The following is a 144179-nucleotide window of genomic DNA, read 5'->3' as shown; positions in this document are numbered from 1 at the left end:
TGTATCCTACCCTGCAGCAAGGCTTACCGAGCCCGGGCAACAAACCTCCAGAAAAAGAGAGCTGAGTTGGAAACCTGGGATTTGAAGCTCCTAATGTAAAAGCAGCATGGGCAACGGTGGTGGGCTTAGTGCTGTGCTGTTACGGAAGCTCAGCGGCCAACTACTTCCCAAGGGACTGGCTGCTGTTGGCCAGACAGCCCTGCAGCTCATCCATGGAAATCAATCAGAGCAGATCCTTGTAACAGCACATAGTGAAATACTTATTCCCTCTTTAAACAGGGTGTGCTTCCGACGCAGACCCTGAAGCCTCTGATAAGTGCCGAGGTACAGCCCCTGGAAACAGGCACCAGTTCCTGCCATGGTTCAGAGGCAGCTTGGAGATCTGGTGCGAGGTGGGATGCAAGGAAGGCAGCCAGACCCACTGTGTTTGCAGAAGGCAGGCTAGGCTGAGACACAGGTGGGAGCTCTGCAAGCCCCAGCCAGGCTGGGCTGTTATACAGATGGCATCAGATCATGTTGGGGGGGGGGGGTTCTTGTTGCTCTGGGGTTTTTTATGGCATGTATAGCTCCATTTTCCAAACTTGTCATTCAGATGACTGAAGGTTTTCAATACTTCTGCAGAGTAGCTAAGAAAGGCAAGCCTGCTGCCAGCAGAGTTCCTATCGCAGTAGTATTACAGTCAGTTAAGGATGATTTGTTGTTGTTAGCAAAACTGTGAAGGTTGCTTATTTCTTTTAGCTATCTAAGAACCAGAGGTTCCTATTTTTGATTTTCCTCCTTTCTTCTTGGGAGATGTGGTGGTCAGAGGCTGTCTTGGGCTTAGCAACCATTAAATAATAGAGTTCTAAATATTTGGTGAAGTAAAGAGGGGGGTCAGCAAAACCACCACCATGGAGGGCAGACTTTGGCCAGTTCAGGACGCTGGTTGAGAGAGTCCCTTGGGAGAAAGCCCTGAAGGGCAAAGGGGTCCAGGAAGGCTGGACACTCTCCAGGGAGGAAGTCTTCAAGGCACAGGAGCAGGCTGTCCCCATGCGCCGCAACACGAACTGGCGGGGAAGACGACCGGCCTGGCTGAACAGGGAGCTTTTGCTGGGACTCAGGAAAAAAAGGAGGGCTTACCGCTTATGAAAGAAAGGGCAGGCGACTCAAGAGGAGTACAGGGGTCTCGTTAGATCATGCAGAGAGGAAATTAGAAAGGCAAAAGCCCAGCTAGAACTCAGGCTGGCCACAGTTGTAAGGGATAACAGAAAATAGTTTTACAAATACATTAATAATAAAAAGAAGGCCAAGGAGAATCTCCCTCCCTCACTGGATGGGGAGGGAACATCACCACCAAGGATGGGGAAAACGCTGAGGTAATTAACGCCTTCTTTTCCTCAGTCTGCAATCGTCAGACCGGTTATTCCCAGGGTACTCGGCCCCCAGTGCTGGCAGACAGGGATGGAGAGCAGAATAAACCTCCCATAACTCAGGAGGAATCAGTTAATGACCTGCTGTGCCACCTGGACACTTACAAGCCTATGGGGCTGAATGGGATCCACCCAAGAGTACTGAGGGAGCTGGTGGAGGAGCTGGCCAAGCCACTCGCCACCATCTATCAGCAGTCCTGGCTAACAGCGGAGGTCCCAGATGACTGGAGGGTGATCAATGTAACACCCATCTACAAGAAGGCCTGAAAGGAGGGTCCTGGGAACTACAGGCCTGTCAGCCTGACCTCGGTGCCGGGCAAGATTATGGAGCGATTCATCCTGAGTGTGCTCACCGGGCATGTGAAGGACAACCAGGGCACCAGGTCCAGCCAGCATGGGTTCATGAAAGGCAGGTCCTGCTTGACCCACCTGATTTCCTTCTACGACCAGGTGACCCACGTAGTGGATGAGGGAAAGGCTGTGGCTGTTATCTACCTTTGACACTGTTCCCCACAGCATCCTCCTGGAGAAACTAGCTGCTCATGGTTTGGATTGGTGTACACTTTGCTGGATAAAAACTGGCTAAATGGCTGAGCCCAGAGAGTTGTGGTGAATGGAGTTCAATCCAGTTGGTGGCTGATCACGACCCAGGGCTCAGTTTTGGGGCCAGTCTTGTTTAATATCTTTATCAGTGATCTGGATGAGGGGATTGAGTGCTCCCTCAGTAAGTTTGCAGAAGACACTAAGCTGGGCGGGAGTGTCAATCTACTCAAGGGTAGGAAGGTTCTGCAGAGGGATCTGGACAGAATGGATCGATGGACTGAGGCCAACTGTATGAGTTTCAACAAGACCAAGTGCCGGGTCCTGCACTTGGGTCACAACAACCACGTGCAACGCTACAGGCTTGGGGAGGAGTGGCTGGAAAGCTGCCCAGCAGAAAAGGACCTTGGAGTGCTGGTTGACAGCCAGCTGAAAATGAGCCAGCAGTGTGCCCAGGTGGGCAAGAAGGCCAACGGCATCCTGGTTTGTATCAGGAATAGTGTGGCCAGCTGGAGTAGGGAGGTGATCATGTCCCTGTACTTGGCACTGGTGAGGCCACACCTCGAGTATTCTGTCCAGTTTTGGGCCCCTCACTACAAGAAGAACATTGAGGTGCTGGAGCATGTCCAGAGAAGGGCAGTGAGGCTGGTGAAGGATCTAGAGAACAAGTCTTATGAAGAGCGGCTGAGGGAACTGGAGTTATTTCATTTGGAGAGGAGGAGGCTGAGGGGACACCTTATTGTTCTCTATAACTACCTGAAAGGAGGTTGTAGTGAGGCAGGTGTTGGTCTCTTCTCCCAAGTAACTAGTGCTAGGATGAGAAGCAATGGCCTCAAGTTGCATCAGGGGAGGTTTAAATTGTGTATTAGGAAAAATTTCTTTACTGAGAGAATAATTTCTTTACTCTGAGAATAATACCGTGGGAGAAAGATGGGTTGAATAAAATAGTTGGAAAAAACAGAATATATTCCGTGTTTCCTTTCCCCTCCAGCCACAGTGTACATAACTGCAACTTTTATATAAATTGTTTAGGGAAGAGACTCATCCTCCCATGTACATAGGGGTTTGGGTCTCAGTCCAGATGGACCAGTAATTAGGACTTTTTAATGTCATATATTTGTGATGGCTCTCTTGGGACTTCTTTATGACTTGGAAACATTTACAGTAGAAGAAGAGATATTGGACTCTATTGCTTTTTTTAATCTATTTTTATTTTTTTAGAAGAAAATATAATATTATTAAATATAGTATTAACTTGATAACATTAAAAAAGCACCTTCTGCCAGTACATGTACCATAACATAACAGTGCAATAATGCAGTGGTGGCTTATACACACTAAGAGAATATTGTGAATTTTGGCATGTTTTCACCAGATAATTTTTTCCAAGTTGCAGCCAACTTAATTTGTCAGCCAAGGGGTGGTCAAGTGGAGGCTGCACATTTTTTATCTGATACTGTCAGCATAAATGTTTCATTATTCCATCTCCTTTTGTTAATGTTGACAACAACTGCCATCAATAAGGCAATATTTTCTGACCATTACCACCCAGGTGCTCTCTGAGATAACACAGTTCATCTTTATATATACACTGGAAAATAACTGGGCTATTTCCAGATACAGTTGTGTGGGCTCTACTGGCAGACACTAATTTCTTTTTTTAATACCATGCGCTATATATAAAATATCAAACAATTCATGGATAATCTAAAACATTAAATAACTTGGGCCATACATATATATATTCATTCTACCCACTGTTCACATCACCACTGTCTACCAATTTACCCATGTTACTCAACAATTTGTCAAGTTCCTAAAGGCTTTTGTCTTTCTACCAGACCTGCTAGTACTGAGTTTGCTTTGAAAAGATTGTTCTTTCCAAACTTTGAATTTATCTTTAGTAAACATCTGATAGCTATTAGGACAAATATGCATGTATCTGGTGTAATATGAACCCGCAAGCATTCTTTTTCTTAAAAAGAAATAATTAATGGATTTGATAAAATTCCCTATCTCAGCTCCAGGACTTCAAGTTAAACTTCAGTGCAATCTGATTACAAGTGAAGTTCTGATCCTTTTCACACAGCGCTCAAAAGGTTCCATAAGCTATTCCCTGATGAGTGAGTTGAAACTTTTGGTTGTTTGAAGGTTTCCATATGTTCCACTCATGATTACTTAATTTTTTATAGCTTAGAAAATCTCCGTATCAGTTTTCCATAGTTTTATTTATAAGACTTGTATGACCTCTGCTTAGTAGATGGTAAGCTCATAAAACTTCTCTTGCCTGCAGAAAAGAGATTAGTTGATGTTACAGATGTTTAACTCTTCAGATTGGTTCTGGCTGCTGGGTAATTTTTTCTTACAGCGTGACGATAAAGGTTTTCATGCACGAGTGCACAGGAGTTATTATACTTGTACTAGTACCACTCACTTCCCGCACTGCATCAACAGTCCAGTTCTGCTTCTCTGTGTCAATACCCAAATGTGCAGAAGTTGTCAGCAATTCCCCAAAGTGGTGCTAAATGGCATTCTTTGATACTCAGGTCAGCCAGTTTGCTGAGGAATGGCTAGTGAAAGGGTATTTTCTTGTCAAAACTTTAGGCATCTTTGAAGGAGACTGGAAATGCAGAAAGGTCTCCCTGCGACAAAGAGCGGAGAGGGATTCTGAGTCACATCAGCACGAGTGCGACACACACTGGACACTTCTGCTGGACACAGAAATGTGAGTCCAATCTGACCTGAATATCAATGACTGTGGGGAGTCAGTTTTCAGCAAAAAGCATCATTACCGAAGGAAGAAATTGGCCATTTACTCCTTTATCAGGTAAATGAATTGCTATTTGCGTAGGCTGTTTGCTGCAGGAATCTGAAGTGAGATGTTTTTCTCCTGTTTCAGACTGAAACCTGATCTGCACTTTGTATGCTGAAGTCCTGGATCACCAGCATGGACAGCAGCTTCTGAGATGTACTCATCCCTGGGAAATAGGGTTGAGATTCAGAGAAGTTCCTCAGAAAATCTGGTTGATCACGCAAAATGGTTCCACAGTAAAAACACATTGGTAAAGTGGCTGGTGTCCTCCTGCTGTGGAGAACTGCTGTCAGCTCAGCCTGATAACATGAGGCCACCTTTTCTGACGTGGTGAGCAGAACTGCTGCATAGGTGAGAGATATTTAGGGAAAACGCTAATAATCTTTGAACCCAAAGCTACGTAGTTCTCGTGTGAGTCATGTCTGGCCACCTCCTGCCGCAAGACTGTGTTGGTGAAGGCAACGCTTTCTGCTTCTTCCTCTGACCTTCATACCTGGAATGGCCTGGCTACGTCAGCCCAGGCTCAGCCAGCTTTGTGGGCAGAGGAGATAAGGAAGAATTACAACCATAAGGAGGAGCGACAATGCTCTCACTAAAGGCACTTTCACTCAAATAATTCAAAATCAGACTCTACCCACTGACTTGTCTTGCAGGGATCTGGGTAGTAAAAGACCTTCAGTTTCTTTATCTTAAATGCAGGCTTGGACAAGGCTTTTCTCTTGATTTTTCTAAAAGCCCGTGTCCTGATTTTGGCTGGGATAGAGTTAATTTTCCTCCCAGTGGCTGCTATGTTTTGGATTTAGTATGAGAATAATGTTGGTAACACTGATGTTTTCAGTTGTTGCTGTGAAATTAAGAACTTTTTCCAGTCTCCCATGTTCAGCTAATGAGCAGGTGTGCAGGAGCTGGGAGGGAGCACATCCAGACAGATAGCCCAAGCTGGCCAATGGAAATATTCCATACCATAGATGACATGCTCAGTTTATGAATGGGGCTGGCCGGGGGCAGGAACCTGGTCTTCATTTTTCCATGAGTTCAAATCTTCTCTTGGCCAGGAGGTTGAAATTTTCCGGGAGTTCGGTCTTTTTTGGGAATTTTGCAAAATTCGTGATTTCTGGGTTCTGCGACCACTGCTTGGAGACTGGCTGTGAACTGGTCATTCAATGGTGAGAAAAATTGTATTGTATATAGTTTTTTTTAATATTAATTATTATTACTATTATCATTAGTAATATTAGTTTTAGTATTTCCTTTGTTGTGTTATTAAACTGTCTTTATCTCAACCCACGAGTTTTACCTTTGGTCTGTTTCTCCTCCTCATCCCAATGGGGGAGAAGTGGAGGGGTGAGTGTGCGACTGCCTGTCAGGTGCTGGGTTAAACCACAAGAGCCCCAAAGAGGACTGAGACTTTTCTGCCTTCAGTGAAGTGTTTCTTCTTCACTGCCACTCCTGTTCCTGCTTTGATTGCAATTGTTTGTTAACTGGAGGAAAACACTCTTAATGTGGTAGCATTTTTCACTTTCCTGGTATTTAATGAGACAGAACAGTGGGGGAAGAGGAAGAACTAGTTCCTTATTTAGTCTGTATCTAATGCAATGAAAGAAAAGCAAAAAAACGAAGGTGCCTTGGCACCAGCTTATTTTTCCTTTTTTGCCCAGACAAAATTACTTGAGAGATGACGCCTGCTATGCAAGTGAACATCTTCCCCTGTTAGAAATTTTAAAATTTTTGCTAAAATGTGAGAAATGTTAGATTCAGAATGTTTTTGTTGAAAGAACTGGGACAATTCCCTGCTCCTGGTAGTCTTATTGCTGGCCACCGGCTTGTGTCCAGGATAAGTTCAGTCCATTATTTTCACTCCAACAACAAAACGTAAATCTAACAGCAGTACCTACGCTTGAGGGCTGTTAGTATGCCTGGAGCATTGTGCATAGGGAAAAAATGAATAATCTTTCCACAGCAAAGCTATTGCTTAAATAAATACCCCTTCTTCATTTCCCCCATGCAGCAATGTCACACTTGAGGGATAAAGCTTCCCTGATGCCAGGGAGCCTTCATGACTCCAAAGCACAACAGGCTCCTGAATTTACAGCAAATCAGTGTCCAGGTAAAGCTGACAATTGATAGCAAGTGACTCTGGTACTGTGGGACGGTTTGTGCCAGCATCTCCCTTTTCCCTCTGTGGAAGCCCTCCAGGCTCCAAGGCAGTGATGTGTCATCATTAACCATCTCACTGTCTGAATTAATTACAACAAATGGTGGCACAGCTCTGAGACAGAGGCCTGCAGGCAGCATTCACAGCACCAGAACTTTTTGAGGGTGCTCAGAGAAACTGGTGTATATAAAACCAAGAAAATTATAATCTTGCCCTAAAGCCTAGTATTCCTGGAAATTTATTCCCCTTGCAAACAGAGAGAAATTATACCCTACCCACTGGCTCTGAGGTAAAAACCAGGCCAAGCTGCTCACTTACTGAGGACATTGGGCAGTATGAGAGAAGTGGTCTCTGCTTGTCATGCTGCCTTTTCCCAGACTGCAGCAGGATGTAATGAAGTGACTCAACCTTTTCAGCACTTGCACATGACAAATCATGGCTTCTTAGGAGTAACTAATTTCTGTGTACCGAAACAATCCCATTAAGCTCGATTTTAAAGCAGTTGCATGGTATCTTCCCTGCTACTATGGAAGAGACTGTCAGAGTTAAAATTAGCAATAATTGTCTCAAAGCTCATACTTTATGCAAGCATTGCAGCTTTCCCTAGAAGTGCAGGGGGGTTTCACCCCACATTTTTCACCAGTAAACCTCAACCCAATTCACAAAGGAGATGAGTTTCATTATCCCCATTTTTCAGATGGGAAAACTGAGGTTCTGAGAAAGGCGAGTTACTGAGGAAGCCCAGGAAGCTGATCCGTGTGCAGTCCACCAGGTCTGCCACAGGCTGGGCTCAGGTCTGCTTACACAGCCTGTATAGTAAATGTTATGTCTGGCTACATCCTGGGAGAGGGAGCTGGTTTATGTCATCTGGAGTGTCTACCAACTGTCAGCCACCAGATGTGCAAGAATACAGCCTGGATGGCCCTGTCTATTTTTCACTTCCTGCAAGGCTCCTCTCTTTACCCATAGCCCTGAACTCACCTGAGTGGAAATATGGACCCTGGAATCTGAGCAGATTCAACTCTCCATGAAGCCCAAACACCCATGTTTAGGGCTGGGAAGCCAAATGTAACTGCACAGGAACTGAGTTCCTCTTACAAAGGGGCTTTCTCAGCCAAAGGATAAGTGTTGCATTGGTGAAGAAAAACGAACCTTAAAGGGACGTACTGAAGATAGGAATCCTGATTACTCAAAAAAACTTATCTCCCTTATCAGTGTCCATTAATGGCAATATGTTCATGACATGGAAAGACTTCTGAAAATCTAACTGACCTTCCCATGTTTCCTTTCTCTGCTTACTTTTGGTACAGTGGCCTGAACAGTGAGATTGGGCAGGTTTACTCTGCTTTCTGGTCAATCTCCCTTTTTGGTGCAAGCTTTGTGGAGACAGCAAATACAACAGTGAAAGGATTGATTAAAATAACTGTGTCAAATGAATGTCTTAAAAAAAATAAAAAAGACTTATACAACGGCACTACTGACATTAGTTTCAACTGTGAGGCTGAAGCCAAGACTAGCTCCTCTCACCGTAATAACCAAGGTCTGGGTGAAGAGTTGGTGTCACGTTGTGATGTTCAGGCAGGACACGGCAAGGTGGGGGAGAGACCATCTCCTGAAGCCACACCTGGCAAGACACTGGGCTGTGCCATGACACCAAGGTTCTGGCACTGCCAAGGCAGTGATATCATGTGTGGTGTCACCCACCACACCCTGGAATAATGCAGATCCTGTACTCAGCTCTTTGGCAGAAGAAAGAGAAGATCTGCTACCTACCACCACGGATATCTCACACTGAAAGCATGCACTTCTGTGAACATCAGCTTCTTTACCACTGGGACAGCCATTATAAAAATAATAGGCCATGTAGGCCATGCCAACAGCACTAGCTCCTTCATTCTTCTGAGTAACCACACATACACACCAAGGTGCATTCAGCAGCACATGCCATGTTGGGGGTGAAGCAACTCCCACTTCAGGGTGCCATCCCTACCAATGTTTCCTATGATGCATCTGGCCAGGGACAGGATAATGAGGATAGCGGATGAGATGGAACAGTAGCCAAGCACAGGATAATGAGGCCTTACATCCAGTCTCTTCCTGCCTTAATTCAGTTGCCCCCCCTTCTCTCCTGGTTTTTCTTCTCCTTTCTTCTTGCCTTGCGACCCCTTCTGCTCCAAGGTGGCTGGCAAGAAAGCCACCCATGGGCAGACACAAAACAGAGGTCACAGCAGTCAGGTCACTCAGCTGTTCCCAGCACATAACAACAGGCTCACCCAGGACTGGAGATTTGGCAGAGGTAATGGGATTTCATCACCAAGTGCAGGGGTTTTGTCCCCCTAAAAGTCAGCCTCAGTTTGCAGAAAGTTTGGCCTCTGATCATTGTGCTTTCTCAGCTGCTTCCCTTGTGTTGGCTGCTGGCTTGCCAGTAAAACAGTTCATTAACATGGATTTTTTTTCTGTCTATTTACACCCCAGGAGTAGAGTTCTTCATGGTCTTTCCAATGAGAGAGAGATACAATGCATCTTGGACAGACATCAAAAGGATGTCAGTCTGATTTAGGCTAATAAAGAGCATCATTGAGCTAATGAGATTAAGGCTGATTTGTTTATCCTTCCCTGCTGGAAATGGTGCTCCAGGATTGGGGCTGCAGTGTTCGTGGGACCCGAGGAATTACAGAGGAATTTTGCTGTGGCCCACAAGGTGCTAACCTGATTCCTCTGCCTTCCCACACGCAGCATGTTACAGGTTTATTGGAAAAGATTAAGATAATGAATCATCCCCTCTTCATTTTGCCCTCCCTAGACAAAAATAGGCAGAAATCCTTAGGTCAGTGAGAAGAGACCATGTTCATCTTGTACTTGGGGAGACCTACTGGGCATGTTCCCAACAGTGGGAGCTGACTCTATGAGCTGGTGAGGAAGAAGAAAAGGACACCGCATAAGTAAGAGGGACCTGTTCTCGACCTTTTCTGGTCTATTGCCAGTAACACATCCATTTGCAACATCCACCTGCACGTTATCGACAGTGGAGGTAGGGTATGGCTTGGTAAGCCAACTCCCTTCACCAAGGCCCTCTGATGCATCACCAGCAGCAAATCACTGAAACCTCCCATGAGTTCAATGCCCCAACAATTAAATGAAGACATGGCTGAGTCCAAATCACAGTGGAAAGGACTTGGTTATTCCAGGCTTTCTGTGAAATTGCTCTCAAATCCACTTCAGTGATTTAGGAAAAAGATAAGTGCTCCCTTGGGAAATGATTCAGGAGTGTGAGTGTCCTCTGGGAGGATGCACAGACAGGTTTATTGCATTTTTGAGGAGGCTGGTAGAGCCCTGGGTAGTACAGACAGTACAGGAAGAGACACACGGTTCTGTCCTACAGCCGGACACTGGCTGTGGCTCGGGAGATGGGGCAGCAGACGCTGCATCGGGCTGCGGTGCATAGCCTGCCTTCTGGCACTGATCCTCAGAGCTAGATGGGGGGAGGCTGTCCCCTCCACCTGCCCTCCATCTGCAGCACGTCCTCCTGCCCAGCCCGCGGACACACTTTGTCACAGGCACCTGCAGGGAAGCGTGGTGGGTCTTGTGGTGGCTGCTGTCCCCAGCCAGGGTCCTGCAGAACCCCGGGGTTAGCAGGGCCAAGTGGGATGGGACACATGCCTCTAGCTTGGCAGGTAACCATGGGAAGTATTGTACTACTGAGCTCATTTCCACCAGGACCAAGAGTTCACTAGGAGTAAAAATAACTCTGGAAATACAGAGCCAAAGCCCCATCATGGAGTCAGTTTCATCATCAGCCCAAGGCAACCCAAGGTCCCTCGCATCCGCCCTGCCTGCACAGTCCATTAGCTCTTTTGCACCCCCAAGCATGACGATATTACCAGGACCATAGGAACCATCTCTGGCGCATTGGATGGTTTATACTGCCCTGCTCAAGCCTGCTTCTTAAAAATCAGTCTTTGCCCTTTCTAAATCACGGGCATTGTGCTTCTATTTTGCAAAAGTGGAATTTTACACTGAAGAACAAGAGAAATGCTGCTAAAAAAAATGCTGTCACCTGGTGCTATTCCTCCTGAGATCCTTTGGATATTTCTTACAGCCTTACTGTTTGAATAAGGAGATTTTCCAGCTCATTTGCAATTGGAGCTGTAGGAACAACCAATATTTCAGTTTGGTTGGTGAACAAAGAAATCAGAGAAAAATGAACTAGCTCAGCCCAAGCAGAACTGCATTTCCCCCCCCTAGCTGTTCTGCAAACCTACAATGACAAAGAAGATGAACTAGACCCAAAGCAAGAGACTTATTTTGTTTGAGAAGCATTGGTTCTTCTTTTTCACTCTTCTCAAAAAAATGGGTCATGTTTCAAAAGGAAAAAAAACAGTGATTCTGAGAGATCAGGCTGAAAGGCTTCGTTCAATATATCAAAATGAAGAACTTCAGCACCTTTGAGGGAAGTGGAATCTTGGAGGGGTGGATTTTTCACAAAACTCAACCCCAAATGTGTAAATAATTTCACACTCCTATGAACTGCATTCTTCACAAAATTTTTAATCCAATGAGGACAAATACCTGGTTTCACAGCTAAGTCTTCTTTGCAGCACTACCCTGGAGTAAGGGATAAATCTGAACAGAGAAGAAAGCCCTTGATATAAAGATGTGGAGAGTGCATCCAAGAACAAGACATGGAAGACTCATGGCAGGAAGTTTCCATCTAAGTCAACCATTACTGAACTTTCTGCCATAGCAAATATCCTTTGTTCAGGGTCCAGGAGTCAGTGATAAGTGTGGAGGCTTATTTCTCACTCTGCTTCTAAGTTTCTCATGAGAAATGTTTGCATGCTCCCCCCACAGGAATTAAAATATAAGAAAGCCAAATCTGGCAGAGCTTAGTTCCACACTGATGTGCACGGAAAAATGAAACAATCGAGCTCAGTCTGTATCTAGCAATTTATTAGGTACTGCATAATTAATAGGAAGTGACATGTGTTACATGTGTTTTCTGGTATGATCACATTTCCTGTGGATTAAATCACAAACTGATTGTACCTTGCTGCTTCTTCTGGCTCACATTAAATATTAAATATTCATGGAAATACCTTCTTTGTAGAGAAAAGTCAGGGTTCTTCACAATGAAATAATGTTTTAAAGCAGAAGTGCCCTACCACCCTCCAAGAAACCTTAAAAAATATGTGACTCGGTTATCCAGACGTATCTTTGTTAGCTAGCTCATGTTCTTCAGTCAGGCTGCCAAGAAAGCTAATGGCATCCTGGGATGCATTAGGAGGAGTGTGGTCAGTAGGTCGAGAGAGGTTCTCTTTCCCCTCTACACTGCCCTAGTGAGGTCCCATCTGGAGTACTGTGTCCAGGTCTGGGCTCCCCAGTTCGAGAAAGATGAGAAGCTACCAGAGAGAGTCCAGCGGAGGGCTACGAGGATGATGAGGGGACTGGAGCATCTCTCCTATGAGGAAAGGCTGAGGGAGCTGGGCTTGTTCAGCCTGAAGAAGAGAAGGCTGAGAGGGGACCTAATAAATGCTTATAAATATCTGCAGGGTGGGTGTCAGGAGGATGGGGCCAGACTCTTTTCAGTGGTGCCCAGTGACAGGACAAGGGACAACGGGCACAAACTGAAGCATAGGTAGTTCCGTCTGAACATGAGGAAGAACTTCTTCCTCTGAGGGTGACGGAGCACTGGAATAGGCTGCCCAGAGAGTTAGTGGATTCTCCTTCTCTGGAGATCTTCAAGACCCGCCTGGACAAGGTCCTGTGCAGCCTGCTGTAGGTGACCCTGCTTCGGCAGGGAGGTTGGACTAGATGACCCATAGAGGTCCCTTCCAACCCCTACCATTCTGTGATTCTGTGATTCTGTGATATGCCCTCATTTCCCTCATACCCAACATCCCCCAAATCTTCATGCTTTCACAGTAACCATCCTAACTATCTTCTGGAAGGAAGGCACTCAGAGTTCCAAAGTCACAGATATTATGAGAAATCTGTCAAAGCTGGGGACAGTATTTCAAAGCTGAAAAATGGTGATTGCCTTTCTACAGCCTTCATTTCTTGCTGACATGGTGGCTTCATGGAAGTAAGTGCCTTAAACATGGTGTGGAATTTAAGGGTTCACAAATAAAAATTACTATGCAATACATGGAAAGAAAAGTCTTTATCTGACCACGTACTCCATCAAGGAGATCAAACACATCCACCTTTGTGGCTTAATACATGACTACATAGAATCTGTGTCCAATGTCCCTTTCAAGCCAACCCTGATATTCCAGAGAGCAAGAGGCTCTGAAGTGAATACAGGGGACAGCTTAGTCCTCAGTACCGCCTTCTCCTATCACAAAGTCACTGCACAGCACAGCACATGGGTCTGGCAGCTTTGGGGTATGTAGCAAATGCCTTGAGGAGCCAGTGTTGTCTTGAGGCCTGGAACAATTAGATCAGGAGACTTATGGGAGACATAGGAGGGACATGTGACATTTGCCGTCAGATACAAGCAAGCTGGAAATTCAGCATTACAGTGTTTTTGAAGCATTCCCTTCCATGGCTTTGCTTCAAACTCCTTGGTCCTAATTCCTGCAGCAATACCCATCTGATCAGCAGCATCAGAGCTTGTTCACTGTGGCCCAAGGCTGTCAGGCCCTTCATGTCCAAGCCCGTCTGTCAGCATTTTTCCCACTGAGTTGGCCAGGTTTCAGCTATGTGGATATTGTTTACCCATTGAGGCTTCACCCTTAGCCAGTCGCGCTGCCAACAAGTAGTGTTTTTGCACCACGTCAGGTGAAGCTCCCAGCACAGTCATTCCTGGTAGTTAATGGCTCTGTAGTTCCGGCGGTCAGGAGGAACCCAGGACAGCTTCCAGATTCCTCTCTTAGCCTTGACAAAGTCAAAGAAAAGAAATGGAGAAATAAGTTGAATGGCAAACAAAATACTTCCTTGACATAGAGCTGTGGGAGGATCCTGATGCATGTCCATTGCCTCCTACTTTAAAAAAATTTCATCTTGTCTATCATGTCACTGTAGGACCGAAGCACAAGTCACCTCAAAGACAGTGAACAGTCCCCTCCTCATCTGTCCCACAGGTTGACACAGAGGTTTTTGGTAGTTTACACAGAAAGTACTTTCCTTCACAATGGAAAATACTTCAACAGGTGCATAAAATTTCAATGTACAATGAAAAGTGCACACACTTGCTGAAATCTTTTCCACTGAAAAAATGGATATTTGGCTAAAATAAATGTTTTCAGTTTTCCAAAGGGAAAGGTGCATTGTTATGTACTGAAAATATTTAAAGGAAGATTGGGGGGAAAAAAAAATTGCATTTTTGATCAATAACTTTCAGTTTAGAGAGTGAAATGATGATGTTTTCCACAGCAAACTTCAGCAAGATCATGCCTTGTTTTCTTTTCCTTCATCAACATAATAAGCAGGAGCAAATACCAGTTTATGACCAGTTTTACCAAAGCTCATACTCTCCAACATGCAGCCACACAAGCGAACCCAGGACAGCAGTGCTTCCACAACTGGGAGGTTGCTATCCATTACAGGGTCTGCTATGCCCACAGCAGCACCATTCACCAGCCCTCGCAGAGAGTGCACAGATGCATGCAATGGGGAGAAGCAAAACCTGAGGAACACATATGAAATGGCCAGCAAGAACCATCCAGCCTCAGCGACGCTGTGGGTGTTCAGACTGGGTTGAGACACATCCAGCTGTGGAGCCAGTCCAAAACTGAAAGGTTGCAGGGCAGGGCAGGGGGAACAGGCTGAAATGGGATCAGGGGACTGGAAGCACATCTCTTAGTGGGGAGAGGAACTCCCTTCCCCTCCCACAACAGCCCAGGGCTACTGTAGAAAGTGTTGGGAAAGGATGTGACCTTTTGTAGACCACATCCAAGCAGGGCAGTTTTATTATTCCATAACAGCTACAGCCTGAAGGCAGATTAAGTTGTCCCAGGGACAAAGCTGATCTCTGCAGTCTTCCTGCCAATGCTTTGTCAAGTCAGGGTTGGATTTAATGATGTGGTTATCCTGGTCTGACAAATAGTAATAAAATAAAATGGCCAAAACCATGTTTGAATACATCTGCGTCAGCCAAGCAAGGACTCATGTGTCCCTGAGGTAGGATTGCTGTTTGGAATGTCTCTCCAAAGAGCCATCCTGGAGCATGGAGCTGGCATAGAGGTACAGGATAGCTTTAAATCGAAGCCACTGGGGTGTTGTAGCATATGGATGCAGCTCATGGAGGCACTGATCTTGGTGCCTGGCACCACACAAGCATTGCTGAGTCCCTGAGGTGGTCACGGTCATGCTGTTCCCTGAGCTACATCCTGAGGGCCAGAGCCTTTTCATGTAAGTTTGAGTCAGAAAGGACTCACCTTCCCTGCCAGGTCATTTGCCAGCTGGTCCGGAGAGGCCATCTGCCACCTCCCTACCTCCACCTGTCCCACCACGTGTCCCTTGCCGGCTGGGGTGATGACTCAGCCTGTCGGTGTGACCAGCCTCCCATTGCTAGAAACCAAGCATCACTGTGTTTGCTTTTTGTGTTCGTGCTGTGCAGGGTTGTTTTTCCACCTTTTGTTTTCAGGACCCATTTGTGATGTCAGAGTAAAAGAAAAGCAAGCATGATCCAGTTCGCTTGGATATTTCCACCTTTCTTCAGCCACCTCCTGTCACTGGTCAGTGGTGTCCGTGAGGGTGACTTGTGCTCTGCAGGGGGAAGGAAGGGTTGAAGACTCCAAAGCGATGCAGCTCTTGGCCCTTAATAGCTTTGATGAAAGCTCCCAAAACCCAAAACTGCAGTTACAGGGAACACAAATAACAAGTCTGCCACATTCTTCAACTAGACTGACACTGAAACTGTAACCATGGCCTCTAGTCATCCTTTTGCTAGCCTGATGCATTTTCTTTATGTTTTATCAACTACTACAGACTTACTGTGCTACATTCATCTTTGCCCTTACCCTGTGTGTCTGTCCTGGTTCTATACAATCAACAGGGGCTACAGAGGTGACCCAAACCATGCCTCAGTGTTTGGACAGCAGTGGACATGGCCATGGGACACCCCCAGCCCATCAAGGCTTGGGCTCACTGCACCTCTGTCCCCATGTGCAAGAGAACCAGCTTACCCCTGAACAATTCACTGCATCGACCAGTGGAAAGGACCCCAAACACCCACCCACCTGCTAACAGCACAACGCAGAAAGCAGGTGACTGCAGCCACCATGGGGACAGCTCTTGGTTGTGCACATTCCAGGAATGGAGCCCAATTTAGGTCTCTGCTGTGCTACATCCTGCACTGACTGTTTAAGAGCAGGAGACTGGCTCTCTGAAGGTGTGCTGCACATCTGCCCTTGTCTCCAGCAGCCAGCAAGCAGAAAGAAAGAAACAGAGCAAGAAACTGGCCATACAACACATAGGTCATTTTCCTAATATCCCATCCAGCCTTTGACAACCAGCAGTTCAGGACTTTCCTGAGCTGAAGGACATGAATGTCAAACCTTTAAGTTTAATAACCAGTAGTAGAGCTGCTTCGTGACTTTCCCCATGTCCCTGTTGAACCCATTTGCACCTTGGGCCTGTGCTGGAGGTGGGGTGCCAAGGACTGCACACAGCAACCCCACGTTTATACAGCACATTATTTTTACTTTCTTCTCAGTTGCTTTCCTGAATGTGTGACCTAAACAAACATGTCCACCATGGCAATAAAGCTCTTGAGTTTGGCTGCTTATCAGGGACAAGGAATCATAGTGTCGAGCAGGACTTTTACCCTTCGGACTGGCAAAGCACCATCCTTGCAAGGCCAGTGGCATCAAAGCAGTTTCATCTGCCTTTGCCATCCTCTATAAACTGCAGGTGAGCTGAGGACTCAGTTCCTGTGCTACACCACCTTCCCTCGGTCCCCTTCTCACTGCTAAATCTCATCAGGGAACTCAGAAAAGCTCTGCCTGTCTGTGGAGGAGCTTTTAGTGTTCACAGCATTCACAGTTTAGACTCGTTGATAAACAGTTACTGTGACATTTTCCTAATTATGGAGAAGAGATTCCTAAAGGGGACTGAGCTCACTGCTCTGAACTGACGGGAAAAAAAATAACTGACATTGTTTCAGTATTTTTCATCCTGTAAGATCCAAAAGCATGCTATAAACAAAATTTATGCACAGTGATTACTTTACTCATCACTGAAACGCAACAACTGTGTGAGTGAGAAGGAGCGGGGTATGGAAAGAGTGCTTTGCGGGTTTAGGTCAGGACGTGAGAGGTTTCATGTCCAAAGAGGTGACATTACAGTTTGGGGGAAGAAGAACATATTCGACCTAAGGGGAATTCAAGCAGGTTGGGGCCCAGTATCTCTTATGTGGAATGCAGAGCTGTTTGATGAATGCTGCTGGTTAGGAGCATGATTTTTGCCTCTCTGATAAATCATCACAGCTCTTCCAGAATGATCCAGCACCGTCCTTTCCAAATCTCCCTGTAAATTTCCCTTGAAGGTTAGAAACACAGGCACTGGGAACATTGTTGCTCAGAAATTGTCTGGTGCAGTGACTGATTCTCCCATAGTTCAGTGCAACAACCTTCTTCATGTATACTCTGCACGCAAGGCCACAGAAGAGAAGCTCTAAGCCAGCCAGGAGAGCCCCTGAGCCTGCGCACAGACGCCCAGCACCTGCCCATGCTGTGCTCCAGACAGCCTCTAGAACCAGGCAAGAGCTGCAAACAAAGAGCCGGTGAAGGCATCTCAGCCCAGCAATTTGCGGTGGGTTTTATACAACTCAGATTACATAGACCAGAGCTACAGATGACACCATTTATCACCTAATCTCCAGGGGGATAAATATTGTCTGACTGGGTCCCAGCATACGGAATAATTGTGTGCACAGCAGACCGTTTTAGTGCAAACAGGACTCGCTCCAGAAACCTCCCTTCTCAGGTCATGCCTGTGGCCCTGGCCACGCGGCCCTCGTCCCTGCCCCTCAGACCAGCCTGGGCTCAGCATCCACTGTCTTACCCTGGTGCGTTCGCTGTTTGGGGACACAGAGAGTGACACACTGGGGGTGGTTTGGCCACTCCACACCTGCTCTCAGATCACCAAGCTCCAACTGCACGTCCTGTCTGTGAGGTGAACTCTCTGCCACTGTGATAGAGGCCAGAGGCATCCAGGTTCTGAGTGGAAAGTAAGATAAAATGTTGGCAGAATGTTGTAGGCCCTTAGAAGTTTGGACTTCACTGTTACTAAAGATGACACATTCCTCTCTTATGAGGATAGCTGTCCAGGGTGAACTTCTAAGGATTTTAATGTCTGGCACGGGATGCTGGGGATGTGTGCCAGCCCTGTGTTAAGTCCCACCTTCAAACCAAAGGGAAAGCAGAAATGAGACCCTGCATCTGACCGTCACCCTCTTGCATGACACCTCTCTCCAGCTGGATGTGATTCCATGCTTGCTCACAGTGGCTGTCCCCTTGCACGGGCAGGCAGTGATATCTCTGAGGCACATTAATGACTGTTTGCCTTGTGCTGTTGCCTCTATTCTTAGTCATAGATGCAAGAAAACATTTGTTTTTAAACTTCAATGGAAAACCAGGTTAATACCTTCCTTCATGGACTCTCTACTGGCCAGCAAGAGCAGCTGTCACCCACAAAGCGGGGCACTTGTTACCCTGAAAATACTGGCAACAGGTCCCCAGGCTTTGAGAGATCGCACTATGCTGGGATCAAAAACAAGGGATTTCTGCTGCTCCTCAGCCTGGTCCTCTCAGGAAGGATAGTGTGTTGATTAAAACTCATCTTGCTCTTCCAAAACAGATTTTCCTCCTGTCATTGCCCAAACTTGGCTGACAGCAGAGGTTATGTATTTCTTTATCTCCTGTCTGTGTGTCCTCACTGTGAATATGCCCCTGGGTCTGTTAGGCTGAAAGGAGAGCTCGGGCTCCTCTTTTGTTTCAGAGCATCCCTTTAGATGAATCCACAGGATGCTCACTCCGTGTGGCTGGCAGCAGCTCAACACCACCCTGCTGCTCAGGCAAAGCAAACTGGAAATGCTCTAGGAGCCAGCAATTCACAGGAGGTTCAGAGCTTTAAAATCCCCTTCAACTCCCCAGCCTGAAAGGTAGTTCAGGATGATGAAGAGTCTTATGCTCTGGATTAAACTCTACAGCAGAGGGAAGAGCCATGGAGAGTGCCCTGATATGGCCTGGCCCCACTCCTGGGGTGGATGCGTCAGTTAGGCACAGTTAGGAGATGCAGGGCTTGTGCCTTTGCCACCACAGCATTTGCTGCCTCAGGACCAGACCCTACACATCCCCAAGGCTATGTATTCCCCAGGGACTGGGCAGGAGTTACATTTGGTGGCAGTCTCAATGGGATTCATGGTGCACACCCCCTGTATGACCAGTTTGGAGCACTTCTCCAGCATGTCAGTCTATTGCATCTCCAATGTGGCTGCACATCCGGGAGTGTCATCTTCTGGTACTCGCTCTGGGACATCCCCCAGTGATGGGCACACATGAACTCACTCCATGCAGGAGACACACTCCAGACAAGGCTCCTCCAGCTCTTCCTGAGATGTCCACCTTGGGCCTCCTCTGCTCCAGCTGCTTTCCCTCTGCAGGCTCTTGCATTGCTGGGTTTCCTGGCCCATTCCTGCAGGCTGCCAGTATTTAATGTCTTTTATTCTGTCATCACTGTACCTCTCTCCCCCCGTCTTCATTCTTGGCTCTTCCTGGGAGAACAAGTTCATCCTGGCTGCTCTCCTAGCTGGGAGCTGCAGAGTGAGAGTGAACGCAGTGGCCTGATGGTGCCCCGAACTCTTTCCCACAAAAGGAGGTTCCCTGGCTATTCCTGTCTACTCATCTCTGGCTGGGGCCAGTGGTGGCCATTTGCTCCTCATGCTTACAGCTGGAAGCCAGGTACACACAAAGTAGAAAAACACTGGATCAGGAGCAGACATCTAACCTGTTTGCAGGAGGGAGAGGTTTCCTCACTGCCTGCTCGGCCTGTGATCACCCCCTGTTACCCAGCACCATGTAATGCAGACAGCTAACTAGTCTTCTCAGTGTCATTTTTCAGTCTGTAGGTTTCATTTACTCTGGCCCCTCTTCAATGCTCTGGGCTGGGGAAAACGCTGCCTCAGCTCTTCATGTGCACATCCCCATCGCTGCATCTGGGTCATCAGATTGGTTTGTTCGGTTTCCTTCAGCTGCTGTTTTTCTCACAATGAGAAGAGGAAGAAAGAAGGCAGAAAGCCTTGTATTCTGCTGGGGCAAGCAAAAAAACAAACCCAGAATGTCTCTTCTGGGCTGCTGGTCTGGGGCTTTCAAACATTTAAGGACAAAGTTGATAGGAGCTGCTTTGAGGATTGTCCAGATCTGTGTGTGTTTGTTGCCTGATAGGAAAACAAGGCCTGGGCTGGCTGTTGGGTAGTTCCAATACAACACAGCAGGAAGAGAGATAGAATACCTAGTATGTGCTGGGGCTCAAATGTGGTCACTCTTGTTCTTTTCTAAACAGGACTATGTGTCCATCTCCCCCTAAAAAGCAATGGCTGGTGACAGGACATTGTCCCATGGGTAGGTCTCATGCATGCTCCTCAGGCCACAAAGCCTCTGGCGTGTGCTATGTGCAAGATCTCACTTGCACACTTCGAAGAGCTTTGTCTCTATGATGCCTTAAAGAAAGATAAATCCCTGCTTTAGAGAGGTGAGCTCAGTCCGAGCTCCCCAGATCACTCAGCTTCTGCACCAGCTATAAGAAGTCATTCAGCCTCCTCTGTCCCTTCCACAGTTGCAGAATAGTAACTTCAGTGATTAATAACACTAAGGATACCTTTCTTCAGAGCGGTAAGAACTTGCAGCTCTGCAAAGGATTCAGATCTCCAAAGGATTTCTCTTTCTCCAGTATCTATTCTTTTATCATTATAATCAAACTCAGAGTACCTTACTGGAATAATCTGGACATTAAAACTGGAGGTAGGAAAATTAGCTGCCAGACCAAGATCCAGAAGGACATCTGAGGAGTCACGCAATTATATTCCAAAGGCATATCTTTTTGTGTTCTCACAGCTACAAATATAGCACACAGAACAGGCTCTTCTCTGGCAACGCTTGTCTATTTTGCTCGTCAGAATAGCAGCCAGGCCGAGGATAAAGATCTTTGCTATCAATCCTTTTAGCTAAGAAGTGAAGCTTGACTGAACCTTTTATAGACAGACACCTGGAGGAGGGTGGATTGAAGTGAAAATGTGAGGAGTGTGCTGTGAATTAACTCCAGCATTTCAGCAATTCCCTTGCTTTCTCCAAGTTCTCGCAACCCTCCTGCTCTTCTTTCGGGTTGATTCCATTTACAATCTCTTCCCTGAATTTCCCCCAATGACACCTGAAAAATTGCTCCAAACCCAGGAGATGGCTCCAGAATTCAGATACATCCCACAGAGACCCATGGATGCTAATGCAACAGCTCCTTTAAACATGTATCATATCCCAGTATGCCATAAATCTTCTCAGACTTCATGTCTGTATCACGTTCACAACAAGCCCTTTACTGTTACAGAGCAGACTTTGTCCTGTCCTTAAACAATGCTTTGCTCTTAAGCTGCCCTAGCACTCATCCACGAACATGTTACACAAAGATCTCAGTCAGGCTGGAAGCTGTTCAGAAGTTTCCAGTTTGAGGGGGCTTTATGCATCGTATGTTTACAGAGGAAAAAGATAAATGAAGTGGAAATATGCAATTCCAAGGCTGCATTTAGATGTTTTAGACAGTAGCACATTACAAATGTATAAACAGTTGCTACTTTTACTGCTCTTTCTGCAGAAAGGTGTCACAACAGATAGTGCGTGAACGGCTGATTGATGCTTGGCCTTTCAGTTCCTGCTGGTGGGGAGCTCCTGGTACAAGAGCCAGCAATTTCTTGGCATGCTACTGGCTCCTAGGCCTAGGAAGTTAACCAGGAACATAAATTGTTTGGCAAACAGCAAAGGTCTAGTTAATCCTACTCAGAGGGAGGCTGGCTGGCAGAGCTCCTTGCAGATACAAGGCAGAAGTCTCAGGTGAGAAGAGATCTGAAGGGTGCCTTCCTTTCTGATCCATGCTCCAAGCCTTGAGTATCCCTGGCTTGAATTACACTGCAAATTACACTGAATTACATCGCATATGCCTTCGCATGTTTGGGATAAGAGTTTCAGTACTTTCAAGATCATCGCATACCTGTCAATATTAGGACAGTTGTAAAATATTCCCCAGCTCACACCATCAGCATTTTAATATGGTATGGAAGTTTTTAAGAGACCTGATTTTTCAGCCTTCTGGGCCCCTATGATATCTTGCAACACTGAATTCCACAGATTAAGTGTGAACTATCATATAAAAAGCCTATTATCAATTTAAAATACATTGCTCTTTGATTCTGTTGATTCCTTTCTTGCCTTGTATTTATAGAAAAGGTAAATTAGCTTGCTTCCCAGTACATCTCTATTATATTCCTTCTTATCTCTTCTTTTTCTAAAGCCCAAGGCCTGTTTGTGCACTCAGGGCCCTGACAAACAGTCCCAGTCTTCTCAGTTTGTTTTCACAAGGAGGTTGCCTCAGTCTCTGAACATTTTCAGATGTTGTCCTTCCTCCCGGCGTGTGCTTTTCTGGGACAGGATAATTGGAGTTATGCAAGGTTAGAGAAGTCAGGGCTCCATCACATTATACAGTAGCAGCACAATATTTCCTACCCCAACCCTTAGGCATGCTAACATTTTGTTTACTCATAAGACTACAGCTGCACAGAGCGCTTTGCTCTTTATTTAGCTGTGTGCATATGCCCAGATCCATTCCCTTTCTGGATACCTTTAATTTGGAGTTCAGCAATGCTCTAACTGCAGAAGGTGTTCAATCCATTCCTTCCAAAGTGACCTAGTATCTGGCATAATATATAACATCGTGCTGCTTATTCATCTCAGTGTCTGACATCGTCTAGAAATTTATCAGTATCTTTCCTGGCCTGACTTATTTAAGTTAATTTTCGAAATCCAAAGGATTTCTCTTTCTCCAGTATCTATTCTGTTATCATTATAATCAAATAATTATTGTAGATTTGAGGAACATGAATTTCCTTTATAGAAATCACAGTTGTTTTTCCTTCTCATGCCATGACAATTTGGGGGTTATATAGTGTTTCATAAAGCTAAAAAGTACTCACAGGTACAATCCCCAGTTTCACCTCAGGCGACTCCTAGGGCCAAAGACAAGCACTTTGCCAACTTGCAGTCTTCTGGGATAGTTTAGTGACAGTCTTTCCTTGTCAGTGCCTCAGCTACTTCACCCTTTATAGCTATGAAGAAAACTACCCAATTTTGGCTCTTATCTTACACTTTGATGTTTTTCCAAGCGCTTTTCAAATGTTTTCATTTATGGACAGCTAAAAATTTCCCAGTGAAGACAGGGACTTTTTTATGAATTATTTCACATATGTTGTTTGCTGTGAAGAATGTGTGAAGCTGCCTGCCTTAGCAACCTTTTGTGGCCTCCAGTTATCTGCAGACCTCAGCCTGAAAACTTCCTCTGCAGTGTAACCAGAGCATAAGGGATCAAAAACTGTAATTGCCTTCCTTAACTGAAACCCAAACGACAATCATGGTTCTTCCAGCATTACAATCTGTAAATTGTGAGCTGACGTAACATCCCGTGAACTCTGGGGGAACAGTCTCTGCTCATAAGGGCAATCCATATTGTCCAGTCCGTGGGAGCTCTCACATTGCTTGGAGTCCTTCACGGGACCAAGACATGAACTGTTAATAGCACTGCTTTCTTTGGTCATTTCAGACAATTTCTTCATCTTCATTACTTAAAAAGAATATCCTGAAAGGTACTATTTGGTGCCAAGTAAACTATCTCATTTTTGTCTTATAATTGAGTTGCCAATGTGATTTCCTTAGAGCTGGCTGTGCTTGGGCTGGATTTTCATGTCTTGAGTGATATTTATCTGACTTTAATAGATTCTTAAACCTTGCCAGCTTTTCACTGGCTTTTTATTTGCTTTTTTTCCTGCTTGCCTCTCATTTCCCCACGAGACTGAATGCTATGAGGTGCTACAGTGCCTGCCAGCACCTTGTCTTCTCCACTTGGGCCTTCGGGAGATTCTCCCCTATCCCTTCACCTTTGTGATCTCTCCTTTTGAAACCGTGATGCAGCGTTACGCCTGGGGAACAATCCTCTTCACAAAGATGCTGAATTTCATCATGTGCTGCTATGAGTAGCTCAGCTACATCAAACAGCACAACCATTTTGCATTGTCTGGAGCCAGTAAGACACCAAAGAGACTGACAAAGTTTCCAGTTATTAATGAAAGGTGAGACTGAGTTTACATTTACCCTGAGAAAGGGCTTTGCTGGGCAGCTTTACTGGGCAGCTTTACAGGCAGTTTGCCTCCCTCCAAGGGGCAGAGCCTCTTGGCATGCTGCTGCATGGATAGGAAGGTTCACGTTTCCTGTTCCCGGAGCCCTCCTCGCATAGTAACCTTATTCTTACTTACCCGTGTTTTCCCCTCTTGCTTGAGCGGCCCTGGGTACCTTCTGCTGTTTAGACCAGTCCTACTAATGCCTCTCACATACAAAGGACAATATCCAGCTGGGACTCAGACTGGGATTTAACTATTTCTTTCTCACCAGAGCCATGCAAGGGGGACAGACAGACTGCAAGCTTGGCCCAAGGTTTGCAGTTCCCTAGCAGCCAGTAGTCACAAGTTGCTGAAAGAAAATGCTCTGGCATGGTATTTTTGCCTTGCTTGTGTCAATTCTACTTTAACCATCTTGTTTTCCACCAGGCCTGCTAGGTGGCAGGGCAACCTATATAAGACAATACAGTCTCCAGAGATCTTTCTAAAAGAGGATCTGATATATGGCTCCCAGAGAGCTCAGCTGTGGTCCACAGTCCTAGCTGCAACTTGGCAAGCATGAGCGAGCCCCAGCAGCAGGAGAGCAAATTCGGACTGCAGCGCAGGTCTGTCTTTGTCAAGGGTCATCTCCAGTGAGTAGGTGCCCATGATATAAGATCTGCAAGGACTCCACCTTCATCCATTTCTTGGAGAGAGATGCACCATGTCCTAGATGAGACATAGGGACCTCAGGGTGAAGGTTTAAAAAGGACTGGCATGACTAGGCTGCACATGTGTCACATCGTGCCTAAGCCCAAGGTCAATGCAGAAGCACCCACAAGGCTGCAGCCAGGCAAGGTGCAATGAGCTGCACTACAGCAGAGTGTGCAGGGCTCAGCCTACTTCTGGCTTTCCCAGAATGAGGTCTTCCTTGTGACAAGATGCTTCCTTACTGTCCTCATTGCCTCTGTAGCTGAGAAGGATGAAGAAAACCACTCGGAATTGCTTAGAAAAATAATCTTGGCCACAAGGTGCTGGGTGAAGAAGAGCAAAAATTCTGCGAGTGTGTGAGGAATGTGCACACAGAGCTGGCAGTTAATCCAGCCCTCAGCCCTGCAAAGGTTCCCATGATTTTGCAAGCCCTTGCTGTTGTGCTTGGACAGTGCTTACAAGGCCCCCAGCAAGCTCGCAGGAGGCTCACTCAACCAGCCATCTGCTGCAGTTAAATCAGCCACACATAACTGGAGTTTCAGAGCAGGAATGCCAACCAGACCTATAATCCAAAATGCCAACGAGAAGGGGATTGTGACAATAATAACACAGAAAGTCCAAAATGCCCCCAAATCTGTATGAACTCATCAGGGTGACTAATCACCAAGAACTACATCTGATATTGTCTAACAGTGGGTTGAGATGGCTTCGTTTTGGTTGTTCTCTCTTACCTGATGATGAAGCAGTCCCTTGCAGTTCAGTGGAGGAGTAGACCTGCAGGGCAGCCAAAGGAGTCGGATTTAAGCTTAAATCCAGATGGGTTTTGCCAGCACTTTATCCTCTTCAAAGCACCATTGTTCTCAGCAGCCCTGGCTGAGTCGCACATGCCCCTCCACAGAGCCAGGAGAACCGCCCCAGGTGCTGCCAAGGTGCTGCCATGCGGGGCTGATTCAAACATGCCTGGGAGGCTGATTTAGCCCTACAGAGAGGATGGGGTGCTCATTTATTGCTTTTGAGGTCCCCGAGAGGGTGTGAGCCGCCAGAAGGGCAGTAACAACACACAGCCCAGAGCTATCATTCAACCACAACAGCTGCAGAGGCACAGCCATTCCCATCCACAGTTTCTAGCCAAGAAGGCGTATGACAAGTGTTGAGAAAATCTTCCCAGCTAAAAAGGTAGCAGGAATAATCCGGCTGCTTTGAGAGGCACTGGAGAGATTTAAAGACACTGTTCACCTGCCTGTGATTTCCTTGCTGTTTAGGGATTATGGCCTCATTTACAGCGATAGAAAAGTTGCATCAGGACCTCAGCTTTCTTGGAGGAGAATAAGGTTCTAGGCATTTGTAAAGCTCAAAAAATCAAAGCATGCAAATTCTAAAAATCAGGCGTGAAGGGAGGCCCCAAGAAGGAAGGACAGAACTGAAACAGACCTGTAAGTCTACATACTTGGGGTTAGTTATCCTCATCCTCATCCTCATCCTTTATTTCTCCAGTTCTCATCTTTTCTTTCCCCATACCCGCCTATCTTGGCCTCCTTTCCCCAGCCTGGTTCCTCCTGATGAGAGTGCTCTGAGCATCCCAATTTTATTTCTGCAACACAGGAATAAACAGGCTTATTTCACAACAGGCTTTGGGCTCTAACAGTTCAGCAAAGGCACAGGAGAGCTAATGTGGCAGCAGAGGCTGAATATCTACAGAGAAAAACACCGTGGATCATTCTTTATGAAGAATGCTAAAAACAGAAGCACCGGGTTTTGAGTTCTGAGAACCCAGACATTAACCCCATTTCCTTCCTGTTGGTGCTATTTATCAGCCCTGTCAAACCTCCCCAGCACTGTGAATGCAGAGAACAACCTCCCCCGGAGCTAGATCCTCAGCAGTGCAAAGCATCATAGTGCTGCAGCCTCTGGTTTGCTGATGCCGCTTTACACCTGCTGCAGACTGGCTATTTTTCAAATGTTCACACTTCTTCTTCAGAGCTGGAGATTTTGGTCTTAATTTTCTCAGTGCCAGATGCCTTCTGTGTCCTCTGCATAATACAGTCTGACTTGCTTTGGACTCTGTGTCTAGGGGCAGGAGGAGCAGCATGGTGTGTCCCCACTTTGATAGGGGTTCAGCTGAAATCAGCCTCATGTGGGAGCTCACTGAGTGGAAGATGCTTGTGGGACCACAGGGCTTTAATATCCCTGCTTTGGCCCATCTGAGCTCACACATGGGGTCTGGCAGTCACAGACTAAAAGCCGTTTACAGTTCTCTAGTCCCTGATGGGTGACACCCTCATTATGGCTACTTCTGTTCCTTGGTGGCTGGCAGCACCTTGTGGAGCTATGATTAAATATTCCTGCATTTTTCTTGTGTGTGCTTTTGGAGCCCCAAAGCTCCCTGGCCACCCCCTGGCTCCTTGCAGATCACACATCCTCCCTGTCTGTTCTGCATGACTAGCCCTTCTCTTGGCATTCATCACTCACCACGACTTTGCAAGATGCTGGGCGCTGGCAAACTCATCTGAAATAGCCAATAAATGCAACCCACACCACAGGACTTGATTGAGTTTTTGATGTTCTGTAAATGAGGGCATAGCAAGAAAACAGCCCAGGTTAATCGTATTCATCACTGGGTGAATGCCTTCTATGAGCTCAAATGGCTCAGAACAGCAATGGAAGGCACTTGCAGCCTCCTAAGAGTCAGCACAGTGGCTTGCCTGTCTCCTAAGAGGTCAGACTGCGCATGCCTGAGCTTCCCTATAAGCTCCAATAGTTCTACAGAAGACCCTAGACCATACACTATTTCTTGTATGTCCCAGATCTCTGCTATGTCACAGATATTTCTGGTCAGTATTTGAGGATCAATGGGACAGCACAGAAACAGCGAGCAGTGAAGCATTGCATTGGTGTCCATATCCAACACAAGCATGGCAAAAACCTCTGAGTGTTGACAAATCGATCTGTGGGAAACCTTAACCCACTTCATTCCTCATCACGCTGGGTCATGCAGTTGCTACGAGATGTCCTGCCTCCACATCAGATGAGGCACATCTCCCCTGTGCCAGCTTTAGCTTCCCCCACACCTCCTGCTGACCTGGGGAGCACACCAAGCAGCTCTAATTTTTTTATGTAGTTGCAGGTGCTTGTTATGTTCTCCAACCCCCACAGAGCTAGTGGCTCACCCTTCACAGAAACCACCTCTCCTCTTCTTTACAAGAGCAGGGGGTGTCACACTCAGGCAAGCCCCTATGCTCACAGGTGCCAGGATCTGCACCCCAGTCCTTTGCACCACTATCAGCGACTTCTAGGCAAGGCCATCCCGTTGGGAATCACACATTTTGGGATTTGTAGAGCCTGGGAAACACTTTTGCCCTTGCATTGCCCCATGTCCATGTAAGCGACTTTTTGTCACGCTCACTAAAGCCAGTGGGAGTTGAAGGGTGGCAGTGACTTGCAGGATGAGGCACTGCAGTGAAGAAATTCCACCTTCCACTGCCTTTTTCTACCTGGAGAGGCAGGGAAGAGTGTGTCCAAACCAGCAGCTCTAGTTTGCTTCTGAAAGGTGCCCCCAGCCTGATGAGCCAAACCTGATGCAGCACTGCCCTGGGCTGCCTGCTGGGAGCATGGCTCAGGCATATCACACCTTGCTCGCTTGGGCAGAGCCATGGTTTTGCAGCTTTTGAGTAACACCATGGACTCTGCAAGCTGTTGAGAAGAGGCAGCTTCTTTCTGAGCCAGTCATTTCTGAGTAACACAGTCCCTTTCAACTGCCCTTGAATTTTCACCGTAGAAATGGGAAGGACCTGAGGCAGTAGCTTCAGTTCAGTGGAAATTCAGACATTTGCAAACTGTCTCCTTGCATCCTCTCCCTGCTGTGTCATAGAAGCCAGTTTCTTACACCGCTCTTATCGTGATTTACCATAGCCCAGGTGCTTCTTTGTGTTCACTTAATGGAGCATAAAAATTGCAGAGCACCATTTTTTATTCCACCAAAGCTGCTGACAGCTCCACTGACTTCTGCTTTGAACTGGAACTGACAAATTCAGCCCAAAGCAATACGACGCTGCCACTCAGTTCAGCCCTGTCAGATGACTTGTCATCACCGCGCTGACTTTTGCTCTGCAGGATTAATTCCCACTTAAGCCTCGTGGCATTTATTTGTTTTCCTGTATTCTTTGCCTGTGAATTCATACACCAATGTGGCAAGCTCAGCCTGTTTCCTGAATGTGGATGTCACACAGGACCTTTTAACAGCATGGGAGTAGAGGTAGTCCCCTCATTCCACAGCCCCTCTTCTAGGTCTGCCCCGGCCTTCCTGCACTGCTTGAGTTTTCCAGCCTCATCCCATGAAAGGAACAGCTGACCTGATTATGTTCAGGCCATTCTTGCATCGACCAAATCGGCAAACTTTGGCTGAGCTGACCTGTTCCAGCAGCAGCTGCTGGCTGTGCTGGAAAGTGCCAAAATTTCTCCTTCTGCTCCGTGCGGGTGGCTCTTCTGCATGGCCCTTCAGGGCCTCAGTTCATGCTGCACACTGGAGTTCAGGCTCCAAGAGGGAAACTCCATCTGGGATCAGAGAGGAGGAAGGATTCCTGATGATCTGCTCTGCATATAGTGAAATGCTGCTGTCACCGAAAATCTGGGAATAAAACCTCGTAACATCAATGTAGTGTTAAAAGGCAGGCATTCTTTATTGCAGTGCTGGATGCACGGGGGATAGTTCTACCGAATGTGCATACCTCATACCTTTTCCATGTGGTTTATATAAATCAAAAATATGTATATTTATTTTATTTATACATATTCATTATTATTCTCGTTGGTGATTGGTGCAAATTTGCTCACTTCACATGTAAACGATTGCGCAGACTCAGTCATCCTCTCCCATTGCTCTCTTTTGAGTAGGTGGCATTACTTGGGTAGGTGGTCAATGCATCGGTGGTCGTGATCTCCCCCTGTCGGAATTACCTTTTACCTATTCCGCTCATAATCTTGGCAGTCCTAGCTAGTTTTCTCAGTTCCCTATGTGAAAACACCCTTCATCTTTCTCTTTTGACAGAAACATATTGTCTACTATTTTGTTAGCATTAATGGTTACCCAGAGACTAGAATACAGGTTAAAAAAATGCACTAATTAGTATCAATTCCCCCCGCCCCCTTTTTGTTGTTCATTGCTATGGTTAGCATACTCTATCACTCTGGTTACACTATGGTTAGCAAACTCTATCACTCAGGTTACACTGCTGTTGTTAAAAAGCACAGCTTTTCACAGAAAGGTTCAACAAATATGAAGCAGGAACCAGTCTGGCATTCCACTGTCTTATATGTCCCCCTTTAAGAGTAAGGTTGAATTCCTGAAAGCTCAGGACCCTTTATAGGATGGGAAAGCTGTTTGCTGCTCAGCTGTACCTTTGGTCTGGCTTCCTGGGGTTAAATATTGCCAAACCAGCACAGAAGAGAGAGAGAAAAATTGCACAGCCAGCTCCTGTCCAGAGATGACCACCAAATGGAAGCACTCCACACATTCCAGCTTAGATATACTCATTGAGACAAGCAGCTCCAGATTTGGGGGCTGAAGGTGATGCGTTTGATCACCTGATGCTTTATCTTCAGTAAACTGATCCTTCTTCCACCTCCTCCTCCTCCTTCTCAAGACTTCAGACCTCAGAGGTGAAGCTGCCATGTACCCAGACCAAGCTCAGCCCGGTGGCGAAGGTCCAGAGGTGGGGAGCCAGCTCACTAGTGCTCCCGAAAGAAAGGTCACTACCATTCCCAGGACACTTTCTTGCAGAGGAAACCTTTGACATTTCATATACTTTGTCCATTGGGAGCCCGGCAGCATGGCACCGTGGGCCTCATTGCTGGCTGGTGCTGGAAGCTCTGCCACCCATCCTGACTCCCAGCCTGCGTCCCCTCCACCTCCTGTGGACACGCAGATGTAACCCACTGGCCACTCGTTCTGAATGTGCATAAAGAGGACAAAACAATACATTTTGGCAGCAAATCATAGTATATCTAAGATTGCTGAAGACCTATAGAATTTGGTGAGAACACTTCGCTCTGCATTTCCATTTATCTGCCAAATAAAGTTCAAATCCCTTTCTCTACCTTCAATCACAGCATTTCAAAAGAATTTCCTAGTGAATACACACAACCATGTATTGGCTCTGTGTCTTCTTCTCAGCTGGAGTTAATTCTGAGAATAATGGAGGTGCTTTACCTATTAATTAAAACTAATGACTTTATAAAATTGCAGATGTCTTAAACTTTGAAAGACTTGCATTGGAGACCAATAGGAACAGGCAATTTGCAAGCTTGAATAATAAAGGAAATTGCCTTGAAATGGATATATCCTGCTAGATTAAAGCCTCTCCAGCTACTAGAAATCGCAGAGAGAATTAATTGTGTCTGTTAGCCCTTAGATTACCATGTTTACCACCTTATTTCAGAGGTGTGTCTGGGAATACTTCCCTTGTACCAAGCAAAACTGGGAAAGGGCATTGTCCCCTTCAAGGTAAAATCAGGTTCAAGCCATTACAATGATTCCCATTTGTTTTCTTCCAAATTGTTTCCAGATTGAATCTCCTCATTTTGCAAACATAAGGACTCCAGCTGGATGCTTCATGCTCATCACATCGCTACTAGCAGTAAAAGCTCTTGCTACCATGAATGTCACAGCAGAGAATGGCAAAGAGGCCAGCAAAGAAATAGGTGGTCACCCAGAGAGCAGTTGGGAATGATTACATATGTTCTCACCAGGACTTTGGTGATGGGGTGTGTACCCAGTCTCAAGAACATGTCTGTGGAGGTGTACCAAATCACTGCACAATTTGTCAGACCTTTTTCAGATGTGTGATGCAAGCAAGAACTAGAGCTGCCACCAGCCCATGCCATTGCTAGCACCTCCCTTCAGGGGGACAGGAGCTCTGCAGCAATGCTCTTCCTCCACAGGGCAAATAGTGGACGCTCATACGGTTGGTGTTTTGGAAGGATGGCAGAGCTGCACTGGGCAGAGCTCTCATTGCTGGCAGGCTTATACGATGTTCAAGGGCCATCCCACTTCCAAGTACAAGCACACATCCCACTGCCTCCTACCAGGTCTCCTCTCTGCCCTGCCTGCTAGTGGCTGAACCGGGCGATGCTGAGCTGCTGCACTTGCAGACCATTGCCGATGACCCATTCAAGACTAACATGGGCAGAGCAAGGAGAAAACAAACCTGGTATCATGTGATGGCAAGAAAGGATCACAGTGTCAACCATCTGCTCACTGCAGCTGCTGTGGGTGTCCCCAAGCAATCCACAGCAGCACAGGAAATCATGGCAGCAACACAGAGAGAACAAAGCCTCTGCAAAGGGGGAAAAAAGCCACATGAATGTATACAAATTTCCTTGTGGATTTTCCAGTGCATATACGCTAAGGACTGCAGATTAGCTAGGATCTACTCTACTCAAAGATACAGCCCAAGTCCCATCTGCAGGCTGCACTTGCCCAGATGTTTCCTGAAGCTGTATGCTGACCAGTCTGCTGCCTGCCTTCGCCAGATGTGCAGCCCCCTCCTGTGCTGCCAGATGTTTTGCCTGAAAAGCATGTTTCCTCAGCTGGAGTTGGTTTTTCCTAATTACTAGCCTGCTCTATGTTGCTGCTTTTCAGAAATTGTTTATTCCTGCTAGCCCTTAAATCTGATGGTGATAGAGGGTGTTTACACGGGAATAAAAATGGCAGTCTGACAAATCCCTGGTGGCAAAGGTTTCTCTCATGGACCTTTTGCACTGAAACAGGGGAAGATGAAAATGGTTGGGATGAGACCCAGTCCTCCAGTTGGGGTACTGAAATCTACCTGGGCTTCTCTTTTCTGTGCAGTGGCTGTTAAGCATGAATTCAGCACAATGTCAAGTGCAGATTTCATTGTCTTGGCTAGTACTCACCCCCGGCTGAGTGGCTGTGATGGAGAGAGCCTGAGAGCCTGGCAGCACTCAGGAAAGGGGTACTGGCTTGCTGCTACAGCTCCAGCCGCATCTACTCTGGAGGCAGAGCTGTGTGGGGAAGCAGTTCTGGCAAAGGGAGGGTTTCTAAGAAAATCTGCCTGTTCTGTTATCTAGACAGGTTGTAGATTTTAACAAAAATTGTCCAGTTTTTATTGTGGTAGGTGACTCCTTGTGACTGAGGGCATGGAAGTGCCTTAGCATCTGTTTCCTTTAGTCTAGCTGTCTTTCTGCATAAAAATCAGATTATCAAAATGTTCCTGGCATCAGGCCAAAGAAGACACAGTAGAGTCTACCTGTTGCTTTGCTATGTGAACAGAAGCATGTCTTACTTTCAGAAATGCAACGATCAGTGAAGCAGGATGCAGCAGAAATCCTTCACCACAGACCTGATTTCCCACACTGTCTTAGCCCAGGAAGGCTGTGAACCCCCCAGGCAGGCAGCACGGCCCTGCACAGTGCACCCACCAGCAGCCTGGACCCTGTCCTCCACATCCTGCCCTGTTAATCCTCCTCATCTAGGGTGCAAAAAGGGAGAGATGCCCTGACTTGTTTCCAGTCCACATAGCATACACACAATATTTGTACATTGGGTGGCATTTCATCCACAAGGAATTACGTACTGTGTTTACTGAAACCACCAGTGAAAGAGGATGATGTGTTGTCCATTAAGAATTTGGCAGCTGAACTACTCCCAGGGTCTACAGTCATTTGGATGTCTCACTCACTGACTTTTCTTCTTTTGCTTCTCCAAACCCAATGTATTTCCTGATCGCTTGACAGCAGTGTGCAGTTTATCTTCTCATTTCTTGCCATGGATGACACGCATTGCTATTTTGTCACCTTCTCCTTGCCCACCTATTTATCACTCTCCCTCATTAAGAGAGAAGCATTTACATGGATTAGTCAAGGAAGCATCTCTGGGTGAGGCTCTTTCTTAACAGTAACAAAGACAAGGGGTGGTGAATATTGACTTTCATTGCTGTAAACTTGTCAAGCCTCCAGCAGCATGGGAGACTAGTGCTGGCTGTGCTGCTGAGGCTGGTGATTGCAGGGGTGATAACACGAACTACCTGTAGTTCAGGTTTGTATGTGGGAGGACATGCAGTATTTACAGCTCTTGGCTTCTGTGTCTTTTCTCAGAGCTGTCCCAAACATCTCCCCAGGTGATTGCAGGCTCAGGGCTGCACAGCAGTTGCTGGACGCCTGTGAAGAGCTGGCTGGCAACGAAGTGCTGGCTCTCCTCCTTGTTTCCAGCTGCTACTTCAATTAAAAGTAACTAAAAATACACAAATGCTCTCCTGATACTATTTTCCACGTAAGCAAGAGGAGAGGGATGCTATGCAGGCATGAATGAGAGGTGTACAAGCTTGTCCTCTTTTGGGGAGTGAGGGGTGGAAAGTCTCAATAAAGCAAATTTCTTCCCAGATGCAGCCCCTGCAATGATGAGTTCAGCAAGCCCTTTTCTGCACCACCAGCTGGGGAAGTGTCAGGCGTCCAGGCAAATAAATAGCAGAGCATGAGAGACCCCAGCCGGGCCCTGCCTCCAAAACTGCCAGTGACACTTGTACAGCATTGGAGCTTGGCTAGTATAGTGGAGCAATGCCTAGCTTCTCAGATCTGCATGTTCCTTCTTCCTGACAGCTTTACAACACACAAACTCACTTCTATAAATTTCCTACAAAAGTCAGCTGGTGTTTGCTGGGTCATCTCCATCTCCTTACTCTTACTAATGATTATAGGAACGTAGTCAATAGCAATGGTGATCAAGTCTAGTGATGGAAGCCAACTCAGACAAAAGCATCAGGATCTTTGCAAGCACGTCAAGCTGGGGAAGAGAGTAGCGAACAGCTTGACAAAAGAAACATTCAGGCACCTCCCACACTTCTGCAGGGAGGCACCCTTCTCCTCTCCTTCAAGAAAGATATATTTGTCTGGAGAGGTTTATTCCAGACTTGCCAAGCAGAGTTGTCCTACTGCTTCTAAATTAAGGGCTTTTGCACTGCATGCCTGCATTAAGCAGAGCTCACCCTGCCTGGCAACCGCCTGGCAATGATGGGCAAGGAAAAATTTATAGTGAAGACCCAGATAGAGGGTTCCCCCAAGATTTGCAGCAGGTTACCTACACTACCTTTGCACCAGTCCTACTATGAAACCCATGTTCTCCACTTAGTAAATTCAGGCCAAACTCACTGGGTGGTACAAACATGATTTGGTGTTTGAGGTGTATGTTGACTTCGTGTGTGATTTTGTGTGTGAATAGAATAGATGTTCAAAGCATTTTCTTCTTCTGAGAGCAAAAATTTTAAAAACAGCCGCAGACATTGGTGGAAATAGAAAGTACAAGAATTCCTTCCTAAACAACTTCACAGAAAACCAGCAGTTCAAAATAGAAGTGCAGAAGTCTTGCTCTTTGAACATAGAAGTTGTGCCTGAAAGTTACTGGCCCTACAGGTTGTGTATGAAAAAACCCCATGCAGATAGAGAATATTCTGGTATCTGCCAGCCTCAGCCTCCCAACATGCAGGCACATGACAGAGAGATACCTTCATCCCTCTCAGAGCTCCTGCAGCCCAGCCATTGGTCATGCACCATTGCAATCCAGCGATATCGGGCTGGTGCAGTGAGTTGGGAAGTTTGTGTCACAGCCTGGAGGAGCGGAGACAGCCCCTTCAAGAATGGTTAGGGAATGGAAAGATATCAAATAGTCCCCTCAAAATAGCAGCTATTCCACAGCAGAGAGCACGGAGGTACTGTCCGGATAAAAGCAGAAGGGAACAGCAGCATATGGTGAATTGCCTGATGCCAAGTGGAATTTTTCCAGCCGTGTTCGAGGAGCTCAGGTCCAAGCGCTGCTTCGAAGGCCTCAGCTCAGAGACTATATATAACCATTCTGAATTTCCTGGCAGCTAGAGTGGGGTGGATGGTACCCATCACCTCCCCGGCACATCACCCCTCTCCCAGAAAAGACTCTTCAAAGGGCTGAAAGTGCATTCTGGTGCAAAGGCAAGAAACAGTAAGAAAAAAGGAAGGAAGGTACACAGTTTGGTGCAACCAAACATGCTTTCCTTCTAACAGTGGATGTCATAGCCATTAGCTCCAAGAAAGTGGAGGGGAGCTAGGGGTGCCTCAAAGCAGCTCTCCCAGACATCCTCATGTTATTGCTTGGACAGTCTGAAATGTATTTTCTTTTCTTTCACCTTAGCACCTTTCCCCAGCACCAGGCAGAAGAGCACAGCCCTGCCTGCTCACCTCCAGTTCTGACTGGAAGAGGACTGGCTCGTCTAGCGAGCATCCCTGTGCAAGCACTCCTGCTCTGGAGTATCACAGCCCAGTTCCAGCCCTACACAATGTATATCCCCCTGGCTTTAAGATGTGTAGACAGCCATGCATTGGGATGTAAAGGGCTGGCTGGATCACTCAGGCTTTGAGCACCATCTCCTGTCCTGTGGGCTCAGCTCCACCTGGGTACCAGAGCAAACTGCCCATGACGGAGAAGCAACACACTGTGCTGCAGCAGACACGTTGGGGCTGTAGCCACTGGCCATGTTCCACAAACCTCCAAGCACAAACACCTCTTTCATGGGGTAGTATCATCGTTTCCAGGTCTGGATAAATAGCCCTATGGATTTCTTAGCACCATTTTCTGAGCCTTTTGATACAGTGGTTATGTGAGACCAGGGAGGGCAGGGAGGCAGATTTAGCGGCGGAGTTTACAATGTATTGAGAGTCAGTTCACTTCTCCCAGCTTTGAAGTTTTATATTGTCTTTACTTTAAAGCAGGTCTGTGCTTTTTTCCTTTGAGGACTTTTTAATCATTCAGTCTCCTGGGAGCTCCAGCACTTATTGCATTGATAACAGCTTCAGCACTGAGGCATTATCCCAAAGCGAAACACTACTTGACTGTAACAGGACACTCCGCTTTGACGGGGGTCAGATTTGACGTCAATGACACACGTTGGCTTCTATCCTGAGTGATACTGATCCCGCCCTCGCTTTCCCCCTTGTCATCCAATCCCCACGAAGGAGGAGAGACCTCCGTTCAAGACTATATGCCAGCTGCAGGCACCCTCTGGGTCCTCCTCAATGTGTGGCAACAACCACAGTACTGGAACCACAAAATGGGAGAAAGCACAGCAAGGGTGCAGCTGACTCCTCCCATAAGAGACAGCAAGGTCTACCTGCATCACGTCAGCCTTCGTTTGGCATGTTCCTCACTTAAACATGTGCATGCACGTGTATGTAAGCTCTGCACAGCCACAACTCACACCAGCAAACATGACACCATCCAATGGGAGCTGCAAAGCTCATTTCTCCTAAGGGCCGGGATGAGAGACCAGCTGTTGATGTTGGTGATTAGGGGGTTGGATGGACACTTGGGAAGTGTGTGGGAACCCTGACAGCTGGAGGAGAACAGAGAAGTCAAACTGACAAGCTGCTAGACCGTGAAAGTCTGTGGTGTCTCAGGTTGGCCATACTCAGTGGGCTGCTGAGTGCCTGGCCTGCAGAGGCACTGGTGCTATGGCCATCTGCTGGGAGGTCTGGTCCTGCCGAGCACGAGCAGCAGAGACCCAGAAAGCATCTCAGAAACATCAGATGAAACAAAGATAACCTGGCAGGTTTCTGATTTTTTCTTTTAGGCATCTCCAAAACACCCACAAATTGTTCTCCTCTGGCCAGCCCTCACTGTATGGGACCCGCAGTAGGAGATCTTTATCTTCTGTCATTCTCTGCAGCCAAGTGGGGAGAAGTAGTTAAAAGCCTGATTTGGGAAAAGCACTGCAGCTGAAGCGGAGCGTGGGCTGCATGCTGTGAGGTGTCAGGGTGCCCCAGGGCAGCCCTGAGGGCAGGCACGGCTGCAGCCCAGCCAGACCGCAGAGCCCCACGCTGCTGAGCAGGCACCTATAGGTAAATGGAACCATGGAGCTGGCAGCTGGCAGAGAGGGCCATACACACACACCTTGTCCGTGTTTTACTCCTTTTTTAGGAGGACACCTACTAATCTGGGTTCCAGTACTGGGAAAAATACTGAGCATGCACAGAAACTGGCTGCATTGTTCTGCATGAGGCTCCTGGCCTTTACACCCAAAGCTTGCTCCTGCCTCTGCGTGCCCAGAGCCCTTGAGGCCCCAGAGTTCCCAGGAGATGTTTCCCTTTACTTTGTGTCACATCTCCAGTCAAGTGTAGAGCCAAATGACCCACACACAAGTACCCACACAATCTTGATGCAGCAGACTCCAGCTTGGCACGAGCAAAAGCATCACAGCTCATGGTAGCACTTGCATGGCCTTGCACCCCTTCTACCCTGAACCCAGAGAAATAGGTGCTGCTCTGCAGGAAAGCAGGGTTGCAGCCTCCCACTCTGTGGGTGACACCTCCTGTGATAGTAAAGGGACAGAAGTGACCCAGCAAGTCCTTCTCTTCTCCAGTGCTGCCCAGATGGGCTCACAGCAGAGCTGATGAGAGCAGGGACAGAGGGGATTCTGTGCTGCACAGAAGAAGGCTGAATGTTAAAAACTGAAGAAAGAGAAATAGCACCAAAAAAAGGTCTTACAGACTTTATCCGTTAAAGAAACATGTATTGCAAGTTCTCCAGATCCAGACTGTCTGTAGCTTAGAGGATTTGCAGAGAATAGCAACTCTGCTAGTAAAAAAGACGTATTTACTCAAGTGTATTGCCTGACACTGGCAAGGAGAGGGAGAGGTTAACCCAGATGGAGCGTTTCCTCCCTGAACATTGTAGGGTGCCACATACTGTCATTTGTGCCTTTTTCAGTTTATGCCTTTGCTAAGGGTGGGTGGATTGTGCAAGCACGGGGTGAAAATGAGAATCATTTTCACACTCCTTGCAGCAAATTGTAGATTATGGCCAGAGTCAGAGGAAGGGGACAAAAAGAGATCTACAAGAAATAAATAACATAATGAAAAACAGAGCTGGAAGAGACTGCAAGAGGCTAACTAGGCTTTTCTCCTGCTCTGAGCCAGGTTCAGCTTTTGCTGAAATAGTCCCAACGGATGCTTGCTGCCCAGGCTCCCCAGCCACCCTTCCCAGCTCATCACAGCCTTCCAAACTATGCCACCCCTTTGTGAGCACAGAAGCACAATTAAAAGTGATGGATACGAAGCTGACCCAGGATTGCTTCACAGAGGGGGAGGCACAGAGGGGACAGAGGCATGAGGATGGCAAAGGGTCTCACCTGAAGCTCCTGATGAACTTTGCTGCCATGCTCAATGGGGGAAATGGAGTTTGTAGGATGTCTTGCTCTTTTGTGTTTGATAGCCTTCGTTTTGTTTCTCGCTGAGAATGATCTGGTCAGTCAAAGTATTTGGGACCCCCTGGGACAAACAGATTAATAACTTTTAAAATTTCCTGTATTAATACTGAACATTTTAGCGCTTTCAGTGCATCTCTGATACTCTCATTCCCTCAGACAGGAAAAACTTGTCCCTTGGAGCTTCTACAAGATCACAACTTACTAATACAATGAAGTTAGTTTGAGTCTGGTGATCTGTTTTCAAATCCCCCAGACTGGTAATAATGTTGTAATTGTGCCTACAGTTATAAGTAGTCTTGTCCTCCTTCCCTATAAATATTTCTCTGCCTTGTACAAGAGTATGAAAGTTGGCACAGTTTGGTGATTTTCTGCAGGCAACACAGACCTGAAACACATTGATAGGAGTGATGTGTGTTGGGAAACACACAGTCCCTGGAGAAGGCCACTCTAATCCCAGATCTAACCACTTAGCAGTGCTATAAATGAAGCCAACTTTGTTATTGTTTTTAATCAAGAAAACCAATTCACATAGCAAACGATTTAGAGATGTAATAATTGCATAATCAGGTATAAAATTATACATTCTAATGAGAAATGTATAGGGTAATGATGACAGTTACCGGAAAAATAGCAGTGCGTGCTTTGGGAGCTAAAGCGAGGAAAAACACAGAGCCCCCAGAATAGCATCTATGAAACAGGTTATATTTTTAGCCTCCTGCGAGTCAGAGGGGGGGACAGGAGCCAGAGGCACATAAGATCTGCACTTGAGCAAGTCTGTGCTGCAGACCCTCCCTCACAACAGCACAAGAAGAGCCCTTGAACAGCAGCAGATGTTGTCCACACCATCGATGCTGAGCCAGCAAAAGCTCTCTCTTGTTAGTATATCTCTGTTTACCACCCAGCTTTACAGGCACAGCAGGCCAAGCTGGCTGGGTCAGGAGGATGGGACAGAGGACACCTGGTCTAAGACAGAGAAAAAAGACAAGAAATATGATCCAGTGATTTTTTGCCCTCTCTCAATTTGGAAAAACTGCGTGATTCTTAATGGTGTATATAATGATAAAGTGTTTCACTCAGAACATGAAACCTCTTACAAAAGAAGCAACAATCTTGGCTAAGATTTCTAGAATCCCGGTGGTGTGGTGATAAAGAAGATGTATGGAGGAATGTGAGAGTCTGGCATGTAACTACGGAGTCTGGATGCCAAAGTGCAGATATCTTGACTGCCTTAGGATGGGCAGGCATTGCCCACAGTTTTGATGTATGAACAACCCTACAAAAAAAAAAAAAACAAAGGAGCAGCACTGTTTCCCTGAAAGCCAGACACCATCAACACCAACGCAGAGAACCATCTTTAAAACTCCATCAGTTCTAACTGGAAGGTATGACCTGCCCACAAAAGTCTCCTGGGCGCCACAGATAAAAATGTACCTGTTGATTGCCAGAGGCACAAAGAAATACAGGGACCATTCTTGTTATCAACTGTCTTTAAAGGCAATGAAAAGGCATTGCAGATCTGTAGCACTGTGGAGCTGAGGCTAAACAATGTAAAATACATCCATCGAATCTAACAACATTGCAAGGGAGGAGCAGAGTTACGAAACTCAGCTGTGCTGCCAGTAGACATCGGGGGAAATAAGTTTCAGTACACTGGGCATCACTGGCCACATAAACCCAGACCTTTACAATTGTGCCTGATTTTGGGGATGGCTTGCTTGCTTCTGAAGCTTGTCAGCTCTGCCTCTTCAGCGCAGCCAGCTCTGTAGCCTCTCACACACTGCCCTCTGCGTGTACCATGGGTGGAGGGACCTTGTGCACACGTGTCACTGGGTTCCAGAGACTGTTCAAGGCAGCTTGTTCACGGAATAAATATGGCCCTGAACTGATAGATTTTCCCAAGCAGTTCACTTTGTGCAACGAATTAAGGATGAGCCCTTTTTGTTTTACTCACTAGTATCCATCTGTTTGGTGAATTCAGAGAGGGAAACTGGCTCAGTGACGGACTGCGAGTTACAAAGCCTGCATCCTAACAGACACCTTAAGGTGTTCTCAAGGTCCAAAATGAGTCTTAGTGCTTACTTAAAATTTTAGTCTACAGCTTGATTTCTGGAGCTCTGGAAACACTGAACCAGAGCTGGACCACAAAACTGGGTGTACAGTGTATCCCAGACTCCAAGCCTGAACTTTAACATCCCCTGGTCATTTTTGCTCCAAAGGCAGTCCTAAAAGTCAAACTCGTGTAAATCTTGACCAAAACGACCCATATTCTCCCAAGACCCCAGTCACTTCCAGAGGGTTTCCAGAGGTCTGCCAGCACCCACAGCCTGTCTGCTTGTAGCTTTGCATCCTCTGACAACACTTTGTCCTTATTCACCCACTCAGAGTGAAGCATTGTCTGCCCAGGGATAGATGTGTCAGGTTGCTGATGACTAATGGAGTTTTACTCCCATTAAGTCAGCGCATTAATTTGCCAAGGGTCACCAGAGAGAGCAGGGACTCACTGCCTTCATAAGTTAAATGCCCACTAACATGTGTCCCGCTCCCCGAGGTCTGCACACAGGCAACTGCCTCCAAGAAAGCCTCCAGCGTGCAGGAAAACAGATGGCTCTGATAAGAAGTGGAAGGATGGATAAGCATGACATAAGTGGTCAAAGAAGGGGTCTCCTGGAGTAGGACTGCTGTCAGCCTTAAGGACAGGCAGGGGAAAGGGGCTGTCATCAAAGATCCAGGGTGGAAAAAGCCAGAAGCACCTTGGCTTGCCCTGCCTTTGTGTCATTTGGGTTGAGTCTCCCTGCACGAGGCACTATGGATCATGCCTGGGAGACCAGCCTTGCTGGAGGACTGGAATTGCTGATACATAAGAAGACACAAGTTCCTACCATCAACTCCACTGCTGGAGACTTTCCTACATCATGATCATGCCCATGCAAGTCCTCCAAGACCTCAAAAAGTTTGTGCTGATGCTGCAACGTCTTTCTTAGAGAGGATATTGATAGATTTGCTTTCTGCTGATCAGACACCATTTTTCAAAATATTTTTAGGTATTTCATTCTCTTTGGCACCTATGTCCCTCTGTTAAGTTTGGTGGAATTTAGCGAACAAGTTCAAAGTTATTAGGGTGATGAGGAGAGACAGCAAAAAACCATGTAAGCCTTGCTCCCTTAAAACACAAACAAAAGAGCCCTTTCTGTGTTGTTTATCCCCAAATCTGAAATTACTGGATAAATTTATTACAGTTGCGTTCAGCTGACAAGGAGAAATAGCCCGAGGCCATGCTGAGTGTTCCTCCGGCCCCTCAGAGCTGGGTCCTGAATCTCTCCTGGGTACCTGGAAAGGTGATGCCAGGCCCTTTTCAGGCACTCACCTGGCTGGAGAGATATACCTGGCCCCATGCTCTCTCCTCTTGGCCACAAAGTAAAAGTCTGACTATCTCCATGTGCATCCTTCTTAGAAAGGAGGAAACCACTCTCAGAGGAGGGCATTCAGAGCAAAGCAGGACCGATGCCAGCACTAATTCCTGGCAACAAAACAAGGAGTTGCTCCTGTGAAGGACAGAAAAGCAGGAAGATCAACGTGGAACAGAGGAGCTTTCCAGTCCCCGGTCCTGGTGGCAAACGTCCAGCCCTGGTACACTGTGTGGTTTCTTTAATACCCAGCATGGAAAGAAGGAGAGTGAATAGCCATACAATCAACCAGGAACCTGGTTCCCCGGCTGCTTGGTGTCGGCGTTTGGGGTATGAGAGTGAGAAACACTGCCTGTCCTCTGCCTGGCGAGACCTGGCCCCGCAGGAGGCAGGATTTGTTGTGATAGTTGGATAATTACTGTGGCACAAGAGGGTCTGCCCCAGCATCCATCAGCAAGACAGCAGCTGGAGTAACCTTCCCTAATGAAAGGCCCTTGCTTTGACCCAGGGATCAGCTCCAGGTCACTCACAAGTTGAATCCCTCCCTCATTTCACATTCAGGTGCTGTGATGAATTATTAATGGTAGTACATTAAATGCCATGCTGTTTTCCGTGGGCCCAGCCTGACTTGCCCTCACCCTGCTGCTTACACTGACTGCAGCAGCTAGCACACAGCTCAGAAAAATCAAAGATAAAATACAGTCACTGTCAGGGTCTGTCCCATGCTCAGTGCTTGGTTAATGATCTTGGCCCCAGCACTGACTTTTCAAGTTCCTGTGCTTGTGATGCTCTCGGCTTCTTGTTCAATCCAAGAACACCACATGCTCACCAAAAAGGCGGTGGCAAACAACTAGGTATTGCACCACCCTTCACAAGCTTTGTCATCTCCCACTGAATTACAGGCTGTCATTTTCCATGTTTTCTGACGGGAAAGTGTCTGTCTCAGTTATGTCACACTGCCTTTCCGCTCTGCAGTACCTGATGAGGGCAGCTATCTCAGCAGCACTTGCTTAACAAAATTGTTTTACCCCAGAGACACTTGTGTTGAAAGCACTTCACAAGCATTTCTCTGTTACTGCTGATGGAACTAATGGACAGAAAAAAAGGCAACAAACAACTTGCTGAGGGCCCATACTTGGCTATCAGAATTGCAACAAGAAATCAGGCTTTCCTACCTCATAATCTCATTTCCATACCTCTGCTCACTGCAGTCAGTGTCAGAAAGGCAGGATAACACAGCAGCTGATTGCACAGCTCTTAGAACACCTCAGACCTGCCCATATCTTGGTCTTTCCAGCTGGTGTGTGGTTGGACATAACTCCAGCGCTGGGACACAGTGAATCGATCTGCTCACAACCATGTTCTGGTGCAGATAGCCTGGGCGCTGGCTCGGATGCTGCCTTTGCCTGTTCTGCTTTGGAGCTGCCTGCCTGCTTAATGTCTCACCAAACACAAGCTTCATATTTTTCAGCTCCTGAGTGCTGCAGCCCCTCACTTGCAACAGCTTTAGGCAAAGTGGTGGGGGGCAATAAAGGATACATGGAAATAGGATACTAATCCCAGGGCTGGCTTACATAAAGATGGGGGAGAGCATGGGGAAAACCTTACTGTATCCCTGCTAATTGATCCTGCCCCATTGTGTTGCCTGCCCGGGGCATATCCTTCCCTGAAGGCAGTAAAACATTTCATGAGCTAGACAAATGAGGAAAGTTTATGAAGAGCTGCTGGAGCTATATTCACAAGCACACAGAAGGAACAGAACAATTTTTATTTTCTACCATGCTTAGATTATTGTTACAAAGCTCCCTGAGATGCCTGACATGGGGCAATACAGCAGCAGAAAGGCTGGCTGGAGAACACCACTACAGGGCAAGCAGCATCTTGTGAGGTCCGTGATAAATGGCTCTGGCAAGCAACTGGGCGCAATTCCCTGTAGAACATGCTGGGCAAAAGGACACATTTTTTCTCTGTACCAAAACTTGTGGAAACATGGGCCTTTTTCACTCAGCGTTTGCATTTACCACAGCTGCACACTTGGGCTTGGAGTGGCACCACACCAAACCTCCCTGCCTCATCTAGGGTGGTACCTTCTCTTCTGAGGGGAAAAAGCTGTTTTCCCCTTCACCCTCTGAAAACGCATTCACAGACTGCTTTGCCAAAGTGCAATCATCAGCCCTTTGCTCCATGGTAAAAGAGTGCTGATTGACAGGTAAAGCAAAAGTTTCCATTTCCTATACGCTGTGCTGAAGAGTACATCTTAGGATATGAAATCTAATGTCACAATAGATGTTTCAAACACAACCGAAGAGACAAAGTGCTTGGTCCAACCCAGAGCCTGCATTGCTTCTTCTAAATTAACAGACTTTGAAGTCAGATCCATTATCTAGTTATTCCAGTAAACACTGGACGTGGTCCCAGCTGCCATAGTGGGAGGGGAGTGTGGCTGGGTATGACCTGGTGGGACTCCAACCTGCTGTGACGCTGCTGGCATCCAGCATCCGTCTCTCTCCCGGCCAGCACCTCAGGGCAGTGCAAGGCATTGCGACCCAGGCTGGGGTTTGAAGCAGACACCTCCTGGTCCCTGAGAGTGCTAAAGGGCCACCCAGCACATCCCAGTGGCCCAGCTTGCTGGAAGAGCATTTAAAAAATGATTAAGCTGTCCTGTTTGGTGTAGAGGAGAAGGAGACCTCTGATGGTAAATCCTGCTCACCCGTGTTTGCCCCCGCACCCCACTGTTTTTTACTCTCACTGTCTGCCCTGCTGCTCTGCCCTCCCTACCTGCACAGGCTGTGACTGGGGAAGTGAATCAGGAGACAAAGCTGCAAAACTGGTGATTTTTTCCCCTGCTGACATCCCTCAAGCCAACCTGCTGCTGCCTCCTCCAGTGGGCTGAACAGATTTGGCAGTTACTGGCTGAAAAAGGGGGTGTTGGGTATAGAGAGGTTTGTAGGACAATGCTGAAGAACATTTGCACCAGGAGATGTGCACTGAATGCACCCCAATGAGCTCTGACACGGTGTTTCAGACACAGGAGCCCCAGGCTGTCTCTCCTGCAGCACCACGAGGAGGTTTTCTAGCCATGTCCCACACTCTGCAGAACAGACCCCTTGCCAGGGCCTCCCCCAACTCCAAGCCCGGCATCCCACCCAAAGCCACTGAAAGGTGTTGGATTGTAAAACAGAGCATCCCAGGTCCAGGCAAATCCTCTGTCCCTCTGCTGTGGCTGTCACCCACAGTCGGAAGGTAGCAGAGAGCAGCAGGCAGCAGCCATGTCTGCAGCACTAATCGATGGCTCCACAAAAGCACATTTGTGCCCCTACTCCTTCACCTGCCTAATACTCCACAGGCAGCAAAGTACCAGGAGATCGAGCAGGGGCAGCCTGCCCCGCGACACCACCAGCTAAACCCAGACCCTGGGACACATCTCATTGGGGTGGTCATTAAGAGGCAGGAACAATCTACAAGGCTTCACATAAAGCCTAGAGTCTGTGGTAAGAGTAAACAGGATAATCAGCTTTTAATTTGTATTTGAAGAAAAAGATTGTCTGGCATTGCTTAGAGAATGAACAAAAAACCCTGCAGGGGTAATTTATAGTCACCCTCCTCCCTTCCTGGTGAGCTGCGATGATAGGAGCTTAATGATTCTTTTTCAAACCATTGAAATTTATTTTACATGGTCCATGTAGCCTCCAGAGCAGACTAATACACACTGTGGAGTCTCGAAGGGACTTTGAGACTAATTGTGCAGAAGCAGCCCTTCCAATCTGTTGTTGTTTCAAATGCTTTAAGAGAGACATCTCTTGGTAAGTAGTATCTCCTCAGCCAAACTCCAGTCCAAACCATCTGCAGGCACACTGGCTTTAAACAAGCAATCCTGCAACCGCACACAATTTATGGTGAGAAACAGCTGGTCAATTAGCAATCCTCCTCCTCCCCGTGTCCCAGAGGAAGCATGTGCAGGACAGAACGTTCATTTATTGGCACAGCCATGCTGTTTTCCTTTCATTTCATCTCACTTTTGTAAACAGACCCATTTGTGGGCCACTGAGGACTGAGGATGCCGAACGGCCTCCAGGTTCCCCAAACATGTCATCACACTTCATTAAAAAATGAGTGGAAGGATAAAGAGCCAGCCTGATAATTCCCTAGGTGTCACTGGGGTGAGAGGTCTCTCATTTTCACAGAAGCCAGCCTCTGCACCGAGTGAAAATTAAATACTGGGCTCTTGGGATCATTTATTTTGTAGCTTTGGTAGTTGCCAGCAAAGTCTCCTGCTCCCGCCTTCTGCAGGTCACGTCACATTCAGAGGTACATGATGGGCTAAGGAGGTGCACCGCTTTGATCCCTCTCTCTCTGTTGCAGGTATGTTAAGGCACCATAAGAGTGTCTATGGAAATTATATTCTCCCTCTTATTGCCTCTGATACGCATTGAGAATATAGCTGGGCTCCAAAATTAAAAGCTGAGAAATAAAACTCAATTTTATAAAAGTAGATGCAGATAGGAAAATACTAAACTGTGCTATGCTGTGGTTAGATTCAGGCATTGCACGTCAAGACTCTTAAGTTCTAAACTTAATTCTAATATTAATTTGGCACTAATATGCAGGCCTGGCCAGGTTTCCTGGCTACTTCCTATCCATTTTCCCATCAGTAACAGTAGAATAACAGCGTGGAGCACTAAGGAGTTCTTTGTTAATATTTGTAGACCATTTTGAGATCCATTTTTAATTCTTGTTTATGGACTTAGAAGAGCGCCAGCAGTGATTTCAGAGCACACTGTGGATTTGAAGTGCCTCCTAAGAAATGGATTTGTCCCCTGTTCCTTTGTTCTGCTCTTGGTCAGCTCCTCTGTGCCAAGGAGAGCAGCAACAGAGACAAAGAATGGAAGGTTTCATTCCTGGTGCTTTTCCCAATCCATGGGAAAGGACACAGCTCCCAAGATGACAGCATAGAATTTCAACTGATTAATCAATATCTAGGCTCAACGTACAAGCTGGGTATGCAGTGAGCACTGGCTGCCTCTGGGATACGGATGGAAAGGTAGACAAAGGTAAACCTACTAGATACCTCCAGGCCAGAAGAGAAGACAAGGGGTATTGGCATCAGCAGTAGCTCTATGACAAGTCTGTCTTGCAGTGTGAAGTGCTGCAGACATGAAGATGTGAAGGCAGGGATTCCTCTCAGCTAGCGTTAGTTGTCTGGAAGTCAGGCATCAAGTTCCCTCCACCACCAATGGATGCATGGGGGCATCTCCCAGAGGGCAGCTCAGCTCTCTCTCCAGGCTCCTGGCTTTGGAGAGGAAGAGTCTGGCTCTCAGTGACTGAGCAGGGAAAGGAGGGAACCCTGCTCTCAGAAATAGGAAAACGTCCCAAGCATGATTATTTTGCTACCTGATGCCTTCAGATCAGGGCCGTGAAAGCCAGAACAGCTGTCACATCTGTATTTTAGCTTAACCCTTCATGTGAAAAGGAGAAATGCTCACCCACACAGGCCCCAGAGCTCAGCCTTGAGAGAAGGAGATTTGGGAGTTGCCCCTGTGCTTCGCTGTTGCGTTCAGATCACCCCAACCTGAGCAGGATCTTTGGCGTCTGAAGCATCATCAGTGACCTCTAGACACGCTCATTCTGCTGCCAGTTGCTTTCCCATCCATTACACACCCTGCATACAGATGGCCAAACTGAGCATCCTGACTTTCTCTCCCACCACTTCAGGAGATGAAAATAATTGTATCAGGAGAACTGTGCTGCAAACTAACAAGCACACTGATAAAAGGAGAGGATCTGAACAGGAAAAATGCAGTCTTGTACTCTGCATAGAAATGGTGCCCATCTATACACTTACTTTGCAGATGTCTGACGGTGACGGTGTCAATCTGCACCTCTCAGAAGAAAGCAGTGCTTCACAGCTGACAGCAGCAAGACCAGTGAGGAATGATCTGTTACAAAACACCACGTAATCAGGATCTGCTGCTGAGCCCCCTTCTGTGTGTTTTGGTTTCGGCTGCTGCCGGCAACAAAAGTGCCACGCGGCCGCCCCTCCCCCTGCCGGGGTGCGGAGGAGAATGGAAAGAAAGAGGCAGAAACCGGTGGGTCGGGATAAGGGCAGTTTAACAGAACAGCAAACAGAGGGAACAGGAACAACAATGATACAGATAAGGAGAAAATACGACACAAACTCGCACAACAGACCCTCTCTCCCGGACAGGACCGGCGCCGCGCGCCCCCTGAGCCGCGAGTGAGTCCCTGCCGCCCTGCCCTCCACCCCACCCCCACCCCCGGAACCCAGCGTGACTTCACATGGTATGGAATACCGGGCTCTGTTTGGCCAGATGGGGTCAGCCCCTACCCCCCGGCTGTGCCCCTTCCTGGAGTCCGGTGAAAATTAACCCTGTCCTGGCAAAACCCAGGACTCTGTGGAAGAGTGTTTCTAAAGCGTTTCTTTTCACGATTAATAGGAGCCTGACAAAGCATGTCTCCCCTCCTGGTCCTGCAAACCACTCTGAAAGGAGAGTTTCCATTTTTGTCAGCTGATATAATTTGTAACCACCCCTGCACTAACAAAAGTGTATTTATCCCATAAATTCCCTATAAACTAAATATAGCTGAGGACAGAAATTCAAAGTCTTCTTACTGAACAACTCTTTTATAAAAGAGCTTCCTGAAAATGAGACCTGACATGATCCAGCCTTAAGAGGAGAAAGCAAATATTTATCACTGGTGGGGAACATGAAGAGAGGGAGGCAAGTGGTAGTAACTCAGCCTGGGCTGTGCAGGGAGCCATTCATGTCACTAGAATCAACACAACCTGGCAAAGAGGGCTCCTCTCTTGTCCTTTTTCCTTGTAAGTCCCATTTCTTCAGGAGGATCCTTATGGACTTTGAAATACTTTAAAAGGTCAAACTACAAACTGCAGGGAGAGAGGGGAGAAAGCAGAAGCGAGAAAAGCCATCAGTGGAAACCCACTGAGAGGAGAATATTGGCTAGATAAATAATATCATACTAAGCAGAATTCGAGTCAGACCTGTCATGCTCCGCTAACAGAGAGTGAATAATTACAGCAGCGGTTAGGAGGTGAAAGCCTGTCTCCTGTAGCGGATGAGCAGAGGATAATAAGCTTAGCACACTGGCAAAGGCAACCAAGGAGATCTGACCCCTTATCACACAGTTATCTGTAGAGCAGTAAATGAGATTAGGCCCATAATGCGACTGATGCCACATGAAGCTTTGCATTTCTGATGTTGCAAGGAGGTTACTGACACCAATCCCTGCTAATTTATTGAATTGCCACAACAAAAATGCCTTTCCTACCAAAAATAGCAAAGAGTAACTGAATAAAACCCTTGAGTAAAAGGGGATTCATTGCCTGACAAAGATTTGCGGGGCACTGCAGTTATTGAGTTAGCAGATTCGGAGGTAGACGGCTGCCCCTGGGAGGGCTTGAACTCAACTGTGATGCTTTCCCTGGGCTTCCCGCTTCTCATCCTCAGCCCCGCAGGGAGCTGGGCTCAGACTCTGTCGTGGTTTAATCGGGCTGGATGCCAGGTGCCCACCAAAGCCGCTCCATCTATCGCCCTCCTCAACTGGAAAGGAGAAAAAATGCAACAACAGGTTCGTGGGTTGAGATAAGGACAGAGAGAGATCACTCACCAATTACCGTCACTGGCAAAACAGATAGAACTTGGGGAAATTAGTTTAATTTAGCAACAATCAAATCAGAGTAGGATAATGAGAAATAAAAGCAAATCTTCAAAAACACCTTCAGCCCACCCCTCCCCTCTTCCTGGGCTCAGCTTCACTCCCAATTTTCTCTACCTCTGTCCCCCTGAGCGGCACAGCGTGATGGAAAATGGGGGTTGTGGACATTTCATCACACGTTGTCTCTGCCGATCCTTCCTCCTCACACTCTTCCCCTGCTCCAGCATAGGGTCCCTCCCACAGGAGACAGCTCTGCTTGAACTTCTCCAATGTGAGTCCTTCCCACAGGCTGCAGTTCTTCACAAACTGCTCCAGTGAGTCCTTCCCATGGGGTGCAGTCCTTCAGGAACAGGCTGCTCCAGCGTGGGTCCCCCACAGGATCACAAGCCCTGCCAGCAAACCTGCTCCGGCGTGGGCTCCTCTCTCCAAGGGTCCGCAGGCCCTGCCAGGATCCTGCTCCAGCGTGGTGTCCCCACAGGGTCACAGCCTCCTGTGGGCACCCACCTGCTCCAGCATGGGGTCCTGCAGGGGCTGTGAGTGGAGATCTGCTCCACTGTGGACCTCCATGGGCTGCAGGGGCACAGCCTGCCTCACCATGGTCTTCATCACGGGCTGGAGGGGAACATTTCTGGTCTGGCACCTGGAGCACCTCCTCCCCCTCCTGCTTCACTGACCTTGGTGTCTGCAGGGTTGTTTCTCTCACATGTTCTCACTCCTCTCTGCTGCTGCAAAAATGCTGTTACACAGGGTTTGGTTTTTTTTAGTTCTTCAATGTTATCATAGAGGCGCTACCACTGTCACTGACGGGCTCTGCCTTGGCCAGCAGTGGCTCTGTCTTGGAGTCGGCTGGCGCTGGCTTGGTTGGACATGGGGAAGCTTCCAGCAGCTTCTCACACAAGCCACCCCTGTAGCCCCCCACTACCAAAATCTTGCCATAAAAATCCAGTGCAGAATCCCCATTTCAGAAGGAAGGGAAGCAACTTGTTCACCGTCATGAAGTGAGAGGAAATTGGGGGATTGCCTTCATCTTTGTGCCAAGCTAGCACAGGATTCAGGATAGGAGCAGGTCCCTGCTCTCCCCCCTGTTTCCCGGTACCTGGGTGCTTGTAAGACTAAGCCTAACCTGGATGCAGCCATGACGGCTGGGATTACCTTAACCCTTCTTCCTACCCACCTGCTCCTGGCAGAGCTGCCCCATCACCCCCACACTCTGGAGGGACCATGGGCAGTGGAGGGTCCTCAAGGCTGGGAAGCAGGTTCTCTGATGGTGTGAAGGACCAACAGCAGGGTGGGCTGCCCCCACTTCTCTGGTGACACTTTCCCTCCTCTGACCTTTGAAACTTCTTTTCAGGGCCTTTTTTCCCCTTGGAAGGAATTTCTGGACAGTTGATTTTTCTCCCAACAGTTTGTGAGCTTCTCAGTATCTGCTTGGCCCAAACACATTAGTATCCTGGGAACTCGTGACAGCTATTGACAGAAAATACTGTTTAAGCAGTGGCTACTGATAAAGCACAGATGGAAATGGGTAGATGTTGGCTGTAAACAATTATTGTGCGAAAAGCATGTGATTACAGTAGCATTTGACAGTGAGTCAGCTAATGCTAGCTAAAGATCAAAAAACTTGAGGAAAATGCTGTGGGAATTGTTTCTCAGGGAACCGCAGATTTACAACCCTTACCCCCCCAAAAAGGCTGAATTCTTGTAATTTCTCTAGGCACAAAAGTTGAGGTGGAACAAAAAAGCATTTTGATAAAGTCAAAACACATTGTTTCAACATTTTTAAAATCAGATGCTCTGTTTAGGGGCTAAAACCAAAGTGTTCCAATCTTAATTTTGAGATATTCTTTGATTTCAAAGTTGACCTGTTCTTTGAAAAACATAAAGCAAAATCTTTGAAAGTGTTAAATTATCCAAAAATGAAACAAAATTAAAGGTTTTTAGTTGAGTCAGAATAATACTTTTCTTCTTTTTTTTCATTTCAGAAGAAAATAAAAATGTTTTGATTCAGTGCAGGCTAATATTTTTATTAGATTTTTCTATTCAAGCATCAATCAAAAAAAGCCCTTTTTTGGCAGGAGGCAGAGCAGAGAGGGTACAGCCCCAAGAACCAGCTTTTCATTTGTGCTTCATCATGTCATACCAAGAACAATCTTTCCACTTAACCAAATCATAAATTTAGCACATTCCTCCCAGAGGAAACTGGGATGGCACAGAAGGGCCAAGAAAGAAGTGCTTTGATAGAGCAGTGTAGGCAAGCAAGGACCAGGACAGCGGAGCTGAGACATACTGGAGAGGACACAGACATGCTGCACGCAAAGATCTCCCACTCAGTACAGAGGCGAGCAGCAAGTAGCGCTGTTTTCTCCTCTCTATGCTGTATTCATTTTAACTCATTGGCATTTCTGTACTGATCTGGGGATACATTTTAGGGATACTTTCAGGTCCATAATTCTCCAGCTTGGAAAAGGCCAGCAAGCATTGCAAACAAAGCCTTCCAGATGACAAATAGAGATGGACTTATTCCTTGCAGTGGATTTCCTTGTTCACATTGCTGGGAAAATGAATGGACAAATGGATAAACGACACAGCCATTCCCACAGGGACGATGCTGCAGGCACACGGATTTCAGCTCTTGGTGCCCGTGGGAGCCTTCAGGTTTAAGTCTTTCTGTGTAGCGTGAAACTTGTTTTAAATGCGCAAAATACAATGCTGACACGGAATAATTTAAACAGGGCATTGTGAGCTGGAGCGAAGGAGGAGTACAGACACAGAGGGAGTGAGGGGCTAAGTCATGTTACTCAGCCAAATGACAGATCTGTAGAGTAGGAGGTGGAGTGCGTAGTACAGAGTGAATCCTGCAGGACAAAGACACTATTTTTCTCTTGGAAACACTGGATATTTTACACTGACGATATCTCAGAAGAATACTTGATCCCCACTGTCAGCTCATTAAAGAAGCAGTCTTCCCCGACACCAGTAACCATTGGCATGAACAGTTACGAAACTCTTATCCTTGCTCTTATTAGCAACAGAATTTTCCAAAACAACCTCAAACATAAACATTTAACCAGAAGAAGTTTCTAGCCTGCAAAATAATCCTGCAGCCAAGTGTAATCTGAATTCTCAGTCCAAAGCACTAGCTAGCGCTCCAACGCCACAGGTTTAACTTGATATTCTCTCCTGCAAGAGGTTAAGACCAAGGAGTAGGACGAGGCTGAAAACATGGCATCCAAGGTGAAAGCAGCCAGGCTGCAATCTTCTTGCTCCCAGAATTAGTACATCCCTTGTTTGGGACAAGAGTGGAAGGTAACCATTTCTATGTACTTGCTTCTTGCAGTCATTTTCCATGGGTGTAAAAGGTGACGCACAAAGAAAAAAGCAACAAAGGCAGCAGCCTTCCCTTCCCCCCTCCCCTCCTCTCATGTAGTCGCCTCCATTTCTTTCTAGTCATTTAATTGGAAAGCATATTTGCTTGTGACGCACTCCAGATATCATGTTCCCTCCTGATTGTTTCCACTTTGTTTGCCTATATATTAATTCTTACAGCTCACTGCCTGGGAAGACAACCCCTCTGCCAGACACCCATGTCACGTACTGTGTAAGGCCACCCAGCTTTCTCACCACATGGTGAAAGAACACCTTGTTTGGGGTGGCGGCTTGGGTTTCTACGCCAGGGTGTAGGAAATCACAGGGCTTCCCAGGAGGGATGATGGGCATGTACGTAGCAGGAAAACAGGTTGTCTGTTATTCTTGGTGGTAATAGATCCTTGCAGCTCCAGAAGGAAGACTTCCAGAACCAGGACATCTTGTCCCTCTTCCTGGGCAGGCAGGTGACATCCTTCATGGTGTGTCCAGTAAATGGGCTGGTGAAAAGCTCAGCCCTGGAAAACTGAGGAGCAAATGGTAGCAAGGTTTCATCCTTCCTCTGCAGCAACAAGGGGGGATCCAGGGTGCTGAGGAGGCAAATGGTAGAGGGAACACCCCATCCCTACACTCAGGTAGCTCCTTCCCAGGCTGGGGAGTTCTTTAAATATCGGTGCCCCTGATCTGCTATAAACACGCTCTTCAAAGCCCAGAGCTGGCCCTCGGCTTGCAGTGACCAAAAAACTTACCTGGATCAAGAATTGCTTAGAGATTTCATGTCTTTGTTTTATTTAGAGTTTATTCTGCTCTGGCCCATCACGGCCCATGTTTTCCTTTCATTTTACTTATCGTTCTTCCTGTGTTAAGCACACCCTGATTTTTCCCTTCTTTAGCCTCCTTGCTACACTGCGGGTTCCCAGGGCTGCTGCGCTGTTCCATTCCCAGCAGCCAAGTGCCACGTAACAATGCAGGAGACATCTGACCGCTTCCTGACATCTTCGCCTTCCTCACATGGGTTTTGGACCGGCCTCAATGTACTGGTGTTGTTCCCTTCACAGGATCCACCTCCAAAACAGGTGGCATCCTGTGTTAGCAATTTTGCTTGGCTGCCTGGAGGGAAAAAGAGATTTTTTTTTTCCTTGGTCTCCTCTCTCATGTTTTGAAAGGTTTTCTCTAGAGGGGGGCTCTTACTCAGTGACCTGGCCATTGCAGCAGTGTGGAGCAATGCACGCTCCTGCCCTGTTCTGCAGGGCCAGCCCCTCTGGGACTTTCAGCTGCACCTATTCGTCCCTCCTCAGTGCATGCCAGCAGCATCCTCCATCCCTCACAAGGTCAGGAGGGCCTCACACACTGGCGGGACCGTCACAAGATCTTCCAGCTTTGCCTGCAAAGTCTGTTTCTTGTTTAGGTGGCAAATAGCACAAAGTGAGGCTTGTCCCTTCTTGTGCTCTACAGACTTCTAGCATTCAGTTGTTGTAGCATAATTATACTTCCGGTCATCTCTGTAAGCAGTAATAAAGCCTTGCGGCATAAAAGACAGTGTGGATTAGCAGTTTATCAGTCCAGATGAGCAAAGGAAAGGAATGCAGGAAAAACTGCAGGAAGAGCTTAAGGCTAGAACCAATTCCCCTTTATTTAGCTTCCCAGTGCAGTACAGCAATGCCAGTGCAAAGCAGTGCAAGCACTGACATCTGATAACACAAGACCATGCCGATAATTTCATTGTGGCCTTTTGGGGTATTACTTTTTCTCTATGCTTTACCTACCAAAATTTTCATAAATTAAAACTGTGAGTTTGCTGAGGAAAACCAGGAAACAGCAAGATAACAGAGCTATTTCCCAGGTGAAAAGTTTGCCTGGGGGAGATTCATAGAATCATTTAGGTTGGAAAAGACTTTTAAGATCATCGAGCCCAACCATTAACCTAATACTGTCAAGTTCACCACTAAGCCACCTCCCTAAGTGCCACGTCTCCATGTCTTTTAAATGTCTCCAGGGATGGTGACTCAACCACTTCCCTCAGCAGCCTGTTCCAATGCTTGATAACCCTTCCAGTGAAGAAATTTTTCCGAATATCTAACCTAAACCTCCCCTGGTGCAACTTGAGGCCATATCCTCTCATCCTATCACTTGTTACCTGGGGTAAGAGTCTGACATCCACCTTGCTACAACCTCATTTCAGGTAGTTGTAGAGAGCAAAAAGGTCTCTCCTGAGAGCAGGGAGGGAAGGCACCACGTCTCCTCAGATTTAATTTCCTGGAACCCACTAAAATCTGCAAGACAGTGAGAAAACAAGCCTTCAGCCTTTTGCCGAGGTACTCGGTCAGCACTCTCCTGCATGTGCACACAGGCACTAACACACACACACGTGCACACACAGATGCACTTGCCGTGGTCCCAACATGCACTGGGCTCTGGGGTCCCAGCCTGCAATCCCAGCCACGCTTCACAGCAGACCATCCCTGGGTGGGGTTTGCCCAGCACTACCTCCATGATCCTTTGCAAGCTTGGCGAAAGGACACCAAGCACACAAGCCAGCATGTACAGAAGATGGACCATTGCCCTGTAGCCTTCAGGATGCTGCACATTGCTGCACACATGCAGAGCACCCCTCCACATCTTCAGGTTGGCTTCCCTGTCTTGCAGGAGCTACTGGCCTTCCGCTTGACTCCAGCAGACTGCCTGGGCTGAAGTCACTCTGCAGCTCTCCAAAGGCTGGATGGAAAGCTGAGCAGAGTTATTCCCTCCTTATTTGCAGTGTCCAAAACCTGAAAAGCTAATGCATACATGGCATGCTCAGCAATCCCCTCCTCGCTCCCTCGGAAGGACCTCTGAGCTGTGGTGGCTGTGGGTGGTGCAGCAGAAAGCCCACTCCGCCCTGCGACACTTGTGCACGTCAACCTAAGCAAACCCAAATTTTCCCAGTGCTGGTACCCAAAGGATGCAGTGGTGCAGTGCTATCAGGAATAGCATGTGTGTTTATACAGCACCACCTTGCCTGTCCTTCACAGAGCCTGGTGCTCCAGAAAGCAGTGATGACTCCAGACTGCTTGATTTCAGTGAGCGGTGGCCAGGTGCAGGTTTAAGAGCTCAGCAGAAGAGGCTGTGAGGTCCCCATCAGCAGTGCCTGGCAGCCTGAGGGCACCAGGAGAGCACCCACATGGCTGCACATCTCTGTGATCACCTCCCGGCTGTGTCCGCCCCGTCTGTGGCTGGAAAACAGGGAACATAGCACATCAGGGAGACGAGAAGGATGCGACTGCCAGACACGCACACCTCGTCCTTCTCCACTGGAAGGACTAGAGTGAACAGAGGCACAGAGCATTTTGGAGCCAGAAAAAGATATTGCCTTTACTTTTTCTGGCTTTGAACTGGGGTCGAAATTATTATTTTGCAGCAGTGAGACAAAAGAACTTTTTCTGCCAACCCCCCGCCGGGCGAACAGATGCGTGATGTGCGGCAGAGTAAGTGGTGCAAGGCCGTATCATTCTGGTGAGGAGGTTTTTGTTCTGCTCATTTTGGGCTGCTCGTACCAGGCCCAGAACAATTACAGAGATATATAGAGCCCTTTGTCGAGGCATCATTTCACTGAGCTCGGGAGCACTTCAGAAACTCCTCCGTGGCTTCTAGGAAAGGAACAGAATGAGCTGATTGACCCTCAGATGTTTCTGCATTCAGACAAGAGAAAGAGTGCATTATTTTTAAATGCTTGAAATCAGCACTCTGCTCTGTAAGGCTGCAGTTCCACCCAGCTGGGGAGGAGGAATGATGGCCACCTGCTTTGTGGGAAGAAAAGGAGAGGAAAAAGGCTCTGTGGAGGAGTCTCTACTGCACTTGATTGCTCTCGCCGTGTGCTTGGGGTCTGCAGTGTCCTGTCAGCTCATCCCCGATGGTCATGGCAGCTGCGGACACTTTTGCACCTCTCCTGCAATTTGTCTCTCCTGTGCCCCTCTGCAGCTCCCAGTTGCTGCAGGCTAGTCCTTCACCCCAGCATGTCCCTTTGCATGCACTTCAGGCTGCTCCTGCATCCCAGCCTGTTCTCACAGAGTGACACTGGCCCTTTTCTGTAGAGAGGTGATGGGATGATGCTTTGCCCTGTGGTGTGAACAGAATAACTCACATCTGCTTTGGGCTGCCATGAGAGTCATCTGACATTGGTGTCAAGTCTGTTGTCTTCTCTTCAGAAGCAAAAAGCAGCAGTTGAGGTCAACATTTCCAACCCACCTTCCCATGGGCAGCCAGCAGTTCCCTTTGCTGCAACTCAGTCTAGTCACCCCTCCTGCCGGAGCACAGGGCTTTGCTGACAGCCAGAATCAGGCCAGCACAGTTGTTCTCCCCTTTCCAGTACATCCCGCCTCCTTCTGCAAGCTTTCATAAAGAGAATTTCTGGGTTGCTAGACCAAAACCACTCAGATGTGTAAGTAAAAACTCTTATAGCTGCACAAGGTTATAGCTTGTATTTGGGCGGTTTCAACTACACCGGGGAGCAGGTACATGCTCCACGCATCCAGTGGTCATGGAGCTGCTCACAAAATACAAACTTAGGCAAATCTGGCCATACACACGCATATGCAAAAAAATGCACCAACAGCCCCTTCCTTTATCTTCTGGTTCTTCCTGACTATTTCTGTATACACCACAGGAGCTTTTAGCCCAAATATCACTCAAGAGGGAAGGCAATGAAGAGGATCCCATATGATACCACTGCAACCAGTTCATTATGCCTCATGTTCATTAAGCCTTGAAAATGTTCTTCCTTTTTCTTTCTTTAATACTGTGTCTACAGCACATGCTCTTTAACACTATGATACCCAACAAAATATTTTTCCCTGAAAGAGTTAATGGGAAACAGAAGCAGTGCCCTGGAGTGGGAACAGCCTTCCCAGCCACTGGGATTAGGAAGGCTACTCTTGGTATTTCAGAGCTTACAATGGAAGCTAGAAAGTCTGTAAACATTCCCACTTGGCAGCCTTTTTATATTTGCTTAGACTGTGATTTATAAAGCAAATCGCAAATTCCTTTTCCATGATGAGCTCTTTGCTGTACCAATAAGTATGCGCATGGGGGTCAGCTGTGGACACAGGGCTCCCAGTGTAATTCTCCTAAGTATGGGCTACAGGGCTCTGTGTCATCTCATACCTTTTTACCATCTGTCATCTCATACCATCTCCTATAGCTTATCTCATGCATTTTTCCCTCAGCCCATGTTATCAGACAGACCTAGCCCCGGTGGGCTGTGGAGGTTCCTCAACACTGCCTTCACTCCAGAACTACTTGGCAAACACCCCCAGCCTGCAGCACCAGCCCCGCTGTCTGTGCAGCGCTGGTTCATGCCGGGTCTGACTAGAATTGCTTGGGTATTTCTCACTGGACACCCAGCAGTAGGTGGCTTGTCACCTGGTTTTTGAGGACCAGTGACAATCTGCCGGATAGAATTAAAACTGTCAAAGTGTCGGGTCATGGTGCTCAAAACACTTGCCACAGCCTTTCTGTGGCCAAAGTGACTGCTTCTGACAATTCAGACCACGTGGATATTTTGCATCACAGACTGACACCTGGACTGGAATGGGCTCCTGTGAGCAAAAAACGGAGCTTACTCAGTGGGGTACACCTTGGGGCCTGGATGCACGTCTTTCCCCATCTCCTCAACCAAACCCAGTGTATGGCCCCAAGGGCAGAAATCTGCTCTTTTTTTTTGGGGGGGGGGAGGGTTCCAATTGTTTTCACTGGCCAGCAAACACGGCAAGGGAAGTGCTCTGCATCCAGGGCTTCCTCATGCGGCAGACAGAGACAGTCACTCCCTCCTGCTTTTAAACAGAATGTCTCCAGCTAATAAACAGGAAGCAACCTCTTCTGGTCAGCAGAGCCCTTCCCCAGTGAATGTCTCCACTGGACCTGGTCTGTTAAGCCCTTGAGAGCTTGGAAACACTTCAGGTGTAAAAACAGCACCTGCAAATTCAGCAGCCAAGCCCTGCTCCTGGACAAGTTGTATGGCTGGAGGTTTTTTTGCTGCTTTATTTGATTTCCCCAAAACAGTTCCAAAGTCTATGGATGGAAGAGGGGACTCTCCCTGGCCATCTCAGCATATGAAACAGTGAACAATATTCCACCTGAGCCTGACGTCCCACTGCAGGGAGGAAGCTGCAAAAATAGACTTCCTGGTAAGTTGAGCTCCTGTCCGCATTGCTGAAATGCCTCCAACAGCAGAGGTGCCGAGGAAGCACCCAGTCCTCAGCAAAGCTCCTGCCCTGGAAGCCAGCCCCAGGGTCTCCCCAAAAGGCCCCTCCCGTCCCTGCTCTACCTGGGAGGCTTCTCGATGACCCCATTTTCTGTGCGGTTTTCAGGTTAAAGCTAGCTGGCCGTTCTCAGAAATAGAGAAGGGAGGGAGTTTTTCCCATTACGGAAAACACTTCCCGGTTTCCCTGTTGTCCTTGTTTGTTCCCTGTCAGGGCACTGCGCGCAAGGAGGGGGCTGGTGGGCAGCAGGACACTCACTGGGGAAGGCTACAATCCGTGAATGCCTGCCCGGGACGGATGTAATCAGCATATCCCTCAGAGGATCCTCTCTCTCAGCATTCCCAGCTCAAAACCTGAGGTTTAACAATGGTCCTAGTATCCTCTTCAGAACCTTTCCCAGGAAAAGTTTCCATTTGAGTAAATTGGCATTTTTTTGGCAAAAAAAAAGCTATTTCTGAAGAAGAATTTCAGAAAATTCTCCATTGTCTCAGCCGCTAACAGCCTGTACAAGTTGAAAGCCCTGAGGACAACTTACTCAGTCGTGTTCCTGGCATCACTTGCAAATTATTTGCCCAGCCTTGCCTCGAAGAGATCAGGGCAATTTTGGCTACTGCAGCAGAGGAAAACAATAGCAGAGTGTGTCCTCTTCTGCTGCTTCAGAGTTGTTCAGCCAGAAAATAATGAAGAGAGCATTGTTTTTCTTTGGCTATGTAGTGTAAGTTATTGGTGAATAAATAAGTCCAAAGGCCAAAGGATGAAGTATTTATTGATTTTTGCAGTGTTTATTTCTGAGTTAATTTGCAACCCACTTACAGAAATAAAGAAATCACAGAAAATAAAACATATGTTCTATATTGTATGTATTACAAAAAGGGTTTCAGTCAAAGACTATTGTGTCTTTCTATGGGGCGTTCACTGGGTTTGGTTGTTTTAACTTCTGACAATATAATTTGATCAAATCTTAGTAATTGCAAGGCAGACCCAGATGAATTTTATAATTTGCTTTAAAGTACACAGATGCCATTTTGCAAAGCCAAAATTAAGGAGATGTAGAGATGTAAAAAATGCATTACCTCAGCTCCCTCTGAGACCACCTAACAGCCCGTTGTGTCCATGTATAGGTGCCTGCGTGGGTTTCCTGTATGTACAGCAAGCTCAGAATGCCATCTCCTTCTCAAATTTTCAGTAATGCAGAGATTACAAGACTTAATACAGGAAACTGCCATGCTCTGACAATTCTATCTGATTGTACCAGCTGCCAAAGGTCCCCAGCTAACAAACTGTTGATCGAAACTTTGGGGAGTTTTATTAGCATCTCATAGGTGTCACATTATTGTTACTAGGGCTTTAGCATATAGCAGAGAGAGCACTGGCTGTGAAGATGAAATGTCAAAAATTATCATTTCTCAAGAAGCATGACAGTGTTTGCAAGGCAGGCTGCACATGCGGGTTTGCTATGTCAGTGGGTGTTTGCAGTGAGCACCGACTGGTTCTGCAGCTTCGCAGCATCCCCAAGACACTGCAGGACCCTGATTCTTGGCAGTACAGTTTTAGGACCTGATATGTTTTAAGATGTTTTATCATCTCTAAGCTAGCCAGCCGCTCACTGGATGGATCCCATGAGTATAAGCATCGCAGAGAAGCAGAAAGGAGTGGAGGAAGCACCAGGCTGTGTTTCCTGTAGCACACACAGAGGTTCAGCAGAAGATCTCAGCAAGCATCTACCCTGCGTTTGACAGGCTCCATTCTTCTCTGGCATGGAGCAGGAATACAAATGGGGAAGAGAGACACCAAACATCTGATCACCGAGGGGAACAGACTGGCCTCAGCACACGGCATTTTGAGCAGTTCCTTCAGCCTGTTTCCCGGTCTGAATAATTAAAGCTCCCTGATGGTTTATAAACAGGAACATGCTGTATGGTGAGCTACCGTTCCCATGTCAACAACCCAAAAGCATCAGAAAGAATACTTCCTCTCCTGTCTAGGTCACACATTAATACTTCTTTGCTAAGTGCTGTTATTGTTGGCGGTGAAGGCACGAGGTTGTGTGCTCCTGCTGAACAGAAATCAGCCAGCACTTCTGAAGTGAAAAGATGCTGGAATCTATTAAATAAATACAGAACGATAGGTTTAAACAAGCACAGCTGAAGTGGCACAGTCTGTCTAGCCTCCTGTCAGGGCCTTATCTAAGTTAGCCTTTCAATTTTTGTTTCTTTGCTCTAGCATGTTTTCTCTGTTTGTATTGTACTTTTTGGCAGTAGTTCTCTAGCTTCGACTCCAGCTCACTTCCTAAATCTGCTTTAACACACCGAGAGATAATGCCCCTCATCACTGCAGCCTGAGCGGTTTGGATCTTCTTTAGATACAAAAATAACATGCTGTGAGAATGAAATTCAAAGTCCTGTGCCCCAGACACTCGCCTGCAGAAAGGGAGACAGTGGGGAGTTTTGATGCCTTAGTTCTTCTCTGACGCAGGGCTGGGACAGGCAGCACCGTCATGTGCCTCAGAGAATTAGATGTGGTCTGTCCTTACAGGAGCTTCCCAAAGCACCCCGCGAAGCTTTTCCGCACTGTGCTGCCATGCTGCTCTTCTGGGTCCAAGGCTGCTGGAAAGCTTCCTGATCTTTCAGCAAGAAAAAAAGTCCATTGTATGAAGAGCTCTGGGCCAGAAGGGAAGGAAATATACTCAGTCCCTGCCATTATCTGCTGCTTCTGCCTGCATTGTGCTCTGCCCTGGCTGCATGCGCTTCGGCTGGCAGCAGCACCAGGTTTACCTTGCATTGGCATAGTGCGCTCCCGGAGGAGTCCCGGTCTCACAAGGGCTTCTTAGGAATGCAATAATAACAACAATGTAATAGCTGGTTTTGTTATTCTGATATATTAGTGCACACAGCGTGCTTCAAAAGTTCATAGCCCAGCAACGCTATTAAAGCCCTAATCAGTCTAATTGTAGTATTAATTCTGAGCTGAAATAGCACACCATCTACACCACGGGGAAAGCATGCAGAAAAAAGCTGCCTGTCTTTCGGACTCTTGGGGTACTCTGGATACACAGAAGCCATGTTACATGCAGGTAGAAAGAAGGCTGATTTATGAAAATTTATGCCTCCTTTTTACCTGGGCATGACCGCTGAGCTCCAGCATGTATCACTGTCTTGAATACCGCAGTGTGAGTGGGGAGATTAGTAAATAGAAGGTGCTAGCAGAGACTCAGTACTTGAAAATTAGGGCTCTTAATGATGAGCCTCATGATCCAGAAGGGTTGGAAGAATGGCTATACTTCAGAGTTTTGAAACTATATTTACAGTCTTGGAGATGCAGACAACCATGTGTCCTCTCAGATCACTTCACGGTCAGCGCGTAGGGCGAGTGCACATAACACCAAGCTTCAAATCGCACTCCGGAGAGCTCAGCACAGCCCCACCACACAGGCTGCAAGGAGGGGAGGTGGGCATTTGTTTAGTCATTTGAACTTGGAAAACCAGAATCCATGTGGAGCTTGGGTCATGTGTGAGGAAGGACATGGAGCACCCCATCAGACAAGAGCCCAGCCTCCTCCCAGCCTGGCAGCTCTGATCTTGAGCGCTACTTGCAAAGCATTGCAAAATAAATCTGCAGGGCCCTCCCCCAGTGGAGAGGCTGCCAGAGCCGAGCTCTTCAGCAGCCTTTCTCCGGGAACTGCACGAAGCGCGCCTGGGAACGCCGATGGTTGGCTCGCAGCTTTCTCGCCCTCTGCACTTAGGGAAGATGAATCACACTCCGATCATAACGCACCTTCCCGCCCTCGCAGCGGGGTGGTGGGTGAGAGGGCGGCAGGCAGCCATGGTGGCTTTCTCCCGTCTCTGTGTTGACCTTGTTGACTCAGTTGCACTTGTTGTTTATTCACTGCAGGTGACTGGAAGGATGCTGTTGGCCTTGGCAAACTTGTAGCATGTCGCACTTCACCAGTGCTTGCTTTGCTACTCTGCACCAGGGAAACAGTGGAAACTCGTTGTGGCTTACTGCTCATATTGCAGCAAATGTAGCAGAATCCTTTGTCCACACTGTCCCAAAAAAATCCTTTTCCACTTTAGTCCTATTCTTTAGGCCAAAAAGGAGTATGTGGATGATTTTAACAGTGGTAGGGACATGCTCATGCCCAGCCATGCTGCTACGGCCAGAGATGTCCTTCTCCAGCAGCAGGCGAGAAGCAGCGGAGATGGCAGGGGCATGACAGAGAGCACACCACTCTTCAGGCCACTCAGCAAACCTCACTTTCAAAGTGGGATGAATGCAATTCGCGGGCTAAAGCAGTATTTTACTGATGGGGAACCACTGAAGTGACTGCCTGGCTGAAGCCACATCCAGAGCTGCATCACCACCTTTTCAGAGCCAGCCCTTTTGCTGGTGAGATGTGTTTCAAGAGCTAAAATATATACAGACATGAGGAGTGAATCTCTCCAGTCTGTGTTCATTTTCCTGTTTAAATAAATATGCTTTACCATAGCAAGTACCAAAGAAAGAATCAACAGCTTTTGATCAAACAAACACTTATTAGAGCACCCTTCTGAAATATTTATGCTTTGTTCCCAAAAGCCGACTAAGTGCATTGACAGAGCAGCGCAGCACGGTGCTGTTTGGCACCAGGAGCATCAGGAGAGCCTTCTCTCTGCTGCCTGGCAAAGTGGAAAAAACATTCTTCAGCAGCCTGTTTATGAGTCCAGGAGTTTAACCCTCTCCACACAATGTGACTGAGAAACTGAGAGAGGGAAGCAACTATATCAGAGATCAGGGCGTCCTCAGTCCGTCCTCTGGTCTCAGGCAAGCATTGAAGACTGGCTCCAAAGTACAAATTGCCTGTTTTTCAAACTTCCTGAAAAATCCACTACAAAGTCTAATGAAACAATTTTTTTGTCACAATTCATCATTTCTGTGCTGATATTTACAATGGATGGAAGAAGGCAAGAAATGCAAGAGGAGTATGTGGGGGTGGGAACTGGAAGGTGTTCAAGAAAGGAAACACAAAATTACACAGAAAAATGGGAAAAAGCAACCTAAGGCATTAAAGCTGTCATGACATAAAGTCCCTGCAGCAGTGAAAGCAGCTGTGAAGCTACTTGTCCACCTCTCCCCCGGTCCACTTTGCTGTCACCTGAATGCCCCAGATACAACATGAAGGCTATTCCAAGAGCACTGAAAGTGTGTGGGATGAGGAGCACTCTCTGCAAACAGGACTGTGGACTGGAGCTGGGGAACATGGGGAGAAGGAAAGACTTTTTAAATGGCTTTTACTGCTGGATAACAGCAATCTGAGAGAAGTACACTACAGAGGGCAATTTGTATCTCACCATTCACAGTTCATCATCCAGGACCTGCAAAACAGCCCTGTGGCCTTATGTTGTCCAAGAAAGCCAAACAGTGGTGATTTTATGTGTGTCTGCTCTTTGGGTGTGCCTCCCTCAGGAAGCAAATCAGATGGCTTGTTCTTGAAAATAACCTCCCCAAAACCTCACTGTTACAGGCATGTGCTGGCATTTAACAAGTCCCATGTTTGTCATGTTGTGCCAAGTGTCACTTCCTTGATGATGATGGAGCTGTTCAAAGCCAGGGCTATAAAACAGAATGAAATGGCTCTGCTGAAGAAAAGTTATTTATGATCGCACTTTCCCGGAGTTGTCAGCCAGTTCTTATGAGTAAATATTGTTTTTGCAAATGGAAAACTTGTATGGGTCTGCCATTATTGCTGCCTTTTTCCTGGGGTGACTTTTCTGCATAAATCAAGTTAGCCAGAAAATTGTGTACCATTACACTGATGGGAAGGTTTAAAATACTTGCAATGTTTAAGCTGAACTGTGGATCTTGTTAAAAACGCCAAAAACTATAAGAAGAATGAAGTTGTACCAGATGCCCCCCACTGAGGTTTATCCATTTGTATCTTCCAGGACCACCACATGCTTGAAGTTTGACTTGGAAGTGGCCATGAAAGAAGATAAGTACACATTTTTACTTTATCTCATTTAGTAGTTGATGGATCTGTGGGGAGTTGGGTATGGAGGAAAAAGTATCCTTTTCTCCCACTATTTTCCTCTGAAAAGAAGCGACACAATTAACCAGTTAAAAAGCATGCAGAGTACTCCAACAGAAGGGGCCCCTGAAAGCAACAGTGGGCATTGTGTACAAACGCAGTGAGGGAGCGGGTATAACCAACCAAGTAAACATCTTGGAGGACATCAGCCTCACCAGTGGGATCTGCATCAGCCCAGGCAGGCGGACTGGAAAGATACAGTTCCCCCTGTGCAAAGATGTCGTATGTACACATGGACAAAGTATTTCAAACATCCTCTACCATGGGAAGCAAGGGAAAAAGAAGCAACATAAGCAGAGGAATCAAAATTGGGCCATACTTTGATATACATTTAAATTGGCACTGCCATCAAAGTCCCAGTGTTCTTCATCCCAGATTCACTCACTTGCAGGCACCCCCCAGTGATGCCTCCAGTACTCTGCAGGCACAAATATCCATGTTCCCATGGAAAGAATCACAGTGAGGTCTCCGTAAGCAGAGGTTTCCAGTCAGTCAATCCAGCTGGCTGTTTACCTTTCCTGCATGCTGGGTTACCTGGGCCCGTCCGCAGACGCAGAGCAGTGTGGGTGGCACGGTGGTTGCAGTGAATGGACAGCCTGCAGGGAGGCAGTCAGTGTGGCCACGGCAGCTGTGCCAGCTTAAACACAAAGCCAACATGAAGAGCTCTTTTTCCTGTTAGGGCACATATCCCCTCCATGTTGTCCCAAAAATCAGGGTTCGTTTACCCAGTGTGCAGTATGCCAATATACACACAGAACAGAGGTAATTTTTTGCATATTTGCACAGATATGGGTGTCTGTCCCAGGACAGCACACCTCATTCACAAATCGACACTCATTGATACACTTAACATTACCGTATTCATCTTCATAATACATATGCATTATTCTATTAAATGACTGGATAAAGTCTCTTCGTTCAGCACATAAATTAGTATGCATGCTCAGTTTCTTCATCTTCTGAGTCTGGGGTATAACTGGAGTAGGTGGTCCGTGAGTCGGTGGTCGCAATCTCCCGCTGCCAGAATTACTTTCCCCTAGTGACCTGTTTCTTTTGACAATCTCAACAGCTTTTCATAGCTCATTAGCTATTCTTACGATTCATCACTCTGGTTCTACTTTGGACAGGTATATCCTTCTTATGAAACAATAACACATTATTCAAAATCCTGTTTCTTAGTTTCTATAGTTAATTTTAAACTTACGAGATTACAAATCTTTTAACTATAATAAGGGTAGGGCCCTACAACAGCAATAATCTCATTATTTCAATTATCATTTCATATTTTGATTCTCCTTTTTATTCTTTAGTATAACATCCACAGCTCATCTGCTGTGAGCAGATACATGAGCAGGATATGTCTTCTGAGCAGGATGTCATGCGATATATGAGTGGAGTCTGGCTATAGTAATGTAGCTACATAGCCTCTTGGACAAGCAAATTTCTATAGAATGAATTTGCTGATCTCCGTTCCAGATTGCAGTGTGTTCTGAAGGCACTTGCGACACAGATGGAAAACGTGGCTATAAGGCAGGATTTGTTTAAGATTTATTTCAATGTGATAGAGGGTCTTAGTCCTTTCAGTCCCCACTGTCATAAAAGAGTAGAAAATGGTTTGGCATCCCAACTCCTAAAATTGCTTGAGATCTCCCATTTTGCAAACCTAAGAGCTCTACTATTCAGCTATGAATTAGATGCTTACAGCGCTGGAGATGAGTCAAGCAGAGAAAATGTGCCACAGCACACAGTCCACCAAGTACCTGCCTAAACCACAGGTTTCCAGCATCATTTCTCACTGTAATGGGAGCTTGCGCCTGCAGGGAAAGGAGTCTCCAACCTCTGTTTGACTGCAGCAAAGCAGAGATATTTGAATCAAGCTTCAGAAAAGAAAGGCAATCACTGAACCAGTTCAGCCACCTGGGGTCTATAGAAAAAGCCCATTAACAAGGACATGCCACTGCCACAGGAGATCTTTAAGAGCTGGAGTACTGTCCCACAGTATCCATGGGCTCAATCTGCTCTAAGCTAACAGAGCACACTTTTTGCAGTTTGTTTAGGGCAGTAAAACCCCTAAAGGGCCATTCAGTGACTAACACCAATGAATACAGGGGATAAATAATAGCAAACTGCAGCTTTGTTTTCTGGTATTGGAAGAACATGAACAGAGAGAATTATGTGACCGGTTAACCTAAATGATGCCCAGCTGACTCTACTAGTTCATGGAGCCCTATTTGTTTATCCAGTGACACAACATATCTGGCAGGCTTTTTTCGAACTACTTCAAGAAGTTTTTCCTTAGAGACCCCCACTGTCCTTTGCAACGTTCGCTATTGCAAGCATTCATAGGTTTTCTCCACTGAAGGTTATTACAAATCACCTAGACACCCAGCATGGAAAAATGAGGAGGAAGGGGCACTATTTTAGCTGTCGTATTTTTATTGCTTTGTATTTGTTGTGCCATCTTTTCCCATGGAATCAGTGAGGCAGATGTCTAAGGAGAGGTAGCCATCACTCAAAAGCAGCTGGTCAGATGCAGCCCCGATGTCAGTAGGGGACAAAGTTGCTAGTGCTCGTTGCCACAGTAAGTCATGCACCCATGCTGGGTCACAAAATAGGGGACAGCTCACCAGGAGCACACGCTCCCACCACACACAGACCTATCACATCACACAGCGTAGGGGCCAGGAGGTGGCCAAGGAGGAGAATATATCTCTCTCATTGACACACACATGGAGCCCACAAGGCTCTTTCCAGCAGCTCTGCAAGGGCCAAGGAGAAGCCGTGGCCCCGCCAAGCAGCTGGGAATGCAGAGGTGCACCATCCGCCCTTTCTCTCCACTTCTCCTGCTGATTAAGTTAAACTTAAGGGTCGCTAATCCTAACCTGTATATAGCATTGTTTGCTCTTTCTCTTCCACACTTAAAAGAAGACACTGTGCATCCAAGAGTTCATCTGCCTTTCTTTTCCCCATGACATCAATCTAATAAAAGTTCCTACTTTTCTCAGCCAGCTTTGTCTCATTCATAACCTCAGATCATCAACGTTACATATACAGACTTTACTACTAAGCATTCATGTCTCAGCTTTTTTTGTACTACTGAGTTTCTCCATTTATTTGCTGAACTTGGCTTAGCACATTTCATCCTGTCAGTGGACAGGGCTGATTCTTCATTAGGGGCTGCCAGCCATGTGCTCATACTGGCCAAAGGCAGGCTATGTACATTCTGGCTCAGGGTCAACTCAATGCCATCATGTGATTCCCAAATTGGAGCTGGCTTACAGCTGGGCAGCTCAGATCACGGGCAAACCAGGCTCCTTACACAAGCCACAAAAACATGCCCTTAAATGGGGCAGTTGACTCTAAATCTAAACTGAAATGTTCTTCATTTGCTCTTCACATTAACCTCTCCAGCACAGCACTTTGCATCCACCTCAGACTGAGGTGACAAAGAGGACACTTTGGTGGGTAGAATTTTTGCCCTTGTACAAGTTAGGCAACATTAACTTTGCTTAATTAAAAGCTGTGTTAAAACTTTTTAAAATATCTTTTTCTGGCACAGTTGCATATGAGAATAGAAAGCTCCCTAGACACAGAATGAAATTTAGTACCTCAGAGCCCCAGGACAAGAAATGGGTGATGTTGGGCAGTCAGTGTGCCTTATGCACAAAGAGGGCAGAATTTCCAAAGACCTTACAGAAGCCTTTTCAACCACTCATGACATGAGGAGTCAGACTTTCAAAGGAGGTGGGCTGCCCCTTGGCCCTCAGGGCAACGGGGAAGATGAAGTACCTTAGTCCGGAGAAGATGAGCATGAGTTCTTATCACACATTTTTACTTACTTGTTCTGAATCTCATGATCTGATATGTCATTTCCATCTCACGCTACACAACAGTTGGCATTGACTATAGTCTGGCTCACCCTAGTGGTCTGAAGCTTAATGAGATGTATGCAATGCTCTATAATTGCTTTGGGTGATTTAAGTATTAACGAAAAGTCATCCTGTTACTTTTGAGCAGTTAAATTAAAAGCAAACTGGATTTTGCTAACTATGGTGTGTTTCCAGGTGATAAATGCTTTTTAACAAATCTCATAAAACCTCCTCTTTCTGCTGCACTGAATGTAATTTGGATTTTTGTGATTCTTTTTAATAGTTCCTCAAATAATTTCATCAGCTTAAAGTCTCCTCCTGGATGGAAATTTAATAAAAAGCTGAACTGTTGTGAAAGGTATGAGCATGATCTAATCTTGCCCACTCTTACTGCTAGACCTTGTATATGTATTCCTGACAGTCTGAGAGTTAATAATTAATAAATTAAATAAATTGGTTTGAAATTTCAAGCTTACAACCTGCTCTCCCCATCTGCCTGGCAAATGATAATTAACACTGTCATGCTTAAGTCAGATGCCCTGATGCCTCTGGTGCAGTGTAACCAGCTACACTACCCAAATAAAGATGTGCTGTCCCCCACCTTCAGATTGTGGCTGTGCCTGTGCCTTTGGCACCAGTGGGGTCTCTCATATTATTTCTAAAGCTGCACTAGTATGAATTTCTGGGTTCAGATCTGGGTAAGAATGCACCCAGATAAAGACACAGAAAATGCCTGGTCCTTCTTGCAAGTCATGACATGGCAAAACAACACCCCAAGGACATGACCTATCATCTGGACCATGACTGAATCAGCAAGAAGAGAGTACCAAAGTCTCCAGTGGCTGTGGCTGGTCTGTGCCCTGATACTCCAATTCCTTTTCAAAGTTACAGTTTCAAGTTCAAAACTGCCAGAAACCCTGGAATGCATCTGCATCCTTCTCAGGGCCATAGATGTCCACATAGACCAGTTCTGGTATATAATCAACATTTTAGAGAGTTTCACAATCCACCTTATCATTCAGTAGCCTTACAATAGTGTTCTGTAGCTCACATGAACAAACACACGACCGGGAAATAATATCTGTTTGGTAGAATGAGCTTTAGGGATAATTGCTGCAAAACCACCGTCTTATTTTTTCTGCAGATCTGTGTGAAAGGCACCATTTATTGAAATGACAGCAGCTCAGAGCATTGTTAGGATCAGCCAGACCACACCTGGGCTGTGGAGAGGAGGTCCTCCCAGCTCAATGCCTGGGCACTTGCCCACCTGCATCTGGGCTCCATTTTGGAGAGATTCTGCTTTGCTCTATCATTACGTCCTCCCACACACAAAGCATCACCTGGCACATGGGCTAGAAAGGAGCTGCACATGCAGGCTAGAATAAGGGAAGAGCACGTGTTGAAATGTGTGGATGTCCTGAAGTCAGCAGAGCTAACGGAATATATCCCGGAGCACTTGGGAACCAGCCAAGGAAATTTCCAAAGCATTAGTGATTATCTCGGAGAAGCAATGGTGGCAGGCCCCAAGGGACAGAAGAAAGAACAGTGCCCTCGCTTTAAAAAGGAGAAGAAGAGGCCCCAGGAGTTATCCACCAGACTGCCTAACTCTATTTCTAGGGAAGATACTGGAAGAAATTATTAAATAATCAATATAAACATCTAGAAGATAATAAAATTACAAGAAAGAGACAGCATGGATTTCTCAAGAACAAATCACATCAATCTAATTTCCTCCTCTGACAGAATAACAGGCCTGGTAGATGAGGGAGAAGCAGATGTGATGTATCCTGACTGTAAAAAGACTGTGTACGCAGTATTACACCACAGATCTCAAGAGCAAATTGGGGGCATATGAGCAAAACAGGAACATAAAAAAAATCACCATAATTTGGGTGCATAAGCATGAGAAAAAAACACTTCCCAAGCAGGCCATTTCAAGTGGGGACAGAGAAGCCTGGTTTGTTCATCATGTCCATTAATAACTGATTTGTATGATAGCAAAGATAATAAAATTTTATAGGCTGGGAGGCATTGTAAATAATATGGAGGTCAGGATCTGAATTCAAATAGATCTAGATGATGGGACAAAATCTGTAAGCTGCAACTCAATGAGGACAAATGTAAAACAAAGTGCTTAGGCAGCAAAAATTGAATGTACAAATAAAAAATGAGAAATAACTAACAAAGCATCACTGAAAAGATGCTGATGCCAATAACTTTATCACTTCTGTCTGTGTGCAGAGTATTTCTTTTCTGATTACAATGGTTAACCTAGAATTTACTGTTGTGTACAGATACTCTTGACGTAGACAGAGCTCGTGGAAACTCACATTTTTTTACTTTTTTGCAAAGAAAATGTCTTTTCCAAGGCTTATTCATTAAAAATTCACTATTTGAGGGGGAGCTTAAGTGGAGAGAAAAGCTAATGTTGCACGCTAGAAGTCACCCCCTTCTCATTTAAGGCAGAGTTTTACTCTCGGGACAGCAGTGGTGCGTGCAGCGTGCCACCATGTGTCTGCGAGGCCTCCAAGTCCTGGACTCTCCGCACCCGAAGGATGGAGCTCGCTGTCCTCATCCAGTTCAGGCCCTGTACCGAGCATTGCATGCTGGCTAAGCCAAAAGACAGAGGAGACCTCAGAAACGGTCACTTATCAGCTACCAGTCCAGAAAGGTGTTTCCTGATAGATCCAGCATGAAGGTCCTGAAGCACAAGTTTAAGAGCTCATTGACGTTTCCATACCCAGTAATACAATGCTCCCATTTACTAGTATCAATATTTAAATCATTTTTCCATCTCTTTTCCTATCATGAGTATCTTTGGTCAACAGATTTCAGGTGTGACATGAATACAGACTGCAGTGTTATCTGTAACACAAGGGAGGAGGCTTCCTGGTAGAAATACTGGAGATCACTCCTTAGCACTGCTGCTGCTGAACTGGCTTCCTTTGAGGTTTCCAACTCTGCCAGAGTTGCTCTAATCCCTGCGTCCCTTCAGTTTAAATAGCTGAAAATGTTTAACAGAAGGGTGCAGAGCTCTGAAGTGGAAATTAAAACAACACTTGTCTGAATTCATGGACTTTAAACTCGGCTCTGTGTGTCCCTCACTGGGTTCCTCACATGCACTGGAGGCCACATCTCCACCAGGTTAGGCCAAGCAGGGTCACTTACACTGTGCTCCATCTCACACAGACGTGTTATTTTCCTCGACTCATACAAAGACTATCTGCTAAAGCAGGAGGAGAAACTGCCTCTTTGTTTATTGGAAATATAACAATAGGATCCTATTCTAAATCCCGAGGGAGTATAGAGCATAGGGCACAAACAACAGTTGTCATGAGCTGAGATCTCTTGTCATTATTGTTTTTTTTTTAATGTCATCATCAAAAGTTCAAAACAGATTTTCAGCCAAGTTTATCATCACTGATACAATTCCACCAACTGAACAGAGTTACAGTACATACAAAATAAGATTCTCCTCAGAGACAACAATGATAAGAAGAGACAAGTTTTTGACATACATCCAGGCAAAATCATCCAACAGTTCAGTGTGAGTGTATCCTGCCATGCTGGGGATCTTGTTCTATTGGGTTTTTTTCCCTTTCCATGCAAAGCTCAGTCACATAACAGAGAACAGAATATTTTAACTCTGAATATTGCACATCACTATTAGGAACTAAGAGCTGGCAAGATCCTGGGAGCAACAAATTTGTATCGTTCCTCTTCCTCTTGGTAGCACCTGGCCAGCGATAGCTGCCATTTTCACTGTCGTGATTTCTGGTTTTCTCTGTATGACTGATAGAAATGAGCAGGTCTGGGCTAATGCTCACTCAGCTCTCACTCTTTTCCTCTCTGCGGCCGCAGGGAGGGTGTGGGAGGTCCCGGCCATGGCCCACGGTGCCTCTCTTCCAGACATCCTGCAAAACTGCGGGACAGGGAGTGACCAGTGGTGCTGGTGGCCCTGACCTTCCCCGCGTGTGCAGCAAGCCCTTGTCCCTTCCCCTGCCTCCATTTCCCTTCCAGGCAAGCACCTGCCCAGACACACACACTGCTGCGAAGCACTCCAAGCACTGAGCGGGGAGAGCAAAGCTATAGCTTGGCCAGATGCTTCCTACTGCTGAGGAGAGCCGAGAAGGAATGAACATCCCACCAGAGTACAGCTGCAGTCCAAGCCAACTCCTCCCGAGCACCTTCTTCCAGCTTCACAGCCCATGAGAATGCTCAGGATACAAATCTCAAATACTTGGAATATTAAAATCTATCAGTTTCACACGTTCCTTTAAGTAGCATATTTCTTGCATGACTGATCATGCCATATGGTAACATTAGCCTGTACCATTACCATCTGGCTCAGCTTTAATTTTATCACAAGCATTTTGACAGGAGGTAGCATCTTTCCTTTTCTACTCCTCCTTCTTCTCCCGCCAAAAACTGCATGAGTTCTCCTCAAATTAACCCACTTTTTGGCTGTGCATGAGAAGATTGTCTGTATATTCTGTCTAGGAAATAGCTCTTTGATTTCAAATGCTTTGCATTTGGGAAGCAGAGCTAAAACCCAAGAACAAGGGAACTCCCAAACTTTTTTCCCAAAGGAATTTTTGGTGTTCATTAGTGCAAAACCAAGAGAGAAGCACTGGGTCCCAGGTGTTATGCAATTCTTCCCTCTCTGCTCAGTTACATGCTTCATGAAAAAAATGGCTCCTTAATCAGCCCTGACTTACCCTGTTACCATTCTAGTATGTGCCTTCAATCTTGCACGACAAAAAAGAAAAAAAAGGAAATCCCAATCTCTTGCTCCGTTTCCTCTGATTTATTCATGACCACAGATATTTTTATCATGCCCCCTGCTATGTTCCTTTTCTAAAGTAAACCACATCCTACATCGCCATGTCTTCCCTTTGAAACTTCAGTGTCCTTGCAGATGGAGATACGGGATCCTGAGTAAGCCCTCCAGATACTAATACAATATGGAAGATAGCAGCAAAAGCAGAAATGGTAGTAGCATAACCCATTGTGTGGCCTGTCCTTCTGTGCTGGCTCAGTGACCCAGCAGCCTGTCAAACAGCTCCTGCTACATCAGCGCAGTCTGCACGTAGGCTCAGGGTCCTCATCCATGTTTGCTGCCTTTGTCCCGCTGCCACTAATCCACTTCATTATTTAGCACACTGATACATAACACTCCCGCATCCACCCAGCCAGAGAATCAATTCAAATACAGCTGAAAGGGGAGGAGAACTTGTCCGCAAACAGCAGATCGTAATGAGATAAGGTTCTCATGGCTTCTATCGCAGCCGATTAGCCAGAGCTGGCACTTTGTGTGCTTCAACAGCACTGTTCAGCTTCGAGGAGAAAACTTGAACCCAGAGCTGTAACAACGACAGCAGGACATGAATGACTGCTTGGCTGCAGATCAGCAACAAAGCAATACTCTTCAAATGTCATCAGAATAACAATAATTTTAAAAATCGCTCAAAATGTGCAATTTATTTTGGCTGTACGGTGTTTCAATGTGCAGTCAGGAAGGTCACCACAGGAGGGGAGCAGTGTTTCACTTTTTGTTCTTTAAAGGTATATTTCGACCATTAGAAACACCTCCCTGATGTGACAAAGCAATAACTAACTCTTATTCAGAGAACTTCAGTTGACAGGAGCTGGTTGGGGTGGTGGGTTAAAATACCCTGCTTTGAGAACAGCTTGTAGAATTCAGAAGTTATTAAAAATGAGAAGTATGTTTAAAGTGAGAAGCAGCAATACAGCTGTCATGAAACGGAAAATGAAAGTGGACAGCTCGCTTGTCAGCTGCCTTCATTCATGCCTGTCACAATGGTACCCACTGGCCAACAGCTAATACTTTAAGATATATGGTCCCTCTACCCGGTTAAAAAGTTGGTTTCTAATTAAGTTCTGAATTTCCAGTGCAGACAAGAAACGGAACTTGTAGTGGAACAGCTTATACACCTATAGCCCGAAGTTAGCGCAACTCTTTTCCCACAGAAATTAAGTATTTGACAAACATAACTTCACAAAGTTCTGGTTTTTAAGACGTGAATGAAGAGACAAATATTTTTTAATTAATTAATTGATTAAACTCTGGGCTGACTCTTTTAACCATTTTCCAGGTTTTCAGGCTAAAAAGCAAAATATTTCTATTGTCCCTGTAAAATAACGTTGGTGCTGAAATGCTGCATGAAGAACGAGCCTTTTGTCAGCAGACAGGCTGGCGGCAGAGGGTAGTGCCGCTGGTGCATTCTGGGCAAAGCAAAACTGCCAGCAAGGAGTATTTGTGGGAATTTTCCGGGCTTCTGCAGTAGAATCCACCACCCCTGGAGATTCCTACAATCACCTCTGATGCTGCGCATTAAATAGCAATTTTTAGCCTTTCCAGTGACCCCTTTTCTACAGCAATTGAGGATAGAAACCGCAGAGCTTTGCAGAAATGTATAAAAGAAAACTGAAACATCACCATTCCCTCTGTTATTACCAGAGAAGACATAAAGAGCCTCCCAAAGTAGTCCGCAGGAGTAGGAATTGGGCTTCGCAGAGGTCAGGAGAGAAATGTAACCCACTCCTCGGAGCAATATACTCTCCAGTCAATGGAAGTTCCCTCAGAAGTTCAAACTTCCCATCCCAGCATTTCCTGCAGCAGAGATGTGTGCCGAGGCATTGGGAGTGGGGGATGCGTGCTCCTGGAGATCTGTGGAAGGACATCCACAGAGAGGGCACAGGCAGGACTCTGTTCACAGTTGGCCAGCTCTGGATGTCCTGATGTCTGATGGGGTTCCTCAGCCACAGGGATCCCTCTGTGCAGTAGATTTCTTTCCCTTGGTCATTCCAGGAAAACAAACTCTGCCCGGTTTAACATCGTTTTGACACAGCTTTGCAGTGTCTAGGTCGTGGAGATTGATACCAGTCGCTTTGGTATGGCTTTCTAAAGGATGGATTGTATTAGCTTGGAGTCAGCCTAAAAAGTGCTTGTGGAATTCTGGAATGGGAGCCAGCGTTCCTCAAAACCGCACCTAAATGTGAGCACGGTGCATCGTATGGAGGCAGGGCAACTTCCATCATGTTGCCATCATGTTGCCTGTGAAAATGAGGCTACAGCCTCACTAGCTTTCAGGAAGAGAGCCATGTGGAAGTAAATAGCAACTTGCGAAATTTCTTCAGACTCTCTGAGGAGGAAGATGGGCTCAGCATCACACAGTGGTTGGACTCCATAGTTCTTTCCTGCTTCTGCTTCCTGTGGGACCTTCGGCAAATAACTTCATCTCTCGTGTCTCCCTTTCCCATCTGTCAAAGAAGGATGAACAAGATCTGGGAAGATTTTCACTTACAGTGATAAGACTGTAAGTGTAAGTCCTGGGTAGCACTGATAAAAATCAAAATGTTGATGCCTGAGAAGTTTCAGCACTGGTGCAATTTGTCAGCATCTCATACTTGTTCCCACGCACAGATGAATCATCAGGGAACAGGGATTTATCATACTGTATCATCGTGTGATGGCAAAAACCACCACCATTGACTGCAAGCAAACGGTGAGATCCCAGTTGGACAGAAAAACTGGCGAAGTATACAAAATATTTTAATCTACAGGAATATATAGGAAACAACCCTGACAATGCAAATGTAGATCCACTTAGGGCTTTTCTACATGCTGCGCTCCCTGGGCCACGAACCCCGTTGCTCTGGCCCTCCTGATGCAACATGCAGTCCAGTAGCACCTTGTGCCAAAAGAAAACCCTTTAGCTGTCAGCACTGTAGGGTTTATGACCCACAGAGACTTGTTTCCAAACGTATAGAGTAGTTGTACCTATATGGAATAGTCAATTCATCACACCGTTTAATTTGTGAAATGGCACTTCTGATCTTCAAAGTGTTTTACATCCCACACATTGCAGGCAGTTAACAAGTAATAAAGAGTAAGAATTAATTAATCCTAGCAATACCCCCAAGAGATATGTAGACAAACATTAATCTACTGATAGAAATAGAGCAATCGAGGTTGTGTGACTTGTCCAAGGCCACAGCGGGTATCTAGCGCAGAGCCAAGATTAGAGTACAGGAACTCTGACTGCAAAGCTCAGACGTTGCCTCTCTTCAAACTTCTTTTGAGGAAATGAAAATAAATCATCCATTTAGAAAAAGTCTCCGTTTGTCTTCTGTACTTCATTAGTGCATTGCAAGTACATCCTGATACATGGGGTCAGGCAGTAAATATTGACTTTGGCCCATTCTGAGTGTTTACATACACACAAAATACATATATATGTATTATATAGAGGGTGAGAACTACAAGGTATCTATTTAATGAGTTTAATACCAAATATGCAGAATAAGAAGCGTCGATGTGTCATTGAAAAGCTCCGCAAGCAGACTGCTGTCTGAGCGGGGACATACTTTCCCATGCCAGCTCACAATCCTGCAGCCACCCCGCTATGGATCAGAGTCACGCTGCGTGTAAGCCCCCTCAGCCTCGCTGACAGGCATTCTGGGGACCTCACTGGGCAGGATGATACCCAGAGGTAGAAGCCTTCCCAGTGCGCATCCCAAGTGCCTCACCGCAACCCGTGCTTTCTCTGCAGAATTACCATACTCTGATCACCATATACCCACATCAACACCTACTCCCATGAAAATTTGCAAACATCCTGTAACTTTCTTCTGTATTCCTACAATTTTGAACAATTTTGAACAAATTACATTAAATCCAAAATTTTAAAAAAATATATACCCGGCATAACTTTGGTCACATCTGTGATCAAACACAGGCAAACGCCTGTGCGGCCCTCAGATACAACCCGAAAAGACAACTACAACAATTGAGCTCTATGTGTTTCCTTTATCTGGTTTAAACTTCTGCACAGACAAGGAATTTTTGCTTTTCCTGTAATTAGTGCGCATGTGTTCTAACAGTCTTTCCTTAGGCTTTCTTACCAGTCCCACCTTCCTATTTGGTTCCATGAAGCAGACCGGCCCCGCATCTTTTGGTTTGCAGATGATAAAGTGCTTGGCATTTTGCACTCAGCTTATCTCATACATTTGGGATTTTAATTATCGACACAAGTGCCTTCCCAAAGGCTAGTTGGTCTTTTGGTATGAAGATTACGTAGGAAAATTAATGGTAGCAAAATGCATTTGTCCATCCGTTCCTTTCACTGTGGTGACTATAAGCTCTGCAAACAGCTATGCTATTTTAATTCTAAAAAATACATTTGCAATGTCATCTTCAAGGAGGTAAAATATGCTCAGCTTGAGTTTTGTTTTCTGCTGTTTTGTGTATTGGAACATTAAGCTGCTGCGTATAGCAGTGTGTGTGGGGAACCCAGAGCACAGTCTGTTACCATGCTTTATTTTTTGCACTGTCTGCTTCCATTTTTCAATGTTCTGGCTTATTGCTGGTTGCTTCAAAGAGCTACAGTGCATCTGACAGTGTATGAACCCTACCTCCCCAAACCCACGGCGAGATTGCTGCTGAAATAAGATAACCCCTCTTGGCACTAAGCACACAGAAGTCAAACTTTTCTTCTCAGAGGACTGAAGTCAGTCATCAACTAAGAAGCACTGATTTTGTCTAGTTTTTAACTTAAATGGGCAGGCTGTTAACACAGAGGCGGTTGGATAATTCGTGGTATACAGATTTATCTCTGAGCGTGCATGTACGTTCTCTTCACGCACAGACACAAGTAAGGCAGAGAAGGACGGGCAAGCCCGAGACTGAAGAGTAAGGAAAGACGAACCCGTCTTGCGCCCTAAGGCCCCGGCGACCCAGCGGGCCCAGCCCGGCGGGCCCCGCACCCACGCGCCTGGGGCCGCGCCGCAGCGCTGCCCGCGGCCGGGCAGGGAGAGGGGATCGGCCCCGCAGCCCCCGCACAACGCCCGCGGCCCTCGGCCTCCCCAGTCCGCGCTGCGCCCGGCCTCGCGGCCCGGCCCGGCCTCTGCGGCGGGGACGATCGCGGCGCCCCAGGGCCGGCCGCCAACTTCCACCGGGGCTTCGCCCTGCCCCGCGGGGCCGCCACCCGCCGTCCCCGCCAGCGGTGCGAGGGCCAGCCTCAGGCTCGGCGGCGCCGGGCCCGGCCCAAGGGCCGTAGCGGCGCAAGGCCAGGCGTGGCGGCGGGCCGGAGCCGGCACCGGGACGGGCCAGGGCCGGGGCCGGGGCCAGGCCGAAGGCGGGGCCGGGCGGCGGGAGGAGACTGCGCCTCGGGGGCGGTGTTGCAGACCGAGGAGGCGGCTCCGGAGCCATCGCGCCTGCCCGACGGAGCTCGGCTGCAGGGGGAGGGGGGTGGGGGGGCGGCGGGGCGGCTCGGCCGCGGGTCTGCGGGCCGGGCAGGCCCCATGGGCGGGTGTGTGGGCTCCCACCACGACTCCTCGGGCAGCCTCAACGAGAACTCGGACGGCACCGGAGGTGAGCGCGGGGGCTGGGCGGGGGGAGGGGGGATCGGCGTCGCGGGGGCACCCCGGGGCGGGCGCTGCGGACCGCGGCCTGCGGCGGGGCCGGGCCCGGCGCCGGGTGGGGGAGCCGCGCTGACCTCGCCGGCCTCGGGGCGCCGCGCCCGGCTTCCCCACCCCCCCCCCGCGCCCGGCCCCGGCGCAGCAGCCCGGGCCGCAACTTTGGCGGGGCGGCGGGGGTGTGCGGGGGCCGGCTAACAGCCCCCGGAGCTGGGCGGGGTGCCCGGGCGGGCGCGCAGAACCCCCTCCCCGCGGGCGCGGCCCCGTGGCTGGGGGCTCCGCGGCCCGCCGCGGCCCGGGGGCAGGCGGCTGGGCGGGTGCAGGCGGGCTGGGGAGAGGGCCTGCCTGGGGCTCCCTAACTTTGTTTTCCTTGGGCTCAGCTCCTTGTGGTGTGCGGAAAATAATTTTTCAGATAACTTAGATCTTGGCACTGCTGCGGGTTTGGGTTTTATTTTTCTTTTTGTTCCCTCCAAGAAAGATGGATGCTTTCCTCTAGCCTAAATCACCCATGCTAGATAATCCGTTTCCAGTGACTTCAGGTGCAGGAGCATCGTGCTCTCGCTCGTGTGCAAGTGCACACCTACTCAGCGAGTGGAGCTGATGTGGAAACACCGCTGCGGTGCAGGCAGCCTTTACCCTTACGTTTTGCTCTACCTAAATATCTGAATGGTTGCTTTTTCCATATTGTTGGGTTTGTGGACCCCTGATGTTCTCCTGCTGAGCTGTATATGCTTTATAGTCATTTGAAGTCAGCCTACCAACTGGACGCTTGACTTATATGTAGTTCTTACACATGCAGGGTCCACGGATTTCAGGTTGAAAATTGCTGGCCTAGGTCTACATTTTCCCCCTGTGCCTTATGGAATATTGTTTATCAGTCTGCTTTTATTTTGGATACCCCAGCTGATGGGTATTCTGTTATATCAGTGACTTTGCTGTCATTCTGTAATGTAAAAAAATGTGTCTTTTACAATTATATCTGAAGCAGACACCTGATGATTAATGCCAGATACATAGTCGTAGAAATACCAGAAAGTCCAGCTGCTAAGAACTATGTAGGATTTAATCGCATTAGTGTCATTTAAAGGAATTTTATAGCTTTGTCTAGTATGTGTCTTCCTTATTCTTCACCTGCATTAAAAAAAAGGGGGGGGAGGAAGAATTTTCCTGAATTAATCTGTACTAAGCAGACTTACCGAGCAGTAGGAAATGCAAGAGTGTCAGTGCAGAAAGGACCAGAGCACGCTAAAAGTCAAAGAATGGCAGAAATCATCACATCCCCAAAAACTCTTGACCAAAAAGTAGTATTAAAAGGTACACTGATGTTTGTTCTGAGACCTCCTTCAGTAGCTAAGTGTTACAAGTTGAGATCATGTCACAGAAATAGCCACGGTTTAATTTCCTCACCCTTATCTTGCCTGATGTGGAATGAATGAGATGGGAGGGAAAATATTAGCCAAACTCTTGATATTGTAAAATAGTCTTATTACATGCCGGTAGCGGCACCTGAGGTGGGCAGCCTCCATCCAAGTTGTCTACACGTTACTGTCCTGGATGGGGTGACTGGGAGCATGTCCTGGCTTGGTGTTTACATGGCATGACATGCTGCTGCTTTGGGGTTAAATAACCTATTGTGCTTGGTGCATTAGAACAGCAGCTGGGTTTTTCAAGATGTGAGAGATGCGAAATGAAATGCATGTCAGCTGGCTCATGTTGATTCATGCTCTAAGGATAATGTTCCTTAAGGTTGTCTCGCTGAAGTGAGAAGTGATGAAATTTCAGTTGAATTACAGTCTTCTTAGGACTGTCTTAAACAATCGGCTGGAGTGTGCAATAGCCTGTTTTGTAATGTTACGTATCTGTTCCTGCCTCTCAACAAGAAAAAAAGGGGGTGGATGTTGGGCTGAAAGAACCTCAGAACCTCAGAATATATTTTATAAATCTAACTCCAGATATGTCAAAGTCCAGCTGCATTTATTCTTAGCTTTACAAATTCTGCAAACGTGCCCATGCCAAGTATGAAATCTGACTTGCTCTCTCGAGGGAGCTTTTGTCTAGAGGCATCAGCAAGCAAACCAGCTGAAGCACAAGTGAACACAGTTTGGAGAGTAGACCTGTGCAGAAAGGCGACTTACTCCTGTTCCCCGTATAAGGCTCATTTCCTGCAGCTCCTGGGCTGTGACCTAGTCTGGTGTATTTGCTTTCAGATTGCTGTCAATGAGCAGGGCTAGATCATTTTAAATCTTGGGAAGCGATTTTTGGAACAGAAATGTCTCAGCTCTAACTACAGCATTGCCAGTGATGGACTTACTATGGGGAGGCTTTGTCTTTTCCCCAGAATGGCAAAGTTTCTTGGAGAATTACAGGTGGTCAAGAGGTTGATTAGACAGTAATAGCAGTGCTTGATGCTGCATAAAAGCAGGAACTGAATCTCAAGTCTAATTCATACCGTTCTCAATCTGTTAGTGCTGTGCGGAGTTAGCGAAATCTTGCTCAATTGTGTCACTGGAGTTGAGCTGAGGATTTGTCACATCCTGGTATTCTCCTCGGTCCTTTTGTCAGTCACTGGTAGTTCCCGTTACTTCTCTGCTGCTCGGCAAAGCTGAGAGCGTGCTCTGACTGCGTGCGCTTCCGTTGTTTTCTACTACTGGTATTTTTCAAGGTCAAGATGCTTGCATGTAGATGAAGAGCTATTGCATATACTCAGGTGTGTCTCCATCTGTAAGCCTGAGTTAATCCAAAATACCAGCTCTCCTGTGTGTGTACCAGTTTATTGCACATTTCTGCTCGTGTTGACCGGAGCAGGAGGAGTCTGTTCCTTAAGAATTAAACAGGTGCTGCTCTGCCCATGTTGCTGGAATTGAAATGGTCTTTGCAGATTGGTACCAGCTGTTTCATTATCACTACTCTTTTTAGCAAGGTTTCATTTCAACAGAATATTGCTTGTAGTATTTAGGAAAAAGTTCCTGGCTCGATGCTTGGTGCATTGTAGTCCAGCAGAGCTGTATTGTTGTGGGTGGGTGTCCTGGATGGTGAGATGGATTTATTGGAGACCCTTTAAAGCAGGTACAAACTAAAAATCATAATTCTTAAGTGATAGACATGGGGGTTTCCCCTACCCCTTTAGCTCAGCTGTCTCCCCTCAGATATTCCGAGCTTTCAGGAGCCGAGCACCACATTTCATCTTGCTGTGTCTTGTCAAAGGTAACTGAGTCTCTGGAGGATGGTGAGACTGAGGGAGAAATAGCTGTTCTCTGGCCACTTACAGGTTATGTGACTTCTTCAGTTGTGTGTTCAGGGGAGCATTGGGTTTGGTGTTAACTGCTGGAAAACTCTGCGCTTGTGCCTGTAAGTAAGGTTTAGTAGCTCATCAGGTACGTTCGGTTTAGCACCAACAGGAGAACTTGCATTGCCAGCTTGCCACAGGTAAGTCCTGCTTGGAGGGCTGCTCTGAAATTTCTGTTCTTTCTTTGGAGGGGAGCGGTGGGAAGGAAAAGGAGAAACAGGAACCCATTCATTTTCTTCTGGCAAACTCTTAATGCTATTAGAAGTTGCATATTACTGTGTCTTACTTGGCAAATTTCAGTGAGACGCTATTTGTGTGGAGTACCGAAAGTGCAGGAAATCCAGTGTCTAGAAGTACGGGCATGACAAGTCATTACAGATTAAGCCTTTTGGCTGCAGCTGTCTGATTGCTGCTGTGCTCTCCTTGACATGATGTTCGCCTGCCTGCTGGAGTTCTTATCGCCCTTCTTTGTCATGAAAGACGGTGATTCTGTTTGAAATTTGTCGTCTTTGCTGCTGCCTCTATCACCCAGCCGTGGTAATAGGGACAGGTGGAAATAGGGCTGCACGTTTGACTGTCACGCTAGAATAGATTACTAGAACTATAAATTCCTCCTGCAGCATATGATGCAGTGCTAGAGCTTCATTAACTTCTAGAAAGCCAAATATTGTGTTCAACCTGTGCTTTTGATAACTGGACAACAGTTTCCTAAATCTTTTCTTTAGAGTGCTGTGCAGTGCTGCATATCACATGTCTAATATGAAGTTACAATAACTGCTTTCATGGTGCTTCTATGGAAAACTGACTAAGGGAATTTGCATATTAAGTAGTCAGATTTGTTGCTCACAATCAGACTAATACAGTAGGGTTACGCACAGCTTGCACGGAGGGGTTAAACAAGCATCTCATGACTGAGCAGTTAATAGCATTTGGTGCCTACCCCTTCTGTTGGAGCATACAAAGAATCTCCCACTTCCAGATTGCGTGTGCAGCGTGTTTTGGCTGTGGGTTGCAAGCTGGGGTGGTGCGTGCCTGCACACAGCACCTTTCTGGGGTTTCATGGCTATCTGAAGGAGATAGCTCTAGACTTTGGGTAGTCCCTGCTACTTGGTAATGCAACCCTGAAGTATGGTGCTGGAAATGTTTTTGCAAAAGTAATATTAAACCAGAGCTGGCATTAACTGTTAGGGCTTACTGTGGCGCTTTGGAGGTTTTTATTTATTTTTTTAAAATGGAATGGTAAGAAAAGTTTACCATGGCTCTTGGAACTTGCTCTAAATCTCTTACTATTTCTAGAACAGTATGTGTGTTTTTTATCAGGGCTTTGTAATAAAAGTAGCCTTTAATGACTCGCTTTCCTGAGGGCTAAGCATCCACAGCCTCCTTGAGATTATTAGGATCTGTGGATCTTGTGCTGATAATGCCCAATAATTCAGTCCCAAGTATTTTTCTACTGGACTGTCACTTTGATGGTATGACACTTTTCATTTGTAAACTAATAGACTTTGTTTTGTTTTTCAGGTGATAACAAGTAACTCTTAGAAAATGAAATAAGGTGTTATTTTTACTGTTAATAAGGGTTGAGGAACGCAGCTGTTCAGTTTCCTTTTTGGCATTGTTCCTCCATGTAATTGTTTGTTTGATTTCTAGATGAAGTGATTTGTTTTAATTTCTCTGTTTGGCATTTTAGTGTTGAAAGCAACAATGTCCTCCTTAGCTGAATATTAAATATAATAAATTGAACATTCATTGTGCTTTGGAAATTTTTGATAAATGGAAAATATTATTAGTTGCCTGTTTGAATAAACTGCAAAAAGCACTGATCCATTCTTATTGCAGCGGGTAATATGATAGCTATTATTTTTCGTGTGAAAGTTGAATAATATAATTAATGAGTCACAAATTATAATACGCTTGAAGCCAGAAATAAAGTTTTGCCTTATAGTTAAATCTTGCCAATTCCTGCAAGTCTTCTTGCAGGTACAAAGAAGGATTCAGCTGGCCACATCTGGTCTGATTACCCAACTTGTGAAAAAAACAAAGAAAATAAGTATCTGAAAAACTTCTGATCAGATGACAATGTTTGAGAAATTAAGACAACTGCTATTTTGCTGTCTTATAAGCAAAAAAGGACTGTGATACTTACAGGGTGTGATGTAAAAAGCGCTTTCACCCTGGCTTGTAGACAAATGTCATGTGTAACAGTCAGTTATGTTTTTAGGCAGTTGTTTCCAATTTGCTACCTCTGCCTCACTGCCTTGAAATTGAGACTCCTTTAATGCAAGTACTTCAGGGTTCTTTTTTCTTGGAGTCTTTTTACTTTTTTTTAAATTGCTTATGCCTGCTACAGGAACATACACCGTACTGGCTGGTAGGTGCTTCTTGATCCTCCCAATTGTTTCTCACCAGATTCAAAATGATGGTTTGAGCATGGCTGGTGCAATATGTCCATCCTCTCCTGCAGAGAAGCCAGATCCCAGTGCGTCCGCGGCCACGCAGCATGGCTTTCCCAAGTACTGCTCTGAAAGAAAATGAGGGCAGGGCTTGGTTTTCCTTCCCATGGGGTGTTCCCTGAGAAGAGGTCTGTGGGGAAGTTCTGCCATGCAGTAACCGGGGTGAAGCAGGGAGTCTGCATGTGGCATCTCTTGGGTGTGTAGCGCCTAAGCATCAGCTTAAAGGCAAGAGCCTTTGGTTCGCCTTCATCTTTCCTACGTGCAGGTGCTTTGGGTGAAGTTTGTGGAGGTTTGTGGGTTTTCTTCCAGCTAGAAGCCCTGTAGGACTCTTCTTTCTTTTGCAAAAGTCCCATTATGAAATTGAGCCTTTCTAAATCTTCCTAATTCTAGTTTTAAAAGCTGCTCCATTTAGACAGCTGTAGTCATTGTAATTGTGGTAAAAATAGAGTAAGCAGGCGGATGAGGTGGTCCTCAGGGATGCCTTGCCAGCTTGGGATGCTGAATTTCACCATGCGGAAAGGTGCTGACCTTGGGTGCATGCCAGGGCAATGCAAGTGTTGTGTGTGTACAGTGGGCTTTCGGAGGCATCTGCTTGCTTTGTTTACTGAAAACCTGCGGGCTCTGTTTGCTCGCAGCGATGCGAAGCCTTTGGCGTTTGTATTGCAACTTGGCAGGGCTGGTGAATCCACGTGTCAGGAGCGAGCGCACGGGGCAAGTTGGATCCACTCGCTGGGGAAGCGCCTGTGGCATGGCTGCTGGTGCTGCTGGGGCCTGGCATCGCTCGGCGCAGGGGCACGGCGAGAGGAACAAAGCTCAGTTACCTGAAATCAGAAGGGAGAGGCTATGAAGTGACCCAGTCTGTGAAGCAGGTGGCATACTTGCAAGAATAAAAAAGCAGAAGTCAGTAACCTAGTTTCTGGCTGTTGGATGAAATGCTTTACTTGCACTCTGAGGTTTTCGGTTACAACTTAATCTGCTGCCTGTATGTTGTCTGGCTGAAATCTAAGATTTGAAGAAAGAGAAATGTTCCACTGCTTGGCAAGCAAAAGAAGTGCAGGTTTGGGGTTTTTTTGGTATTGTTTTAAAGGCAACGGAAGAAGCTTTTCCCTCGCAGTGTGATTGTGTTTCCAGTATGAAAAGTGCAGAATCTAATTCCATGTTTCATACGGAGTTACCAATATCAGCAGGAGAGTGACCCATCCAAAAGCAGTGTGAATGCTCATTGCATTGCTTGTGCAATCGATGGAAACCACCTATAGATAGCATAGTATGTAACGTGATATTTTACTGTCTTGACCTGTGGGCAGTGAAATATGCAGGAGGTCTAATGTGGTTTATTTAAGGCTCAGCTGGAACCTGCTGCCTTCTGCTGACCCTGGGCTGATCTCACAGCTATTAGCCGGGTAGTAGCTTTCTCTCCTGGCACACTCAGGTTTGTGCAAATGAGAGATGGGGCAGTGCAAACTACGTAAAGTGGTTTTTTTTCTGTTTCCCACCTTTGAATTAAATTAAAACCTGTGTCTTAAATGCTGAATGGGGCTGGAGTTTCTCAGGCTACCTTAAATATTTAAAATGACATAAGCTGCCTGTCAAGCTGAGACTTCACAGTACTGAGAGATGCAGGGGCACTGCAGGTTCTGCAGGTAATAAGTGCACAACCAATTAATACGTGCTATCAATTGCAGGAGCTGTTCTACATCCAGTTGACCTATTGGGACCTAATGTAAAGCATTTGAAAACTGCACTTCAAAAAGTAGAAATACTGGTGGGGATGGGGATCCTTGCTGCTGTGCTTGCGTATTTTTAACAGCTCCTCCCTTCATCTTTTTCTCAATGTCCTCTTCTCTTCCCATCTCTCCCCCTCCTTAGCGAGCATTATTTAAAAGGAAAAATTCAAAGCCCTGCTTGAAAGCCATTTGTGGGAGGAGATAGGCACAGTTCTGAAGAAATGATTCTTCGCTTCTGTAGAAACTCAGATGCGCTGAAGGATTATATATATGTGTGTATATATAAAAAAAGATATCCTTTTGCCAAAGATTAGGTAGTAGGGAGGAGGTTTGGGGAGTTTTTGCATGGTCTGTCGTGTGGTTTTCCCAGATTCTCAAACACGAAAGAAAAGGCGCTTTACAAATGGTAGTGAAGAGTGCTTCAGTGGTTTTCAGCGAGAACAGGTGCTGCCCAGGGGGAAAAGATTAGAGGCTAAAATGTGAAAATGTATCATACAGTGCTGTAGAACATGTGCAAAGATAACATGGATTCAATGTGGAAAGTTTAGGCTTAAAACATATATTCAGTCTACCATTATTGACACTTTTCTATAAATAACTGAATTTTTTTTTATAAAAGGAAATTATAAGCATTTTATAGTTCATAACAACTTACAGTTTATAATAATTTATAATAGATGTAGCAACTGCAAATAATTCTCCTCATTCAGACAATGTATTAAGTAGGAAGGCATTTTTCAGCTTTTTCCCAGTAGAGATGCCTGCTCTTTGAGAACACTTTCAGGGCTTGAGATGGCACTGGGAGCAGACTACAGTGGTTTGGGGCTGGAAGCTTACTACCTTTGTGCTTTTAAAATTCAGTCGTGGAGCTCAATTTCTGCTCTCACACTGTGATCAAGGGCACTCTGGATTCAGGAGAAGGATCTCTCGTGGCATTTACTTTGTTGCTTTATTTTTCTGCCACAGAACTATCATCTCCTGTGATTTCTTGTCGGTATAGGTAAATACAGTCTTTTCATAAAAGAGTACCTACAAAATAGCGGATAGTACCTGCAGCTGGTGAATGCCGTTTTCTCCTGCCAATTTTTTTTTGGCAGGAGAATTTTTTTTTAGCGCTGCTGCTTGAGCGCTTGAGCATAGGCAATCACAAGATAATGGCTGGCTGGTGAAAAGATAAATGATTTAAGTAAAAATTGCTAATTCACATGCTTCATATATACTGCACAAAGTATTTCTTGGCAAAGGTATAGCAAAGCGTTGGCTGTGTCACATATGCTGGACTTCTTCATTTCCTCAGAGTGTTCTCAGCTGAATTTGCTTCATCTCTGATGCAGGTAAAAGCTGGGTACATCAAAATAACGTCTTTAATGCAGGATACTTAGCTTTCGGTTGGCCTCTCACCTGCCAAAGGCTTCTGAACCTCTCTTGCCTTTGTCATTGCGTTGCATGCCTGTTCCCCACAGGGGACAAGAAGGACCTGTGGGACCATGCTGGAACTGAGGAGAGGACACTCAATGTCTCTGAACATGGAACCATGTTTTAGATACATTTTTGGTGCAGGACCCTACTGAAGGTAAACGTTCCGGTTCTACTAATCACAGGCTGTGGTTGCTGCAAGCTTGTTAACACACAGACTGAAGCAAGGGTGAGAAGACATGGGCAGTAAGCAGTTTGGAAGTGTTAATGGGAAACAAAGTGTAGCATACATGTTAAACGGTTTGGAAACCATAAATTTTATCTGACGGGTGGACTAACAATTTCCCTAACTCTTGCTGGATGTATTCGCAAGGAGGCTATATTTGGTGGCAGCAGTAGTTAAACATACGTTCAGATGAAGCTTCGCGCTCCAGTCCTTCGCACATCTAAGTAGCAGCATCCTTCGCTGTTGCCAGATTTGGTCTGGTTGGCTGTTCGGGATGTGGTGCAAATGCCCTGCTTGCTGAGGGTGAGTGAATCTCTTCCTTTGCCTGTGCATTACATACATCCAGTGCATGTAATGAGCAAACCTTTCGAACGGGTGGTAAATCACAGGTCCCTGCTGAGGGTTAGCACTTTGAGGGGTGAAGAAGGGAAAAGCTGTCAAATATCTATTTGAGCTTTTTTTGTAGAGTTGGAACTCAGTTGTGAATTGCATGTTGATGACTTGGCTTGGTGAAATACATAACAGACTGATTTTTTTTTTTTTTGTAAAATTTTTTTTTGCTATGTGCCTACAGAAGTACATTAAAAGAACATGGGTTGCTATAAATACAAGCAATTATCGAATAAAAATATGTTCTGGAAAGTGCTTGTCAATACCAGATATTATTCTAAGATAGGTTTAAATGCTCATTTGAGATAGGTTCTCTTACTCATTTGTGTGTTATTTTTTTACATCTGTAGATCTCCATTGTATCTTTATCCAAATCTGAAGCTTGATCTGGTGCCAAAACAGCTTGAATTGCAACAGAAAACCACATGTGTATTGAAATCACATTGCTCGATTAAAGTCACATGCTTTAAATCAGTCGCATATTATATAGCCTCACGCTGATGGTACTTAGCGCAGTGTCCCAAAGCTGCCTTAACACAACCGAAACAAGCACATTCGTTGTACGCAACCAGGACGCTCCAGCTTCTGCACTGATATTACAGCACAAAAATAGCTCCAAAAATACTACAGGCTCTGTTTTTGGCTTTAACTGAAACTGTTTTGGAATGGAACAAGAGGTAATACACAATTCTAGTCTCTCCTCTGGGACAAAAAGGAGCAGCAGCATTGTCAGAACAAGCGAGCGTGGGTACTGCAGTTTGGTATTGCAAGGCAATACTGGAATGAGAGTCCTTTAGGTGTAAATAATCCTCTAGTTCTTGAACTCATGATAGAGACTTTCTAAAACCAGTGTGCTTTCTCTCAAAGTGAGAAAAAACAATCCAGCATAGAGAAAGATTATCTTCCTGTAAACCACTAAAAACAATTTAACTGTGTTTGGGGCATGTTTTCTCTTCTAAATAGCATGAACCCTTAGAAAACATACCAGGTGCTTCTCAGCTGTGACAGAACTGCCTGGGCCACCACCGCCTTGGGGAGAACGTGGTGTAAATAATGCTGTGTGTCCAGATACAGCTTTGCAAACGCTTTTCTACCGTTTGTTGCTTGTGGAGAGAAACACTACCAAAATATGCTTTTTAGAGTTAATGGAAGACTCCAGTGTTTTGTGACCTTGTGGATCTTTCATGGATTCTATCCTGCTGGTCTCTTAAAATTACATTTCATTTGCTTACAGCTGGAATTGTGCTATTCCAGTGTAGAGGCTGTAGTCTGGGTCCTTTTTGGGCTAGCTAACGAACACTGAATAAATTGAACCGAGGGAACAATACTGGCCCCAAAGAGTTTACAGTCTGATAAATCATAGAATGCTAGATGACCTGTAGAGGTTCGTCTAGCCCAACCCCCATGCAGTGAGCAGGGACATCTTCAGCTAGCCTAGGTTGCTCAGAGCCCCATCCAACCTGGCCTGCAATGTTTCCAGGAATGAGGCCTCCACTACTTCTCTGGGCAACCCTTTCCAATGTTTCACCACCCTCATGGTAAAAAATTTCCTCCTTATATCTAGTCTAAATCTACCCTCCCTTAGTTTAAAGCCATTACTCCTGCTGAAATGAGCCCTGCTGAAAACATTTTCCCCATCTTTCCTATAGGCCCGCTTCAGGTACTGGAAGGCTGCTATAAGGTCACCCTGGAGCCTTCTCTTCTCCAGGCTGAACAGCCCCAGCTCTCTCAGCCTTTCCTCATAGGAGAGCTGCTCCAGCCCTCGGATCATCTTCGTTGCCCTCCTCTGGACCTGCTCCAACACATCCTTGTGCTTCTTACGCTGGGGGCTCCAGAGCTGGATGCAGGGCTCCAGGTGGGGTCTTAACCAGAGCGGAGCAGAGGGGCAGAATCCCCTCCCTCGCCTTGCTGCCCACAGTTCACTTGATGCAGCCCGGGATACGGTTGGCCTTCTGGGCTGCGAACGCACATTGGTGGCTCATATCAAGCTTCTCATACACCAGTACCACCAAGTCCTTGGCAGGGCTGCTCTCAATCCCTTCATCCGCCAGCCTATAGTGATAGCAGGGATTGCCCCGACCCAGATGCAGAACCTTGCACTTGGTCTTGTTGAACCTCATGAGGTTCACACAGGCCCACTTCTTGAGCTTGTCCAGATCCCTCTGGATGGCATCCTGTCCTTTTGGCATGTTAACTGCAGCACTCAGCTTGGTGTCATCTGCAAACTTGCTGAGGGTGCACTCGATCTCGCTAAGTTATTGATGAAAATGTTAAACAGCACCGGTCCCGGTACGGACCCCTGAGGGACACTACTTGTCACTGGCATCCTTTTGGACATTGAGCAGTTGACAACTACCCTCTGGCTGCAACCTTCCAACCAATTCCTTAGCCACTAAACAGTCCACACATCAAATCCATATTTCTCCAATTTAGAGAGAAGATTGTTGTGAGGGACTGTGTCGAAGGCTTTACGGAAGTCCAGATAGATCACATCCATAGCTCTTCCCTTGTCTGCTGATCTAGTCACACCACCATAGAAAGCTGCTAGGTTGTTCAGACAGGACTTGCCCTTGGTGAAGCCATGCTGGCTGTCTCCAGTCACCTCCCTGTCCTCCATGTGCCTTAGCATAGCTGCTAGGAGGACGTGTTCTATGACCTTCTCAGGCACAGAGGTGAGACTGGCAGGTCAGTAGTTCCCAGGGTCCTCCTTTCTACCCTTTGTGAAAATGGGCACAATGTTTCCCTTCCTCCAGTCACCAGGGACTTTGCCTGACTGCCATGACTTTTCAAATATCAAGGAAAGTGGCTTGGCAATTACATCAGCCAATTCCTTCAGGACTCTGGGATGCATCTCATGAGGTCCCATGGACTTATGTATGTTCAGGTTCCTCAGGTGATCATGAACCTGATCTTCCCTTACAGTGGGAGGGGCTTTGCCCCTCTGGTCCCCATCTTGCAGTCCGTCAGCTCTGGAGGGGTGAGGAGAGAGGTTGCCAGTGAAGACTGAGCCAAAAAAAGTTGTTGAGTGCCTCAGCCTTCTCCTCATCTGTTGATACGAGGTTGCCATTCTTGTTCATCAGGGAGGTACGCTTTCTTTATCCTTCCTTTTCTGGTTGACACACCTGTAGCAGCTCTTCTTGTTATTCTTAGCATCCTTTGCGAAATTCAGCTCCAGCTGTGCCTTGGCCCTCCTGACCTTATCCCTACACAACTGGGCAGCATCCCTATACTCTTCCCAAGATACCCATCCTTGCTTCCACTGCCTGTGCAGTTCCCTCTTGGTCTTCAGTTTGACCAGCAGGTCTCGACTTAGCCATGCGAGTCTTTTCACTTCATTGGCCCTTCCTTAATGGCCCTTACTGGTTTGGTGGAAGCAACTTCTGCATTTTCTGAACTGTCTTTATCCATTTTACCCTGCTTTTATCCATCCTTACTCCATATCCAGTCAAGTAAGCTTGTGCAGAAGTGGAGTCTTGACTCATAATCCTACCATCTTGCTGCTGTTTTTACCTTGCCTATTTAGCAGCAATTAATGCTCCGAGGTACCCACATTCTGTAAGGTACCATTTCACTTCTGCATTGATTGGTTTCATAGTTCTTCACCCACCAAAGACCAGTTAAGGTGTTAGTAGAGGTGAATCTCAAGATTTGTGTGTGCTTTGTCTCCAAGGGAAGTCTAACACTCTTGCTAGCTGAATGACTGATCTGTTGTGCACCTAATTCTCCTAAATACGATTATTCTAGTAATTAGGTTTAAGGTGGAGAGGAGGAGGAGAAGTCATGACTTGTTACTAAATTACCATTCTAGCTTTTTAGGCAGCTTGAAAAGTGAAATACTTCACTTTTTTGGAGCGTCAGTGCCCAGCAGTGGGAAAAAACAGTGATCCCATTTGAAAAAAAGAGGAATTTGGGTTCCTTGTTTAACATAGCAGGTGTTCACTTAGTGCTGCCGGTGGTTTTGACACAAGTTGGTTATGTGGAGACTGCTTACCAAACCAACTGGGAGTAGAAATTTGAGGGTGCGTTAGTTTGTGAATCCCAAATGGAACACCCCCTTTGTACCCTTCCCATTGACGGGGTCTAGTTAACCACTTCCCCTTGGAGTACTGATTACGCATGCAGAGTGGGTGGGCTCTTTAACACACCCCGTTCCCAGCCTTCAGCTGTACCAGGACATGATCAGTCATGATCAGTTCCCAGGGAGCAACTTTTTCTCAAGAATTTGTAAGTAAACATATTTAAAGCAATGCTTACCACAACTTCCTCAAAATACTGCTTTAGAAAATAAGCAACTATTTATTTTGCATTGTATATAACTGTTCCCTTATGGAATTCACTATTTTCTGGCTTTCTCCATCCCAAAGAAGGCAGATGTTTTATCTTAGAAATGCAAGTACGTTTTTTTTACTGCAGTTATGTTGTTTCTGATGATTATATTCAGTGAAAACAGCATGCTGTAGGACTATGGGAGAAATGACATTAGCATTTTATCTTACTGTGATGAGAAACTTATTACCAAGAGTTAATAATTTGCAATGAACTCTGTATTAATTAGGAAAATATTACAGATACTTGGGGATGGGGGAGGAAGCATTTCAATTCCTGCCAGTGTCCTACCTTGTTAATGTCTCTTGGCAGGCTACATCCAGAGATATGCTGAGTGCTGCTATCTGATCATCAACCCTGTTAATAAAATAGTTTTAAGTAATGACAATTCAGCTTGAAACAAGGTTGTGCAAAGCCCAAGATGGCAGTGCTGGCAAAGGCTTCTGTGTTTCCTAGTTCAGTGCTGTGGCAAACAGAATATTCTGTCTTAGAAATTCTACCAATTGATCTAACCTTGTCTCAAAACTCTTTCCAGGTTTCCCTACTCAAGTATGCTGTCGCTATCTGATTGCTCTGCCTGCCAAATTTCTAAGCTGAATTCATCTTCCCTTGATAAAGTGCACTTCTAGCTGCTCAGTGTGGTCACCCTTCCTTCTTTCACATCTCATTTCATTATTATAAATTAATATGAGGATTTTTTCCAGCTGAAGGAACTCTTGCCATGCAATTCAGATTTAGGTAGCTTCCTTTCTTGTTCTCATTTTGAAACTTTCCAGCTTTCACTTGTTTGTGTTGAAGGTTAATAAATAATGAACCCTTTTTCACAAAACAAATATTTTTCTAGCAAGATATTTCAGTGCAGATTATTGTGTGTAAAGTCAATTTTGATACTAAATAACGAGCACCTATGAATGAGCTCTTTTCAGCTGGGGAAGCTGGGATGAATACTGATCAGACATGAATGTTTTCTGGTGCATTTTTCTCATGCTCATCCTTAGTTTTTACACAGGTCAAAACCTTTGTATTACACAGCTCCCCGCCCCCCCTCCTTGTCTAATACTACAGCCTAATATTTCTGTGGAAATATGGTTGAGGCTGATTAGGATTGGTCAGCATGGATTCACTAGGGGGAAATCATGCCTGACCAATCTGATAGCTTTCTACGATGGCATGACTGGCTGGGTAGATGAGGAGAGAGCAGTGGATGTTGTCTACCTCAACTGCAGCAAGGCTTTCAACACGGTCTCCCATAACATCCTCCTAGGGAAGCTCAGGAAGTGTGGGCTGGATGAGTGGTCGGTGAGGTGGATTGAGAACTGGCTGAATGGCAGAGCTCAGAGGGTTGTCATCAGCGGCGCTGAGTCTAGTTGGAGGCTGGTAACTAGTGGTGCCCCCCAGGGGTCAGTACTGGGCCCAGTCCTGTTTAACTTCTTCATCAATGACCTGGATGAAGAGTTAGAGTGCACCCTCAGCAAGTTTGCTGATGACACCAAACTGGGAGGAGTGGTGGATACACCAGAAGGCTGTGCTGCCATTCAGCATGAACTGGACAGGCTGGAAAGTTGGGCAGAGAGGAACCTGATGAGGTTCAACAAGGGCAAGTGCAGGGTCCTGCACCTGGGGAGGAACAACCCATGCACTAGTACAGGCTTGGGGCGGACCTGCTGGAGAGCAGCTCTGCGGAGAGGGACCTGGGTGTCCTGGTGGACGACAGGTTGACCATGAGCCAGCAGTGTGCCCTGGCTGTCAAGAAAGCCAATGGGATCCTGGGGTGCATTAGGAGGATAGTGGCCAGCAGGTCGAGGGAGGTTCTTCTTCCCCTCTACTCTGCCCTGGTGAGGCCGCATTTGGAGTACTCTGTCCAGTTCTGGGCTCCCCAGTTCAAGAAAGATGAACAGCTACTGGAGAGAGTCCAGCAGAGGGCTGCGAGGATGATGAGGGGACTGGAGCATCTCTCCTACGAGGAGAGGCTGAGGGAGCTGGGCTTGTTCAGCCTGAATAAGAGAAGGCTGCGAGGGGACCTAATAAATGTTTATAAATATCTGAAGGGTGGGTGTCAGGAGGATGGGGCCAAGCTCTTTTCAGTGGTGCCCAGTGACAGGACAAGGGGCAATGGGCACAAACTGAAGCAGAGGAAGTTCCGTCTGAACATGAGGAAGAACTTCTTCCCTCTGAGGGTGACGGAGCACTGGAACAGGCTGCCCAGGGAGGTTGTGGAATCTCCCTCTCTGGAGATCTTCAAGACCCGCCTGGACAAGGTCCTGTGCAGCCTGTTGTAGGTGACCCTGCTTCGACAGGGGGGTTGGACTAGATGACCCACAGAGGTCCCTTCCAAGCCTGAACATTCTGTGATTTTGTGAACTGAGGGTACTGTATTGACCAGTCTGTAAATGTTCCTGGGACTAGCTTTTCCAAGCAGTGTGATTGCTGAAAATAGAAGTATTTCCTTGGCTTTCTTGGAGTGGCAGTGTGGATTGAGAGCTTGGGATGGTTTGGATCAGCTCCTGCTGTTCCAGGTGTAGGTATCTGGCAAAGTGGAAGACTCTGTCATAAAATAGGGGTTGGTTCAGAATACTAGAGTTTAAACTTCCAGGTTTAGTATGAAGTGAACATGAGAAGAGGCTTATTCTTCCTACCTGATTTTTCCAACCATCTCTAAGTAGCTGGTATTCATCTTGGATGTACCCTGGCAAAGATGGCTCTTCCCACAGCAAAGGAGACTCTTGCTTCTTATTGCCTTTCTGATTATTATTTTTAATAGCTTCTATTGCTAATGGTACCTAAATATTGCTGTAATAGGGAGGGTCTTGAACACTAGCCAGAGTTTTATGAACTAAAGCTACAGCTTAAAAAGTAAGCAGGAGAGAAACTACTGTTGGAAGAAATCACTGCCTGGGGCCCGGCCTGAGCTGAACAGAGCTGCTAGAGTTCCAGCGTATGCTTTGCGCTCCTAGTTTTGATACAGGATTTTAAAAGTAAGGAAACTTTCTGTATGTGTTTATTCTGTTTGCTGGGGGATCAGAATAGGTTTCTTTCGTTTTTACAATTTGATTGCTACTGTGATGGAGTCCAAAACGCAGCCCCAGCTCTCCTGGGTCCTGGGTTTGAGGCGCCCTCAGTCAGAGCTGCAGAAGCAGCACTTCATGGGCATGGTTTGCTCATTAGAGCACAGTAATTAGTACAGTGAGCTGGGTGAATCTGAAATGTACTTGCATCCAGCTGTTTTTGTGTATTCTTCTTTTAACTGCTATAGCAAGCAATCAGCTGTTTGGGGTTTGGTTTTTTTTCTTTCCTTGCCTTCAAAAGTCCCTCTACCTAAACAAAATAACTTCACCCGCACTACAATGTATGAAAAACCATGGGAGATCTGGGCTCTTATTTTCAAATGGCTGAAATAAGAGTCTCTTCTTGCTAATGCATTCTCACTCATTACCAGTAAAAGTTCTCATCCTTAAATTTGAAGCTAGGCTTATTTTCCCTTCAAGTAAGGGGAGAAGGGGTGAGAAGAGGGTCTGTCTAATATTGTAGAATTGTGCCTTAACTTGGAACCAAAGACTTTTCCTGCAGAAAATTAACTCTCAAGTCCAGAATCAACATCTACTTATTTTAATCTGCTGTTACAGCACTCGTCTTAAATTATGTGAAAAAGTAGGAAAAGTGGTCTGTCCTGACAAATGATACTACTTTTGCTTATGAGTAGACGATGACACTGGAGAAATAAGCTCCTTCATGCATTATGGTGAGTACCTTTTTAGAAAAGCCAAACATAGCCCATGGTCAAGACCTGCTTCAGCTGCTGCTGGATATGTAACAGCCAATACAGTCATTGCACTGCCAGTTTTTAGCTTGCTCTGACTTGTTGAGAATGAAATACATTTTAAATCAGATTATGTCCGTAGTGATCTTTGTTTGAAAGGAAGAGGAGTTACTTAAGGGATGTGCAGTTGCATCCATTGGAAACGCTGCCCCTTGGTGCAGAACAAGCATTGCTTAATGCATTAATAGAGCTAAAGACTTCTGTGCTCCGGGACTTCTGAAGAAGATCAAATGAATTTGTTAAAGGTGGAAAGGCTCTGGCTACTCTAATCTGTCTTCATTTGAGCAATTTAAATGAAGAGGGCAGTTTTACGTGCCTGTTCTAAGGTCCTTCCATCTCATGGAGACTAGCAGGCTAGAACCTCCTAGAAGGAGTTTCGCAGCAGAAGGCGATTTCTGTGCTCAGCATTGCTTGGAGGAGGCTGCCTTGTGTATGCTCCTAATTTGGTCACCTTTGGTTAAATGCTTAAAGTTGGATTGCGTCATTAATCCTTGACCATAGGCTGTAATGGGTCTGTGTTTTTTCCGTGAGTACATGTGGAAGGAGTTAAAATGGCCTTGAAAGGATGTAGTTTTAAGGCTACTTTATTCAAGTGCTCCAATTTAGCAGCAGAGTTTTATTTTTGCCTGGATGTTTGAGAGATACAGATATATATACAGGTTGCAACAAAGGCTGGCATATTTTTAATTTTAGGTTAGGAAGATGGGTGATAGCTTTCTAATTATCTAAGCAAAGCACTAGTGTCCTTATGTATTATTACTTGTCTCTAACTGTGGGATAATATGGTTTTCTTAACAAAAGGTGTACTTGAAGGAGTTCATTATGGCTGAGAAGTTAGTATGTATAAAATAGCAAGACATACGTGTTTTTTTCTAAAAGCAGCTTGGTCTTCTGAAGTTGCCTGGGCATTATTAGTAACTAGCACATGAAATATGGTAGATACACTTTGTGCAATTTCAAAGAAATCCTGCTTGCAGATGAAAGTTAATAAAACTGAAGCATCGCTTATTAGGAAATTTTGTAAAGGCTTTTTAATATCCAGGATGTCCTGTAAACTATATCAGTATTGATCTGAGAAGTTACTGAGAAGTAACTAAACTTGTAGCATATGCCCAAATTGTCCTCTGCTAAAAAGCCAAAACAAACAAAAAAACACCCCCAAAGAGTTTGTGTTCCCATCATCCTTGTATGCTGCTGGTTCTTGTCATCTTGCATTATGCACAAGGAGTGCACAAAAGAGGAAATTCTCTGCATGTACCATCGGAAGAATGATTATTCAAAGGTAAGTGTGCTAATTAATGATGTAGTTATTAAATTATGTAACAAAACAGTATAGAAAGTAAGTAACAGTAGTTTAATAAGTCCTTAGTTTGATTACAGAAGACTAGTTAGCAGAATTTTTTCTTTTTTTAATTCTTGAGTATGATTTGTTTCCTTTCCTTTGTGAGTAGAGGAAAACAAATGGGAACTTTGTTCAACCTGTGTGATGAACCCTCTGATTCTGCCTGATGCTTGCTCTCTCCCTAAAATCTTTTACCTTGGAGACTGCAGTTGAAAACAAGTTTTAACTATGGAAACTCAACTCGTGGCATGTTTTAGCCTTACTTTCAAGATCTACATAGTCTCCTAGGAGGAAAGGCTGAGAGAGTTCGGGCTGTTCCGCCTGGAGAAGAGAAGGCTCCAGGGACACCTTATCACAGCCTTCCAGTACCTACAGGGACCTGCAAGAACACTGGAGAGGGACTTTTGACAAAGGCCTGTAGTGATAGGACAAGGGGTAGTGGATTTAAACTGAAAGAGGGGAGGTTTAGATTCAATATGAGAAAGAATTCCTTACTGCAAGGGTGTTGAGGAACTGGAACAGGTTGCCCAGAGAAGTTTTGGATGCCCCCTCCCTGGCAGTGTTCAAGGCCAGGCTGGATGGGGCTTAGAGCAACCTGGTCTAGTGGAAGATGTCCCTGCCCATGGCAGGGGGGTTGAAACAAAATGATCTGTAATGTCACTTTGAACCCAAACCATTCTGTGATATGAGAATTAAATGTCCATGGAAACGAGAGGCAAGAGGAGGGATGTCACCCTGTCAGTGTGGAGCAGCAGTGTACAGAAGGGATGTGCCAACTTACAGCACAGGAGAGGAACTGTATACACTGAGACACACAGGGTGGGACGCATGGATGGGTGGTGGGGAAATTATCCAACTTTGCTTTCACTCAGGAGGTAGCCTTTATCCTGTTCCCATGCTCTCAGGTGATCCTAATATGAAGCTTCCCTGTCTGAACTGATCTCACTTCTGCATTTTGGTTTTGTTTTCCCCTGTCTTTTGTAATCTCCAGCACATTCAGCTGGAGAACAGAGCTGTCAGTCAATTGCTGTAACCTGCTCCTGGGTCCCCACAGCTACTGTAACTGCTTTCATTTTATCACTTAATGCAGTCACTTAAGCAGATTCCAGTGTCGCTTTAGATTCTGTGGCTCTTTTACACATTGTTTTAAGTCAAATTCCTATCCGTCACACATGGGGCGAAATTCAAACATAGGGTTGGCCCCACCAGGGTTTTTGGCAGGAGTAAATTTTCAAACAGGTAGTTCCAAATTTATCTTGAATTGTTCTTTACTGTATGTTCTAACCTCTGGTGGGCGCGTGAGGAGGAGTAGACTTTCTTAGCATCACAAGACAGCTGCTGATAGCCCCATATCGCTCTTGTCTGAGAAGCCCAAGTGTTGCACCTTTGAGCTATTGATGCTGCTTGGCCTTTACGCCCATTCGTAGACCTTTCAGCTACAGAACTTTCTCCAGTCTTGGCTGTTGAAATTTCTTGGAGAATGATTGTCCAGAAGAACAGATAAGAATTTAGTTTCAAAATTGCTTCTTAAAAAATCCAACTCGGATCATCATTTTTCCTTAGCTGTTTTTTTCCCCACTTGTTTTACATGACATATTGAACTCCAGGCTGGAGTTCGCTTAGGCTGTGAGCATATGTACTTCCATGAATAAATTTTCAAGCTTATTAACTGGATTACGGATCCAGAAAGTATTTACTATAGAAGAGAAGTAAATGAATGTGTTTAGTTTTCACTGGGGCATTAAGCCACCAGTCTGTCAGACTTCTGCCCTGCAGAATTTCAGTGTGCACAGTCAAATGTATGAAAACAGACCTCGTTCTTTGGTACCTCACTGTTTGGGAGCACCTGGAGGCTCAGTGATGTGATCATTTAGTTTCTTTGGTCATACTGATTTGTTAATGTTGTGACAAATTGTTTTTTACTGATGGGAAACAAGGGACAGCAGGGAAAGAGGATGAGTCCTGCTAGTTAAAATATTGTAGCCTGTAGAAACCTCCTTTGTGGATGAAGAGCCTTTTGTGCTAAGGGCAGCTGAAATATAGAGGGGATTTGGGCAGGGGGGGTTGCTTGTTTTTTGTCAACTTAACACAGAAATGAAGTCTCGCCTTTGCAAGGCCTTGGGGTTCTCTATCCTATGGCTGTAAACTTTCCAGGAATGACTGATATTCCAAAAAGATGGGCTTGGTGGTAGATGGAAAACCAGGTCCATGTTCTAGGGGAGTCTTGAGCGATGCTATGGCGTCATAAAGTGTGCTGTGTGACCTTAAAGGACAAACATCAATAAGCAGGGTGCTTGATTTTCTGCTCCTAAATTGCTGGTGTACTGGTGCTGTGCATGGCAGGACTGACAGCTATTAAAGATGTTACCACCTACTGCTAAGAGCTGGCTGAGAAATTACTTTGCAGAAAGAAGCTTGACATCTGAGGAGCGTTGAGAATGGATTATCTCATGGTTACACATCTGTCCGCAGTTGCAAGGTGCTTAGCGTGGCTGTGTGCCCGCAGGTCTGCCTCGTGCAGCGTGCACTGGCAGACACATTTCTCGGAAATTATCAGGGCATAGTCCCTGCGAAAATGAGTAGTAGGCTTTCGTTAGATACTAAGACAAAACACTCCTAAATGGGAACCAAGTTGAAAGCATCTGAAAATTGATGCAGAAGTAATTTGTAATGAGTATGAAATGGTAATTTTATCATGAAAAAATAAAGCTTAGTAGAGCAGCAAGTATCATTCTAAGAAATACAGTTTCTTAGATTAAATCTTTAAATGTTTGCTTCTGCATCTTTCACCTGTTCCTTAAACTGAGCGATTGCTGTTCAGTTTTCCAAATGGCACCTGTGGAACGTAATAGAGAACTGTAAAATTAAATCATTAAGATAATGTGTGTTTGGTATGTGTGTCAGGTAAGATTCCTATTTTCAGCTTATACTGATCTCTTAATTAACTGCTGAGCTTAAGTAGCTGAGATACAGTAATAGTGCATTTAGTTAACTGGCTAATGTGAAACTTTACCCCTGCCAATAACTGTGACTGAAATAAATTCAAGACATGGTGTTAGATCCCATAACTAAGCTAATTTAATCATTGGTCTTTGTAAAAAACAGTTACCAACTTGGAGGCTTTTTTGTTCACTCCCTTCTGGAATTTGTGACCACTCTGCGTGGCAGAAGTGACATGGCAGGCAATGCTGGCTTCATCTAAGTATTCATTAGGAACATTACATTGCCCGTCTGTCTTGTGTATTGTACCTTATATTATACAGACCATGTTAAATTTCAATTTTTGGTAGAAGGGTTTAATGCAACATAGGTCAATGCAGATTAACACTGTGGTGAGGTGGGTTCTGAAATCCTGCTGACTTCTGCAGTTCCTCCTAAGCAATTTTACTTTAAGGGAACCCAATGGGTTTCTAATATCTCTGTTGATTTTAAAATTTTAGGTAGCACGGAGACACAGTGGTGACCTAAAAATGTTTAAATTATGTTGAAACGAGTTCTGAATCTCTGTGGTGCTGGCAGAGCTTGTTGCTGCCGGGGCACTGGAGTGCCCCAGCTCTTCTCTTGCTGTCCGTCCTCCTGACCCGGTGAACGGGCTAAGAGCTGCAGAACCCTGGGTTTACTTGTTGTAGTAAAGTAGATTCACTGGTGGCATCATCCAGAAAGTCTTCAGAAGTTGCAGCGTGATGTGTACACACACTGCACACGGGTCTGCTGAGGAGGGTGTGCTGGCTGGCTTTCAGCACCTAATCAGGGTGGAGCTGGATTCATTGTTTAAAGAAAATTATCAGCTTAATATTTTTTTATAATTCTGGCAGGATGAAAGATAAGGCTGCCTCTGGGGTTTTTTTTGTCATTTTTTAATGGAAGTTTGTGCTAGTACTGGAAGTACTCCTGGTGCATTAAATGCAGACCAGATGTACAGCAGATGTCCCTGTCTGTCGCTTACTGAACTCAGAGAATTTGTGATGACCTTGTGTGGTCGATCTGTGGCTGTGTGACAGAGGCTGGCACTGGCTGCGCTGCTCCCGTGGCTTTGGCCAACATAAAAGCAAAGCTTCGGTTTAAACACTGCTCAGCCAGACCCAGATTTGTGCCTTGCTCAAAGTGTACAGAGCTTGTCTGTTAGCGTGTGGAGAAGCGCTTCCAGCACTTCCAGCTGTAAGATGGGAGGGATGTCAGCCTCCAGTAAATGTCTTCAAATCTTTGCTTAGCAGTTCAGGTAGATGCTTGTTACGCAGTGGTCAGAGAGAGGATATTATCCAGGAGGAAGGGGGCTTCTGAGCCAGGGCAATGTTCGTTTGCAGCTGGAAGCACTAGATCTTTTCTTATATTAAATCCATGCTATCAGATGAGACTGGTCCGTGCTGCTGGCGTGGAGCAGCAGGCAGGTGCCCGCGTCACGGAGATACACTGGCATAGAGTTGACCAACTGGAGGAACTTGCCGCTTTACGGCATTATCTGATGTGTCTAAAGTTTCCCTGTTAACTGGTCGAGGGGAATATACAAAAGGGTTTTAGTACTTTAGAAGTGAAGTTGCTGAGTTGCATTCTTCCTCATGATGGGAGACAGAAAGCACCAGGGTTTGGGGTTTTTTTTAGGTAAGCTCTGTGCAGATTCCCACTGCATTCCCACACCTGTTTCCAGCTCTGCTGTGCAGTGTACTGTGCTTATTTTGTTTGGCAAGTGAGAGGCTGTGTTGATGGCAGGCTCTCAGTTGTGATTGTCTTAACTTAAACCGAGCTTTGGAGAAGTCAAAAGAATCAAGTACATCGTGCAGCCTATCTCGAGTAGAATATTTTTCATGTTGCTGGTAGCTTCCCTAATGGTATTTGTCATAGATTTCCAAGAAGATAGTCTAGTTATGCGCCATAAATGGTACAGATTAAAGGTCTTGGTGCTTGCATGACATCGTTCAGAAATGGGTAAATCTTTATTCTCTTCCAAATCCAGCTGAAAACATGCATCTACCAGAGATAGGAACAGTTTAAATTGTAGTTTAAACAGTGTTGACAGGTAAGTGCATTGATAATGTCTATCCCTTGAAGCTGTTCCGCGATAGCACTATCAGAGCTTCATTGTCAGGCTGAAGCTAACACCGAGCAGCCAGTACAGCTGCTGCTCTGCTTGCTGGCTGAGGAAGCAGGATATGTGACTCCAAGATTCTGCTCATGGGTGCTATCAGGACAGATGGGCATCATCTGGCCTTCACCTGACTGGCAGTGTTCCTTCTTCATCTGTTGTCACCCTTTGACTGAGGTGCTAAGAATTTGAGGTGGTGACTCTGCAAAGGTGTTCACTCCCTTAGATATTTTCATCTTTTGGGAAAAGTGGTGTTGCATCATGAGCTTAGTTGAGGTGGTAGGGGAACGTTCTGCGTGTGCTCCTAGTGGGAATCTGGGTGGGCACGCAGGGCTCAGGAGTAAGCACAAAGCTTTTGTAAACTAATAATAAAGCCAGAGAACTGATGCTAGAAAACAATGCTGAACTTTTGGTGGGAGACCAGTGCGAAATTAACTTTGAAAAACTGTTTGACTTGTGGAGGCAAATAACAGTAGAGAACTCAGTGGCTTTGTTTGCATTATTGCTGTATCCAACACCACTTAGAGCATTTGTAACCACCACAGTTTGCTGTCCTGCTCTCGCAGCTCTGGGGCAGAAGAATCATCCTCAGAAAACCTGCATGAACAGACGGGAGGCTGAAGCTCACCTCTTGCCAGCTGGCTCTCAGCTGTGAATTGCACCTCACATTAGACAAAATACACTGATGTGGTTTAAATTTCTGTGAAAGGCGACCTGCGTTATCACAGTGTGTCCCAGCTCAGAGTGTGCATCAAGGCTGTTGGTGATCTGGATAGATCGTGTGTGTGTTGAGATGAGATGGCATGTTTGGATCTGGTATACAGTCAGGGAGCAGATCTCAAAAGTTTGAAGCTTTTATTTCTCACTGCAATACTGGTGGCTTCTTTGAAATGTCAGGGGTGATGAGTGATGAGCTATCTGGAAATACCAAGATCTCTTGATTACTTCTGCAGTTCCTGTTGAAAATGGTGAGAGAAATTGAAAATACAGTGTAATAGCTGGTAATTAGAATCAATTTTTTCTTTGTCCAGCACATTCATACACCCTCAGCCTCTCATGTGTTTTATATCTCATGCTGTGAAGCCTCTGGATTGACTTGGCAAAGATTTAGTGCCTTGTGTATGCAGAGAGGCAGGGAAGCTTGTGCATGTGTGACGTGTCCAAAACCGCCTGTAATTACCAGTGTAACTTGTGTATTATTCACTACAGTTTCTTCTTTGCAATTAACTCCGTTTGGAGGAATGAATGTATTTGGTAAGAGTTGAGGGGAGACCAGGAGAAACAGGGAAAGCATGTTCACTGCTCCTGCTTTGAGCAGTGCTTGTGACATCTGCAGTGCCGGCAGAGATGAGCAGCTGTCTGGGGGACACAGCGCAGGTTGCCTGGTTGGCTTGGAGCGTGGGAGTGGCACGAGTGGTTGATGGCACCCCCTTTCCCAGAGGGACCGCAGACATCATTTAGCACCAGCAAATGTCGTGTCTGCCAGGCTGGTCACGTAGGAGTGCAAACCTGGCTTTGAGTGATGGCGATCGATCTGCTGTCCCCCACTGGTTCTTCCTCCTCTCCCATCAGATTTCTTTCTTTTTTCCTTCCCTCTTTCACACCCCTTAGGTAGGAGAAAGGGGAGATAGCCTCGGGGGCTGGTTGGTGGGTTTACTACTTGTGCGTGGATTTGTCTTTGCTAGGTTTGCTGCTCTAAAAAGCTTCACACCAGAAGTTTACTTCTTGTCTGGTTCAGAATTAGCTGGTTTGCCTACACCTTTATAAAGTGGATTTGAGTCTGTAGCCTGGTGTTTTATTACATGGCCATTTAAAGACATAACTTGAATTTCTATCAGGAAATGTTGTTTTTCTGGTAGCATTCATTTCGCCCTCCCCAATCTCCCTTCCTGAAAAAGCCTAAACCTTAACTTAATATTAAGCTTTGTCTTTACATCTATCTGTCTGTCCTGGTTTCAGCTGGGGTAGAGTTAATTTTCCTCCCAGTAGCTGCTGTGTTTTGGATTTAGTACGAGAATGATGTTGGTAACACTGATGTTTTCAGTTGTTGCTGTGAAATCAAGGACTTTTTTCCACTTTCTCGTATGCAGCTAACGAGCAGGTGTGCAGGAGCTGGGAGGGAGCACAGCCAGACAGATAGCCCAAGCTGACCAACGGAAATATTCCCTGCCATGGATGTCGTGCTCATTACATAAATGGGGATTGACTAGGGGGCAGGAACTCTTCACCCCGCCGCGATGAGTTGGAACTTTTTTCGGAGTTCCACCAAGTCCATGAGTTCTGCAGTTGCTTCTTGGGGGCTGACTGCAAATTGGTCATTGGGTGGTGAGAAAAAGTTGTCTTGTGTATAGCTTGTTTTGCATGTTCATTATTAGTGTTACTATTTCCTTTGTCTTATTAAACTGTCTTTGTCTCAACCCACAAGTTTTACCTTTGGTCCATTCTCTTCCCCATCCCACGAAGGGGGAAGGAGAGAGGTGAGCGAGCGGCTGTCTGGTGCATAATTGCCAGCTGATGGGTTAAACAACGGCACTGTGTATATCTGTCTATCTACACACAGCATTTGGAAAGCTCATGTCTTCCTTAGTCCCACGGAGTCCCCAGAAATGTTACTGTGCTCTGAATACTCTCAGGACTGTACTAATAGATACTTCCTTCAGTTTTCATATGAAATCTTGGTGCCTCTTCATTTCCTTGTTAGGAAGATTTCATTGTTCAGTGAAACATTTCATTTGTAAGGCTGAAAGTCTTTTTACCGCTGTCCAAGGACACTTGCTTTCCAAAATAATGTTCTTGCTTTGCAAAATGTAACTTTCTTAAGAAAATAAAATGCTGAAAACTAGCAATAAACAGATAGGATTCTGCCATTTTCCCATTATTGTGTAAGCCTATGCTACTTAATATAATTCAGATTGTCTGCTTCTGAGATGCTATACATTTCCCCCTGCCCCCTCCCCAGTTTCACTGTTTTTCTGCATCTCTCCTTTGTACTGAGTCTTCCTCTAAACACTGTTGTAAGTCAGCTACTGAAAGGATTACACTAGAGAATGATGCAATGAAAAAATATTAGGATGAACTGTATCTAGATATTGATACCAAATTACAAGATATCATAACAGGAAATTGGAGCAAAATAGATTTAAAATCAGACTCATTTGATAGAGTACTGCTCACTGATTGTGGGGAGGGAGACCCTTGGGACTATTACTAAAAGAAACTTTATGGATAATAAACTGTTAATTTGCATTTCATCTGTCTTAGAAAAATACTATGTTAGCAACTGATTCTCAACAGGGAACCAATTTTGTAAAGAAAATATTTTTGGTCATTAGTTCAATTTGTATCACATATAGTTGACTTCTCCTGACTGTCTTGAAATAATCACCTGTTGCTATTTCTCAGACTGCGTATCCCTGGGAGGGTATCGCTTCCTCTTGAAGCTGTGCGTGTCTACAGGCAAACCGAACAGTACCTGTGTGCCACACTCTCCTTGCTGCCCTTAGCTGCTGCAAGTCTTGGTCTGTGTTGTTTCCTTGACGGGTTATAATTTCTGTCCTCCTCCCATGGAGCCGGGCAATCATCAAATCCCATCTTTTCCACTGAGAACAGTTTCTGAAGATCTGTCTCATCTTTCCTGTTCAGATACACTCTGTTGTGGTGATTTTTCTGTCCTTCTTTCAGCACTTCTGTTGGGCACTCCTGCTCCTTTCCTCACAGTTTATTCAAAATCTTTCATCTGTCAACACTTAAGCAGTTATCTTCATCTTTGTTTTGTTTAGGAAAATATTTAAAAGGAAAAAAACAAAGTATTACCAGATCTTGCCAGATTCTCCTGATACTGGTGTTGTTTCAACATTTTGATGTTGTACTCTAACACTTGCCTGTATCTGCTCTTAACTTATGCACCACAGGTTGAGGGCCCTTCCATGCCAGCCTTCCCCAGTGCTTATTCCTTGTTGTGTGCTGCTCTTCATACACAGCTGCAGAGGTGGGGAAGCACACAAAGGCCCTGTCGTTGCAGCTCTGGCACACAGCCACTGCTGGAGGCATGGAGATCAACAGCTTTGGGCCTCCAGTCCTAAATGGAGCACGTCCAGTCCAAATGTCTCCTTCTGGGAACTGCACTGCTGGGCTCTCCGTGCCCTGCGTGGGTTATGTGCGCACACTTTGGTCAGATTGGGACAGTTTCTCCTGATTCTCACAAGAGCAGCAAAAGACTGATGCTACAAGCAACATACGCTTCTGTTTCAAAGCAAAAGCAAGAAATTCACTGTGGAGCACGTGCATGAATTTAACATGCCAAACTTTATTCTTAACATTATTTTAAGAAATAGGTGAAAGATACTTGAAGAAATGGAGTGGGAGAGAAAAACTCATGTTTAGGCTGACTGACAGCAAACGAGACATTTCCCCAGATGCTAAAGTTTTAGCTCAGTTGCTGGAGGTAACTCTGGGCTGCAGCGGGACCAAATCGTGTGGCCTCTCTTACAGGGTTACCTGTGTGGTCAATAACTGCGAAAGAGGACAGTCTAATTCACAACTGAAGCAGAGGTCCGCCTGTCCTTCTCTAGCAGCTAACAGCTGTCTGATGTCTCATTCAGCTGTTCCATTTGCGTTATTTGATTTGACAGTAAGCCCTTTGGGGCAGAAATATTATCCAATTTGATTATTGAGTGCTACAGTTCATGGGTGTATAAACTAAGAATTATGAATGCTTTAGCTGGATATTGGCTTTTAGTATGAGACTCTTCCATTACCAGAGCAGCTGCTCCTACTCATCTGGTCGGCTTTGGAGCAGGCGGCAGTACTGTGATCCACAGTGATAATGACATAACAAACACAACAGCTGTTAAGAAAGTTCTACATAGACGTTTTTTGACATTCTGTTAAGAAACTGATTTAAATATCTGGATTTGCCTGCATAAGCTCACTGAAAAGAAGCATAGATAACCTTACTGATTCCATTGCTTTGATGGGAAGCTTCAGGGAAGGGAAACAAACCTTCATAATTCAAGTTATAAAATAGTCTGCAAGGACTGGAGAAATACATCGTTCCTTCTGAAAAATAAGGCTTTCTAGTTTGCCATGAGCTAAGGTTAGTGGCTCAGACAGTAATAGATACCTCCAGGATCCCGCGATACTCCTCTGCCTGTGAAGGGTATTCTACTGATGGGACAGAACCAGCCTACTGCTTGTCTGCCAGTGTTTTTAGGTCACTTGGAGGTAGGAAGCAAATAAGGGACACTTGACTGGGGAGGGGACTCAAAGCAGTGCTTGGATTTTGCATGTGTAGGGAGACGTGCCTGGCAGACGTGCCGGACGGGTGGACGCTGAGTTCAGACAAGCCTTGTCTCCCTGCTTGCCTGATTCCCCACCCCGCTACACCTCACTCCAGTCCCCTATCCCGCCCCAGCCTCCGCTGTCTCCTGGAGTGCCTGACTAGGTAGGATTGAGTTTTCTCTCATATGCATGCTGAGCACTGGGAACTTTATTATGCAGCTAGTAATTATCAGGACTTCACACCTTCTTAGCTGGTGCTTCTGCTGCCATTAACCTGAATGGACCATAGCAAGTCCTGAAAATGATGTTTGGAGCCTGTGCTCTGCGTACCGTGCAAGTAGTAGTGCAGTTCAGACAGGAGGGGAACAGAAACAGCGCAGGAGGCATCTTTAAGGCACCACTCTGGCTAGAAGAGGTCCAGTATCCAGGAGGGTAAAGAGCATCTGTAACCAGTAACCCCTCAGAGCAGCCTGGGAAAATCCTCTGTAGGGCCACATAGTGGCCTTTGTGGCTGCTCCTTACTGAGAGAGGCTGCTCTTCAGCAGGGTCCTGCAGGTTGTCAGCAATTCCTTTCCCCTTTCTGGGCTGTGCAGTACCACCTGAATATCTGTGAGCTACTGGAGCCAGAAAAGCCTAAATGATTTTGAAGCATCGCTAGGGTGCTGATCTTTTCCTTGTTGAAGAGTAGATTGTTAATGGTCTTCAGATTTTCTTCTAAATAAATCTCTTGCCAAAAATATCAACCATTGGCTTCTTACTGACATGGGTAACTTTCCGTATTGCTTCATGGAGAACATGCCTTTTTGGCATTTATAAAACTATTCATATTTTCACGCAGCATATTAATAATTTCTGACTTAGGTTGAAGTGATGTAAGATGAAAAATTAATGTGGATGTTATTTCTCTTCCAGATCTTGCAAGCTGGTTGCCTCTAATGTGCATTGTCTTAAATGAAGTCAACACTTTCTTTTAAGCTCTAGTTTACTTCCAAAGTGAGGAATATAAAACTGACACTGTAAATACCTGACAAAGTGTTTCAGACTGCTGATGTTTGTTTCATTGCCTATTCTCGCTAGTCTTTATCAGCCTTATTACAGAAGAGGGAAAGTCTTTTGACATGGTCTGAAACTTTGACTGTGGAAATTCATGTAGTGCTGTTTCTAGTGACTAAAACATGAGGTGGAAAGTGAGAGGTTTGGGCCTTTCCACATGTTAGGTTTTTTACACGTCTCAAGTTTCTTGTATCCCTTCTGCTCCATCTATCCACACAGCTAAAGAGATTAATGTTTCTTCACTGGGGGCATAAAGCTTTTAGGGGATTCTGGAAGCACTTCTAATAGATGGTAAACACGCTAAAGACCTTTTTAAATACTGCCTTGTGATGCCAAGTTGTGTTTAAAGGCTTAGTACTGGGACGGATGGCTTGCTAGAGTGGATTTGGCTTCAGAGGCATTTATAGAGTCACTTTCTTCCACCATACTTCTTTCCAGCTTGGAAAAAAAAAGAATTTATCTCTGGGTTGAGCATCACCGCTGCCTGTGTAGGAAGGATTGTATCTCCCGGGAGAAGTTATTTGAGACTGTGAGGATCTGTGTCTCTTTAGTCTCTCCCCTGCTATTCTTGTCTAATGAAGAGCAATATATTCAGCTGCTGTCTTGGGCGAAGGGGGAAGCAAGGGAGAGAAATGGCCTGGTGCCGTTTCTGTGGCAGTGCTGGATAACGGGCAGGCAGGGTTGTGTGCAGGAAGCACCGCCGTGCTCGCAGGCTGCGGGAGGTGCCTTTAACCCGCTTTCATAATTAATGTTTGGGGAGAAGGAGAGGGCCCTGTGGGATGAATTAGCATTCATTGGATGTACATGCAAACAGATGCTTGCCGAAGCAGAACGGAAGAAAAGATGCCCACTGACCCAAATTTCGTACAGTGTCCTGTTCTATCTGAAACTTTCATGCTGATTGCTAAGCCTTAATAAGGAAATAATTCCTTGTTTAAGTGTTTAACAACATGTGCTTATACAATTTCATAATATATGGTTTAATGCATGCAGCCCATCTCATCTGGGCTGCCTCCTTCACCGTTGTTCTAGGCTGGACCATCATCGGCTCCCAGCTTGCCTGTGTTCAGCTAAGACTTGGACTAGGAACGCTGGGCTTTGCCAGGAAACTTGGTGTTTTTTAAACACTTGGGTTTGCTGTTCTGAAATCTGTTAAATGATCAGCACTTCTTTGAAAAGCGAATGGAAGCAATCTCATGGAAACAAAAAGCAATAAATGTTTGTGGTCACTTAAAAGGATTCAGAAGTTTTATTATTGTTAGTTTCTGCATGGGATACAGAGTAGCAGCTGGAGTTGTTGCCTGTGTGCCATGCAATTGTCATTTGCTACTTTTAATTATAATCTGACTTTGTTTCCATGCAAATATATCCTCTATTATGTTTTGGTTTTTTAATCTGAAGAAGGCTAATGCCTTCACATAGTTTGAAATGTCACCTTACCATCAGAAGTTCTTTTAAATATCCTACTTTCAATGACTTAAGTCTCAGTTTCTTAAGTGTGAATGTCATTCTGAGTTACGAATCGAGGTAGGTAGTTCTTTGGTCATATAAAGTCAGATTGTATAAGGGTGTGAGGTGTAACCCCGTGTATGTGTTTTGGTCTCCTTAAAGCCTGTGTGAAGTTGAAATGCCTTCTGCCAACACCAGGCAGCACCGAGGCCCAATGCTCAGTGTTGAGTGTTGTTCTGAAAACAGCTGAGTACATCTGTGGCAGAGAAAAAAAAATCAAGGAAGGAAAGGGAATATTTGAATTAAATACTGTTTTGCAAAATGTTACAGCTTAACTGAAATGAGTGTTTCTGATACATTGACACTTAGTCTTCTCAGTCATTTCCCTCACCCCCACACACGCTCTTTGCCGTAAGTATGGTTTGTAGTTAACTGTAGAGATACAGCGTAAGTCCAGATGAAGAGCTGTTAAGAATATTTAGACATTACACTATTCTTCCATTGAAAACTGAACACTGGAGTAAGATTGAGGAGAGATACAAGTTTTTTTGTCAGCTATTGTCGACTTTCTGCCAGAAAAATAAGAGGGTCTGGAGAAAGGAAATTTTTCTTCTTATCTCTAAGGATGGACATGGGATACCGAATGCTAAATGTAAACCCTTGTGTTTGTCCTGGTGCTCTCCCATCCTTGCAGACTAGCCAGGGCACCTGATAAGCAGCAGCTTTGCTCCACAGGCTTTGATAACGCAGCAGCTGTGGTGGCTCGTTCATGTAAGAGGTACTGCAGCCTCGATAACGTGGATGTGGGGTGACAGACTGCATCTCTTCATGCTTCCCTGGCCTGATGGCAGCTGGGGCTTCTCTGCTCTCTTGGGACAGCAAGGGCTTGTCACAGGGAGTGTGGGAGAGGATGTCTCTCCAGCATTGTATGTGGGGGGATGCTTAACTGACTTCAGTTCTGTGTAGCTTACCTGTCATTCAGGAGCATTCAGTACTTGTCACCCAGTTTCTGTGACCTGTGCCATGGAGGGACTGCTTATTTTCAGCTGCAAACACACTTAAATTTAGTTTAACTGTTGAAGGACACTTCATTTCCTCTGGAGATATTTAAACTATGTATTCAAGGTTTTGCAGTACTGAGCCGTAGCGAGAACTGTGTTCGTGGTTTGTTGCGGTTCTCATCCCCATACTGTCCTCACAGGGTCATGTTGTAGCCAGCTTCTCGCTACCGGGAGGGGGCTGAAGGAAGTGGGGTTTTAACTCTTGCAGGGAGAAATTCGTCCCAGCATGCTCTGAAGTTTGCTCCCTTCTTTTTCCTTTTCCTTTCAACAGAAGTTGAAATAACCCCTTACTTGCGGAAAGGGAAGAGAAGGGTTTAACACAGTCTTAGCAGTGCTGTAGTTTAAAGTGAGCATGTAGTTTTAATCCACCAACATTATATCTATGTGATTGTCTTAACCAGTTGTTACACAAAAATAGCTGTAGTTAAAATGAAACAAATGCTTGCCTGTTTATTGTGAATTAGGTAACCACTTTTTAAAGCTCGATAGATTCCTGGATTATTTTTAAGGGACCTGTCTGACAGTTCTAGCCTTTGTGCATCTTATTTGCCTTCCTACATATACTTACTCTGAATTAAAACTGTTTAAAAGGAGATGATTCAGAAAAAATCCTTAGCCTCTTAGAACTATTGTATTAACAGAATATCACATTTGTTGAGCAGAGGGTGTTGCTAGCAGTATGGAGCTGCAATCCTGATGCGGTGTGGTCTCACTACACCCAGTGCTGGGATAACAAGCTTCTCGCTGTACCGCTGCTACAGCCTTCGGAAGATGTCTGTGGGGTGTGAGTCTCCCAGTCAGGCACACACAGCACAGGCGGAGGGATGCAGAGTTACCAGGGGGCTTGGGGAGAAGTTGTGGGGTGCTATGGGGTGCAGGTGAAATCAGCAAGCAGGAGGTAGCCCCTCAGTTTTTGGAGCCCAAGGGAAGCAAGGCAGTGTCTCGAAGGAGACGAGGGAAAAAGGATCAGGATTGCTGGAAAGTAACCTTTATCTCCGTAGATTCTAAACTAAATAACCAAAGGGCACTTCAGTAACTTTGTGCTGTTATCTTTTTTAATTTCCCTCCTTTTCTCCTTCACAGTTGCTCTCGGTCGTAATCAGCCCTTGAAAAAAGAGAAGCCGAAATGGAAAAGTGATTACCCCATGACAGACGGACAGTTGCGCAGTAAGAGAGACGAGTTTTGGGACACAGCACCAGCTTTCGAAGGTCGCAAGGAGATTTGGGATGCCCTCAAGGCTGCTGCGCATGCTTTCGAGAGCAATGATCACGAACTGGCACAAGCAATCATTGATGGTGCAAACATAACACTACCACATGGTAGGTTCATCTGAGATGGATGTGGCCTAAGTGTAACAGTAGGTTAAGGCCGATGTCTTTTTAACCTGAAAATCAGTTGAGACATATAAGCACTAGTTTAGATACTTGTGTTTCAGTACAGCATCTTCCTATTTGGTGTTTCAAAGCAAAATTACATTAGTGTGTAGAGGGACCAAGAAAAGCTACCTTTCTGTCATTACTTAAATTTGAATGTATGATCAGGTACATGGTGTAACACACAATTTAAGAATCTGATCTCTGTAGGCAACACTTGTGACTTTCTGTAATCTCTTGAAACACCTGCATGCTCGAAGGTACACTTTTCTTAATTTTTTTCCAGCCTCCCTTTCTAAGGGAGTAGTTTGTTTTGTTTTTTTTCCATGATCTTACAGGTTTTTCTGGCACTTGAATTGTTTTTTCCTGTTTAATTTTTTTTTTGAAGAGTATGAAAAACTCTCCCAAAAATTTGGTGCTGGCAATCTGCTGTAAAATCTTGTACAAGATAAACTATAAGTGCTTATTTCAGGGGTTTTCTCTTTCACTCTGTTGTTCTGAATTCTGATGTTTTTTCAAGGTTTATTCTCCCTCACTCCACTCCCCTTTGAATCCCAATGAATCACTCCCCTTTATTCCCAATAGAAATACAGTTCAAGTTCTGCATTTAAAAAAAAAAAAAAAAATATTGAATGGATTTGTAGCTTCAGTAACCTGAAAGAATCATGGTGAAATAAAGAAAAAAAAGAAAACCACAAACGACCACCAACACCCCCCACCCCCCCACACCCCAACCGCTTAACAAAACATGCTGAACTGAAGCAGGCATGTGTTCTAGTTAGGCTCTGCTTGGTGTCCTTCCTTCCAGAAGGGGCATGAAGAGGCTTGCACCAAATAACAAACTTGTTCCAGACGTGGAGCTGAATGCTGTACAGAAGTCATCATACCTGTGCTGATTAGGGTCTCCTGGGAAGAGAAAAAGGATGAGTGAGAAGGTTGTGTACCTTGCTTTCTGGGGTAACTAGTCTTCATGAGACGGACTACTCATATTACCTTTTTTTTTTTTTCTTTTATTGGTGGTGTTTAGGACCTCAGTTTCCTTAAGAAGTCACAGTTGATTGTGTATTCAGTTTGGAAGGGGTGGATTTGCTAATCTGTATGTCTTTTCCCACACTAAAGTGTGAAACATTACTAGTTGTCGGGGCTCAGCATGTTCTTTTCCCCTCTCCTGTTCAGCAGTCAGGGTCTCTGCAACATCGCTGTGAGGTGGAAACTTCTAGTGCTGCAACAGGACCTGGCTTTTCCATAGTTCATGGGTGATCTTTTATGGTCCTCCAGATCATTTTTTGTTTTCAAGGAGGCTTGTGTTTTGCTGGTGTGACTGATCATGAGGGATTTTTTTGTCAAGAGCAGTTATGCCAACAGAAATGATTTCTGTAGTAGCTGTAGTTTTAAAGATAAAATTGTAAATTACTTCCAGAACCTGCCAATGCCAAGGAGATCACAGGTCTCCTCTTTGACAGACCTGTTGGAGATCTGTATACATTCTAGACCCAGTCCATTGGAGAGAGAAAAATAATTCCCTTGCTATAAGCTAGTGTGGTTTCCCAAAGACAGAGAAAGGAGTCAGGTTGTCTGGCATGGAACGGGTATCAGAAAACCTCATTCTTCCTGTGTTTGTCATACCATGTTTCTTTCCTTGCACAAGTTCATGAAACTGGTCAGAATCTGGAAATGCTAAGTTATCTACAAGACTTCTTGGTTTTGTATGTCAGTAATGAACTTTAGCATATTTATTCTGTGCCCAGAAAACAACACAATATTATCCTGCTAAATTGATAGCATTGCTGGATTCTTGTCCTTCCAAAACATCTACATTGCTGAAAATATCCCAGAAGAAGCTGGTGTTCAGGCAGCTTGTGAGCTGGAGAGAATTGTATAGGTGAGAGGGTTCCGGCAAAATTGATAACAGAAGTTACTGATCAGTACCCATACTGAAGTACGGGTCAGGAAAACTCAGTGTTAGATATGGGGCGGGTTTAACAAAATATAGGTTACCTTCCACTGTGGTCTCTTACTGCTGATGTTGCTCTCCAGATCAGATTTCAGCTTAGCATAAGGAATTGTTTCATAGTGTGTGAACACTCACTCTCCGCAGCAGGGCTCTTGATCTGCTTCTGACCATACACAGAAGACTGATAGAAACATAGTTCTTTTAGTAAAAGAAAATTTGAGTCATGAGCATGCTTTTTCAGTGAGAGGAATATTATTTGTATAATGTGGTTATGGAATTTGGTGAGACCCTGGTAATAAGCTATTTTGACATCATTAAATTGTGTATTCAGTGTAAATGTTGCACAAGTGTACATATGAACAGCACTTCCAGGGGAAATGTTAAATTTACGGCATCAAGTCGTGCAAAGAAGCCGTTTGACATGCTAGGTCTCTGCTTCCTCTCGTTAGGGTGGCATAACAGCTTGCAGTTGCGGAGGATTTTATTGAAGTGGGAAAGTTTAAGTCTCTCTGGAAGAATGTGTCTTTGTTCTGAGATGGAGTCACTTGTATGTCCGTGCTCCTCTCTTAGGAGAAGACACAATGTGTGATGTATAGTTTTGACACTCCCAAATTTTGAAAATAATATTTCTTAGTTTCTTGAATGACTGTTAATAAACAGTTTATTCAGAGTTTAAGGATGTAAGTCCCAGCAGTTCCTGGTTGCAAGCAAAAATCTGAAACTGGGCAGGTAACTCACATTTCTTCTCTTTGGGCAGGCTGAGGAATGTAGGACGGATGCCATGCCCTGGAAATTAGCCCTTTTAATGGCATTGAATGGAGTACTTAAGGGGAAGAAACATATGAACTCCTAAATTTGGCTTTTCAGCAGAAAATTTTCTTGGGGTCCTGCCTACTACTGGCAGACTGTAGTCTGCTTTCTAAGGCCCGCATGCAGAATATTCAGAATATTTCAGAAACAAGTTGGGAATCAAACTTGCATCAGAGGCTCTGTTGCCCAAGCCAGGCCTGGCCTGAGGCCAGATTCCAAATACAGAGAATATTTTGAATATTTATCCAGGATCTCGAGTTTAGTAGTGATTTTTGTACCCAAAAAATTGCATTATTTGCTTTTTATTCAACTTTCCACTGGTGACACTTGTCTTGTGCATCAGCTGCTTGCATAGCTCTGTGTGCAGTGTGACCTTTCCACTACAGAGAAAGCTACTTCTTTTAGAAATTCGGGTATTTCTTAGTCATCAAGCATTGTTAGTGCCCCGTATGAATAGATTATGAATAAAAGTCTTCCATTTATGGGCTCAGTAATGCTTGTTATCAGCAAATTGAGCTTATCTCCAGGCAGGTGGAATGAACAAACTGTCCTTGTTCTGAGCAACACCAAAAAAACTCGTAACCCTAAACAAAAGTTTACAAAAATCCACTTTGTGCAAAGTTTGAAAAGAAGGGAAAACAGCTATTGAGAAATCCAGCTGCTGCATATGCATTAACTACCCAGGCCCATACTTACCTGACTTACGCTACCGCCTGGATTCACCCGTGTAACTGCTGAGCAGTGCCGTGCCCCACTTGGGGTGGTCTGTCCTTCCACCCTTCCCATGGCAGGGGACCTGTGTCATCTCCGAAATTCAGCTTTTATACCCTTTTTATTGTCTGTAGCTGTTTACCTGGCCAGGCAGCAAATATACTTCCAGTTCAGACTGCGTCTTCTGTAACAAAGTGGGGAGGAGACTTAAAAGGCTTGCAGAGCCTCCTGAAATAACACCTAAATGCCTACGTGCAATTTTGTCTTCTGGTCCACCAGAAACTCTGGTAGAAACTGCTCAGGAATGCCAGCATGCCTCCTTGGAGTTTAGGCTTTTTTTTCCTCAAATGAGAGGAAAAGGGAAAATTCGCTGCTCACGCTGTGCATGAAAACACTCTGTATTTCCCCAAAGAAAGCAACCATTTAGGAAGATGATATGTAGAAGTGAAGATTTTTTTTTTCCCCCAAGTAAATAATTTGACAGTGTAGCTCTGGCATTTTTGTATGTGAAAACTTGTATTTGTGATGAGACATTTTTCCTTTGATTTCTTAGCTCAGCAAAGAATCTTGATTGCTAAGGAAAACTGCATTACGAACCTCAGCTAAGATAAATTTCTTTATCAAAAAAATTGAATTTTTCTTTTTTTTTTCCTCTCCTGAAGGAATAAGTCTTCTGCAGGATGATGCAATGCTACGAGACTATGGCATTTCCTCTCATTTCTTTTCTATGTGCGCAACTGAGCCATAAAAAAACAAACCAAACTAACCCATACAACTACAGTTTAACTGTCCCTGTGTGGCAGGCATGTTGTGTATTCGTTCAAACTGTGTGTTACTTACAAAAGTAAACCTTGCAGGAAGTGGAGGGGTGGGAAGAGGGAGCTGGGCTGTGAGTAAAGACCGACTGAGGTTTGCAGATACGGATTCTGGCCTAGCTGATGCTACAAAAATAAAATTGCTTTCTATTCCAGAAACCTGTAGGAAAGTGAGGAAAAAAAACCCATCTCGTTTTAACACTGTGTTCAGCCAGGTATCTCACTTGTCTAACCTGTGTGAGGAAAACCTAAGCAATGTAATTTTTCTAATGGATGCCGTTTGCTGTCTTCTGTGGTTAAAAATAGCATGTAAGAAGTATTAAATAAATAAATAAGCTTGTGGGATGGGCTTAGCACTTCTCATCTATCTTGGGTGCCTCTGTGGGATGTATTTAAAAATAGAAATAACGTTATCACCAATTTATACATTTTTTCTGATGTCTTAAAGTAGCACATCCTCAATATTTTATTAATGAGTCTATTTAAATTTAATGAAGAACACTTTTACATACTTCTCAGCTGTCAAAAAGGAAGTGTTGGAGTGTGTACTATTTTTATTAGGGTCTGCACCAAATGTTAGTGTTGAGCTCAACTGAAAGTAGTTAATATTAATTGAGCTGAACTGAAAGTAGTTAATATTAATTGTAATCTGTTTGTGGTTAAGTGGAGTTTTTAAATTTCAGGATGGACACTTAATCCACTGTAGCGTAGTTACCAGTATATTAAATTTAACTCTGTTCATACTATTTGAACTGTAAAAGGGCCTCTCTGTTAAGCAGTGGCTTTGTGCTTGGGAGCAGTCAACTTCTCTGTGCCTTAAAATACAGCTCTTGTAGCTCGCAGCATGCTTTTTCTGGGAGCAGTCTTGCAGCGCTGGCTCTTTGTGTGCAAGCAGAACTGTCACATTTACTGTGTGTAAACTGGGGATCTTGAAAAGTGGGGATTTAACGTTAATGCTGGGGAAAACCGGGTGAAATTACTGAAATGTTCTTGCCGTGAATGGAGCATTTTCTTCCCCTTTGGGTGAAATATTCGACAGAAAACCAGAAAAAAAAATGAAGCAAAAAAAACCCACAAAGCCAACAGCAGTGGTGTAGAGGAAAGCATGCTTCTCCTCTGCTGTTTACCTCACCCCAGACCAAACACAAATTCCTAATTCCAGCAAAACCCTTTTTTTCCTGTTGAGCTGTAACTCTGCAGCGTACTGTGATATTTGTGGCCTTTGGACCTGATGTTTCCCTGCACTGAAGAACAGCTTTTAATGGCTGTGCCTGCAGTCTTGCGTCCCTGTGTGCACTGGGCTTTTGGAGACCTGCTGTCTGCAAGGACACCTTGCATATCTTCAGGTACTTGCTGTCCTGTAGTGCTCAGCCGCGTTTCGGTGCAGTACTGTGGTTCAGTAGACCTGTCAGGATGCTTGTGCTCCTTACTCATCAGGTTGGGGTTTTTTTTTTTCATACTTAGCCAGTACTACGTGAGTATTTGTTAGAAAGTTACTCTCTGCTGTGTTGAAAACCCCATTTTTCTTTGTAAATGAAGAATAGCACGCTATTGCTCAAGACCTTGGGAGTGCAAGGGGAAGGGGAGAGAGGGCAATAGCTATAGCTGATCAAATGGTATGATTTGGGGTAAGCGGGAGAGCAGCCCATAGGACAGTTGCATTTGGCAAGATGTCAGTGTTGCTTTTAGCATTGATTGCATTCCTTGGGCAAGAAGTCCCAAGGAGGTTTTTACACTGCTTGGGTAAATCACTGGGAGCGTTGGAAAGCTTCTCCCTGCTGCAGCTAGTATTTCACCTTCTCTCATTGGTCTCTAAGTAAATCGGAAGAATTATTGAAGCTTTTTTGGAAACAAAAGCTGTGTCTGTGCTCAGAAGTGTTGGACAGGCACATGGGTGGTTGATGGGGGGGGTCAGTGTGCTTTATTGCTGCCTAGCGCTGATGAACTCTTCATATGTTACCTGTGTTAGGATGGTGGTTTATTGACTTTCTTCAGTAGATGGTATTACCTTGTTTCCATCCTTACTGAGATTATTCTGATGTTTGGGGAAATTTCAGGCTGACAGGTTTTGCCTTGCTCTAACTACTTTTCTGTGATAGTTTTATGAAAAGTTTGCATATCAGAATCATGCTGGTGCGAGAAATACAGGATTTGCCTAAAGCAGATGTTTCAGTGTTTGAGACTGGATGGACAATACAGCCTGTACTGGTGGTAGAGGCAAACCGTAAGTAAAATAGCATTTTCTTCTTCCTTGCAGGTCTGAGGAACACAATAATGATGGGAAAGCTGAGCAGTATATGCCATCGGTGTAAATTAGTCATCCCAACGAGCCTCATCCTTGCTTATAAGGAGAGAGGGGAGGGTGTACAGACCCTCCTTGGCACAACAGAACCGCCTGAGGTTGCATATGACTTGGAGTGAGGGAAGGGAGGAGTGATCACGGTAGTTTATTTTTGTAGAAACAGTAACTAAGGATCAAAATAGCATTCAATACTTTCATTGAAAAGGAACCAGACAGCTCTCTGTCTCATAGAGGGAAAGTTAGTGCTCAAGTGCCAGCAGTCCTTTTAAGGCTCTATCAGCCATTAGTGGCTGTGCCACTTCGTATTAATTTAATAAAAGGTATTACATATCACAGGCATATAAACTGGTTTGTATTCAAGCCAAATCCTATATCAGAAGAGGGGTTCTTTATGCCATCTGCGAATGAAATCAGACTTTTTCTAAGTCAGGTTGAAGCACGGTCTCCAAATGACTAGAGATTTTATTCTGTTGCAGACTTTGTGCATCACCTTTTACAAAATGCATCTGCTGCATTTTTCCTATTAAATGGGAATACCTGCTAAACCCTGCTCCTTTGTGAATGTTAAAGCTCCTCATGTCACGTGCTTGGTCTTTACTAACATCCAGGAGGTGCTGCATGTGAGTGCCAGAGGAGGGATGCTACTGTAGACAAGCTTTCCGCCATGGGCCCTGTGTATCCATCTCATACTGATTTTCCAGGCTCCCAAAACAGTAATTGCTAAAAGTGAGTTGCCAGAGGTGGATGGGAAAGGAAGCAGTGAAAGGTAGTCCATAGGCTCTCAGGAGTTCGTCTTTAAATTTCTACCATAATTCAGCAATATCTGCAACAAATTTATATAGTAGATGTTTAACACTGACCATTTAATGTATGTCTCCTGTAAAATAAGTAGCTCCAGAAGTGGAACACTGTAATTTTTGCAGCGCTTTTTGTGTGATGGCTATATTGGGCTTAACTGTTGTATTGATGAATCTGTGGTTGAGAGAATCTGTACAGTAAATTTCGCTGTGGCAGCTTTAGTGTTTTAAGTTGAATCTCCTTCTGTAAACTGCTGCCCGTTATGCCACAAGCTCCTTGTGTTTTTTCTCCACCCTTGCCTGCAAGCTACTGTATCCATTGCTTTGCCTTTGCTAGAGGATTAAGGCCGTAGGAATTGCTTTCTCAGTAGCTCATTTGTCTGAAGAGATTTTTCTGATTGTCATTGACAAAATACTTTTTTCTGTAATGCATTACATTGTCTATATGCGTGTGAAACATTATTGAACAACATGGTTTTGTATCTGGATACAGAATGCTCAGTCAGGTTTCTCTAATGTCTCTTTAAAATGATAGTGAATGGTATTTTGGTGACTGTGGCTGTCTAATTTTAGATTTCAGCAGAGCTGTGAAAGCTTTGGGAGGTCTGACTATCAAAGTGTGTCTCAATATCATCAGCAGTAGTCCTGAGACGAGCATGCAGGCCATAAAAGTGAAGGAAACTAAAATCTTTCTGTACTGAATATCGTAAAATTTACAGTTGAGGCTACTAGCTTTGGAGGTTGTTTTTATTTTTTGTACTAATCTCTGCTCAGTAGAAAACAGTTCTTAATTTGAAGGGAGGTTTTTTGTCTATTTTTTACTTCAGTTAAAAAAAACACCCAAAGTAAGGGATTAAAAACCAAAAATTGCTGGTGTCTTGGAAGGAACCAGGCTAGCTGCTATTAGCACTGAGGACATGAGTGTGCATTAGGAGAATGCGTGTATTTTGGTTTTTCTGCTAGACATCAGTGTCTATTTTTAAAAGTTGTTGACGTCAAGTTCCCTCCTTAAGTTTATCTTTTCTAAAATGGTTAGTGACTACATTGCGTCTAGCTTTCACAAGACTGCACCCAGACTGTTTTCATATCTTCCTGCCTCCGTGTGTGCACAGCACTGATAGATCCCCTGGCGAAGGGCTGCCCGCCCAGGTGAGACCTGCGGTCCCTGTTTCAGGGATGCCTCTCAAGTTTTCACCAACCTGTTTGCTGCAGTCTCATCATCACATTACTCTGAGGCACGGACATGGTGTGAGGACGCGACAAGTGTGAAAAGAAATGCTACTGTCAAACAGCTGGATGGGCACCTGCTCTGGGCTCCTGCTCCTCTACTTCACAGAGCACATTTGTGCATGCTCCTTCTGCCCTCTCTGTCCTTAGAAAGTACCTCCTGCTGATGAGACATCTCTGAAATGTTCTGGCTGTTTCACTGCTGCTCAGGCACAGTAATTGCTTTTGGGTTAGAAGACTTCATCTAAGTTGGTAATCTTCAACCGGTGGCCTCCAGGCTGTGTGCTCCCTGCTCGGACACTTAATTCAGCATGGTTCAGCCCGCTTCCCGGTGGGGGCTCGGAGGCAGCTGGCAGGGTGGCACCTCCTCCTGTTCTGCCGTCTCTTGCCTCTGTGGTTCTTAGCATTTTCCCTGTCTGTGGTTGAGCGGGCATGCCTGGAAGGATGGCTTACTGCTCTTGGGGAATGCCTGTTTCTGGGGGGACAGGAGTGCACTTGGTGCTGGGAAGGGCAGATGCGCTGTGCCTGCACCACAGCCCTGCTGCACGAGCAAAGTCCTGACGAAGTTAGGCTCAAATCAAGAACGGTCGCTTTTGCTCTGTAGTTGTTGCTGTTGAAGACTGGCTGGTACTTACAAGGTCTAGCAAGTCGTCTGGTAAAATTAAGAGAATTGTTTCCTTTCTGCTTTTGATCCATGTGAAATCTAAAAAGGCAAAAGTTAATTATTACACCAATATTTCACCTCTTGCTGTCCTTTGGAAAAGGAGTTGAGGACTGAAAATGTAGATGCAAATTGTAGAATGTCTAACTCTTTTCTAAAGCCTTGTTTCGCATTCACTTTTAGCACTTTCTCTTGTCGTTTGGTTTAACAGCGCTGTCAAGTCCGTAAAGCTTCATCACATGTCTGTTGCACAATTGGCAGCTTTAGCTGCGTTTTTCTTTTTAAACTGGAACTTCAAGGAGGGTATATCCAATTTATAAATATGAGTGAGAAAACAGCTCTTCCCGGCTGAAAATACAGCATGTTATTTCAGTTCCTGGATGCCTAAAGCAATCCATTTGTTTACCTTCACACTGAAAACAGGCGAATTTGCAGCATTAATTTATAGACTGTAGTGTAGTAGAAAACACCTTCTATCATAGTCAGTACTTCAGAGCTGGGAGTTGAACCTTTGATTTGATTTTTATGTTTGAGTTGTGAATGCTTACGGCCGTAAGTTCCCCATTGCCCTTTTGAAAGCCTAGGGGAGAGGGGCAGGGACATAATGTGAATAATCCCATCCTGCATTGACCTGGAATCTCATTGCTTTTCAGCTATGTTTTTTCCTATCTTTGCTCCAGTTTTTACTCCAAAAGGACCAGTGGAAAGCAGAGTATTACTGTGAAGGGGTCTATAAAGCACAAAATGAACCAAGGAAGAGAAACCCTTGGTTTTATGTGGAGTGGTGTAAAAGATTGCTTTCCTAAATAGCAAAGCTAGCTGTTGCTGGTTTCTTTCATTTGACATAATTCCTTACATTGTTTTTGCTTGAGTAAGAGGAGGGATGCAAGGGAGCAGGGAGGCAATGCTGTACAGCACGATAGGGCTGCTGCTTTGCAAAGTCCCCTTCTCTAGAGCTGTTGGCACTTTGGAGGGGAGACTGTGCATCCTTGCAGGGGTAGTGAGAACCAGTGACTTTGGGGTGTGTGGATGTGTTCAGCGTTTCTTTCTGGTGTGAGACACAGCATGGAAGAAAGCAGAAGGTGTATTCTCAGTTTGAGAAAGCAATGGTAAAGGGGAGTTGGCTTCCCAGTAATGACCGGGATGGTGGACCCTGAAGCACTTTGAGCTGCGAAGCAAGACTGAGCAAGGTGTCTGCTTCCCTTTACATGACCTCCTTGTTCCCCCTGAGTATCTGTGGGGCTGCAGGGTGGCGAGCAGGGCGAGTGTACATCTTTAGGTTTAAAATGTCCTTTGCCACAACGTTGTGTTGCTTTTGACATTCATCAGTTCCCTCATCCAGTTTATAAGACACCTGCAAGTACCTATAGCAGGGCAATTTGATGGGCATTGCAGCAGCAGGAATGAACAGGACCTGGGAGCTGGGCAATTACTAGGATGGTTTTGCTACTTAGAAAAACATCCATGCATCCACAGCCTCGGAAGTGGTGAGAAGGGACCATTTATGAAAGGCCTTTACTTTCACAACCAGTGGCTTGCATGCATTTTAGAAAGAGAAGGGTGTAAACCAGCAGTGATTTTAAAATGCAATGCACTGCAGAGGAACCCTTATCTACCATGTAATAAAGTGATTCTTAACAGCACCATCAAATGGGTTATTCATTTCCATCCCCTGGGCTGGAGAGTTGTGGGCTGGGTGTGACTCCAGGTTTCTGAAGAGCACTGGGGTGTAGCCCCTGCATCCTGGGAGAAGTGTGCTCCACTGGGATGTGGTTAGAAGTGGTGAGAGGTAGAGATGCTTGAAGAGATGCTTGGAGTTTCATCCATCTCTAGGCCATCACCGTACAGCTTGTGGCTGAATTAAAACCATGTGTTTGTATGATATTTTTCATCAGAGAAATGCTTCTTGTAAAAGTGCGTTGTTCAAGAGATCCCCTGACTGCAAATTAGAGAAATGCCAATAAATTCTTTTGTAATTGGCAAATTCCATGCGAGAAGGCTATGTCTGCAGTGCCTACCAGGCAGTGCTCCACAGTGTTGGTGTTTCTCTTGTTCTCAAGAAACCAAAGAACAGCCAGGCTAACATTTGGCCAATATTCATGTTCTTTCTGCTTTGCAACCACTGTGTATAACGTGTGGTGGAAAGCTGAGCACATAGAGATCTGCAAGTAGAGAATGAGGGGAAATCACAATAGCTAATCAATGAGGCAATTAAAGATAACCATTGGAATTGGGTTAGCGTATCACTGCTGGAGGTGCTTTTATTCTAGTAGTGCACTCGTTTTATTTTTGTTTTCCATGCTCTTCAAAATGCCACATCATTATGTGGGATCTCTTTCCTTCCATTCGCTTAAAGCTAACGTGCTTGGGCCGGTACCCAGACACTGACGAGTAAGTACATGTATTCACAATGTAAAATGCACCTTGTGCTGCTTTAAAGCAGAGGGCTATCGTCGAAGACAGTGAGAAGACCTGTCCCTCTTTGGGGATTGCTTTATTTTCCTTACCGTAGCCTTCGTTAGTGCTTGCAGCACTGGGAGGAGTGTGAGTCTGCAGCTGCTGGCTCGCATGTCGAGTGTTTTCTGAAGGACTGGTACAAGTGCTCTGTGCCGTCCCAGGTGCAGCGTGTTGGTGCTGTGGTAGGACATGTTGCGCTGTTGTGCCTCACCAGACTGCTCCTGACCTTGAAACAGTGTCTGCTTTCTCAAAAGCCTCTTCAGTCCAGAGCTGCAATTAAGATGATGCTTTCTGTCGTTTCTGCTCTGATTAATGTTTTTAAAATAGGTGCATGACTATATTTGTGAGGGACACTGGATTTCCATGTTTTTTTCAAATGGAGCTTAGCATCGTATCATGGGGATGTAAAGCAGTTGTGGCTGGCCGAAATATTTATGTATCTAAGTGCAGGTTAGAAACTATCTACCTTTCAAATAAAAACCCACTTATGGCTACATCCTGCGGTTGTTTTGCTTAAATATTTTTAACTTCTGCTCTTGCTTTTTGAAAGGTATTTTAAGGAGCTTTGCCAACATAATTGCTTGGACTCTTCTCAAGTCTCTTGCCCTGGTAGCATGTGCGCATCTTATTTCCTGTCTCTGGTTTCAGTTTGCCTTTTCTGCTACAGTGAGGATAAGTGTGCTACACTGTTTTTGGAACTGCTTTTTTTTTTTTTTAAGTTTTAAGCATTAATGTGTGACCAGGAAAGTGCTGCAAACTCCTTTAAGGAAAAAGAAAAAAGAAAAAAACAAGACTAACTCTACATGATGGCCATTAAATGCTCAAAATAAACCTGAACTCATGATGAAAGAACATCTTAAATTCTTCTTATAAGAAGCTGCAGATTGCTTGTTGATCTGCATATTGCAGATGTTCCAGACAGGAGTGCCAATTTTAAGTGAATAATATTCTTCTGGCATCTGATGGTGGTCAGGACATGATGTCTAGTTTGTTAGATACTCCACAGGAGTGGACATTTACTCTATCACTGGCTGCTTATAGTGTTAAAACCGGGTATCTGCTTCATCTGCATTGCTGTCTACTAGTAAAATGAGAAAAAGAAATATGAAGTATTTAAAATGTATTCCTCATTCAAAATTTTAGTGTAAGCCAATGAGAGCCCCCTAGATGCTGCCTTCTGTGTGAAAAGGTGATCTTCAGAGGTGGTATTGCCTGCTTCTGTAATTGACACAGAGTTTTGCCCTAAAATTGGTGTTGCTGAAGGAATTGGTGTCCTTCACAGTGCCTCAGTTTGGTAAAAGAGGGGCTCAGCCAGACCATGGGTGTCTGACTTGCTCTTTGCCCATGGATGCATCTTGCTGCTCCTCCACAACCTCCAGTTGACAGCAGCAAGGACATTTGTCATCTTTCTAGGGTTTAGCTTCAGGTATTTAAATAAAAGATGGTATATTTTCTCCAAGACCGAAACACGATAGGTACGCTCAGAAGCGTCTGAGTTGCCAGAGAAGGCTTCTCCTTAGCACAGCTTTTCAGGGCCAGGTAATGGCTGAGGGAAGTCCTGCCTGAGGCGCGTTACAGAGAGCCCGCGCATTACTCACTAGCCTGGTAGTGAGCCAGAAGGAGGTATTTTAGTCCCTCTAAATCTTCCACAATCTCTTTCAATAAATGCCTTGGGATGGTAATTTCAAGTTGTTACTGGGCTTCAGTGAGTGTGTTACAGAAGAGATTTGCCTTTGGAAATGGAGGAGAAAATTCCTGAGTATCTACAGCATTTATTGGATTTAGCAGGCTGATGAGGGTGTATGGGAGCCTGACAAGAGCGTGTGATAGACACTGGCTTCATTTGCTGAAAGCCAGATTTGCCGGGAAGGGGAAAAATACTAATTTCTAAGATATTTAGTTTTTTCCTTAGCACTACCATGCCTTGTGATAGTATAACTTGAAAAGGCTAAAACAGTAAGAGACTTCTAAATCATAACTTGAAAGAGGCGGAGGTTGTTCAGATCTAGAGCTGGTAGCTGGTTTTTGTTGACAGTTATCACCGAGAAGCAGAGTGGGCTTTGCTTTTTTACTGATACACATGTGAGCCTAACACAGAGCTTAGTGTGGATTAAGCGATGTTTATTTTTTAACGTTATTGCCAGGAAAACTTGCAACAAGATTAAGCGTGTGTTTCCATATACGTTTTGACTATTAGCCATTATACAGACATAATGAAATCTCAGCGCTGCCTTTATTTGTTCTGTAGCGATCGAGCAAGTTTTTTGTAGAAGGCCATAGGTGCAGCAAGGCCTTGGGTTTTGGACCTGTCTGGGCTCTCACAATCTGTGCAGATCCCCAAAGCCTCTGCTAGGTGCACGATTAGGGCATGATGCAGCTCTGACTAACATCCAGTCTTCTATGTTTATGCTTAATCAAGACATTTTTTCTTGTGTTGTAGTAGTATTTTATGATTTAGGTGTTAATGTGGGATTGTGTCAGTTTGCTTGACCTCCCTGGAGCTTTTAACATTTTTGCTGGTTATCCTTGGAGACTGAGCATGCAAGTGAATGACTTCCATGCTCATTAACAGGTCTTTGAATGTCAGCACAGGGCTACAGGCAAGTTTGGGAGCAGTAAGAGAAAAACCATCCGCGCAAACTTTAGCCTACGTCATTCTGTTCTTCTTTCTCTCCCCTGTGGCATGTAGGTAGGTCGAGGGGAGGGTGGTTGTTTGGCCGTAGAAAGTAGTTGTTTTCCACATCCTTCTCATTGCAAACTAATGTTGGGCTTCTCTGCACTCCACACTGTTGTAAAAGCCAACATTTACTTTTGTGTTCAGTCTAAGGGGTTGTCTCTGCTGCTGTGTTACCTGAAGCTGTAAGTGCTGTCTGGAGCCAAGCTTCCACCCGTATCCACTTCTAGCTCAGATTAAACTAGGTCTCGAATATCATTTTGCTGCCCAGAGCGGGCATTGTGGTGGGCAGGGGATTGTTTGAAGGTTAAGTGCACTGGCGCTGGTCATGCAATGGAGATGGAGCAGCTCGAGGTACTTCAGACCTTAGTTGCTAGCTGAACCTCCCTGCACAGGGCAGACTTCTTCGCGTGGTCAGACTATGCCTTCTCCACCTGAGAAGCAAAAGGACATGCTTTTTCTTGAGGTGGCTACACGAGTCAGTCCAAAGTAGAACAAGAAATTAAGGACAAATGGACTGTGCTTAATGAGATTAGTGTCAAGCAAAGGTAAAATTACCTTTACCTTTTGTCTTACTTGGAAAGGAGAGCAGCAGGCTCTGGCATATTTATTGGATGATGTAGTGGTCAGCAGTGTTGATCACTAGTGTCCTGCTGATCTTAGCTAAAGGAAAATCCGCTTAAAAGTAAAATGCAAATAGCATAGTAGTTACTGGAAATAGCAAAGTAGTGTGCCATATTTGGAAAGTGAGACTGAATAGTTATGAATACGGTTATCATGTAAAAAGTCCTACTGTAATGGACAAAGACTTATGTCTCTGCACACTAAAACAGTGCTCCCAAAGCATGTTGCTTTTCACAGGATGATGGAGTCTTTGTAAATGTAGGGGTCTGGTTTAGGATTAACAAGCCGTCTGCAGTCCAGATGGCATGTACTCTTCTCCTGGTTTGTGAAAGAATAAAGCATTTGTACCTCAAGAGCCAGTATGCTATGTTTTCTGGTGGCCTTTCTGCAACATTGCAGTCAAACATCTGACTTCTGCATCAGAAGGAGACTTTCACAAGTCTGTTTTAGGAGAGCAGAGGAAAATCTTTGTAGACCTCCAAAGAAAGCAAAAACTGCTTAAAGTGTTTGCAGTTGGCAAGAAAAAGGAAAATCTCTCAGTTGTATAAAATGCTACTGTTAACGTTTCATTTGATTTTCCATTTTAACAGTGTTAGTCGTGGTAGCAAAGGTAGTAACAACTTATCTGAGTTCAGCTTCTGTGCATCCTCACACTGAACACGTAACCTGGTCACTTTAAATATTGCCAGGTTAGCTGTCCATAGAGGGATATGATGCAGGCTCAGATGATTGTGATACTACATTTGCTTTTTTCTCCAAATCTCCCCACCCTCTTTAAGAAGATGGATAATGGAGAAGAGCAAATGTAAACGAAGAGGGTATACAAAGAAGTTCTTTTACGAACCAGATTTTTTTTTTTATTTTTATCTAAGAAGTCTGTCTAGGCAGGCATCTATTTTAATGACGTGCAAAGCAGAATAGTACATGAATACTTCATTGGTAAAAAGACTTGTTGTCTTTGAACCCTGATGTAATGTTTCTTGGAAGCTGTTACCTTCTTGCAATGTTAGATCCAAGTTTTACAGAGTGATGTAGAAGTGGCAGTACATATGGTTTTGTTAACATGACAACTACTGAGCATTAATACATAATTGACTTTCCCTATCAAACCTCATTTGGGTAAAGAACGACTCACTGATCAATTGGTCTGTTCTGGAGTTTGTACTGTGGCAAAAGCCTGCAAGGAAGGGGAAGGGGCATCTTGTCGTAAAGGATGCCGTGACTGGGTGACTGGTTAACCAGCCTCTGAACCCATGGTTGTGGTTAAAATTCACCATCTTGTTGCATTGTTTAGTTCACAGTTGTTATTCATAGTCCTGGTCTAGTAACTGCAGTCCTTAGCCACGCTGTGGATTACAGGTGTGTACCAGCTCAATGGGTGTCTTAGTTGCCTGTCACAACCAGAGCAGATGAAAAGCCGGTGAACTGCAGGGACTGTGGGTATTTGTGCTCTAGTAAAACTGTATTAGGGAAGAATTAGCTCTGTTCCATAAGCTACACTGCTGTCAAGTTTTGAGCTTTCTGGCGTAGGTCCCCTCTTTCTCTGGCAGATGAGCACAGTGGGGCTGCAGATCTCAGTTCTGACAGGATTGCCACTGCTGTTGCTGGCGTTAGTGAGGATTTTTAAGAGGAATTTTGAGGGAGGTGGTTTGGGGCTCTAAGCCCCCCTTTCCCACAAGCGTTGTCCTTCTCACCTCCCATAGCAGTTAATCTCTCTCCTCTCCCCACCCCAGCACAGCGGGGACAGTAAAGGATGCCCACCTGCTAACTGCAGCTAAAATCTGAAGAAGAAAAGTGGCTTGCTTATCTAATGCAGAAATTTCTGTCTTTTGGAAGACTGTTAGTCTTAATTATCTTTCACCTTCAGCCTATTTAATTAGTGCTAATGAATTAATTGATGCTGGTGCTCTGCTATGATAAAGGGAGAGGATCAGCATGACCAGCAATGCACCTTGCATATCTGCACCAGCCTTTTCCCGAAAAAAACACCCCCTACTCCTTCCCTGCTCCCGCTCCCCAAAATCCAACCCAAAACAAAAGATTTCTGACAAACATAGGTAGCAATGGCACGCAGGCAGATTGGCTTTCAGTTACAACGCGTGGACGAGACTGGGTGCCAATGGCACGTTCCACTTAAGCAGCAGATCAGTGCAGAAGGAGCTGCACAAACCACTTGTCCCGCTTCACTGTTCAGATGCATCTTGGTTTCTGTGGCCGGTGAGTGTTCAGGCAATGCCATCTTTGAGTGCAAGCTTCGCTCTCGGCAGTGCTGCTGTCCCCGGGTTTCAGTAGGTACCCGGTGCCGCTGATTCCATGATAGCGGTTTGTGTTTTCCTCCCCTGTGCCAGCATGCAGGCATGAGTTGCAAAACTGTTTTTAAGAATGGTTTACTCATGAGATCACCAGCTTGGTTCACAAACCTACCCCGCACTAGGGTAAGGTGTGCTTATTTTGAAGCAGAGTGACTTAAATACACAAGGGATCTTTTGGCTAGATGCTCTTCGAAGTATTATTACTACAGCAAAAGCAGCGAGTCAGAATCATTCAGGTTGGAAGGGACCTGAAGAGGCGAGGCTGTCTAGTCCAGCCCTCTGCTGCGAGTAAGTGTGTCTTAGGTTATTGCCTTGCAGAGCCTCTTCAGACAACTGAGTGTACATTATTTTATCAGCTATCTTGGAAGCCCAGGTGAGCCAGGTTTTCTGAAGAACATCCAAGCGTGGAGATGAGCATGAGCAGTGCAATAGCTGTTTCAGTGAACCAGCTACAAGCTAGTTCTCCTGCCAAAGAATGGGGTGGGAGGATTACAAAGGCAGTAGCAGAGTATCTTAATTTTCTCCTCATTTCCCTGGTTGTAATGTAATTCCAGTCTGTCTTGTGCTAGTTGCTGCAAGCGGGAGTGAGCTGGTCCCTGCTCACCAAGCAGCTCCTGAAGCACTGGGATCTCCTGCTGGCTCTGGGAGTTGTTCTCCTTTGTGGAATTGAGCCAGACCGATAACGTTCGGAAGAGCTGTTTTTCAGTGAATTTGAAATGAAAATTATTAAATGCTTAACACTTACTATTTACAAAACCAATTTTTTAAGGAGCGGAAGTTCTTTATTATACAGAGGGAGTTAAGATGAGAGCAGAGCCGTGTTGTGTAAGCAGTTGTGCCGTGGTTTAGGAGACAAGACTGTACCTTCTTAAAGGCTTTGTACACTAGCTTTGTGGTGGTTTAAATTTGCATAGCCCATGGAAGTTTAGTGTGGAAGAAACATGGGAGGGGGCTTATATGTGTGGTTTATTATCAAGTGCTTCATCCACACCATTAATGATCATAGCTGTTTATTGTTCTCCGTACATGGTGCAAGGCACAGGCTTGCACGAGTAGTCCCATGCATTGCCCTTCAGACAATGGGAGAGCTGCAGTTCTTAACTGCAACATTTAGCCGTTTCAGTCATTATTAAGTTATATGGGGTTTAGTGTGAAAGAGCTTTTTTCTTTGAACTCGTTCCGGTTTGTGATGGTTGTAGGTGAGCTGGAACAAAGCACTGCATGTTTTCATTTGTCTGTCCTGTACACGTCCGGAGCAAAGTCACCCTTCACCACTCTCGCATGCTGTTGATGTCAGTACACGTTTTTTTTTCTTATAAGTTCCTGTGTTTCCCAGCCATGACCTGGAATCAGTGACTAATAAAGATGAAGAGTTCCGTTTTTCTGCCTTAGTCATTGCTCTCTAGGAACTGCTGTACTGTAGGACCTAGAAGAAAACCCACTTGTTTTCTGATGCTCATAATGAGTTTTCAGGCATTAGTGACCTATACTGGATTGAAACCAATAGCCTACAGGTGAAAGCTTTACTCTTGTCAATTTATTGAGCAATCCAGGCTCAGCTTGGGTTTTGAATGGAGCTTTTCAGTAAGAAAAAACAAATGAACCAGCTGTTCCTTGCGCAAATGTGTTCTATGTAGACACTTAAGCTCCTTAAATTAGCTAGTCTCATTGCAATGCTAGATTTTGTTTTGTGTTGTCTTAATTTCTTTTCCTGCAGCAAGTCTGTCTGGGGGAAGGGAAGAAGAGATGGAGATTTGCTTAGTTTTTGAGTTCTGGGCGTTTCTGAGCAATCCTTCTCAAAACTGCTTAAAATCTTAAAGAAATAGAAGGCACATCATGAACAGAAGACAAGAAATTTGCTGCTTTTTGTGAAGAAAGTGGTATGCAGCATTAAAGAAATGCCAAAATGCTGTTAAAATGCATTAGAACTTTGTATGTTTTGGATGAGTGTGGTCAGATGTGCCTGATTTCAGTAACTTCCGCAAAAGTTTACCATGGTGTCATTTAGGTCGCTTAAATTGCTAGTCCTTTCATGTGCAGAGGACAAGTAAGTTCAAACTCTGAACTGCTTAGAGGTGGTAGCAGTATCTCAACCAGTCCTTTTTTAGTGTTTTCCGTTACCAATCTAGACAACTATCTCCATCCTAATAATCTCAGTAAAACAGAGTTTTATGGCCTGCAGGGCAATTAATTTCAAAATGTTCCAATTTCGTATGCTTGATGATCACATCTGCTTATTTTTCCACTCAGAACTCTCAAGCTGTCTCCTACCTGGATAACAACCAACAAGAAACTCTGCCTCACAGCTCCTTCCAGAATTCCCCAGTCTCCAAGTCAACAATACTTTTGAAATATTAAAATAATCCCATCCACTGTGGTTCTAGCATTGTATCTTCTGTTCTCTCTGACTTGAATCAAGCCTATAAAGTTAACTCCGTAACTGTGTTGCAGCACTTATACTGAATGACTCTAGAGCTTGCTTGACAGTGTAAGTCTTTAACTGTAAAATTGTCAGAGCAGTGAATCAGCGAATGAGATCCTCGAAGCACTCCTTGGATCATGTGCCATGGCACCTTAATTCTGAATGATAGAAAGGTGGAAAGGATTAAGGTTTGAGTGGGCGGGTTGGTTAGTCAGTTGGTTCTGTCCTTGGCTTTCCTCAAAGGCAGTTCTTCATCTTGCTACCAGCATGTTTTGTGTCTGAGTTTATTAAAGACATGTCAACATCTAGAGGAGTAGTTAAATACACAAAGAATACTCAAGTATATGAAGTATTGATAAGCTCTCCTCAGTATTGTTGTAAGATCCTTTTATAACATCTTGGTCTTTGATGTCCAGTACAGAATCCTCCACCTAGACCTGCATGCCTGACACCCATCCTTTCTGCTGCATTCTTCCTGAAATCTGCTGCTTTCACGTGGTTTCTTTGTATGATCCAGCATCTGGGGAAGGAAGAGGAAGCAAGGTGGGGGGACCTGTCTTGGTGGGCTGTTGGAGGGCTGTCCTCACCCAGCCAGGGCTCCTGGCACCCAGCACCCTGCCCACTTTTGCGGTGCTTGCCGGGGAGGGTGCAGGGCTGCCTGCCTGAACTGCGAAACCTCTGCTTGCGTTGCTTTTTCCTGCTCTGGTTTACGGAATGCTGCATCCTTCCTATGCCGCAACTGGCTGGTGAGGACCCTTGTTGCCTAGGTAACAGGGAAACCTACAGGAAAAAAAAAAAAATTTCTTTTTCCTCTCTTTTCTCATAAAAGCTTGAGGTTCTTTAGTGCCCCTTGCTGCTGAATAACTTTTGTGGCCCAAGCTGGTGTATCTTGTGGGAAGGACCAGAAACATGTTTTTCAATTGTAACAGCAAAATTACGAAGGGTTTTGTAGTTCAGCTGTTTAATTTCCTGCATGCTTTGCACTGTTTAAGGGACACAGCAGCGAGTGCCTCAGTGAAGAGCTGCTATCTGCCTGGTGAGATAGGCCTTGCCGTGGTGGCTGTGGGCAATTCAACCACATTTTCTCTTCGTCTCTGATAACTTTTTTTTTACTGCATCCCTTAAAATAGCTCCAAACTCACCATGCCTGTGGTTAACGTGTTCAGCAATCGTTTCGCTTTTGAACTCCAACCAACATGACACCCCTTCACCCTCTGCCTTCGAGTTTGTTGCTGTTTACGACACCTTGAAGGTTGTCCCAGAGCCAGACCTTCTCCAAAGATCACTTAACTGAAAGCCTGGTGAAGCCTGGCGGGATTTAGATGGCTGAAGATGACCAGGCTGTGTGTGCACAGCTCGGTATCTCCTCCGAGGTGAGGACCAACACCTACTTATCTCCTCCCTGGAGCTCTGGCTTGGTCTCCAGCAAGGCACAGTGTGCCAGTGAGGAGGTGGTGCCATCGTAAAGTCTTTTCTGCTTGCACTAGTCGTCTTCTGTGCTTGAATACATATATCCAGTCTTGAAAGTCATGGAGTGGTACGTGAGAGTCTTGGGGACGTTGTTACCAGTATGAGTGGAAGAATGGGATTACCGATGAGGTTTATGGGAACCTCTTCTTACGTTAACAATTTGCCATAAACAGTTCCGCAGCCTGGGATGGGACTATGCAGTTTTTATTGGCAAGAGGTTTCCTCTACTTTTATCTTTTTTCTTTTTTTTTTTTTTTTTTTTAAAAGACAGACCTCCAAGTTATCTGCTGTTTCAGAGGATTTTTTTAATATTCCTTAACTGATTATGATTAAGCAATCTGGTGTTTATAGCATATGCTTTGACCTTTATGTTATTTCAGCTGCACAAGGATATAAATGATAAAGAAATTCCTTAGCCAGCTTACCCTATTATATTTAAAATTAACTCTTTGATGTGCTATTCTAAAATAGGAGCTTTTAAAGAAAGATGAAAGTTTAGCTGCTCTGGCTAAATTTAAAAACTGTTGAAGTTTGGATTTTTCTGGTTTTTTAGCAGCAAGCTACATCTACTTGTTTCTATGAACTGTGATCCAGATTTTTAGTACTGTGACATTTACTAAATAGATCAGGCCTACAGAATGAGGTGAACATTGTAAAACAAAATTGAAGTATGGGAACTTCAGGCCTTGGTCTGTAAATCACAGACAAAAGTACCATGAAAGGTATGGATCCAATAACAATTTTCATAAAAGCTGGTTTGCTCTGAGATTCATAAATTATACAAGACTGTGATGCGTGCTATAGCTATATTTTTCTGGATTTCCTTTTTTGTTTTGTTGTCTCAATAAAACTCAGGGCATAGCAGCCTTGGTGCTACCTGTACAAACAGAAAGGCCTCCAAAAGCAGCTGCACCTAAAACATTGATCTTTTAGCCAAAGATATCGTCTGTATGTTTTCTTCAACATAAATTATCCTTAAAAAGGATGGGGGCTTCTGTCTAAAGGAAAGAAGATTTCCAGCACAAGAAGCTGCTGTCACAGCAGACTGAATGACACAGTATGTCCCCAAGTTATAATTTTATATTACAGTAATTCTGTTGATCAAACAGCCAAGTTAAGACAACTCACTGTCAGCATGAAGAAAACTCCAACTGAAAAAAAACCACTCTTGGTTTCTAACAAGGAGCAGTTAGGTGTTGTGTGCAGAACTGCCCAGTCAAAGAGTTTTTTAAATATTCCCTAGCTCAAGGACTTGGCTTCTCTTCAAACACTTCCAAGTACAAAAGGATGGGTAATCTTGCAAGCGAATGTGCCCCCTCTAGGGGCAAAAATGTGTAAATTTGTTATAGCAGGTAATGCTCATAACAGAGGGAGAAGCATTTGCTTGGAGTGTGAGTATCTGGGGGTTTTCAACCGCAGTGAGAAGAGATTTCTGCTGTGATTTAGGATGCAGCTTCATCAGCATCTCGTTTCCCTCACTCACTGCAAGAGGTGATGTGCGCTGTGTGCAGCAGGGTGTTGCTTTCAGCCTTCTCACATTTTAACTCTTAAAACATTACAAAAAATGTGCTGCCATTTTTCCAGGATAGTTCTTGAAATATCTTTATAAAGTGTGTCTCATACTGTGAAAAAGTCAGCTTGTATTTATTAGTTCAGTAAGTGTTAAAATTCTTGAGCTGTTCTGTGGACGCTGTACCATTTTGGTAATAAGGAATGCCATGTGCAAGGCAGCACACCATTGCCCAGTGGTCTTTAACATGAACACGCAGATTATCCCGAGGAACCTCTCAGGAGTCTGGGGAAATAAAAATCACTCCTGAAACTTCGGGGCTTTGAACATGGGGGTTACTTTATGTTTGCGCAGCATCTGTACATGCTGGCTGTCGTTGCTCTGGCGGTGTCACCGCCCGCCATACGGACCGCAGAGTTGTCTGACTTGGGTGGTCGTGTGTGTTTGTTCTGGCAGTGATCACTAAAACATGAGCCCTATATGAAACCATTTCAGCAATTTCTGAATGTTTGAGAAGTTACAAAAATCTTTCTTTCACCGTGGTCTTTTGCCTTTGGTCTTTGCCATTTTGCCTTTTCACAGCTCGGGTTCAGGATCGTGTAATTCATCCAAGCAGCATTTTCTGGGTGCAAGCGAGCGTGAACCTTGGGCCATGCTGCCGGAGAAATACTGCTTTTTTAAGTTACACATGCGGAGAACATCATCCTCCCTCGTCTCTTCCTTCCTGCTGCTTTTGAAGTTTGTCCTGGTTTATCTGGAGGGAGGGGTGTGTTTGGCTTTTAGGGGGGTCCTTTTAACTCAGCCCCAAGTTCCCATAAGAAAACAAGGTCAAGCAATTTTTAATGAAAACTTGAGATTTTTCTGTCAATCCTTTAAAGCCTGATTTCAGACTTGATGGCTCAGATGGTTTAACAGTAGGGTAAATGCTTCCGAGCATGACCAATTCAGTGCTGAATGTGAAATGCATTCATACTCATTTTTTCCCCTCTTATCTCCTAAAGGTGCTCTTACAGAATGTTACGATGAACTGGGCAACCGGTACCAGCTTCCCGTCTACTGCCTTGCCCCGCCTATCAACATGATAGAGGAGAAGGGTGACCTGGAGACTCTGGATATTCCTGATCCCCCACCCAATTCAGGGCACGAATGCCAGCTTCGTTTGCGCCTGTCCACAGGCAAAGACCTCAAACTCATGGTCCGCAGCATGGACACAGTGTATCACATGAAGAGGCGGCTGCACGCAGTGGAGGGAGTGGAGCCAGGCAGCCAGCGCTGGTTCTTCTCAGGCAGGCCGCTGGCCGACAAAATGAAACTGGAGGAGCTGAAAATCCCAAAGGACTACGTGGTGCAAGTCATCGTGAGCCAGCCCTTAGCAAATCCCACCCCGGTGGAAAACTGATTTCTGCTTGTTTATTGATTCTTCTTTCCTCCGTCTCTGTCATGGGGTTTGTTTTCACTGCCCTCTCTTCTTTCGGTTTGTCCTGTTAATGGATTGGTTCCAAGAAACGACCAGCAAAAATTCCATCTGTGATGGAGATCTGCAAAAACAAAACATAAAATGTAAACTGGCCTTTGGGGTTTGCCTGATCTCGTATTTAACACAACAGCAAGTAGCACAGGGCAAGGGCAAAGGAAGGAGCGGGAAGGAGAACAGAAAAGGGAGGAGGTACAAGGAGTGAGTGAAGAGATTGTAGTTCACTTAATACAAAAATGTTATAATTCTTAAAACTGTAGGTGGTGTCCTGATCTGTGGAGCCAGAGCAAGAGAGCACTTTTTTAAAAAAAAAAACCAACAAAAAAAAAAAAACACAAAAAAACCACAACTAAAACTCAATCCATTTATAAAATTTCATATCAGCACCACATACAGTTTATGCAAGAATCACAACTGCTCTGGGTAGGTCCTGCGCTGCGTGTTCATGGGGATCCTTTCTGGTTTGACCTAACTCACGTCCTTTGCCCAGACACTGCCGAGGCACAGCCGGCCCTGGGCAGCAGAACTGGGCTGGGGGCTCAGTCTCCGTCCTGCAAGGGGGGCTCCTGGCGATGCTCGGACCAAGCAATTGTACATTCCAAGTTGGCAGTGCAGTCCTGTGCCATTGCTGGCTCCCGAGCTGAGAACACAGCCCACCAGAGCCTTAGGCAATAATTTAGTTGATGTATACTCTCACGTACTGTACTGTAAACTTACTTGCTACAAGACTGACTTAGCCCGAAGCTTACTGGCTGACTGGCACCTGAGTACGTGCCTGCTGAGTTGCTGTATATCACTCGGATCATTAAAACAGGTTTTTATCAGGCTAAGGCAAAGGATGCGCTGGTCTGCGCTTAAGCACTAGGTGCATCGCCTTTGTCAAATGGCACTGGTGTTATAGATCCAGGTTAAACTGCGGTTACACCCAGATACAATGGATTGCAACTTCCCCTGCTCGGTTCATACAGGGCACAAAGCATGGAGGATGGTAAGGAGGACATGACAGCACATGGTTTTCAGCTTTTGGTCGGAGTGACAGTTGAAGCAGCAGCTAGTCTGCTAGCTCTGGTGATTCTCCAGCCAAGACAACTGGAGGTATCTTCACCAACACGTACCCATGGCCCAGAGTGTGATGGTGGTGTTTCACAGCCAGTGCTTTCCCTTCAGAATGTAAGAGGAGCCCTTTTGGCAAATGACAAATCCTTTTGTAGTCTCAAAAATCTGAATTGGAGCATATTTGGGGGGGAGGGGGGTCTAATTGCTTGTTCGCTCAGTTAGCAATGCTCTCCGTATTCCTTTGGCTGCTCTGCACCCGTGTCTGGTAATGCCTTTGGTTGAGATCAAATGCCCTGTTCCTTTTAAATATGATTTCTAGCTTGCTTGGTTTTTCTCGATCATTCTGGAATGACTTCACTTATTTGAAAGTTGAGTTCAGGTGCGAATAGCATATTATTACTGGTTTCTGTCTTCCCTCGCTGCATCAATGGTCTAAAGCTACAGTTGTCCCAGCTCTTTCTTGTCTGCTAGTGAAACTGGTGGGTTACATTGACGATTTTACACTTGTTACTTTTGCTCCTTCATTAATTCCGTAGAACTCAGTTTCTTGGACTTAAAGGGAGTTTCTTGCTCCACGAGCATCAGCACAGAGCCAGAACAAGCAGAGGTCACTTGGACAACATCATGAGTCTTTCCCAGCAGGTAGAAGCAGGCACAGAATTTACGTTGATGGGTGGAAAACAGATCCATGTTTTGTATGCGTTTCCTACCCTCCCCCAGATAAACATAGCTTTCTTTTTGGTCTCCGTGTTGGATTAAGCCTATGGTTTTCTGACAGCTCCTTCAGCCCCGGTTTGGCGCAGGATGACTGAAGTGCAGTGTCAGAGCTGTGTAAAGGAAAAATAGTTCCCTGTTCTCATAAACACCAAAGTGACTTGGTTTTCTGGTTTTCTGTTTTTTTATTTTTAAAAATGAAGTCAAAGCTGATAAATGCTAATCTATAACAAAAGGTTTCTATTCTGGAGGGTTTTTTAAAAGACGAATATGATTTACTATACTTGGGTTTTGCAGCCAGATCTTTTGCATTCCAGAGGGGAAAAAATACTTAATATGTAAACAACTCAAAATCTTCTGGATTTTCACCAAGCAAAGCATGGTTTCGTACCAGGAAGACACTACTTGTAAGGCATCACTTACATTTGTGTATAAATAGTCTTTATGATGTCATTTCCCCGCAGTCCCTTCTGGAAGGGGGGAAATCGTGATGGGTTAAGGAGGAGCAAACCAGGATGGGAGTTCTGTAACTGTGAACACGAAAACACTACTTTTTTATTGTTTAACATTTTGTTGATTTTTTTTTTTTTTGCTTTTTGTATTTTCATTCAGGCAATTGTTGTCATGTACTGTTTTTGAGATTACTACACGTAGAGGCTGGGAGAGCTCCTTTTCCTCTCCCCGCTCTTAGCTGGAAAAGGTTCAGTTTTATTATGCCGTAATGGATGACCATATTTTATATTAATTGCTTTTATGTCGGGGAGCAAGGTGATGATCTGAAGGCCATGTGAGTGGGCTTTGAGTAGAACAGAGAACTGGTCTGTGAAAATACTCCTTTCTCTTAACGGCCTCCCCCCCCCCCGTGTCCCTTACGCACATATCTAAAACTGAAAAAATTCAATGGTAAAATGCTTCTATAGGTGAAAGTGAAGACTTTTTGACCTCTTCTGTATAAAATGACAGATGTGCTAAGCACATACCCTACTGGAAACAAATTTTACAAGATTTGTATTAGAAAGGAATTCTAAGTTTCAAAATGCATATATATTAAAAAAATATCAGTAATGAACGCATACAGCATGTTGACTAACATATCCCACGTATATAACTAGAGGTTCTAATATACAATGAGAGATCAGTCATTCCTGTCTCTGAAATGCCTTGTGTTTGTCCTACGCGATGGTCTTCGGTGCGAATGCCAGTGCAGGAAACCAGGCTGGGGCTCCCCTGGGACGCGCGCTGGTTCCTGGGGCAGAGCGGGGCTCCCTGCGTGCCTGGAGCGGGGAGGGAGGGAGGGAAGCCTTGTTTGGTGCCCAGCAGAGTAGGCATGGCTGAAGTAACAAAGTACTGAACCGCTGTTCAGCGACAGCCCTGCTGAGAAGGCAGGACTGGTGCGGATCTGTGGGGCCGACAGCAGGGCCTGCTCGCGGGGAGGGTGGACAGAAGCAGCACGCTGGCGTTCATACCTGCGTTTTGCGGCGTGGGTGTATGTGGAGCTGCACGCCACTGGCGACACGGCACGCGCTGGGTTTCGGGATGGTGGTTGGCGTGCTGCCCGGTGCTGTGCAATGTCTTGGTTAGAATCAACGTAATGCAGTGGGTGTTGTGATGCGTGCAGCTGTGAACTGCAGTGCTAAGTGCAGACAAGTGAGGAGTGATAGGATTTTTCTTTTATTTGTTAGATCCATCAGCCCTTTGTGTCATTCCTCATTAGCTCTGGCTATGAACTGATGCCAGCAGATAACCTTTATTTCTTTTTGTTTTTACCTTGTTAGTGACAGGTCTGTTTGATGTGATTGAAATTTTTATACTCTTTATTGCTACTTCTACCTGACCCAGAAGTAATAACCTAGTGAAAGTTCTCACTCCTGAACAGCTTGAAAGGCAGAGGCATGAACACGTGTTGTCTGCTGGGGCGAGGGAGCTCCAGAAGAGCTGCAGATGCTGTAGGTACGTTGCTTGGTGCGCTGCAGAAGGGTGCTCGGGGTTGTCTTCCATAACCAAGTGACAGCTGCTCCTCCTGAGCACCCAGCTCCCAGAAATTTCGTTGCCTGCCTTGGCTCTTTGTGCATCCCACTTCGTTGGTATCCTCTGCAGAAGACACAGCATGGAATAGCTGCACTCTGAGAACTTTTTGTAGTTTTCTGAAAGCCTTGCTTCTGTGGATCTGGGAAATATTTTGGAAAACTAAATGGTGCGAGTCAGCAGTGTAATAAGTTGGTTTTTTTAATAGACCCCCCCATGCTAAAAGTAGTAGTAACAACAACAAAAAAAAAGCCCTCACCCCAGGAGCAACCAAACAAAACCCCAGCTCCTCTTTGCCTTTCACAGAAAGCTCCTAAGTTGCTTTACAGAAGAGAGGAAAGAGGGGTTCATTGGAGCAGCAAGGCAACACATGACAATGTGCATAACCTTTGGTAAGGCAGATGGCCGGTTGATAAAATATTGCTGTAGTATGACATACTTCTGCATATATATATCCATTGTTAGTAAATAATGTAAAAACTTTTAAAAAACTATTAAAAAAAAAATCTTTGTTTGTTAAAATGGTGGGATGCTTTTAGCCATGGAGTTTTGAAAGAATTTTAGCCGTGTAAGTGTTGAGAAATTGAATGCTGTACGTTTCTCCATTTCTATCGTCTTCAGAAGCGTAAGTGGTAGCTACTTGTCTGACTCAAGCTATATTTTACAAACTCTTTTCTATGTCACTGTAAATATATCCAAGACCCTGTACCTTATGCAGAGGATGTTTACATTTAAAAAAAAAAAAAAAAAATTTTGTTGGCTTGTTCACTGCGCTGCTCAGATCCTGTTATGTTGAAATGAAAGTACTCTCTGTTAGAAGAAGGGGCTTTTTTTCTTTGCCCTTCACCACTTCCCCTGTAATTCTGCCTCCCTCCTGGATGATGGCTGGCAACTCTTGGACAGCTTGCGCCCTCTTGGAGTAGAATGTAGAGGTATTTGAGAAAGGCTTTTTTGAAAACTTTCGGGGCGGGGGGGAGGTGTGTATGTGTGAGCTTCATATGCTTTGCAAACCTTTTTGGAAAAAGAAAAATCTGCTTCGAACGCACTAGATGTTGGTGGTCTGCCTTGCAAGTTAACTGATCTAGGAAGCCTTTCAGTTAAACTTTCCAGCAACCGTGCTTCTGTCTTCTCCCAAAGAAGATGAATGTCCTGCTATTATATCTGCAGCTACAAACACTTCTGTTGGCTAATGGCTGTATATACAAGTCTGCCTGCTTTAAGACTTTTCAGAAAGTGTTTTTGATTACTCTGTTCTGCAAATGGCTCTTCTCTTCCATAATTCATCCTCTTAGACACTCCATAGCTGCGTGTGTGTTGCTCTTGTTCATAGGAGATGGAGCTAGAGCTCTGCTTCCGAGGGAGATACATGCCACCGAGCCTACGAAAGTCAAATAGTTGGAAGATGAGCTGTTTTAACCAGTGGACTTTGAGACTTTTAATAAATGTGTCCACTGGACTCTCCGTGAAGAAGTATGTTCCTGCCCTCCAAGCAGGACCACTTGTTTGGTATTTATCTGGTAGAACTCTGTATTTGTATATTTTACAGACAAAGACCATTTGATCAGAGCCATGGGGCAAATAGAGAACTTA

General features: G+C 45.3%; 1 protein-coding gene across 1 annotated transcript; it reads left to right on the top strand.

Annotated features, from left to right (window-relative positions):
• The first annotated feature begins 80137 nt into the window (after positions 1 to 80137).
• Positions 80138 to 138890, top strand: UBTD2 (ubiquitin domain containing 2). Its single transcript, XM_075441874.1, has 3 exons — positions 80138 to 80250; positions 114284 to 114520; positions 138322 to 138890. The coding sequence occupies exons 1-3, from the start codon at positions 80181 to 80183 to the stop codon at positions 138717 to 138719; spliced, it is 705 nt and encodes a 234-aa protein (XP_075297989.1). The 5' UTR covers positions 80138 to 80180; the 3' UTR covers positions 138720 to 138890.
• The last annotated feature ends 5289 nt before the right edge of the window (positions 138891 to 144179 follow it).

This window comes from Opisthocomus hoazin, chromosome 22 (assembly GCF_030867145.1).
Source record: "Opisthocomus hoazin isolate bOpiHoa1 chromosome 22, bOpiHoa1.hap1, whole genome shotgun sequence".
Classification (NCBI taxonomy): Eukaryota; Metazoa; Chordata; class Aves; order Opisthocomiformes; family Opisthocomidae; genus Opisthocomus; species Opisthocomus hoazin.
The sequence above is the reverse complement of the archived record's forward strand: the minus strand, read 5'-3'. Positions and strand labels throughout refer to the sequence as shown.

Excerpts from the sequence above, each read along its gene's own strand:
- UBTD2 (XM_075441874.1), top strand. The coding sequence starts at position 80,181 with ATGGGCGGGTGTGTGGGCTCCCACCACGACTCCTCGGGCAGCCTCAAC. Across the intron at positions 80,251-114,283 it reads GAACTCGGACGGCACCGGAG|TTGCTCTCGGTCGTAATCAG; the intron begins GTGAGCGCGGGG and ends TCTCCTTCACAG. Across the intron at positions 114,521-138,321 it reads AAACATAACACTACCACATG|GTGCTCTTACAGAATGTTAC; the intron begins GTAGGTTCATCT and ends TATCTCCTAAAG.